General features: G+C 46.8%; 7 protein-coding genes, 1 long non-coding RNA gene and 1 pseudogene across 11 annotated transcripts in view; 5 read left to right on the top strand and 4 right to left on the bottom strand.

Moving 5' to 3' along the window:
* Nucleotides 1-3,015: 3,015 nt before the first annotated feature.
* fbn1 (fibrillin 1) lies at nt 3,016-57,068 on the top strand. The gene is made up of 66 exons (XM_084681828.1): nt 3,016-3,325; nt 3,607-3,883; nt 4,923-5,005; nt 6,109-6,207; nt 7,749-7,844; nt 8,348-8,443; nt 13,159-13,356; nt 14,729-14,854; nt 16,451-16,576; nt 18,464-18,616; nt 18,868-19,110; nt 19,203-19,358; nt 19,762-19,881; nt 19,965-20,090; nt 20,188-20,310; nt 22,522-22,644; nt 23,240-23,392; nt 23,941-23,994; nt 24,185-24,310; nt 24,580-24,705; nt 24,856-24,969; nt 25,065-25,202; nt 25,324-25,374; nt 25,869-25,994; nt 26,204-26,431; nt 28,052-28,177; nt 29,086-29,214; nt 29,949-30,074; nt 31,102-31,227; nt 31,523-31,645; nt 32,135-32,260; nt 33,067-33,192; nt 36,826-36,948; nt 37,568-37,690; nt 38,069-38,194; nt 39,753-39,875; nt 40,659-40,781; nt 40,895-41,062; nt 41,240-41,308; nt 41,428-41,553; nt 42,500-42,622; nt 42,738-42,896; nt 42,986-43,057; nt 43,166-43,291; nt 43,734-43,856; nt 44,669-44,794; nt 45,105-45,221; nt 45,374-45,499; nt 45,608-45,727; nt 46,569-46,694; nt 47,910-48,062; nt 48,173-48,235; nt 48,341-48,466; nt 48,623-48,742; nt 48,914-49,036; nt 49,496-49,627; nt 50,320-50,445; nt 51,149-51,355; nt 51,620-51,745; nt 52,137-52,259; nt 53,270-53,386; nt 53,945-54,073; nt 54,167-54,286; nt 54,728-54,959; nt 55,085-55,268; nt 55,409-57,068. Exons 2-66 carry the CDS (start codon nt 3,717-3,719, stop codon nt 55,790-55,792), a joined length of 8,697 nt encoding a protein of 2,898 aa, XP_084537954.1. The 5' UTR covers nt 3,016-3,325; nt 3,607-3,716; the 3' UTR covers nt 55,793-57,068.
* A 399-nt stretch (nt 57,069-57,467) lies between these two features.
* dut (deoxyuridine triphosphatase) lies at nt 57,468-60,411 on the bottom strand. 3 transcript variants are annotated; one of them, XM_084681831.1, is made up of 8 exons: nt 60,305-60,326; nt 59,978-60,031; nt 59,192-59,345; nt 58,898-58,989; nt 58,741-58,785; nt 58,554-58,628; nt 58,122-58,192; nt 57,468-57,602 (listed from the first exon to the last, which is right to left on the bottom strand). In XM_084681831.1, the coding sequence occupies exons 1-8, from the start codon at nt 60,309-60,311 to the stop codon at nt 57,546-57,548; spliced, it is 555 nt and encodes a 184-aa protein (XP_084537957.1). In that variant the 5' UTR covers nt 60,312-60,326; the 3' UTR covers nt 57,468-57,545. The 3 variants fall into 3 exon arrangements, with proteins under 3 accessions (XP_084537957.1, XP_084537958.1, XP_084537956.1); XM_084681832.1 differs by lacking the exon at nt 59,978-60,031 and having other exon boundaries at nt 60,305-60,411; XM_084681830.1 differs by lacking the exon at nt 60,305-60,326 and having other exon boundaries at nt 59,978-60,181.
* A 114-nt stretch (nt 60,412-60,525) lies between these two features.
* Nucleotides 60,526-73,399, bottom strand: slc12a1 (solute carrier family 12 member 1). The gene is made up of 26 exons (XM_084681829.1): nt 73,127-73,399; nt 71,608-71,745; nt 71,183-71,258; nt 70,169-70,264; nt 69,723-69,862; nt 69,477-69,587; nt 69,242-69,353; nt 69,013-69,140; nt 68,741-68,825; nt 67,997-68,157; nt 67,715-67,822; nt 67,417-67,540; nt 67,164-67,265; nt 66,877-67,032; nt 66,195-66,294; nt 65,923-66,034; nt 65,629-65,769; nt 64,941-65,047; nt 64,745-64,827; nt 63,474-63,596; nt 62,723-62,851; nt 62,295-62,406; nt 61,947-62,033; nt 61,491-61,626; nt 61,275-61,342; nt 60,526-61,176 (listed from the first exon to the last, which is right to left on the bottom strand). Exons 1-26 carry the CDS (start codon nt 73,397-73,399, stop codon nt 61,041-61,043), a joined length of 3,144 nt encoding a protein of 1,047 aa, XP_084537955.1. The 3' UTR covers nt 60,526-61,040.
* Nucleotides 73,400-79,862: 6,463 nt separating this feature from the next.
* On the bottom strand, nt 79,863-80,108 carry ctxn2 (cortexin 2). The gene has a single exon (XM_084682788.1). The coding sequence runs from the start codon at nt 80,106-80,108 to the stop codon at nt 79,863-79,865; it is 246 nt and encodes an 81-aa protein (XP_084538914.1).
* A 4,348-nt stretch (nt 80,109-84,456) lies between these two features.
* Nucleotides 84,457-92,056, top strand: myef2 (myelin expression factor 2). The gene is made up of 17 exons (XM_084682142.1): nt 84,457-84,715; nt 85,405-85,622; nt 86,387-86,439; nt 87,306-87,313; nt 87,408-87,501; nt 87,845-88,036; nt 88,130-88,283; nt 88,420-88,469; nt 88,569-88,629; nt 89,203-89,304; nt 89,827-89,877; nt 89,960-90,061; nt 90,219-90,314; nt 90,581-90,640; nt 90,782-90,966; nt 91,046-91,097; nt 91,668-92,056. Exons 1-17 carry the CDS (start codon nt 84,609-84,611, stop codon nt 91,829-91,831), a joined length of 1,749 nt encoding a protein of 582 aa, XP_084538268.1. The 5' UTR covers nt 84,457-84,608; the 3' UTR covers nt 91,832-92,056.
* Nucleotides 92,057-92,093: 37 nt separating this feature from the next.
* On the bottom strand, nt 92,094-97,787 carry slc24a5 (solute carrier family 24 member 5). The gene is made up of 9 exons (XM_084682141.1): nt 96,956-97,787; nt 96,512-96,691; nt 96,304-96,387; nt 96,104-96,207; nt 95,893-95,993; nt 95,203-95,486; nt 94,878-95,084; nt 93,682-93,783; nt 92,094-93,124 (listed from the first exon to the last, which is right to left on the bottom strand). Exons 1-9 carry the CDS (start codon nt 97,110-97,112, stop codon nt 92,802-92,804), a joined length of 1,542 nt encoding a protein of 513 aa, XP_084538267.1. The 5' UTR covers nt 97,113-97,787; the 3' UTR covers nt 92,094-92,801.
* Nucleotides 97,788-98,059: 272 nt separating this feature from the next.
* Nucleotides 98,060-110,000, top strand: part of LOC146246612 (uncharacterized) — a 132,770-nt gene continuing 120,829 nt past the window's right edge. The window contains exon 1 of the long non-coding RNA XR_014732219.1: nt 98,060-98,185. This is a non-coding gene — a long non-coding RNA (uncharacterized LOC146246612). The remainder of the gene's footprint in view (nt 98,186-110,000) is intronic.
* Nucleotides 99,620-101,582, top strand: LOC146246615 (E3 ubiquitin-protein ligase RNF128 pseudogene; annotated as a pseudogene). The gene is made up of 2 exons (XR_014732218.1): nt 99,620-100,853; nt 101,003-101,582. The product of XR_014732218.1 is annotated as an E3 ubiquitin-protein ligase RNF128 pseudogene (transcript).
* Nucleotides 102,581-104,661, top strand: LOC146246614 (E3 ubiquitin-protein ligase RNF128-like). Its single transcript, XM_084681799.1, has one exon. The coding sequence runs from the start codon at nt 102,923-102,925 to the stop codon at nt 104,024-104,026; it is 1,104 nt and encodes a 367-aa protein (XP_084537925.1). The 5' UTR covers nt 102,581-102,922; the 3' UTR covers nt 104,027-104,661.

Here is a 110,000-nt window from a genome sequence, read left to right as displayed (position 1 = left end):
CGGGCTCATCTCCATGCAGCCTACCGATTCATAGATGTGATGGATAGCTGTGTGGAATCAACGTTTCCTCTCTCTCTCTCTCTCTCTCTCTCTCTCTCTCTCTCTCTCTCTCTCTCTCTCTCTCTCTCTCTCTCTCTCTCTCTCTCTCTCTCTCTCTCTCTCTCTCTCTCTCTCTCTCTCTCTCTCTCTCTCTCTCTCTCTCTCTCTCTCTCTCTCTCTCTCTCTCTCTCTCTCTCTCTCTCTCTCTCTGAGGTTTCCCATGAGCAGATGGAGTTGTGCGTTGCTGTGACTTCATGGGGGAGGTTGTGTTCGCAGTGTTAGAAGGCAGCCAGTCTCTGAGCACTGGTCCCTGGATGTTGAAGCAGATGACTCATCCTGTCCATCCTCTGCTTGTATCCTGTTCAGATTTATATCTGGTAGAGGAGGAGTCCAGTGCTGGAACTACATCAGTCGCACTCCGAATGGTAACGTACAATACAGTACTGAAAACATGTTGAAATCACCCCTCAAAATTATGAAACATTATTTCTCGTTGCACTGAGGGAACCCATGCTAACTAAAACAATTCATAGACATGGTTATTACACCAAGAAAAAGTCCCTGAGTTTCTGCTTGGACTCATTTTTGAGAAATATTTCACATGAATATTGGCTGCCGTTCTGCAGGAGAAGACAAAAGGAAATGAACCGCTGCCCGCAGTGCCAAAGACAACACACAGTGAGAGAAAGTCTCGCTACAGTTACTGCTCTAAGAACAGCCAATGCTGATCTCAATCTCCACCATTAAACTGTCTGAAGGAAATATGTGACACAGGCAGCAAGACAGGAGGCTAGCAAAGTTTGGGAATCAAGAAGAAGAGTTATGCTTTTGACAATTCTGGAATGATAGGGAGGAATATATTTGGGTTTATGGCCAAAAAGGATTGGGTGTAGGGAATGTAACCTTTGTCTGGATGCTAGTTTAGTGAGTCGGATGAATTTATCTTTAGTGATGAAGACCTGCTTAAGCTTGGGCTGTCCTTAAATGAGAATAAATGATAGCTGAGCACAATCTGTCTGCAGTACCTCAGGGTCTGTATGTCTCAGACTGTTTCCTGTTGATGGGACAACCTACATGCAAGCAGCTAACCAGTAGATAAACACGCCACGGCAGACCACTTATCTGAAGTTCATTCTCACCAATAAACTCAGACTGTACTTTATGTACGGGCATGTGGAAGGGGGTGTGTTTGGAGTACAGTATCTCCATATGTTTACGGGAAATGTCATTTTCATATTCATATCCATTATGGTTATTCAGTCCAGATGGCTGTGAGTTGGCTGTAAACTCTTAACAGCACTAATGATGTAGAGCAGACACACTATAACAGCAACACAGACACACACAAACACACCCACTAACACCCACACACAAACACACACACCCACTAACACTAACACCCACACACAAACACATACACCCACTAACACTAACACCCACACCCACACACTCTCTCTCTCTCTCTCTCTCTCTCTCTCTCTCTCTCTCTCTCTCTCTCTCTCTCTCTCTCTCTCTCTCTCTCACACTCACACAAACACACACTTTCTCTCTATCTCTCTATCTCTCTCTATCTCTCTCTCTCTCTCTCTCTCTCTCACGCACGCACGCACGCACGCACGCACACACACACACACACACACACACACACACACACACACACACACACACACACACACGCCAGGAGAAGCAACAGACAGAACTAGAGTCCTCCCCCTTCACTCATGCAGCCTAATGATGCAGTCAGACCCAGGCCAGTTTGACCCCGTCCTGGTTCTGGGTTACAATAAGTCAGTCTCCTGCAGGCCAGGCCAACATAGCAACCCAGGTCCCTTTAAGCTCAGTCGCGGCCTTATTGAGCTCTCCAAACTATGGTCCCGTAACTCCTGACACGCTGCAGTTCAGTCTGTACTTCTAACGCCGGGCCCTCAGCTCCTCACGCCCAGGCCTGGCCCCGCAGTGCGCTGAGCTCAGCTCCACTCGTCTGAGTGAGCTGGACTGACCCAAGTCGACCTAGGAGGGGCTCGCTCCCTGTCCAAACAAACTACTCCCATGGTCAGCTAGTCCTGACCCTCTCCTCTCCTCCTCTCTCCCCTCTCCCCTCTCCTCTCTCTCCCCTCTCCTCTCCTCTCCTCTCCTCTCCTCTCCTCTCCTCTCCTCTCCTCTCCTCTCCTCTCCTCTCCTCTCCTCTCCTCTCCTCTCCTCTCCCCTCCCCTCCCCTCCCCTCCCCTCCCCTCCCCTCCCCTCCCCTCCCCTCCCCTCCCTTCCCCTCCCCTCCCCTCCCCTCCCCTCCCCTCCCCTCCCCTCCCCTCCCCTCCTTGGAGGATGTAAAGGTCCTCTCAAGCACAGTACTCTCAGTACTCTCAAGCACAATTTCCCAACATTTGTTAACTTTAAATCGTAGTTTTCTCGTGTTTACCAGACATGATGGTAATAATTCCCCGGCAGATTACTTCCTCACTCTTCCCAACAACACTGGAATATGTGACTCTCTCTTAAAGAGCTGTGTGGGCTGGGATGTTTAGAGTGCTAAGTGATATGCTGTCATCTTCTTAGCTGAGGCAGTGGTCTTTTTAGATGGAGGCTGTCAATGACTTGTGAAGTACCATGCCTTGTAACTGTCGTTTGATTTACATCCATACGCATTATTAGAAAGTAAAGAAAAAAACAGGTGTCTGTCATCACGTTATACACCAATGATGTCAAGGGAAAATGCCATGGAGAGGACTCGCGTGCAGTTTCATTATGTCTGTTATGATCTCTTGTTTCTGGAAAACATCATCTTGTGCCATCACGTGCTGAGTGAACGCTTACCGCATTTTGTGAGTAAGACTCTCGCTGTTGCTGTATGAGTCTGGGATCCCATTCACTCCTGTTTAACTCACCGCACATAATTTGCGATGGAATTTGTGTATCGCGAGAGCAGGACAAAAAAAAAAAAGTTTAGGAGAAAGTTTAGGAGGGCAGAGATGAAGAGAGCCTAGAAAACTCTCGGTGAGGGAGAGCTGAAGAGAGGGAAGCGTTTTACACATCTCATCCTTTGGAATGCCCCAACGCCTCTAATTAATCCAGGCGAAATCTAGACCGCGTAGTCTGTGTTGAATGCAACGGTTGTGATGGAGAGAATCAAAATGTTTAACTAAGATTACAGTTCATCGGACATCTTGAGGGTTTTAGTTTTTTTTATCTATCTTTATGATTTTCATCAAATGGTTCATTTAGTAAAAGTTTGAAGTGTATAGGTGGTTTTCTTCTCTTGCTTGGGTTTCAAGGAATTCCTCCTTGGAGGGTGAGTTATTCTTCAGCGTAGCTTAGTGCGCTTTATCCTGTGCGCAATTGCACATTTTCCTTGGTTTTATGAAATGTACTGTTGCCTAATATTTCCGAACTAAGCTGCTTTACTCGCCTATCTTTATGTGATACTGTATTGTGAGATTATCTTCTGTAACTTTGTACTGCAACATCTAGAATAATGGGTTACATTAAGAAACATTGCGTTACATCCTCTGCACACCCGTTTGCGCCTTTCTGAAAACGAAACGGAAAAAAAACCATCCTATTGTTTTGCAGCTTTTGACTTGGGACTTCTAAGGGAGCGTTGGAGTTGGGATCTATAAAGGAAGATAAATAATTCCGCAGGAAAGAGGAGTTGTGTATTTGTTGCGGCCAACTAGGGAAGAATGGGACAGGGTCGGCTGTTGAAGTTGGTCGTGGGGATAGTGGCAGTGCTGTCGTTGAGTGCCGAGGCAGGAGAGGGGACTGCGACTGGAGACAGCGAGACGGCTAAACCGACGGAGCCCAGAGCAAGCAGAGCGAAGCGGAGAGGAGGAAGTGAAGTCCTCAGGGGGTAACGCTTCTACGTCCTACTGTAAAACTCACCTGGCTCAGATCATTAAAAAAAATCACATAGCCGTGTTACATTACGATTTTATATAGGTTAATCTTTAAGGGTGTGTACGTTCGTATGGATGTGACCCACCTGTCAGTCCTAAGTGCAGTTCATTTCAATCTGGATATTTTAGGGAAGGTTGCTGCAGATTTGGTAAGCATCCTTTTCAGTCCTATACACAAAATGCAGACTGTATCTTAGCTTTAAAAGCAGCAAATGACAATAATTAGTCCCTCAAACGATTTCCCTCATATTAACATACACTTTGCCCACTGGTCGTTCAAACTGAAGTAACAGGGAAAAGAGTCACAGGATAGTTTATACTTTTTCAGTTTTTAATTTTTTTAATTTGTTGAGAATGCAGGTCAACCCCAACAAGTGAGATTCTCAATGATGGGATGTTTGGAGGAAAGTTTGGTAATTAAATACTGGCAAGACTATCACATTCCTGCTGACTGCAATAATAAATTACATCCAAACAAAGGAGGCTATTGGCCGTGTGTGGCTGTAGGAATGCCTGCTGCACTGAAAGAGAGTCACAGCCTAATCCCTTCTGGCCAGAAACACCACACCCCACTCTGGGATAAATCACATCAGCAGCTGTACACAGTGGGTCACTGGTAGGGAGATGGTGTGTGTGTGTGTGTGTGTGTGTGTTCCTGCCTGCGTTTGTCAAACTCTAAAAGCAGAGAGCTGATGATTGTCATTTCCTACGATGACCACATGATTTTGTTGTTTGAAAGTACATTTATTTTTAATGCAAACTCATTTTTAAGCCCTTTTTCTGGGGTAGGAAGTGTAAACCATGTCAGAATGACAGATCAGGGCGAACAATTCAGTGATGCAGCTCTAGGTTGTGCTGTTTCTTTGCAGCAACTTTCATAATTCTTTTAGCCATGGCACGTGATCACAGAAGTATACATATAAAAGTAGATTTTGTGTAGGTAGGGAAACAGTTTGCTATTCAAGTGTTTGATGTTACTTGGTTTCCCCCCAGACCCAACGTATGTGGATCTCGTACCAATGCTTACTGCTGTCCAGGATGGAAGACTCTCACAGGGGGAAACCAGTGCATCGTTCGTGAGTGTCGCCCTTCATCTGACACCAAGCTAGCACAGCACATCTACCTAGCATTAGCCTTGGATAGCACTGTTTTATCAGATTACAACCAGTGACCATACTGTCCACTCACTTAAACGCCTACGTTTGATCAGTAGCAGTTGACACTGCATGGAATATGGCCTGGTGCATGTCCATAGCTCTCTCCTCCCTCCAGAGCAGGCAGACAGGAAGACCTCAGTCCCAGCAGTGTGTGTGTGATTGCATTCTGGCTGCTCGCCTGTCGGCCGCTCTGATGACATAGTTTAAGCAGGCGGCAGGGTCAGCGTCTGGACTCCACCGGACAGGTCTGGGTGGGGGGGGGGGGGGGGCGGATGAGGAGAGGGGGGAAAAGTGAACGGGAAAATACGGAGAGAGGGGAAGGGGTGAAGACAGAAGAGGAGGAGAGAAGAAGAGAGGGAGGGTAGGAGAGAGGGAGGGGAAGGAGAGAAGGAGAGAGGGAGGGAAGGAGAGAAGGAGAGAGGGAGGGGAAGGAGAGAAGGAGAGAGGGAGGGAAGGAGAGAAGGAGATAGGGAGGGAAGGAGAGAAGGAGAGAGGGAGGGAAGGAGAGAGGGAGGGAAGGAGAGAAGGAGAGAGGGAGGGAAGGAGAGAGGGAGGGAAGGAGAGAAGGAGAGAGGGAGGGAAAGAGGACGGGGGGGGGGTGAACTGAAGAGGAGGTCTTGCCAGCACTAGACTGTGGGAACAGGAGCACAGAGTAGTAAGATGAGCCAGACTTGCCTGTACACAATCTACAGAATGTCTGTACTATAACATGGAGAAGAAATAGCAGGCCAGGGCTTCTGCCACAGGGACTCCAGCTATCAAACCATCATGGGCTTTTGAAAACCATAACGTCCATATTAGGTAAGGGGTCCGTTTGAGTTTGATCCAACGGTCAGATAGACCTGTTGGTACTTCCAGCCTTTAGTGACAGAAGAGAAAACAGAGGCCTGTTATTCTTTAGGGAGCCAGAAAACCAGCTCTCAAACAGCATTGAATGTATTGTATTTTTATGTGTGTTTACACTGTACATGGTTATGCGCTGTGTCTTTCCTGAAGAGTTGTGCTTTGCTTGTCGTCTGCAGCTATCTGCCGCAGTACGTGTGGAGACGGCTTCTGTTCCAGACCCAACATGTGCACCTGTCCCACTGGGCAGATCTCTCCCTCGTGTGGGTCGAAGTCAGGTAGGCTACGCTCCACAAACACCCTCACTCTGTACACTGGCTGCTCTTTTAGCGTGTGACACCGCAAAGAGAGAAGACCGGTGGTGCAGACTAGGCAGACACAAGGTGTATGCCCTTAAACCTGTTAACGAGTGAGTTCTAAATATGTCAGACGCTTCCACCAGAGTGAGTTATTTTTGCAAAACGGAAGCTAGCTAGCTTTAGTTAGCTTCCGTTACCTAGCAACCTAGCATAATACTCGTAGCTATGCTACTACCTGCTAGTGCTACTTGTTAGCCTCCTAATTGTAAATTTTAAAGCTAAAATATAGAGTTTGTCATGTAATTTTTGTCTATCGGAAAATAGTCCGGTTGGAATGTTCAGAATCACACGTGTAGCGGTACTCTGTGCGACCCTCTTTCGAACGATCACATATGTGTGATGCTACTAATTAACAGGTTGTTATGGGGATTACCACAGCAGTTACCTTTGGGGAGGAAGGGAGACTTGGTAAATTGACTCCTTCATACTGGACTACACCGCTGCAGAACACACGTGAAAAAACAGAAGTGACACATCCATAAGTAAATGGAAACTAGGTCAAAATATAAATTTATTTAGGTATAAAAATGTGTGTAAAAGGTTACTGAGGCACGGGCATGCCCCGCTCACAGACACCCTTTTTAGTGAAAAGTTAGGAGGATCTGCACTGTGAGAATGATCTAAGCTTTCCCTGCCGAACTACAACAATAATGTCAAGTGTTGAGAGATGATTTGAAGCAGAAATAAGAATACGTTTGATTTCATCCCCAAGAGAGAAAACTTGAGAGGGGCTCAGATGGTATGTGAGAGCTGTTTTGGCAGAGATCATTCCAGCTGAAATCTCTGTCTGGTTTCTGACCTGACGGCAGTGTGATGTCACATCCTGTCTCAGGGCTCGTGTTGCACTAAATGAGGGACACGGGCTGGCTTGTATGCATGTACTCAGACATGCAGCATAAAATAACAATAAACCAAAACTTACCCCAAACCATACTTAGACGCCTCACAAAAGCCTGTTTGCACTTGTCTGTACTCTTGATAAAAATGTGCTTTTTAAGAGAGAAATTTGATTATTGTGTGTCTGAGCTGAATAGGTGGGTACTTTGGAAGGAGTCCACGGTCAACATCGTAACATGTTGCTCTGGAGCAGATCACTGCAGTTTGACATCATGAGGTCATCTGAGTATGATTCATGATAAACACGGTTCACAGGGCATTCATAAGTGTTTATACTGTAAGGCAATCCCACCACGTTTTGTTTTTTTTTGCTTAGAAAGTATAACTTTGATGTTGTCTCTTCCAGAGTGGCCAAGCCTCTCAAAGTGTCAAAGCCCATCACCCCTTTGTGACTGACTTGGTTTCAGCGGGCTCTTTTCTCGCTTCCGTCATGCAGGGGTTCAGTGTAGCTAGTGCCTTTAAAGTGCCTATGTAATGAATATAGCTAGCATGTGTGTTCACAAACTTTAACTGTAAACCTGACTTGTGTGTCTGTGTCTGTGTGTGTGTCTCTGCCCCTACAGTGCAGCACTGCAACATCCGCTGTATGAACGGAGGATCCTGCGCAGAGGACCACTGCATGTGTCAGAAGGGCTATATAGGAGCTCACTGCGGTCAACGTAAGGAACACGGTCACAACAGCTCCGTAACACACCCCACGGAGAGCGTAACGTTAATCCCACCCTCCCGACCCCGCTTCACCTGAGGCTCCTGTGTGCTCATGTGCTTCACCTGAGGCTCCTGTGTGCTCATGTGCTTCACCTGAGGCTCCTGTGTGCTCATGTGCTTCACCTGAGGCTCCTGTGTGCTCATGTGCTTCACCTGAGGCTCCTGTGTGCTCATGTGCTTCACCTGAGGCTCCTGTGTGCTCATGTGCTTCACCTGAGGCTCCTGTGTGCTCATGTGCTTCACCTGAGGCTCCTGTGTGCTCATGTGCTTCACCTGAGGCTCCTGTGTGCTCATGTGCTTCACCTGAGGCTCCTGTGTGCTCATGTGCTTCACCTGAGGCTCCTGTGTGCTCATGTGCTTCACCTGAGGCTCCTGTGTGCTCATGTGCTTCACCTGAGGCTCCTGTGTGCTCCTGTTCTTCACCTGAGGCTCCTGTGTGCTCCTGTTCTTCCAGCGGTGTGTGAGACAGGCTGTCTGAACGGAGGCAGGTGTGTGGCTCCCAACCGCTGCGTGTGCACCTACGGCTTCACCGGGGCGCAGTGTGAGAGAGGTAAGACCCTCCGCACCCCTCTCTGTCAGAGAGAAAACACTCTCTCCTCTCATCTCCTCTCATCTCCTCTCATCTCCTCTCATCTCCTCTCATCTCCTCTCCTCTCATCTCCTCTCCTCTCCTCTCCTCTCATCTCCTCTGATCTCCTCTCATCTCCTCTCATGTCCTCTCATCTCCTCTCATATCCTCTCATCTCCTCTCATCTCATCTCATCTCCTCTCATCTCCTCTCATCTCCTCTCATCTCCTCTCATCTCCTCTCCTCTCTGTGTGCCTAAGTTACTTCATACGGCAACTCTTTCTTTACAGAATTGTGGTTCTAACAGTACAACAATATTCCTTTTTTTTTGTATACATTTTTTACCTAAAAACAACAATAGTTATCGCTTTGGCATGGATACTCTCCTTCTCTGTGTGTTTTGTAATGATGCTGGCTGGTGATCTGTGCAGGGTTTGTTGTTGAGCGCTGGGTTGTCACGCTCGCTTTCAGAAACAACCATTATTTTCCACATCTGGTCATCCACGACTGTCTGGGGGGATGTAATGAATTATTGAATGTTTTCTGTTTGTAAACGAAAGACCTCCATTCCCCCTGTGGTTTAACCGTGGTGCGTGGAAGCTGCAGAAAGTCATGTACACATATACACAGAGCACAGCTTATGGCCTTTTAGTCATCTGTGTGCTTGAGTGTGTGTGTGTTTGAGTGTGTGTGTGCGTGTGTTTGTGTGTGTGTGTAACCACAAGGGAGAACTGTATGTTAGACGGATGCAGGCAGCGGTCTCTGGTGGTGATGACCCCTTGAGGGTCGTAGCGTTGACCTTGTAACGATAATATTTGCTTTAGCAGCAGACCCCTAATTCCTGATTGTCCCTGTTAACGAGAGGGGGTTTCCCTGGTAACGAGAGGGGGTTTCCCTGGTAACGAGAGGGGGTTTGTAAAAATGTCAGTTTGCCGGATTCTTCCACTGTAGCTGCGCTGACATGTCTTTGGATGAATCTGTCTACATGAGTTTTCGACTAGTTTGGCCCCTTAACTCAGTTACTTGGTGTTGTTATTGTATAATAATTTGAATAGGTGTTGTCTTGGCATCAAAACTGCCAAATCAATATTTGAGTTACTGAGTTCCCAAACTCACTGGTAAGTCGGGTGTTGATAAAAGCGTCTGGTAAATAAAAACATTGTATAATTCGTCTAAATGAGTTGTCTTGAAAACTTGGGCCTAACTCTGCACTGGCAATGTGTTCATGTTAGTGGTATCAAAACAGAGTTTATATTTGCTTACTTGTGTTTGTGTGTAAGTGTGATGTGTGTGTGTGTGTTTTGTAGGTGTGTGTGTATTTGTGTGAGCATGTGTGTGTATTTGTGTGAGCATGTGTGTGTTTATGACAACAAGAATGCTCTTTGGAGAGCCAACCATCGAGATCTCCACATCCCTTCAGTTAAACAGTCAAGTTACCTCAGATGTTGAACTTTCCTGGTAATGTGTTCAAACGCACATCCGGATCCTGCTTACGTCCTTTTTTTCTAATCGCATCACAAACCTGGATCAGTTTATACAAAGGGACCTCACACTGATCTGGGAGCTATGATTGGAGGATGCTTCGCAATAGCAGATTGAGACCCACTGGTGCCCCTTGTAAAAATCAGACCAGTGAATATGGTGGCCTTTTGAGTTAAGTAACTTTTCCTGTAATTTCCTTGGCCAGATTCCACTCCTTCCCAAGGGAAAGCCATTGTGTGCCCCAACCCCTCTTTGTCTCTGATAAAACACACTGTTCTTCGCGCTATTTACAGCACATGGTCTTACATGGACCCCGATCTTATCACGTTAGTAGAGACAGGAGGTTGTCACGTGATCTGGCAAGGGGAGAAAGCACGTGTTTGTCTCTCCAGCTGTGGGCCTTAAGATCGGCCTGCGTACGTAAAAAATAAAAGACTATAAATACAATTTACAGTCTCTGCCACACGCAGCCTAGTAACCTTGACATTGTGGAGACACACAGGCAGCTTGTGCTGCTTAGGGCTGAGCTGTCCTATAGGGCACTGCAGCTTGTTTCCTCTGGAGAGGGATGAAACAGAACAAAAAGGTGGGTGTTGAATGAGTGGCTAGATTGACGTACTTCCTGCTGGTAGCAAATGCGATTTCGGGAGGAATTTTTTGACCAGCCAAAAGTTAAAGCAGTCCTGGTCACGTGCAAAGGCTCAGAAGTCCCACAGCACCCTCTGCTTCTGGTGAAACAATACAAGCCAACTTAGTCTGAGGATGCCGTCCAATCCCACTGGGGTATGTCGGTGAAAGACCTAAGACATGGCAACACAGGAGTTGCACGGTCAATCAGTTATCACTTCAGACAGGATGGAGAAGGCAGTCAGCTGTGAAGTCCTTTTGTCTGGGAATGCCCCAGCGACTCCCCTATCAACCTCTGTTGATATCCCAACCTTTCAGCAAAGTGTGTGTGTGTGTGTGTTTTGCTGGTAAACTCTTGAGTGGAGAGATAGCTCTGCTGACAGGTCCTGTGTCCACAGGGACGGTCACACCCTGATACTAGACTTTGCACACTGTCAGCTGGGAAACACACACACACACACACATACTTACCCTCACACTCACACTCAGAAAGTGTGACACAAGTGACTTCACGTGAATACTTTTTTGAGGGTTAAAAAAAGCAGAGAGAAAGGAAAGGCGGGTTTCAGACTGGCAGTGAAGTGTAGGAAACGATGGTCTGGTGTAAACAAAGTTTCTGGAATGAATTCAGGAAACTCACTCAACTTTCAATTCTTAGTTGGGGGCTTCTATACTTTACACCAGTTCCATGGTTGTTGTGTCAACACTGGAGTCCTTTATTGAAGCCAGCCTTCACGGTATATATTCTGTTTCTGACACTGGAAGTCTTTTGACAGTCAATCCCTAACCCATCCAAATTGAAGACATGTCTCAACATATGTTGGGAAAACAATGTTTTTTATAACATTTAGTCTGTCCTGGGTTCATCCCTGCTTGGCTCGAGGATAGGGGTTGGAGGGAATTCGATGTGTGTGTGTGTGTGTGTGAAGGGGGGGCTCAGACTATATGTGTGTGTTTATGTATGTGTGAGTGAGATAGAGTGTGAATGTAATGGATGTGTGTATAAATGTGTGTGTGTGTGTTTGACTTGCGGGATTGTTCCCAGATGTGGAAGACATGGGCGGATCCACCAGCGGAACTAGAAAGACAGATAGATAGAGAGAGACTGAGAGAGAGAGAGAGAGAGAGAGAGAGAGAGGGAGAGAGAGAGAGAGAAAGAGACCGGGAGAAAGAGAGAGAGAAATGACACCACATGCTCCCCACCGCTCTGAGCCCCTCCCTGTTTCAGACCCGCCCGCCCCCCCAACCGAGTCCTCTGCTCTTTTGGATGGGTTCATGTTTGTCTTTTCCCTCATCCTTAGGTGCTGGAGATGGTCTTAATAAGCAGGTATTATGTCAGATGGATCATGTGCGTCAGGCAGACAGTCACAGCACATGGACTTTCATCTGATGAAAGGAGAAATCTCACAAGGTCAACTGTAGGTGGTTTTTAGAGGGCGCCATGTGGGAAGTTTCCAGAATGCTTATGATTCCTCTCTACACAGACAGTGGGTCTGGTTGTAGGTCCAACGTTGCCCCATGTAGGTTTGTCAACCAGACAGCTAGCCAGTTAGCTAGACAGCAAGTTAGCTAGCCAGCCAGCCAGTTAGCCAGCCAGTTAGCAAGCCAGTTAGATAGCCGGCTAACTAGCTAGTCGGAAGGCAGTCATTTAATCAGTCACTCAGCCAGTCAGCCAGCCAGCCAGCCAGTCAGCTTGTCATCCAGCCGGTCAGTCAGTCAGTCAGTCAGTCTAAAGAAACACTTTGCACATTGACGGTTGCACCCGGAGTCCAGCTGGTGGGATTGCGACCAGCTCCTGAGTCTGGTCACCCCTCCTGAGTGGAGTGGAGAGGAGGGTTCGGTTCCTCCTCAGGACTGCTAAAGCACTTAAAGCAGCATAGCCTACATACCATACACCAAGGGGAGGGAGGGAGAGTGGGTGGGAGGGAGGGAGGGAGAGAGAGAGAGGGAGAGATGACCCAGTTCTGTTTCACACAGCGGTTCTGCCAGAGACGGAGAGGCCTGGAGAGGCAGGGCACACGTGACGGACTTGGGCTGGGCCCCGGTCCACTCAGGAACGGCACAATGTCTCGTTTGTTAGAAACGACTGTAATGCTGGAACAGGGCACCCCTTTCCTCTCTCTCTCTGTGTGTCTGTTGTCTGCTGCAAAATGTGGAAATGATTTTTGCCTTTGGACTGTGTCCAGGCCGTATTGAGGGAGATGCATCTCTCCCTCTCCCTCCCCCTCTCTTTCTCTCTCTCTCTCTCTGTCCCATTCTCTCTCTCTCTCTTTCTCCCTCTCTTTTTCTCTATCTCTCTCTCCCTTCCTCTCTCTTTGTTTCTCTCTCTCTTCTTTTTCGTTCTAAGAGAGAGTGAGAGGTCTGTGTTTGTGTTTCATTTGCAGGGTGTGTACTGTATAGAGTGAGGGATATTTGGGGCAGGGGAGGGGTCGGGGGGGGGGTAGCGGGGGAGGGGGGGTGTAAGGAGCAAGTGAAACTTTTTGGTGGTTAGAGAATGGAATACGTTTGAAATGAAATGTCCGTTGCTGTAAGGTAAACCCACTTGTGTGTTAGGTAGCCTCTGCTAACATGCATCCGTGTGTTTCCAGACTACCGGACCGGACCCTGCTTTGCCTCGGTGAGCCAGCAGATGTGTCAAGGCCAGCTGACAGGCATCGTGTGCACCAAGACCCTGTGCTGTGCCACGGTGGGGCGGGCATGGGGGCACCCCTGTGAGATGTGCCCGGCCCAACCTCACCCCTGCAGACGAGGCTTCATACCCAACCACCGCACAGGGGCGTGCCAAGGTGGGCGACCTCTCTCTCGTTCTCTCTCTCTCTCTCTCTCTCTCTCTGTCTCTCTCTCTCTGTCTCTCTCTCTCTCCCATCTCCAGCCTCTCCAGTTTTATCACCCTCCTCACCCTCTCACCCCCCCTCTCCTGCCCATCCAGAGGATTAGTTGTAATTGGGTTAAATTGGGATGGGTAGCAGGGCTCCCCCCTGAGTAAGGAATGCCTGCAGACACCCACCGCGGTGGGGCTGTCAGAGTGACTGTCACGGGTCAGTGGCAGTGCCACGTGTGGGAGCTCATTTCTGGTAACCCAGCCCTCAGTCCTCTCTCTCTGTCTCTCTCTATCTATCTATCTATCTATCTATCTCTCTCTCTCTCTCTCTCTCTCTGTCTTTCTCCCCCTCGCTCGCTCTCTCAGTCTGTCTTTTGTTCTTTCCACTGCTGTACTGCATTTGCAGCTGTCTGAACTCTGTTCCCCTATCTACCTGTCTATCTTTCCACCTCTCAATCTTCTTTCTGTCCCCTCTCTTCCTGAACGTCTACTTGGCTTCTCTTCAGCAGGATCACCCTCCGTCTGTCTGTCTGTCTGTCACTGTGTACAATGCCAGAATGTGTGCATTGCCTTGTGTGTATGGTTGTAAACGTGTGTGTGTGTACTGTCCTGTTTGCATGTGTTGATGTGTGACCCTAACCCTAACCTTATAGAGTACTGTACATCCTGGTCCTCGCGGGGCAGTTATTTGATCTCTGTTGTCACGTTGCTGTTGTTTAAAGTACTCTAGGGTTGGTTTGTGTAGTTCTGTGTGCGTTTGTGTGCGTGTCTGTATGTGTTTGTGTTTGAGTGAGCTCCTCGGGTTTAGTGTCTTGGCCAGGTCTCCGTTGAAAAATAGGTTTTTAATCTCAATGGGACTCTCCTGGTAAAATAAAGGTAGAGCTCAGACAGTTGTTCATCTAAGTACTTCCCCCCCTCACCCTCTTCCTCCCTTCCCCTTCCCCTCCCTCACCCTCTCCACCTCTCACAAACATGGCCATTCCTCAGTGGGATACAGCCATTTAGGGCCAGGATCTCTCAGGACCAAGACAAAATTCCAGCCTAAGTCTTTCCAATTAGACTTCACAAACAGGAACTACAGAAAAGCCACAATCACTCTTTTTAATATGTTCCGCATATCAAATCGAATCAAATGTGTACAGCTCTTTTGAACAAGCACTGTGGCAGAGGGTTTCACAAACACCCAAGGAACTCCTATATAAGTCACGTTTAATGTTAAATGCAAGTTATAAACGTACATATATGTGGTCGAAAAATATAAAAATCAAATGCATGCAAATACATGTGTGTCAGTAAGTGTTTTGCTGAGTGTGTCTGTGTGTTTCTCCTGGATGTAGATGTGGATGAGTGCCAGGCCATCCCAGGCCTCTGTCAAGGGGGAAACTGCATCAACACAGTGGGATCTTTTGAGTGCAAATGTCCCGCTGGACACAAGTTCAACGAGATAACTCAAAAATGTGAAGGTGAGCAACAACAACAAAAACGACACCGCACTACCAAGACCAACCACCGTGTGACCCTTCGGAACTCTTCAGAGCTCCAGTGCGTCACTTTCAGCGCCCACATCCCTAATCTCATTCTGCCAAGGGTCCCTCCCCTTGTAATGAAGCAGATTATAAAGAACTTTATTAGTCTGACATTTCCTAACTGATGCAGTTAAACCCTGATCTAGAAGCCGCGTCTTAGGAGCTGCGGTCACCGCAGCCTAAGTTACGGTGTCTTAATTCTTACTGTGCAGTAACAGACCACACACATTACCCCCCCCCCCCCCCCCCATGTTTCTCCTCCATGCCTTTTCAATTAAACCTAATTAAATGAGACCTGGTCTCTACTTTCTCTAAATCATAACATTTAATTCAATTAAACCAGAGCCCTTAAATCATCACTTAAGTTTGTTCACCTATTCTTGGACATGGATGGTGTGTTTTGGTACAGTCTTGGATTTTTCAGAATCAGAATCAGAAGGGATTTTATTTGCCATGCATGTTTGCAAAAACAAGGAATTTACTTTGGCAGGGAGGTGCATACATTGAACATATAGGAATATTGAAACTTAAATATGTGGACCAACTATACAAAAGGAGCAGTCTAGCTAATACTAAGAGGTATAAAAAATAGAATAATAAAAAGAATAGAAATATATATTTTCCCGACAGTCTCAGTCTATCCATGCTGTATAGAGCCCAGCTGTGCCGGTCTCATCTTCTGAATTACACATTTAAAAAACTCGAGCTGACAGTGTATTTGATAGGCATCCTATTGGTTTAGTCGTCTAAGCATTTGTCACTTGATTGGGTATATTGGTGCAGAGACATTCTGTACTGTATGACTGTGATTCGGAGAGAGAGGGAGTTATTTTAAAATTAAGTATGCATTTCTGTCTCGTAAAAATAACACTTGCTCTAGGCATCACCTCTGTGCTTACAGAGGTCTATTCTAACCAATATTAGACTGTAAAGCATATTGCCTTATTAACAGTCTTATGATGACTTCCAGACGGACAGTAATTCTGCATGATCCTGATTCAGGCTAACAGTCCTAGCAGGGTTGCGGGGCTCTTTCTGTGGGTAAAGTATGCACTGGTGAATGCCCAGAAATAATCGCCGGAAAACTTCTGGACTGTGTAAAAGACATTTCAAATTGGGTTGAGTTATTGAGTTATATTTCCTAACAGACATCAATGTGATATACTGTTGGTGGTTAGAAAGACTGTCCTGAAAGTGCACCAGTGAAAAAAAAGGAAAAGGTTTTGGGTTTAATATCCTGTGACAAAGTCTTTCTAACTGTCATGGATAACATGTGTTTTAGTCACTCTCTAAACGTCAAAGTGGAGTTTAATGGATTGCTCGATTGAAATGAGACACACAGTTGTCAGTATGTCTGAATATCCCCCTCCCCTCCCCTCCCCTCCCCTCCCCTCCCCTCCCCTCCCCTCCCCTCCCCTCCCCTCCCCTCCCCTCCCCTCCCCTCCCCTCCCCTCCCCTCCCCTCCCCTCCCCTCCCCTCCCCTCCCCTCCCCTCCCCTCCCCTCCCCTCCCCTCCCCTCCCCTCTCCTTGCAGATCTTGATGAATGCTCTAATGTTCCTGGGTTGTGTAGTGGAGGGGAGTGCTCCAACACCATCGGAAGTTACTTCTGCAAGTGTCCCCAGGGATACTATACTCCTGTGGACGGCTCCAGGTGCATAGGTAAGCCCACAGCACTGACAGCCTCCAGGGGCGGCGTCGGGTCGGGACACAAACACTGAGATCAAGCAATATTGACAGTCGTATTCAACTACTACTCTACAGTAGAGAGCAGTGCTGCGATATGATGTAGGACAAAGGAGAAGAGAGGGGAAGGGGTGGCCTCTCTCCATTTCCCTCCCTCTCAGTGGTTGGCTGTGCAGACAGTCAGACCTGAAACACTTCCAACCTTTCAGCTGCTAGTATTTAGGTCAGCCGTCGCCCGCCTCTTCTTCCACAACAATAAGCTATTTTCTCTCCAAGCAGAGAGGAGAGGAGACAGGGAGGTGATGAGAGGAGAGGAGACAAGGAGGTGATGAGAGGAGAGGAGACAAGGAGGTGATGAGAGGAGAGGAGACAAGGAGGTGATGAGAGGAGAGGAGACAGGGAGGTGATGAGAGGAGAGGAGACAGGGAGGTGATGAGAGGAGAGGAGACAGGGAGGTGATGAGAGGAGAGGAGACAAGGAGGTGATGAGAGTAGAGGAGACAAGGAGGTGATGAGAGGAGAGGAGACAAGGAGGTGATGAGAGGAGAGGAGACAAGGAGGTGATGAGAGGAGAGGAGACAAGGAGGTGATGAGAGGAGAGGAGACAGGGAGGTGATGAGAGGAGAGGAGACAGGGAGGTGATGAGAGGAGACAAGGAGGTGATGAGAGTAGAGGAGACAAGGAGGTGATGAGAGGAGAGGAGACAAGGAGGTGATGAGAGGAGAGGAGACAAGGAGGTGATGAGAGGAGAGGGGTGTAACATCACACTGGGCTCACCGCACATACCTGTGTATCTCTGGTGCTGGATCGTTAAAAAGGGAAACCAGCTATTAGACTGTGCTCTTAAAAATACACCCACAACCCGGGGGGTGATAACATTCTGTGTTTGGAACATTTGGATACACGAGGACCCTCCCTCCCTCAAACCACCAACTTCCCTCCAAACATGGACAGAGAGTACTAAATTACCCCAGGTTCAACACAGCCAGACCCTGAACGGACCAGAGAGGAATCTGGGTCAGAGTGGTCCAACTGACACACACACACACACACATTACCCCCTCAGGAGAGGATGTTTGTGAGGAAGGAATGTCCTCTACGAGTCTTCCGCTCCAGAGAGGCTTCTGGTCCAAACATCGCTCCCTTTCCCATGCAGCCATAGGCCTCGATGAGCTTTCTGGTCCCCGGAGCCCTGCACGCAGCTCTGGAGGGGTCTGTCTGTTTGTCTTCCACCCCCTGGCCCTCCAACCCTGTTTGACTTGTTGAAGGAGTTAATCCCAATTTATACTTAGGTCGCAGACACTTTTGAAAAGGTCGTCGACAGAAACAACGTCACGGTCAACACTTTTAACCGTCGCTTGGAAGTGTCGCCTACCAGGAGAAATTTCTAGCGCTGGCGCTGATTTCGTCACATAGTGAACATTTAAAATTTTCAGTTTATACAATTGATCACCTAGGCTACAAAGCGTTAACAATGTAACCATGGCTATGAATGTAACGATAAAATGATTCTGTTTAGGTCTCGCGAACCGTGAGCACAGGCGACTGTTTGCCAAAGTATAAATGCAGCAGCCTGTGCGACAGTTTTTTTTCTCGTCTGCGACCATTTCAAAAGTTTGGGCGAAATAAGTATAAATTAGGAGTTAGCAGCCTCCCCGTTTCCTAGGTGTCATCGTTCCACCAAGACCACCTTGTGCGAATTAAGCGTGAAGCGATGTTGTCAGTAGTGAATGCGATCCAAACTCACAGGATTTGAAAAAGTTGGGGACACGCAGAGACACTGTGCATGCCAGTCCTCCGCGGCGCATGGTAAAGCCGTGTGTGTATGGAAACATCACGGTCGCACGCTCCCTGTCGCCCCCAGATGGCCGGGGCGGGTACTGCTACGCCAGCCTGCTGAACGGGCGCTGTGCCAACCAGAACATCCAGACGGTCACAAAGGTGCAGTGCTGCTGTGACAGCGGACGCTGTTGGTCTGACGGCTCTGTCCCCGAGATGTGCCCCATCAGAGGCGCAGGTGAGGCCTGAACACGCCCCACACTGTCACTTGTGGTTCACCGGTCGGAGGCTCAGAGCCTGGTGACAGTTTGATTGTAACAGTTGTACTTCTCCCTAATGTCCTGCCTCTGATTTAAAATCAGGATTTATTCCCAGTTGTCAAAGGGACCAAAGAAGCCCACCGTCTATTTCTCTCACGCTCTCTTTTTTGTTGCACTTCCTTTCTCTCCCTGCTCCTTTCTTTCTTTGCGCTTGCCTCCTCCCGTCCAGAGGAGTACCAGAAGTTGTGTCTGCAGTTGCCAGTAGGAGGTGGGGTTGTTCCTCTCTTCCCTGGTGGAGGTGGTCCTGTCTTCCCTGGGGGGGGCGGAGGAGGACCCGGAGGAGGAGGAAATGGCCACGGTGGTCCCCCTCACATCGTCCCAGGAACGTTCCCTGGTCAGCCCTATCCAGGCCAACCAATCCAGCCCTTACAGCCAGGACAACCCCTCCCTCTACCTGGACCAGGTGGACCAGGTACTTTGTGTTGTGTTTGAGCGTGTCTGTTTGGGTCGTTTGTATTAGAGATGTCTGTGGTGTTTATCTGTGTGTGTTTGTGTGTGTGTCAGATATCATTCAGACCCAGAACATCAGCATCCTGACCAACATGTGCCACGTGTTTCGTAACCTGTGTCTGAACGGGAGGTGCACACCCACCCGAGGAAACAGCTACCGCTGTGAGTGCAACATGGGCTTCAGACTGGACATCCGCGGAGAGTGCATAGGTGAGCAGCCCAGATACAGAAACATGGATGGATGGAAGACATGAATGAATGGATGGATGGAAGTAACAGTTGGACTTTTTCCTAATGTCCTACCTCTGATTTATGATCAGTATTTATTCCTAGTAGTAAAAGAATGGATGGATGGGTTGAAGGATGGATGGGTTGAAGGATGGATGGAGTCTTGGTGACTGGACATGTTGTCTTGGTGACTGGAGGTGTTGTCTTGGTGACTGGACGTGTTGTCTTGGTGACTGGACCTGTTGTCTTGGTGACTGGACCTGTTGTCTTGGTGACTGGAGGTGTTGTCTTGGTGACTGGACCTGTTGTCTTGGTGACTAGACGTGTTGTCTTGGTGACTGGACCTGTTGTCTTGGTGACTGGACGTGTTGTCTTGGTTCCCCAGATGACGATGAGTGTGAGAAGACCCCGTGTGTCCATGGGAGCTGTGTGAACACGGCGGGCTCCTACTTCTGCCAGTGTCCTGCAGGCTTCCAGTCCACCGCCACCAGAACAGAGTGCAGAGGTGACCCCCCCCTCCCCTCCCCCCGCACACACGCACGCATCCGCACACACACACTCTCTCTCACACGTCATTCCTGTGTTCAGATCTGGATGAATGCGTCGCTAACGGTCGTATCTGTAACAACGGGCGCTGTGTGAACACTGACGGCAGCTTCCACTGTGTCTGCAACGCCGGCTTTGAGATCTCCACCGACGGAAAGAACTGCCAAGGTCTGTCCGGCGTTCCTCCACGGGTCACACATGCACATGATGATGTCATAACAGAATATGGAACAGTGTGACTCACAAAGACCCTCCCCCTTCCCAGACCAAGACGAGTGCCTGATCCGGAACATGTGTTTGAACGGCATGTGTATCAATGAGGAGGGCAGCTTCAAGTGCATATGTAAACCTGGATATCTGCTCGACCCAACCGGACGCTTCTGTGTAGGTATGTTTCCTGCCTCACGGCCAATCAAAAGCAACCTTGCTGCTAAAGCCAGCCACATCCAGTTAGTATGGGCTCATTGCCTCGGAACGTCTTTGGACAACTGCAGCTGCAGGTTTTCGGATCTTGCTAGTCCTCTTCAACTCTTCTCACGCATGAAAAAAATCCCCCCAAATTGTTCTGGAAAAATCAGTTAGTTAAGGATGAGAATGACCTTGCTAGAGGGAAACTGCATTGCATCTGGCAAGCTTTCGATAGATGGGAATTTCAACGTCTAGCAAGTACATTAAAACAAACTTGAAGGCCAGGCCCCATGCGGTACTGCCCGCTGGCCTGTTCTTCTCTGGGAGGGGGCCTGTAACACAGTCCCCCTGGCTCCATGGCCCAGCTTCCAGAGATTCGATCTCACAGAGAAACCAAATCTGGATGAATAACGTTTAGATAAATAAACATGGGGTTGTTGAATGGACGGAGGTTACAGTTGTATGTGCTCATTAATGAAGTGTGTAGTCTGGTGACGCCCACTGCTGCTCTCTCTCTCTCTCTCTCTGTCTGTCTCTCTCTCTGTCTCTCTTTCTCTGTCTCTCTCTCTTTTATGTCTCTCTCTCTTTCTCTGTCTCTCTCTTTCTCTCTTTCTCCCCCCTCTCTTTCTCTCTCTTTCTCTCCATCCTCCAGCGCCTCCAGACAAAACACACACAGAGCCGTATCTCTGTTTACCCTTCATTAGGATCATTGTTAGGATTCTCGACTAGCGCTTACATTAGAAGACCGTGCAACCAGCCCGTTGTGATTTTACGGCTGTCCCCGACTAAGATTTTCTTTGGTTGACCAAGACTCGACAAAAACGACTGAAAATCGCCTAATTGAACTTTGAAACACACACACAAAAAAAAAAAACGTACAAACATTTTCGCGATCCGACTCAATGGCTGCTGGACATTGCAGATTCAGCCGCTAATAGCCTACTAATAATAAGACTCGTATCACCACTCCTGTTGTAACCAAATGGCGATGGTATTTAGTATATCTTGTTTAGTATCACAATCTACTACTACAAAAAAGTTGTAAATAATAAAAACAAATCAAAAATATTGTTTGTTTCACATGCAAATTATCAGAGCACGTACGCTTATCACTGCCTGAACTTGCAGCATGCACATTTACGAACGTTGCAACAGAGATGATTTCGTTGTCGTGGCCGGAGAAGACAGTCATTCGATTTGGATGTGATTCTTACAATAGGCATATTCATTTCAACCCAGGGCGTTAGCATGAGCAAAGTAGGGCTAGACCAACTTACGTTTTTCAGGTGGAAGGCTACATCATATTCGACGTCGAACTATGAAAAATAAACCGTTGTTGGCAGAGTTTGCATTTAACGTTTTTCGAGTCACCCGGTACTTTGTAAATGTAAATGTACTTTAATGAAATGCTGCCATACCACAGATTTCTTTGCCATTTTGACTAATCACACCAACAACGTAGGCTTTGGCAGAGTTTGTAGTTCTGCAGCCAATTGTGCTCGTGCCGTGTGCAAAATACCAAAACAAAGCGCAGAAACGAAAGGGAAAACAGTAACACCTTTTCTTTTAAAATATATATTTTTAGAGTTTGATTATTTGTCTTAAATAATATAATCTACAATTCATGTTGAACATTTAGTTAATTCAGCAATGTTGACACAAGCGGGAATCAGATCTCACACTGCAATATGGCAGCTCGACTAAAAAAATCTTAGTCGACCAAGAGCATATCAAAAAATCGACTAGTCGACTAAATGGGGACAGCCAGGAAGACAAGGCTTGAGTATGCAAAACAATGGAGATTCTGACGTAGGTTCATTTCTAGATGAACTATGCTTCAGAAATGTTTCGCCAAAGCCGACAAGAAACCCCTCTGAAGCTCTCATTTAGTCCTTCACACAACATTTCTGACATCCACATCACGCTACTTGAAATACTTTACTTTACTTGTGAGGGAGATTTTTGCAATGTCGAAAGTGCCTTGATGTGTAAAATGTAAGAAGTGCACAAAGAAAGTGTCACATCGAATGGCTGTATCACCTCAAGTAAAGTTGTCCCTAACCCATGTCCTCCTCCCTCTGGCTTTGTCTCTCCTGCCTCTGGCCTTGTCTCCTCCTGCCTCTGGCCTTGTCTCCTCCTGCCTCTGGCCTTGTCTCCTCCTGCCTCTGGCCTTGTCTCCTCCTGCTGGTAGACATCGACGAGTGTGAGACCCAGGGGATGTGCATGAACGGCCACTGTGTCAACACCGAGGGCTCCTTCCGGTGTGAGTGCATGCCGGGGCTGGCCGTGGGTCTCGATGGCCGCGTCTGTGTGGGTGAGTCTCTGACCTCTGACCTCTGACCTGAGCATACGTTAGGATTGCCTGGCTCATTCGCTTCATTCAGAAGCTCTGTACACAAACTGTGGTTCTGTCCTGTCACAGTTGGTTAGTAGACATATCCAGAAGCTCTCGGTGTCAATATCATATTCACATACAGGTGAGTAACCTTTGAACAATGTTTTCCTACAGTGGTCCCCCATTTTGGCGGTAAAATAGAATCTTTCTTCATGGCCCACATTTTTCATTCTGTTGTTTTATTCCCCATGATATTTCTTGCTGCAAGAAGTGTTGAAATGTTATTACTCTGCTTGTGTCCGGGTGGACTTGTTCAGGGTGATATCAGAGCAGGAGAATGCTTTGACTGCTAGCATGTGGAGAGAACTATTTGTTTTCCTCCGGCGTTGTTGTTTGTTTGAGTGAGGGATGGAGGAGAGAGTGACAATTCTCTCTCTCTCTCTCTCTCTCTCTCTCTCTCTCTCTCTCTCTCTCTCTCTCTCTCTCTCTCTCTCTCTCTCTCTCTCTCTCTCTCTCTCTCTCTGTCTCTCTCTTTCTGTCTCTCTCTTTCTGTCTCTCTCTCCATCCCATGCAGACACACATATGCGCAGCACGTGTTATGGGGGGTACAAACGAGGGCAGTGTGTGAAGCCGTTCTTTGGTGCCGTGACCAAATCAGAGTGCTGTTGTGCCAGCGTCGAGTATGCCTTCGGGGAGCCCTGCCAACCCTGCCCGCCTCAGAGTTCCGGTAAGAACCGTCCCCTCTGGCCCCTCCAACACCCACCTCACACCCCCTCTCAAGCCAACACAACCCCCTCAGACCCCCTCATCCCCCCCCTCCGCACCCAGTGCGGCTTCTGAAACACAAACACAAGAGCCTGGTGTCCCTCCTGGAGCATCGCTGTGGGCCTGAGGGCTCGAGTCAGAGGTCTGCTTTGGTCATTACCCCCACACTTTAAAAAACAATTCAATCTGGAGAGGAGATTAAGTCATCACCGAGATGAAGCTGTTCGGGAAAAGCTTCCAGTCACACCAAAGCCAGCCCTCTTCTCCTCAACCAGTCATTTCTCATTAGTGCTGCCAATTAAAGTGTCTCTATCAAGAGAAGCCAAAAGTTCCACCACATTAAGGAGACCATTTTATATACATCCCGACTAAATGAGAAGCATGGAAATGGATAATAACATGGTATTAAATGTCTTGCTTCAAAATTTTTACATTTTGGCTAATGTGACATGTTCTCATGCACTGTTATTTCATTTAGGATGTGTGTGTGTGTGTGCATTTTCCCCACAGCTGAGTACCTCGCTCTGTGTGCTAATGGCCCTGGCACGACCAGCGATGGCAGAGGTATACATTTATCCATTTATCTGTGTGTGTGTAAAGTAAAAATGTAACCATATGTGTTGGCTAAAATACCGATGTTTCCGAAGGCATCGAAATGACATTCATCCAACTCATTCATTTCAAGAATTCAGGAAATGCGTTTGCTTGTCAGTCTGTGTGTGAGACGCTTTCCGCTGTGTCCTGTCCCGGTCAGACATCAACGAATGTGCGCTGAACCCTGACATCTGCCACAACGGTATCTGTGAGAACATGCTGAGGACCTACAAGTGCAACTGCAACATGGGTTTTGAGGTCGACACCACAGGCAAAAACTGCTACGGTAAGTAGCCTAGATTGTCCTCATCTGCTCCCTCTTACAGTCATGTCATGGACTCGGATCCAAAGTCTGCGCTGGAAGAGATTCCACTTCAGTTTATAAGTAAACAAAACTATCAGGACAAGATTTGAAGTGTAATGACGTAGTTTGACTAGAAAGTAGACAAGTATACTTGGTAAGATTTAAATATAATTGTTTTAATTTAAAGTGTCAATGTTTTGTGTCAATGTGTCAGTCTGAGCTAATGCCCTCGTTCTTTTGTCCTCCCTCAGATATCGACGAGTGTGCCGTAAACCGCTACCTCTGTGACAACGGCCTGTGCCGAAACACACCGGGCAGCTTCACCTGCCACTGTCCCACCGGCTACGTCTTCCACGCCGAGACGGACGTCTGCGAAGGTCAGCCTCTCCCCCTCGTCATCATCCCCCTCGCCACGCCACCCTCACGTCATCATCTCGTCCCTGCCAGACAGATCGATGGCTGAGGCCCCTCCTCAGTCATCGTGTGAAGCCTGTCGTTGAAGACGGTTCTCTTACTTCTCGCCACAGATATTGACGAGTGCCAGTCGAACCCGTGTGTGAACGCAGAGTGCAAGAACAGCCCCGGGTCGTTCGTCTGCCTGTGTTCTGCCGGCAGCACGCTGGACGGCATGCAGTGTGTGGGTGAGTCTGAACAGGCGCCACGAGTGTCCACGCTTCCACCTCCCTGCCTGGCCTGGGCCTCGGGGGCTGACCCCTTCCCTTCCTCCTCCTCACAGAGACCAGCAAGGGCACCTGCTGGCTGAAGCTGGTGGACAACGCCTGCGAGGTCAACATCAACGGAGCCACGCTCAAGTCCCACTGCTGTGCCACGCTGGGCGCGGCCTGGGGAAGCCCCTGCTCCAAGTGTGAACCGGGTGAGGCGGGCACGGCCGGCAGCTGCCGTAGCAACACGTGCCGTGCGCTAGTCTAGCCCAACTGCTACAAACGATATACGTGGAGCGGGTCCTGACGAGGCATGTTCTCTTCCTGTTTCAGATTCCTTCTGTTCCAAGGGGTTAGCCCGAGTCAAAGGCAACATCTGTGAAGGTAAAGCCGTTATAAGAGGATGCAGGATAGATGACTGTCTAATCTCTCGTGACTTCAGTCTGTTGTCCATGGCTGTCTTACATGTACTCAGTGTGGTGTGAGGGTGTCAGTGAACTTTAGATTGTCCTGTCGTCTCTCTCTCTCTCTCTCTCTCTCTCTCTCTCTCTCTCTCTCTCTCTCTCTCTCTCTCTCTCTCTCTGTCTCTCTCTCTGTCTCTGTTTACCTCTCTCTACCCCTCTTTACCTCTCTCTACCTCTCTCGCTAATGCTCTCTCTCTCCCTCTCTCTCTCTGTCTCTCTCTGTCTCTCTCTCTCTCTGTCTCTCTCTGTCTCTCTCTCTCCCTCTCTCTCTCTGTCTCTCTCTGTCTCTCTCTCTCTCTGTCTCTCTCTCTCTCTCTCTCTCTCTGTGTCTCTGTCTCTCTCTGTCTCTCTCTCTCTCTGTCTCTCTCTCTCTGTCTCTGTCTCTCTCTGTCTCTCTCTCTCTCTCTCCTGCAGATGTGAATGAGTGTGAAGTGTTCCCGGGGGTGTGCATCAATGGGAAGTGTGTCAACACCATCGGCTCCTTCATCTGCCAGTGTCCCTCAGGGATGACGGTGGATGCCAGTGGCAGAACATGCATCGGTGGGTCCTCCGTATGTGTGTGTGTATTTGCGCAGCACCTCAATTCTGCGAGCTCTCAAAGCAATGCCCCGGCAATGCAACACAGCCATTTCACGCAACCCGCGTGTTACATTTACACTTTGACCCATTTAGCCCCTTCGTCCGAGGAGACCTACACACCCGGGCGTGCGTGTGACACTGTGTGTGTGTGTGTGTGTCCCCTCCCCCAGACCTGCGCACGGAGCAGTGTTACCTGAAGCACGAGGATGAGCGCTGCGGAGCGCCCATCTCTGGCAGGCACCGCGTGGACGCCTGCTGCTGCTCCGTGGGCGTGGCCTGGGGCCCGGAGTGCGACGAGTGTCCGGAGAAGGGCAGTCCTGAATACGCCCTGCTGTGCCCCCGCGGGCCCGGCTTCTCCCACAGGGGAGACTTCATCAACGGCCGGCCCTTCCTCAAAGGTAGCGACCGCAGGGAGAGCTGGGAGGGGGGTTTGTACGGACGGACGGACGGTCTGTACTTGGTGACTGTGAGCTGGTTCAGGGGTGGGGGTTTGTTTTCAAATGTGGCTGGGACAGCTTTTTGTGACAACCGAGGATGGGGCCGTTAAATAGATACATTTTTCTGTTAATTATCGGGGGACAGATTTACAATTTTCAAAAACTGTGTGAGATGTGTAATGAAACCCATGGCCCTAACCTAGTTCCATTTCAGCTATCAACCTTGTCCCTACCAAGGTATACTGTAAAGAAAAGGGAATCATGTCCTGGATGTGTGATGGTCTAACGTAGCCCTGCTGTCTCCCTGCTCCCTGCTCTCTCCCTGCTCTCTCCCTGCTCTCTCCCTGCTCTCTCTCTCCCTGTTCTCTCCCTGCTCCCTGCTCTCTCCCTGTTCTCTCCCTGCTCTCTCCCTGCTCTCTCTCTCCCTGTTCTCTCCCTGCTCCCTGCTCTCTCCCTGTTCTCTCCCTGCTCTCTCCCTGCTCTCTCTCTCCCTGTTCTCTCCCTGCTCCCTGCTCTCTCCCTGTTCTCTCCCTGTTCTCTCCCTGCTCTCTCCCTGCTCTCTCTCTCCCTGCTCTCTCCCTGCTCTCTCCCTGTTCTCTCCCTGCTCCCTGCTCTCTCCCTGTTCTCTCCCTGTTCTCTCCCTGTTCTCTCCCTGCTCTCTCTCTCCCTGCTCTCTCCCTGCTCTCTCTCTCCCTGCTCTCTCCCTGTTCTCTCCCTGCTCTCTCCCTGCTCTCTCTCTCCCTGTTCTCTCCCTGCTCTCTCTCTCCCTGCTCTCTCTCTCCCTGCTCTCTCTCTCCCTGCTCTCTCTCTCCCTGCTCTCTCCCTGTTCTCTCCCTGCTCTCTCCCTGCTCTCTCTCTCCCTGCTCTCTCTCTCCCTGCTCTCTCCCTGCTCTCTCCCTGTTCTCTCCCTGCTCTCTCTCTCCCTGCTCTCTCCCGGTTATCTCCCTGTTCTCTCCCTGCTCTCTCCCTGCTCTCTCCCTGCTCTCTCCCGGTTATCTCCCTGTTCTCTCCCTGCTCTCTCTCTCCCTGTTCTCTCCCTGCTCTCTCCCTGCTCTCTCTCTCCCTGCTCTCTCCCTGCTCTCTCCCTGCTCTCTCCCTGTTCTCTCCCTGCTCTCTCTCTCCCTGCTCTCTCCCTGTTCTCTCCCTGCTCTCTCCCTGCTCTCTCTCTCCCTGCTCTCTCTCTCCCTGTTCTCTCCCTGCTCTCTCTCTCCCTGTTCTCTCCCTGCTCTCTCCCTGCTCTCTCTCTCCCTGTTCTCTCCCTGCTCTCTCTCTCCCTGCTCTCTCTCTCCCTGTTCTCTCCCTGTTCTCTCCCTGCTCTCTCTCTCCCTGTTCTCTCCCTGTTCTCTCCCTGCTCTCTCTCTCCCTGTTCTCTCCCTGTTCTCTCCCTGCTCTCTCCCTGCTCTCTCTCTCCCTGTTCTCTCCCTGCTCTCTCCCTGTTCTCTCCCTGCTCTCTCTCTCCCTGCTCTCTCCCGGTTATCTCCCTGTTCTCTCCCTGCTCTCTCTCTCCCTGTTCTCTCCCTGCTCTCTCCCGGTTATGTCCCTGCTCTCTCCCTGCTCTCTCCCTGCCCCCTCCTCTCCCAGATATAAACGAGTGTAAGATGATCCACAGCCTGTGCACCAACGGCAGGTGTAGGAACACCATTGGAAGCTTCCGCTGTCGATGTGACAACGGCTTCGCACTGGACTCGGACGAAAGGAACTGCACTGGTGAGTCCACAGCCAGGAACTAGTCATGGCCGATAAACATGCTCTGAATCGTTTAACAGACAGTTTTTGCCAAGGTCACATACAGTACATACATAACATGCACTATATTGTGCATATGGTAAGTACAGAAGACAAACCAGAAGTGCATCGTTTTGACTGTATTTTGTTTCGGTAGCACCAAGGAACAGTCTGCAGAATACATGCGGGCAGTTGTACTGCGCCCCTACCCTGCCCCCCACCCTGCCCCCCTAACCTGCCCCCCTACCCTGCCCCCCTACCCTGCCCAACTATCCTGCGCCCCTACCCTGCCCCCCACCCTGCCGCCCTAACCTGCCCCCCTACCCTACCCCCCTACCCTGCCCCCCTATCCTGCCCCCCTACCCTGCCCACCTACCCCCCCCCCCTGCACCCCCACCCCTCTAGAGTAAGCTACATAGCTGGTCATGGTGACTTGGTTCTGTTTATTAGATGTTGAAACTTCAACATATTTATCCCATTCTGTGATACCAACCTGGGTCAAGCTAACAATGCTAACACACTTTTATCTGTGTAAGGCTGGCTGTTCCCTATCTGTGTAAGGATAGCTGTTCCCTATCAATCCTTCTTTCAACAGCAGCTGCGCCAGCGCCACTTACTGTAAAGTGGTGTAAAGCTGCTGCCTGCATTCAACTCGTTCAGACTAATCTGAGTCTGGCAGCTTCATGTTGCCTGGAACAAGTCCCCGTAGTCTGCTGAACTGAATTAGACTTGTGGTAAAGCTTATCAGAAACTCCATGGTTACATTGAAGCTAAGAACTGCCAGCTTAGGGTTTTGAATGTGAACAATGAACAGAAACATGTTCGCCGGTGTGTTGAGACTGCTGTGTTGCCTCCCCCTTCCCCCCTCCCCCCTCTTCTCCCCCTCGTAGATATCGATGAGTGCCGGATTTCGCCGGACCTGTGTGGGCAGGGCACATGCGTCAACACGGCCGGAGACTTCGAGTGCGAGTGTTTCCAGGGATACGAGAGTGGCTTCATGATGATGAAGAACTGCATGGGTGAGTTTAGAACTGGAACAGGAGAAAGCACACACTCAGAAACACACACAGAAACACACTCAGAAACACACACAGAAACACACACAGAAACACACACACTGAATGCCATGCCCTCCCAATAACTTATAGCGTGGAAAAACAGCACACCTGAAAACATATTTTGGGTATAAAAACATTGAAGGGTAACTCAATCGGAGTAATAACTTTCCCTCTCACACACTGTTAAAGGCTGCGTGTAAGAGTGGAGGGGTCCGCCAGCGTATAAAGAGGGGGCTAAGTGTAGGGGAGGTCTGCCATGGTCTCAGACCCCCCCAGTTATGAGCGCCAGCTATGGCTCCTTCTGGGGCTCCGAGGCATCAGATGAGGTCCTGGAGGGTGACGAAGGGGGGGGTGGGGGGGGTGGAGAGGGGGGGGGGGGGAGAGGGGTGCTAGACACTCAAACAAGTCTTGAACATAATTGCAGTTTATTGAATGCTTGATTTCGCTCACTCAGAACACAACCATCCAGCCGCCCTGCTTTTATGACTTCAACATGCAATTACTGCTCCTTTCGTTTTGCCATCTGGGAAACCGTTTTTTTTCTGTCTTTATTTCTCCATTTCTGTGTTTTCAAGTACATTCTTGGGTGAATTTGAACTTATTTACCCCACAAATCAAGATTGATTACTATGAGTCTGGTTGATGCGATAGATCTGCTCTGGTTGTGTGTGTGTGTGTGTGTGTTTCTCTGTCAGACATTGACGAGTGTGAGAGGAACCCCCTGCTGTGCCGCGGCGGGGAGTGCGTCAACAACGAGGGCAGCTTCCAGTGTGTGTGTCCCGACGGCCACGAGATCGCCCCGGACGGATCGGCATGTCTAGGTGAGCCTTGAGTCACCATCGAGGAGGGTCACGTGTCCGCTGCGCCTCATCGTCCTGTCCTCCTCCCACCCCTCATCCCAGCCCTGGTCTGTAACGGATAAAAAGAAAGCGTGGCCTCCAGCCCACATCTGTCTGTCCACAGAAAAGGGAGGATTAGAGAATAGGGAGAAGGATTGCATGCAGTCTGTGATGGTCACAGGGCCCTGGTCTGGTCAGCCCTCCGGGAGGGGAGGATGGGCTGCACTCTCTCCCCATATTTGTCTCTGTCACTGTGTGTGGGCTAGATGACGGCCGGTGTCTAAAAGTTTATGTGTGTGTGTGGCGTGTATTGTGTGTGTGTGTGTCTATAGATGTGTGTGAGTGTGTGTATGTGAGCGTGCTTGAATGTGTGTGTGTGTGTGTGTGCATGTAAGTTTAAGTGGTGTGCGAGTGAGTTTGGTGTGGGTGTGTGTGTGTGCGGATGGGTGTGTAGGTGAATGCAGATGGAGGTCTAAATGGGAAGGCTGTGTACATTAATGGATCCTCTTGATAGATGGGCTGATAGGTATTTTAGAGTGCAAAAAGTGGATGATGTGTGTGAAGGAGAAGAAGAGAGAGAAAAGCAGGGAGAGTGAAAGGGGGGGGGGGGAGTCTGGGAACACAGTCCAGCTGGGCTACATCATCTTAAAGACATGAGAAGAGCCCAGAACTTCTCCTCCAGCTCTCCTGCTCCCATGCTCAGACCATAAAGAGCTTATTATTATGTCTCTGCATTTCACTGCTCTGACTGAAGTATGTTTGTGTGAATATTTGAGTGGATGACATCATAGATATTACTGAACCATTCTGCCTATTTATCTTTTAATAGCTGAATTAAAAAAGGGAGGGAGTGTTCTGGGAGTTAATTCAAATGAATGATTTACTTGTGTTAAATATCGTCAGTGTCTTCCCCAGCTGTTAAGATTAACTGCTGGTATGCATGCGTGTCTGAGTGGGTGTGTGTGTGTCTAAGTGTTTAATGATATTTTTTCTTTGTTTTTTTTTGTAGATATTAACGAGTGCGAACTGAGCGATAAGCTGTGTAGGAACGGCCGGTGTGTCAACATGGTTGGCCGCTACCAGTGTACCTGTGACACAGGCTACAAGTCAACTGAGGACAGACTGCAGTGCGTGGGTGAGACAATTACTGCAACGACAAACAACTGAATTGTAAACAGCTTTGGAAAAAACGGAAGATAAATCTAATTAGACGGTCATAAGAAATGATTTAGCTCGTATGTAAGCGAGGCAGTCAGTGTGTGCACTGAGTATATGTCTGTTTGTCTGTCTCACCATGTCTGTCTGTGTGTCTGTGTGTCTATGTGTCTGTGTGTCTGTGTGTGTGTCTGTGTGTCTGTCTGTCTGTCCGTCTGTCTGTCTGTCTGTGTGTCTGTCTGTCTGCGTGTGGGTGTCTGTTTGTCTCCCTCCAGACATTGATGAGTGCACCATCCATAATGGTGGCTGTGAGACATTCTGCACGAACTCCGAGGGCAGCTACGAGTGCAGCTGTCGCAGCGGTTACGCCCTGATGCCAGACCTCAGGAGCTGCACTGGTCAGTACCCCCCCACCCTACCCCCCCCCCACCCTACCCCCCACCCTACCCCCCACCCACCTCCTCCCCCCATCACCCCTCCACAGTCGTAGTGGCCCCTGAGAGGAAGAAGGGCCTGGGCTGTGGTCTCCTGGGTCAGGGCTGCACCACAGGCCTGCTCTGTAAACCCATGACTCCCAGTCATGCCGTCGTCAGGGCACGGAGCACAACACACGGTGTCATGCCATCGTCACGGCGATCTCAAGACACAACACACAAGTCAACAGGACACCTCCGGATAGAGACGAACTGTGGATGGATTAGCAACGCGTTTCCATGGCGTTGTTGTGTTTGTTTGCGACACGTCGCCCACGTGAACAGACAGGATGAATGTCCTGCCCTATTCCTGGTGTGGCTTGTTCACTGCATGTTCTTAAAGTGGAAAAGGAAGCAATGGTATAAAAACATGCATGATGTCGATTTTGTCTCTGTTGCGTTGTCTGTCTGCAGATATCGATGAGTGTGAGGACAGCCCAGATATCTGTGATGGAGGCCAGTGCACCAACATCCCTGGAGAGTACCAGTGTCTCTGCTTCGACGGCTTCATGTCCTCTGAGGATATGAAGACATGTCTGGGTGGGTAACACGGCTCCCTAGCCTCTCTAACACGGTGGAAGTCTAGAGCCTCACTGACCGTGACAACACAGAACAGGCCAGGACAGATACTGTGATGTGGACAGTAGTATTACAATGCAAATGTTACCCGAAAGTAATGATTGTATGACTTTGTAATTCAGCTGTGTGTGCGTGTGTGTGTGTGAACATTTGGGACAATTTACTTTTATAAAACATGATGTGTTGTCTGGTTGAGAAATGTATGGTTTTTAGAGCTCTGGTTTAAAGAAACAGGGTAGAGAAGTAGCAGGTTCTCATATATATAAATATATATAAATCACTTTCACAAAACTCCTTTAAATTTTAATTGGTTAAATTCATGCAAATAGAAAGTGGGTAACAGAAGTCTTGGCATGACTAGTCAGTTCAAAACAACGCTGTCTGTGGTGTTTTACAGAGCATAAAACAGGAATCTGACAGGAGTGAGGTTAGCGCTTTAAAGAACACACACACACACACTTAGTGTAGTGCAGGGCAGGGGCCCTTTTTTGGTCATTTTAAACACTCCTCTGTAGCTATTATTTTAAGGTCTAAAATGCCCTTCCTGGAACTACAGACTAAAGTGGGATAACTTTTTTACTTTAGAAAGCCACCAGCAAGGATACAGCTGTCATCAACTGTGATCAAAATGTCACAGTGTGAATGTTCTTGCACATCTATTTTTTTCATTTATGATGCCCTCCCTCCCTCCCTCCCTCCCTCCCTCCCTCCCTCCCTCCCTCCCTCCCTCCCTCCCTCCCTCCCTCCCTCCCTCTCCTGGTATGTAGATGTGGATGAGTGTGAGCTGAACCCTAACATCTGTCTGAGTGGAAACTGTGAGAACACCAAGGGCTCCTTCATCTGCCACTGTGACCGAGGCTACTCAGTACGCAAGGGGTCCACCGGCTGCACAGGTGAATAACAGAACCACACACACACACACATTGAAGACACACACACACACACACACACACATCTGTTGGAATTCTCAGAGCAGACTGGAAACCAGGTTTCTTGTTTGCCGGCTCCACCTGCTAAATGAATTCCTGAATCTTACCTCAGGAACACAAAGAGATGATGTCATGTGTGGAGAGGACTAAGTGAGAGTGAGAGGATGGTGAGTCAGGGAGAGGCTGCTGCTGGTCAGGCGAGGGAGGGAGGGAGGGAGGGAGGGGGGGAGAGGGAGGGAGGGAGGGAGGGGGGGGGGAGAGGGAGGGAGGGAGGGAGGGAGGGAGGGAGGGAGGGAGGGAGGGAGGGAGGGAGGGAGGGAGGGAGGGAGGGAGGGAGGGGGGGGGAGAGGGAGGGAGGGAGGGAGGGAGGGAGGGAGGGAGGGAGGGAGGGAGGGAGGGAGGGAGGGAGGGAGGGAGGGAGGGAGGGAGGGAGGGAGGGAGGGAGGGAGGGGGGGAGGGAGGGAGGGAGGGATGAACGAAGGGAAGAAATGAGGGGGGGTATGCAGAGTGGCGGAGAGTGGGGGAATCCACTTGCATTGATGATTGACTGGCTCGATGGGCTCTTGTCGGAGCTGCAAAACACACACACACACACCCATGCACACACACCTTCATGCGCACAGTGAGATCACCTTCATCCGCCGTCCGACATTTGTATTGAATTGCGAGGTCTGTTTGCCCCTTTGTTGTCCTTTCATTAGCATCATTTAAACATGACGTGATGCTTGGAGTCACACTGCAACACGTAATCACCTGCAGAGGCTCCAGCAACCAGCCAGGAGTCACTCCCTGTTCCTCTGACAGAGCGCTTGTTAAATACACCCGCCAGAATCTGGTAGGTTGATTGATAATCCCACTTAGTCATCAGCAACTTGAGGAGCTTGGAAGACTCAGAGTCAGAATAGAAGGTTCCAGACAGCGTTCCACCTTTTCCTATCTTTCAGCTCTGGGTTTGATTAGCTGGGTCTGAGTGACTGTGTGCCATGCAGTCAGGACTACAGTGTTCTCCTTCAGATGCAAACAAACACATCTGTCTTAACTAAGATAGACCCTGGAGAGTGCCCCACCACACACACACACACTCACACACATATACACATATACACCCACGCACACACACACACACACACACTTACTCACTCCACATTCCAATCGCGCACATATGTTAATATTTTCCTTGTTTTGAGAAAACCGGACTTGCTGAGAAGCCTGTTCTGATTCACAGGTTTGGAATTCCGGCCTTTGGAATGCGATGGAATCAATCTTTAGTAATTCCACTCAGGCCGGGCGAACTCAAAAACGTCTTGTTCTTTCGTAACGAACAGACCCGTTGCTTTCCCACAGACCTTCTCAATGCTGGCCGTGTGTCAAACCATACCCGTTCAGAGGTCCACAGAGCCAAAGGGGTAGATGAGCGTCCGGAGAGACTGCCCCTGGCTGAAGGACTGTGTTGATACAGGCTGCTTGGAGACCAGCCCATGAGAGAGGGGTCTGCTAGGGAAGGGGCTGGTCTAAAACTCACATCTGATCCAGCTGTAAAGGACGGTCCCGGGGGAATCGTTTCTCATTTATTCCACACTGCTGAGTACTGTAGAGTATGCACTGTTAGTAGGTGTGTGTGTGGTGTGGGTGGGTGGGTGTGTGTGTGTTCGTTTGGGCGGGGATGCATTAGCGGGGCGTAGGGGTTTGCGAGTTCTGGGAGTGTCCATTGCAGTAAATAAGGCCTAACCCTAGCCCTGGAGCCAAGAAACTGTGTTCAGGGGTTACAAGGGGAGTTAGGGTCAGGGACAGGGTCAGGGTCAGGGACAGGGACAGGGACAGGGTCAGGGACAGGGTCAGGGACAGGGACAGGGACAGGGACAGGGACAGGGTCAGGGACAGGGTCAGGGACAGGGTCAGGGACAGGGACAGGGACAGGGACAGGGACAGGGACAGGGTCAGGGACAGGGTCAGGGACAGGGTCAGGGTCAGGGACAGGGACAGGGTCAGGGACAGGGTCAGGGACAGGGTCAGGGACAGGGACAGGGACAGGGACAGGGACAGGGACAGGGACAGGGTCAGGGACAGGGACAGGGACAGGGACAGGGACAGGGACAGGGTCAGGGACAGGGTCAGGGACAGGGTCAGGGACAGGGTCAGGGGTTAGACTTGCTTTGGTTTCTATAGTTTAAAAGAAGGCTTTGTATGAAGTATATCTTCTTGTCAGGCCAGTTGTTCTCTCCTGAGCCTCATCTGTCAAACATTAGCCTTCCAAACAAACTCTGTCTCCAACTAACAGAGCAGCGACCGTGACAGTTGTCCTGCATGCGACCACTCCGTTTCAGTGTTCACTGCTGGGATTTCCACATTCTTGGCACGGCGTGTGTGTTTTCTTATGTGAGTGTGTGTTTTCTGCTCTCTGTGGCTTCAAAGGTCTGCAGGAATGATCTGTAATCTAGATAGTTCTCTGAGGTTCCTGTAATCATGCAGAGATCTGCACACTCACCCAGCTAGCTATACATTACCACCGTCGTCGAGGGCAACATGCAAAGGCCTCCAGCATTTCTTCGGCGTGGCAGCCAATCAGACTGCAGTCTGCCCTAATTGACAGTGTTGGGAATTGCTGCTTTGATGAAGAATAGAGTAAAGTGTGTGTGTGTGTGTGTGCGCGTGTGTAAGGGCTGATAACAAGGGCTCTGACATGCACGCTCTCTTGTACATGCTGTTCCAGGTCAACTGCCAGGCATTGTTTTCCAGATGGTTGTTTCTTGGTCAAGTTAATGAGTGTCTTTGTTTTGGTTTAATAATGACGACCAAACTACCTTGACACGATCCATCTCTAGACTCTGGGTTCAGTGTGTTCTGCATGGCTGTCGTTCTTGGCAGGTTGCACACAAACATCTTGCGGGGATATTCACGAGTCACACCCTAAACTGGAGCCCCTTCAGCCTTGTTTCATGACACGAGAGGATTTCATTTGAGGGGATTTTAATTGTCCTCATTGCTCATTGCTTTCATTTGTTCGTTTCTGGTGTTAGTGTGATAGCATGGCGCATGGAGAGACATATGGAGAGATGCGTTAGATGATTACACTGGATAATTATAGCTAATAAATAGGCTAGCAGTCTGTCCCACAGTGAGAAATGATACTGGTTTTGGAATGAAAGGAAGGCTGTTTGTTTGTAGAGGTCCCTAAGGCATGCCAGAACCGCACGATTTGATACAATTCATATTTCAGAATCACAGAGTTTCTACATCTGGGACTGCGAACATGCCAGCTATTAAGGTTTCAATGACTGCATTGCCATCGTGAAACAAAGACAGAATGAAGCCTATCTGCAGCTGTGTTTATGAGGCTGTGGCTGGATTGCAGTTTGGTCCACACTGCCTGGAGGCTGTTCCTTTAAGAACTGTTCGTTCAGCCAGCATTTGGACAGGCCCCCGGCTTGGCTTGGCTTGGCTTGGCCTGGCTTGGCTTGGTCTGGATTGGCCTGGTCTGGAGTGTTTGGTCTATTCTGGCCTGTTTGAGACTATTCTGGCCTGGCCTGGTTTGGTGTGATGCAGTATGATCTGAACGGACCATCTCACAGTTCCTGTCTGCCTTCCTCTCTGTGTCAGATATCAACGAGTGTGAGATCGGAGCCCATAACTGCGACCGCCACGCCGCATGCACCAACACAGCCGGCAGCTTCAAATGCAGCTGTGCTCCAGGATGGATAGGCAATGGCCTCAAATGCACAGGTACAGTGGGACTGCCTCTATGAACACACAGATAGGACTGCCTCTATGAACACACAGATAGGACTGCCTCTATGAACACACACATAGGACTGCCTCTATGAACACACAGATAGGACTGCCTCTATGAACACACAGATAGGACTGCCTCTATGAACACACAGATAGGACTGCCTCTATGAACACACAGATAGGACTGCCTCTATGAACACACAGATAGGACTGCTTCTATGAACACACAGATAGGACTGCTTCTACTGAACAACCCTTCACATTCCCACATAGTGCGAACTTTACACAGTTTAGACCATTACCTAATGTCTACAGCCTGTTACTCACCCTCCCGTCTAACTAAACACAGTTTAGACTATGACCTCATGTCTACAGTCAAATACACATCCACCTGTCTAGCTCTGCACAGTTTAGACCATTCCCTAATGTCTACAGCCTCTTACTCACGCACCTGTCTAACTGTTCGCCATCAAGACCATTACCTGGGATCTATGGTCTAACCGTACGCAAGTAGTGCCCCTTGTTAGAACCAGCTACAGTCCACCTGGCTGTAGTATGACCCTGTGTGCGTGTTCAGACAGTCAGGATGGTTGTGCTTGTGTCTGGACAGATCTGGATGAGTGCTCCAACGGAACTCACATGTGTAGCAACAACGCAGAGTGCATGAACACCATGGGCTCCTACCGCTGTGTCTGCAAGGATGGCTACTCTGGAGACGGCTTCTACTGCACAGGTACGACAGACACACATATACACGCTGGGGGGTGTCTCAGATGGCTGAGCGGTTCGGGAATTGGGGCTATTAATCAGAAGGTTGTTAGTTCGATTCCCGGCCGTGCCAAATGACGTAGTGTCCTTGGGCAAGGCACTTCACCCTATTTGCCTCGGGGGGGGGGGGTATGTCCCTGTACTTACTGTAAATCGCTCTGGATAAGAGCGACTAGAATGACTAAATGTAATGTAAACACACTCCACACCTCCCATACACCACACTGCACACACACACGCACACATGCCTCACACATGCAACTGCCCCAAACCTCGGTTATGTCACCTGTTTTGATGTGTGTGTGTGTGTCGTGTGTGTGTGTGTGTGTTTGCTCCCATGCAGATAGTGACGAGTGCACAGAGAATGGGAACCTGTGTGAGAGCGGACACTGTCTCAACATGCCTGGAGGCTACCGCTGCGAGTGTGATATGGGCTTCATCCCCACGCCGGACGGCAAGGCCTGCGAGGGTAATACACACCCTCACACACACACACACACACACACACACACACACACACTGCCATGATGGGGCCGCAGTATGGCCATGTGTCGTCATCTACGCAGGAGAATTACTTTTGTATATTATTCCCCTGGTATGCTGTCAAATATGTGTGCTTTAAATCCAAGGATCTGTTTATGTCTACTAATACATTCATTACAAATCCATGTGACAAATTTTTCTACTGATATAGGAAAATATACATTGTGAGGGTGACCTAATTCTGGTATGTTTGATTTTCTGAGCATTAGCAATGTGTAATGCAGGTGTGTGTGTGTGTGTCAGTGATGAACAGTAAGAGAGAAAGTATTTACGAAAGAGAGTATGCAGTAAGGTTGGTGGGGTGCTGTATGTGTATATAAATGGATGTGTGTGTGTGTGTGAGGGGGGGGGGGGGGGGGATATTCTCCTGTCTGGTTGAGTTATTTTGCCCCAGAAGTGTCACTTTAGAGAGGTGAATACAGCCTTCACTTTGTGTCTCCTTCAGACGATTTTCCACCTCTGTCCCATGATTTACTAATCCCTCACAGCTGTGGTCCCTCTTTCTTGGTTCTCTGTCTCTCTCTTTCTCTCTCTCTCTCTCTCTCTCTCTCTCTCTCTCTTTCTCTCTCTCTCCCTCTCTTCTACTTTCTGTCCTACTCTCTTTCTCTCTCTCTCCCTCTCTTCTACTTTCTGTCCTACTCTCTTTCTCTCTCTCTCCCTCTCTTCTGCTTTCTGTCCTACTCTCTTTCTCTCTCTCTCCCTCTTTCTTGGTTCTCTGTCTCTCTCTTTCTCTCTCTCTCCCTCTCTTCTGCTTTCTGTCCTACTCTCTTTCTCTCTCTCTCCCTCTCTTCTGCTTTCTGTCCTACTCTCTTTCTCTCTCTCTCCCTCTCTTCTGCTTTCTGTCCTACTCTCTTTCTCTCTCTCTCCCTCTCTTCTACTTTCTGTCCTACTCTCTTTCTCTCTCTCTCCCTCTCTTCTACTTTCTGTCCTACTCTCTTTCTCTCTCTCTCCCTCTCTTCTGCTTTCTGTCCTACTCTCTTTCTCTCTCTCTCCCTCTCTTCTGCTTTCTGTCCTACTCTCTTTCTCTCTCTCTCCCTCTCTTCTGCTTTCTGTCCTACTCTCTTTCTCTCTCTCTCCCTCTCTTCTGCTTTCTGTCCTACTCTCTTTCTCTCTCTCTCCCTCTCTTCTGCTTTCTGTCCTACTCTCTTTCTCTCTCTCTCCCTCTCTTCTGCTTTCTGTCCTACTCTCTTTCTCTCTCTCTCCCTCTCTTCTACTTTCTGTCCTACTCTCTTTCTCTCTCTCTCCCTCTCTTCTGCTTTCTGTCCTACTCTCTTTCTCTCTCTCTCCCTCTCTTCTACTGTCTGTCCTACTCTCTTTCTCTCTCTCTCCCTCTCTTCTGCTTTCTGTCCTACTCTCTTTCTCTCTCTCTCCCTCTCTTCTGCTTTCTGTCCTACTCTCTTTCTATCTCTTTCTACGTCCATATTTTTCTGTCTTTCTCTCTTCATCTCCTCTCTTCCTCTTATCTGCCTCTCTCCCGTTCACAGATATTGACGAGTGTACCTTTGCTGACATCTGCGTCAATGGAAGGTGCCAGAACATTCCAGGGCTATTCAGATGTGAATGTAACATCGGCTATGAGCTGGACAGGAGTGGAGGCAACTGTACAGGTAACACAACATCCTATTCCCTCAGTTCAGATGACTAGCTCCACAAACATGATCACATCTTGTCTTTTCTCTCCTCCCTGGGCAGCTTCCCACTCCTTAAAACCAGTCTCTCACTCACACACAGAAACACAGACAACTCCTGGTATATTCTTACAAATGCTTGATTCTCTTTCTCTTTCTTTGTCTATCAATCTTTTATCCTCTCTTCCCCTCACCTCCCCTCTCTCACCTCCCTCCTCTCACCTCCCCTCTCTCCTCCCCTCCCTCACCTCCCCTCACCTCCCCTCTCTCACCTCCCCTCACCTCCCCTCTCTCACTTCCCCTCTCTCACCTCCCCTCTCTCACCTCCCTCCTCTCACCTCCCCTCTCTCCTCCCCTCCCTCCCTCACCTCCCCTCACCTCCCCTCTCTCACCTCCCCTCACCTCCCCTCTCTCACTTCCCCTCTCTCACCTCCCCTCTCTCACCTCCCTCCTCTCTCCTCCCCTCCCTCACCTCCCCTCTCTCACCTCCCTCCTCTCACCTCCCCTCTCTCACTTCCCCTCTCTCACCTCCCCTCCCTCCCTCACCTCTCTCCCCTTCCCTCCCTCCCCTCCCCTCTCTCACCTCCCCTCTCTCACCTCCCCTTCCTCACTTCCCCTCTCTCACCTCCCCTCCCTCCCTCTTCTCCCCTCTTTCACCCCCCCTCACTTCCTCTCTCTCACCTCCTCTCTCTCACCTCACCTCCCCTCCCTCCCCTTCCTCACCTCCCCTCACCTCCTCCCTTCTCTCACCTCCCTTCTCAGACGTAAACGAGTGTGCGGACCCGACCTTCTGCATGAACGGCATCTGTGTCAACATCCCTGGAAGCTACCATTGTAACTGTCCCCCAGACTTCCAGCTCAACCCCACACATGTCGGCTGTGTAGGTGAGGCCACAGACACTTACCCAGGCCTAGGTTCTTTAAACATGCAAGGGATTGTTGTATGGATAATAAGTGTATGTGTGTGTGTGTGTGTTTATTTGCCTACTATTCTCAAGACATTCGATCTGGAAACTGCTACCTGGAATTCCATTCCAGAGGGGACGCTTCAGAGAGTTTGGAATGTTCCAATGAGATCGGTGTGGGGGTGTCCAAAGCATCATGCTGCTGTTCTGAAGGCCAGGCCTGGGGAACGCCGTGTGAATCCTGCCCCTCTGTCAACACCAGTGAGTCAGTCTGGAGCTAGTCTGCCCACACTACTCACTCTGAATCACTTGGAATCAACTCTTATGATCTGCCGATTGCAGGGAAAGAAGGCGAATCAATCGACTCTTAATTCAAATCGGAGGCTGATTCACGTTGTTTGTTTTGCGTTGACGGTAGTGTAATGTCCTGTCTTTCAGCGGAGTATAGAACTCTGTGTCCCGGAGGCGAAGGGTTCAGACCCAATCCCATCACCGTCATCCTGGAAGGTCAGACACGATGATGATGAAGATAATGATAGTAAAGATCAGGAGCTTCCTTACTATGTTGAACCTGTTAACGTTTCCCCCCTCCACCTCCCTCTCTGTCCTGTGGTCCTCCTCGGCAGACATCAACGAGTGTCTGGAGCTGCCGGGCTTGTGCCAGGGAGGAAACTGCATTAACACGTTTGGCAGCTTCCAGTGTGAGTGCCCCAGAGGCTTCGAGCTCAACACGGACACCAGAGTCTGTGAAGGTAAACACACACACACACACACACACATGAACACGCACTCAGAGAGACACACAAGGCTTCCGTACGGTCACACTCACACACCCCCGCAAACACACTAACAACCCCCTTCTCCCTCCCCTCACACACACACATACACACGTGCTAAAAGATGACCGAGGTGGAAAAGGAAATTGAGTCCAGCCATGGAGAGGAGTGTCTGGAAGAGAAGTGTTCTCTGATCCTGGTGTTGGACAGTTTGCTTCCCGCATGTCCCAACGGAACCACCCGGAACAGTGGGCTTGCTAGAGAGGGGAGGGAAGGGTGGAGGAGCAGGATGGAGTGGGGTGGAGGGGGGGAGGAGGAAGAGAGGAGGAAGAGAGGATGGATGAAGAGGAATACAAAAGCTTAGAGATGGGTGGAGCGGGGAGAGAAATAGTCCACGAAAATAAAGGAGCCTGAGACAGGGTGAAAAGAAGAGAGGATGAAGGGTAGCTTGAAGATGGCGTGAAGGCAGTGGCATGGAGGAGAAAGAGAGAGTTTAGAGAGAGGGAGGAGGTTAGAAGAAAGGACATGTGGCTAATAGCATTTTAATGGGGGGCGCGCTTGCGAGAAGAGAACAAAAGCCCGTTCAGGAAATTCCAGGCATCTACATCCAACATGATTAATTACAGTCAACTTTACATCTCACTGCTGGGCTGGAGGGCTGATGGCATTCCTACCTCAAATGTCTACTTTGGGCGCTCTCTCACTCACTGAAACAGCTTTCCATTCAATTATCTATTTATTTATTTTTTTACGTGGAATGTTTACTGCGAACGTCAAGGAGTGCAATGAAACGATGAATTAGGGCACATTCAGGAATTCAGGAAGGAAATGAAGGAATTAAGGTGAAAAATCTTTGTGTTTCCCTGTGTTTCTTTGTCGTGTGTTCCGAATAACACAACCTCTGACCCCTGTCTCTGCGTAGATGTGAATGAGTGTGAGCGTCCAGGGATCTGTGGTCCAGGCCAGTGCTACAACACAGTGGGAAACTACACCTGCATCTGTCCTGTGGACTACATGCAGGTCAACGGAGGAAATAACTGCATGGGTGAGTCCTGGCGCGCCATTGGTCGACCGCATCTGGACCCTGGTTGAGAACTGTTATTGACCTTTTGGGGGGGATTGTAACCATATCTGTGGTTCGCCTGCACACACACACACAGATATGAGGAAGAGCTACTGTTACAGGAACTTCTACTCAGACAACAACACGTGCGATGGAGAGCTGACCTTCAACATGACCCAGAAGATGTGCTGCTGTTCCTACAACATTGGCCGGGCATGGAACAAACCCTGCAAACAGTGTCCTGTCCCCAGTACCAGTGAGTATGGGTCACACACACACAGACTCATACAGACTCATACAGACATCATTTCCATTATTCTAATCTATGGTGTGACTCTTCAACAGCTGAGTTTGCCACCCTGTGTGGTAGTGAGAGACCAGGATATTACATAGATATCTACACGGGACAGGTCATGGGTATGTCGCCACAGTCCTCTTCGATCCCTGATGAATCCTGTCTCTGACTGTGTGTGTGTGGGCTCCAATCACGTGCCCTGCCTCTGTGTCTTCCCCTCTGTGTTCCAGACATCGATGAGTGCAGGCAAATCCCAGGTGTGTGCGAAAACGGGGTGTGCATCAACATGATTGGTAGCTTCAGGTGTGAGTGTCCAATGGGCTTCGTGTACAACGACAAACTGCTCATCTGTGAAGGTAAGCCCCGCCCACTGGTGCATGCTGTCGCAGGGTGAGAGAGACATGGAGACGTGATCTCTTTTTTTCTCTCCTTCTCTCTCTCTCTCTCTCTCTCACTCTCTCTCTCTCTCTCTCTCTCTCTCTCTCTCTCTCTCTCTCTCTCTCTCTCTCTCTCTCTCTCTCTCTCTATCTCCATCCATCCCTCACTCTTTACTCTTTTTTTCTCTCTCTCTCTCTCTCTCTCTCTCTCTCTCTCTCTCTCTCTCTCTCTCTCTCTCTCTCTCTCTCTCTCTCTCTCTCTCTCACTCTCTCTCTCTCTCTCTCCCTCTCTCTCTCTCTCTCTCTCTCTCTCTCTCTCTCTCTCTCTCTCTCTCTCTGTCTCTCTCTCTCTGTCTTTCTCTCTCTCTCTCTCTCTCTCTGTCTCTCTCTGTCTTTCTCTCTCTCTCTCTCTCTCCCCCAGATATCGATGAGTGTCAGAATGGGCCGCTGTGCCAGAAGAACGCCGCCTGTTTGAACATGCCAGGGAGCTACCGCTGCGAGTGCAAGCCTGGCTATCGCTTCACCCCCACGGGCCAGTGTCTGGGTAAGACCAGCCTGCATCCCATCCCCCTGGAGGAACACTGGGAGCCATCGGCCTTCTCTGGAGAACACTCTCCAGGCTTTCATCACTTACAGCTCCCAAACCAGGGACAAGCCCTTTGATAGTGTCACGGCAAACCTATTCTCATTGACATTCTTCTTCGTTGTCATTCCCAAACAATGCCTCAGAAGCAGTTGAGGAGCTCAATCTGAACCAGACTGGCATCTTTGGAGGGACGAGAGGAATGTGTGTCTGCATGCTGTTGTAGTTAGCAGCTAGCCGAGTGAAGTGAGAGAGATGGTATGAGAAGAATGTGTCAGGGTTCTGTGCTACAGATCTTACCCGTCTCTTGAGGGGCTGGGAGGGACTGTGACACCCCCCCCCCCTCCACCCACACACACACACACACACACACACACACGCAAACCCCCAGCAGCCTCCAAGTAACTAAGAGAAAGGCCACACTGATGTGGACTCGGTGACTCGTGTTCTGCATCCTGTTTTCCTTCCTGTGTTTCTGTGGAAGGGAGCCAGGAGGGTAAAAGCCAACAAGGCAACAATGTGACTGAGGGACTGAGTGTCTCTTTGGGAGCTTATCTCTCTGGGTTTTCCTGGGTGTCTTTCCTTGTCTTCTTTGCGAGTGTTAAGCTTGTTTAGGTGCGGTTTTATGGGCAAAATGGGTAGGCCCTTGTTTGTAAAAAAAAGGCCATATATATATATAAAATCCAATTTGATTTGAACACGATAGAACACATTAACAACCGTTTTCTTTCCCTTCCTCGCGTGTCACTTCCTCCCCACCTGTCCCTGAGCAGACCGTAATGAGTGTGTGGAGAACCCGGGTGTCTGCAGTCCTGGCCAGTGCATCGACACGCTGGGAAGCTACCGCTGCGTCTGTCCCAACGGCTTCAAGGCCACCCCCGACCTCTCCATGTGCATCGGTAAGTGTGGTCGATCTCACCGGGGTGTGGTCGATCTCACGGGGTGTGGTCGATCTCACCGGGGTGTGGTCGATCTCACGGGGTGTGGTCGATCTCACCGGGGTGTGGTCGATCTCACGGGGTGTGGTCGATCTCACCGGGGTGTGGTCGATCTCACGGGGTGTGGTCGATCTCGCCCGCGTGGGGTCGATCTCACGGGGTGTGGTCGATCTCGCCCGCGTGGGTTCGATCTCACCTGTGTGTGGCCCCTCCTCAGTTTGTTTCTGGTTGCTTGACGTTTTTGCCATGACGCTGTGCTGTCTGGTCTCAGATGTGGACGAGTGCGAGAGACAACCTTGCGGGAATGGGACGTGTAAGAACACGGTGGGATCCTACAACTGCCTCTGCTATCCTGGCTTTCAGCTCTCACACAACAACGACTGCATCGGTGAGTGTGTATGTGCGTGTGCGTCTGTGTGTGTGTGTGTTAACACGTGGGAGCACATGCACAAATGTAGTCTTGTTGATAACATTGATAATATTCGTGTGTGGCTTTCATCAAATTAATGTCTGTGACCTTTTTTGCCGACGTCCTGTCAGATACGGACGAGTGCTCCACTCAGAGAGGCCTTTGTAGGAACGGAGACTGTATCAACAGCATCGGCTCCTTCATCTGCCACTGCCGCGACGGATACGAACTCACTGCTGATGGAAGGATATGTATTGGTAAGAAGCCTGTTTCCACCTCCCCCTTCTCTAGTCCCTCTATATCTCTCTGGATCTTTTCTTTTCCACAGAGTGAAAATGTCTTCCTGTGTAATTTCCCTCCCACAGATGTCAATGAGTGTGCAGTGAATCCTGGGACTTGTGGTCCAGGGACCTGTCAGAATCTGGATGGTTCCTACAGGTGCATCTGCCCGCCTGGCTACTACATCCAAGACGAGACCTGTGAAGGTAAAACCATCCCCAGAGACAAGGTTCTCAAGGTTCTTATGGTTCTCAAGGTTCTCCTTCCCATCCACACCCGCCACACACCCAAGAGTTCTCAAATAAAGCCCCAGTTTACATATCAGCACATTTCTTTCAATCAAATTTCAAAATGCAGTCATGTTATCTTGTATCATGTTGATACAAGATAACAGTCAGGCATAAGTCTCTATTTGAGCTGATTTCAGTGGTTGACAGGAAGCTTGTAACATTTCTCCTTTCACCCCTTTACACACACATTTCTCTTTCACCCCCGCACCCTCCCCTCACACACATATCTGTCTTAAACCCTTGGCCCCCCTGCCCACACACACACACACACACATATCACATATATCTCCCTTACACACTTCACCTCATCCACTTACACACACACATTTCTCCTCCCCCCTCGCCCACACACACTCAGACACACACACACACACACACACATAAACACACATACACACAAATCAAACATATCTCCCTTACACATTGCACTTCATCCACAGACACCAACACGTACCACTTTGTTTATTTAAACAGTTTCGACTGATGAGGGGATATTTCCCAGACGGAGCTGGGCCATGTTTCTAGAAACTGTGAGCACTGGGCCTTCCTGGTTACCATGACGAAGGCCTTTTCGGTTGTTAATCCTTCTCGCTCCACCCTGGAGTAACGGTCGTCAAAGTAATCTGTGACGAGGACTCATATTGGCCTTACACTTACTGCACAGGAAATGTCCCTCAACTGGAAGTTTGAATCAAAGCCCTGATTCATGGTTCCTGGCTCTGATGGTGACTGATCAAAATGGTTCCATGTGTTCCAGATATTGACGAGTGTTCCCAGACTCCTGATATCTGCCTGTTCGGGACCTGCTCCAACACTGAGGGAAGCTTCACCTGCGTCTGTCCGGAAGGCTTCCAGCTCTCTGGCACAGGTCGCAGATGTTTGGGTGAGTGTGTGTGTGTGTGTATGTGTGCTTTTCACATTTCTAAACACTTGGTAGTTTGTCCCTCTCTCTCCGTTGACATATTGACCCAAGAGAGAGGGCCGTAAAAGAGTTGCGCATCCTCAAACTTCCCTGTGTAAGATATAAACCCATCAAACTGTACTCAAGTACAGTGGAAAGTATTCGTTTGGGAGGATCTCCTCTGGTAAAAGCTGTAGAGAAGTGATGTAGCTGGGCTCTATCCTTTGCTCTGCGAAGCAGCACACTCTGTTCCAGTTCTTTCTGCTGTTTCTGCCTTGCTGAGGCCAAGGGTGGCTCTGAACAGATCACTTTTCCATTTCCTCAGAGCACTCAATGTGTGTGTGTCCGTGTGCGTGTTTTTTTCTGTGTGTGTTTTGTGTGTGTGTTTTGTGCATGGGTGGGGGACTATTCAGACCAATGATAGGGAGTTCCCCCTCCAAACATTGAAATGATGACATCATCAGTTTTGCGAAGCAGTTTACAATTCCTGCTGTTTTCTGTCTTGCAGCTGAGGGGAATAAGGGAGGATTTGGAAGGGCAGAGGGGGTGGGGGGTTTTGGTGTGGAGGAATTGCCAGGTCTGGGATTAAAACATAAAAATACCTCGGTCACCCTTTCAAAACCAGGGGCCACTACAGTATTACTGAAACATCTACATTTCGTTTCTCACACATGGACACACACAGCTGTGCCTGGGCCACATCAATCTCCCTGTTTCAGAGAAGCTGACAAATCAGTTTTGTTGGAGCAAAGTAACAAGACACTGCCTGACACACATGGGGCCAGGTGTGTCTGTGTGTGTGTGTGTGTGTGTGTGTGTGTGTCTGTGTGTGTGTGGGGGGGGGAGACCATGTGTGATCTATGCTTCAGAGCCAGGTGTGTGGGTCTGTGTGTGATCTATGGGGGTCAGATAGCTTATTTGTGTTGAGTTAAGAGAAGGCCAGCACTAGCAAGGCTTGGGCCATGTGCTTTTCATTACAGCTCAAAGGCCAAGAAGAAAAGCAGGCTCCACATACTAACATGACAGAGAGCCTGGCAGACACTTGGCATAGGCCTCCGCTGGGCACGAACGGCCCTCTCTCCCCCCCCCCACCCCCACTCCCCCTCCCTCGTCCCTCGTCCCTCCCCCCTCACACCCCCAACCACCACACAAACCCTAACTCCCTTCATTTCTTCTTCTTCCTGGTTCCGTCCTCAGATATCCGCGTCAACTATTGCTACACCAAGTTCGAGAGCGGGCGCTGCCTGTCCCCCAAGCCCCTGAACACCACCAAGGGGGACTGCTGCTGCAGTGCCATGCCGGGCCAGGGCTGGGGCGACCCCTGTGAGATCTGCCCCGGCAAGAACGAAGGTGGGCAAAGTCAAATCTCCACTGCCAAACACCCACTGACTGACACGGTTGTTTCCTCTCAAACAGCGTTTGTTGTCGTGTGTTCACTCATACGCCTGTTTCTGTTCCAGAGGTTTTCTCTCAGCTCTGCCATGCTGTTGGCCAGAGAATCGGCCCAGACGACAACCCCATAGGTATGTTTGCTTTATGTTGAGGTCTTCCCCATCCTACCCTCATCACCCTATGAGTTGGCTAACCGGAGGAGCGGTGTTTGTGATGTGTTTGTGATGCGTTTGTAGACATCGACGAGTGCACCACCAACCCCAACATCTGCTCCAACGGCGTGTGCATCAACACAGACAGCTCGTTCCGCTGCGAGTGTCCATTCGGTTACACGCTGGACACCACCGGAGTCCACTGTAAAGGCCAGTACTACACTCACACACACACACGTAACAACACACACATACACACAACCACACACACGCACACAGCCCTTCCAGATCTCTCGAGGTCACATGACCCTGAGGTCACATGACCCCGAGGTCACATGACCCCGTGCTCTCCTGTCTCCCATGCAGACACTGACGAGTGCGACCTGGGCAACCCCTGTGGCAACGGCACATGCACCAACGTGATCGGAGCGTTCGAGTGCGCATGTGACGAAGGCTTCGAGCCAGGTCCCATGATGACATGTGAAGGTATAGGCTCGCATCCCTCCCAACGCTCTCCCAGTGACGTCAGCACCCAGGCGGCACTACGCATTGCGTCTCACTGTGTAGCCCTGGCAATGCCATCGAGGGATGGGAATATCCCTGTCCCTCCTGTGTTAGTCAAAGTCCGGTTGACCTTGGCCCTTCTCTTGTTTCCAGACATCAACGAATGTTCTCAGAATGCTTTGCTGTGTGCCTTCCGCTGCGTCAACGTGGTGGGATCCTATGAGTGTAAATGCCCCACGGGCTACGTACTGAGAGAGGACAAGAGAATGTGCAAAGGTACAGTATCCGTCTGGTGGATCACGTCTACTTTAGGTACATACTAGGAACTGGGGGCCTCTGGTTTAAACCTGCGACGGCTAAGTCGTGCAGTGAAGCCTTGGATAGGGAACGGGTTTGATTGGTTTGAAAGTTTCCATGGTCTGTCTCAACGAAGTGGGAGAGACTCTAGCAACAGTTTTATTAGTGAAGCACAGGGGTGGATCTGCTGGGCTGAGGCGGGGGGGGGGGAGAGTCTGTGGAGTGTGTAGGATGGTATTTATGTTTCAGTTTTAAACAGAGCTCTAACTCTTTATGAACACCTACCAGAATGGAGAAGGGGATGTGGTTGGTGTGTGTGTGTGTGAAGGGGGGGGGATTCGGTTATACTCAAGGTGCTGTTTAGTATGTGTGTGTATGTTTGTATGTATGTGTGTGTGTGTGTGTGTCTGTGTTAATGCATCGTGTTCTCTCCCCCAGACCAGAATGAGTGTGATGATGGCATCGATGACTGTGAGAGCAGAGGCATGAGCTGTAAGAATCTCATCGGCACCTACATGTGCATCTGCCCCCCTGGGTACACACGCAGACCCAATGGAGAGGCGTGCGTTGGTGAGTCAACATGCCTGATTCATAAACATTATTTGAGATGAGAACAAGAATGATCTCTGTGATCAAGTAATGGCTGAATTTCAGAGCTCGGGTTTTCTTAGGGGAAGGCAATTGAGAATTGTTGATTGAAGCAGAAGTCCATGTAGATTACAGCTGCTCTGGTAAATTCAGAGAATTTAAGTAGTACTTAAGTAGATTTTTTCTGGTAATATTTGCTTCCATACAAACTTTTTTTCCCAAAAAGATTTTCAATTTTCAAGTCTTTTTTTCGAAAATCATTTATTTACCTTTCAAAACTTTTTTTCACACATGAGATTTAACACTTTTTTTCAAAACTTTCTCAAAAATATTTCTTTTTTTTGTTTGTTTTGCCAAAATGTTTTCTAAAGGTTCAAAACACATAAAAAAAAAAAAAAAAATGGGAAGAAAGTTGGAAAAGAGTTGGAAAGGTTTAACAAAAATATCCTGAATTAAGGATGTGTATACTTTTGCCATCCCTGTTCAAATTTGAGCACAGTATTATGTCTTTTACCACAACTCCAGGTGATAATCTGATCATTTAAATCACAAAATTCTAAATGGTTCCCATTTTTTTTTACACTATTAAGAATGACTGTGTAAAGTTAGCTGTAGAATATCATGGAAAGGCATGCATGTGTCCTGTATTGAAAATGTGTATGTGTGTGTATCAGATCTGAACGAGTGTTCAGCTAAGCCAGGTGTCTGTCAGAATGGTCGCTGTGAAAACACTGTGGGCAGTTATCGCTGCAGGTGTGACCAAGGATTCAGCCCCAGCACCACACAGACAGATTGTATAGGTAAGCACTCCTCTACCTACCTTTCTGTCTCTCTGTCTCTCTCCTTCTGTCTCTGTTCATGTCTCTCTCACACTTACCTTCTCACTTTCTGTCACTCCACCTCTCTCTTTTTCTGTCTTGTTCTCTGACGATCTCTCTCACTCTCTCTCCCTGACCAAGAGGGTCATTCAGTGGGGTGTATATCAGCTTCGCATGCAACTTTGACCTTTGCACCTTTCTTTCTCACAGCCTCTCTGGCTGGACAGACGCTGTTGTTATCAGAAGGGATTTCCACCATACTGGGCAGATAGGAAATAAGTTCCATTTGTCAAGTCAAAAGAGCCTTTTTCTCTGCTTTCATGTCCTTGTTAAATCCATTCCACGGTGCTAGTATCAGGTCTGGGGATTGTGGCCTCTGGTCAATATCTTCCACCGACAAAATGATAAAATGCTGTATCTAGCATAAACAGGATGTTGTGCTAATGAGAAGTGGGGTATACCCTCTGTGAATATGGCTCTTAGTCTGGACTGAAGTGACATCACACTCACTGATACAGCTAGAGGTCAGGTAAGGTCCTGGTCGGAAAGGTTTGTCATCTTGAAGTGGGTCAAATCGCCCTGGGAATCTCTTTTTGAAATCCTTCTCATTCTCTTTCCTCGTGAAACCCTCTCACTTCCCTCCCTCCCCTCACTTCCCTCCGTGTCTCGCTCCTCCTCTCCGTAGATATCCGCGAGGGCTTCTGCTTCACCGAGGTGCTGACCACGCTGTGTCAGATGTCGTCCAGCAACAGGAACGCGGTCACCAAGTCTGAGTGTTGCTGTGACGGAGGGAGGGGCTGGGGTTCCAACTGTGAGCTCTGCCCCCTGCCAGGGACCACCCACTACAAGAAGATGTGCCCCCTGGGTCCTGGGTACACCACAGATGGCAGAGGTTAACGACGCACCTCACCTCACAACACCGCCTCGTTCGTGCTGGGAAAACCATCGACACCCACTCATAATGTGTGGAGACAGGAGGGCAGTGTTGGTTATGTGTGGAGACAGGAGGGCAGTGTTGGTTATGTGTGCAGACAGGAGGGCAGTGTTGGTTATGTGTGGAGACAGGAGGGCAGTGTTGGTTATGTGTGGAGACAGGAGGGCAGTGTTAGCATCCAGAGCTGTGTGTTATAGAGCTGAGCCTTTGCTGTTTTCTCAGACATCGATGAGTGCCGCGTCATGGGGAATCTGTGTACAAATGGCCAGTGTATCAATACCTTGGGCTCCTACAACTGCAACTGCAAACCTGGATACACCACGGACATGACTGGCACTCAGTGTGTGGGTAAGCAGCCAAACACATCCATCTGGACTTCAGGAAAGTCCTCCTTTATCCCTCTAAAGACCTGTGGCCACGGAATGAAGGAATGTCTCCCATCGTTCACTCCCTCTCCTCTCCTCGCTTTTCCTCTCCTTCCCTCTCCTCGCCTTTCCTCTCCTTCCCTCTCCTCGCCTTTCCTCTCCTTCCCTCTCCTCGCCTTTCCTCTCCTTCCCTCTCCTCGCCTTTCCTCTCCTTCCCTCTCCTCGCCTTTCCTCTCCTTCCCTCTCCTCGCCTTTCCTCTCCTTCCCTCTCCTCGCCTTTCCTATCCTTCCCTCTCCTCGCTTTTCCTCTCCTTCCCTCTCCTCGCGGGTCTTCCCTCTCCTTCCCTCTCCTCGCGCGTCTTCCCTCTCCGTAGATGTGGACGAATGCGTCCAGGCTCCAAAGCCGTGTAACTTCATCTGTAAGAACACGGAGGGGGCGTACCTCTGTTCCTGTCCAAGAGGATACATCCTCCAGGAGGACGGCAAGAGCTGCAGAGGTGAGACACACATGCACACACACGTACACACGTGTACACACACACGTATACACACATACATGCACATACGCACACACATACGCACACACATGTACGCACACACACACACACACGAACAGACACACATATACACACATACTAAATGCACATACGCACGCACGTACACGCAGCGCGGTGTTGTGCGAGTCGAGCAGTGAGTGTGAGAGATGGGTTGGGCTCCACTCAGCCCACATCCATCCTGCAGCACGTTGCGTTTCATCCAGACTGAGCTTCCAGGTTCAGCTGCCTTGTTTTGGAGATCTGGGCCTGCTGCCCAATGTCCTGCTCACTGTCCCTTAAAGATACCTCATTTGGAGCAGTGTGTGTGTATGCTGTGTTTGTGTGAATGGTGGACATGGTATGTGATCTGGTGCGTCTATTTGGAATACTGTTTATCAGTGTGTGAGTTCAGACTTGTTTGTGAGTCTAAACAAACTTGACCATCATGTTCATTATTTCTGGTGCCTAACATCTTTATTTACAGTAGAGGATCACCCCCCCCTCCTCCCCCCCCCTCCTCCCCCCTCCTCAGACCCCACAGCTCCCTCCCTGTTTCCGGTGTCTGGTTCATTGGCAGTTCATTTGTAGGTCACTGACTGTAGAAGGACTGGAATTTGACTCACTGACACACACACACACACTTACATCCACTGTAAATGTGCATTTTCATCAACACCCCACATTATATATGTTTTTATATATATATATCCTGTCACTGGACTCACTGGAGTGATTTAACATTGCCCTGTAGGCTGCCGCTTTACTGCAAGGGCCTGGGTTTGATTCCAGCCTGGGCCATTTCCTGCAGGTTTTCCCCTCTCTATCTCTCCTACATTCTCCATCAGCCCCCCCCCCCCCCCCCCCCCCCCAAAAAGAAAAAAAAGAAATATATATATATAACACAGAATTCAATATTCCAATGTCATTCTGCATGAAACTGAATCATTTTTGTGGAATGTTGTTTTTCTCAGACCTGGATGAGTGCTCTACCAAGCAGCACAACTGTCAGTTCCTGTGTGTCAATACCATCGGAGGCTTCACCTGCAAGTGCCCCCCTGGCTTCACCCAACATCACACCGCCTGCATCGGTAACACACACACACACTCAGAAAAATATGCACACACCCCCACACACACACACACGCAGATTCCCCACTTATCTTCCATCCTTCCTTGTTAAAAGCCTGCTTTCTACCTCTCGCTCTCTCCAGCTCTGTCTGCCCCTGCTCAGACTTAATGGACTCAGTCTGATATCACACTGATCTGATTAGGCTTGGCTGGTTTGTAGTCATGGCAGCTTAACAGCGGCTTGTTATGGAACGTCGCACTGCATTGCCATGGCTACTACAAGGTTTTCCAGCCAGCAAGGCAGCTCCCATGACCTCACAGCCATCCTGACATGAGATTCCTAGGTCTTATAGAGCTAAAACTTGCCAGCAAGCTTCCAGGCAGCTCACCTAGTCACTCCTCTAAATTGCAGCCTTCTGGTTTAGACCTTGATTAGATCGATGCGTGATACTGGGCAGGGAGAAAAACATGTTTCCCATAGTGACTTACACCTTGTCTTCAAGCTGCGGGTTATCTGGGACCAAAACACTCTCCTCACATTTCTTTCCCTCTCTTTCATGCATTGTCCTTCTCTGTAGATAATAATGAGTGTAGTTCTGACCCCAGCCTGTGTGGGTCTAATGGTGTATGCCAGAACAGCCCAGGGAGCTTCAACTGCGAATGCACGCGTGGATTTTCAATGGACCCCAACGGCCAGAGCTGCGAAGGTCAGACACCTGTCTCTTGTCTCCTGTGATATCTATTACTGTAGCTCTCCATGGATGTTACTGTATGGGCTTGACTGTGTGTGTGTGTGGCAGACATGGATGAGTGTGATGGGAACCATCGGTGCCAGCATGGTTGTCAGAACCTCGTAGGAGGTTACAGGTGCAGCTGTCCTCAAGGCTACCTCCAACACTACCAGTGGAACCAGTGTGTGGGTGAGTGACACAGAATCCTTCTCTCCAGTCTCTCTCTTTCTATCTCTCTCTACCTCTCTCTCTCTCTCTCTCTCTCTCTCTCTCTCTCTCTCTCTCTCTCTCTCTCTCTCTCTCATTGACTACTTCCCTTTCCTGGAAACTCAACGTTTCTCTGCAGAGATTACATTGAGAGGACGTGTCTCAGTAGCCTATATGCTAATCTAGAAAACTCTCCAGAGCAATAGACTCGATGACACACACACTTCTTCAGCTTAACCTACTGACCATGTAAAACAGGATGACCCAATAAGAATGAAGCTGATGGTCAGATGACCACCAACATAGATGGCTTTCACATTCTCTTCTGCCTTCTCAGTAATTATTTGTAGCCTCTGGCTAGCTAGCTTATAAAGCAGTCCGTTTACGTCCTGTTTGTTTGTGTGTTGACTTCCTGTGACCTAGACGAGAATGAGTGTCAGAACAGCCAGATATGTGGAGGAGCGTCGTGCCACAACACCCTGGGGAGTTTCCGCTGTCTCTGTCCCACCGGATTCAACTACGAGCAACAAAATGGCGGATGCTCGGATGTCAACGAGTGCTCCTCCACGCAGAACCCGTGTAGCTACGGTTGCTCCAACACAGACGGGGGCTACCTGTGTGGCTGTCCAACCGGATACTACCGCGCAGGACAGGGGTATTGCGTTTGAACTACTGATACATTCATCGACCTGACAACGGTCGAGACGTTGCGTTTGACTGCCGTGGTGTGTGTGTGTGTGTGTGTGTGTGTGTGTGTGTGTGTGTGTGTGTGTGTTTCAGGCACTGTGTCTCAGGCGTAGGCTTCAGTAATGGTGGCCTCGGTCCGGAGCAGGGAGGAGAGACCGACGAGAACTCTCTTTCCCCCGAGGCCTGCTATGAGTGTAAGATAAACGGATACCCCAAGAAGGGACGCAGACGCCGTAGCAGCAACTCTACCCTGGGGGAACCTGTGGCAGAGGCACAGGTGAGGACGGCGTGTCTGCCAGGGTGTCTGCGTGTGTGTTCGTGAGGGTGTGTTGATGTGCGTGTTTGTGAGCGTGCTCACGCGTGGTGTACCGTAGCTCCCTGTGCCCGACCCCCTCCTGCTTGTGTGTCTCCCTGCAGGGAGAGCAGGAGACCGTTAGCCTGGCCAGCGTGAGCATCGAAGACGTCCTCATGTTCCACCTTAACGTCAGCGACCTGACCACCCGGGACCACATCCTCGAGTTCACCCCCGCCCTCTCCACCCTGACCAACCACGTGCGCTACACCATCGACTACGGCAACGAGGAAGGCCACTTCAAGATCAACCAGAGGGAGGGCGTGAGCTACCTACACCTGTCCAAGAAGAAGGCCTTGGTCGCCGGGGCCTATGAGCTACAGATCAGCAGTGTGGCTCTGTACAGGAAGAAGGAGCTGGACAAGCTGGAGGACACGCACGATAAAGACTACCTCACGGGACAGCTGGGAGACACACTGAGGATGAGGGTGCAGCTCATCCTCCATTAACCAGAACAAGACTGAGACGGCTGAACAGCCCCCCTAACCAGCGACCCAGGCTCAGTTTACCCGGCCCCCCTCTGTCCAGACCTCCATCACCAAGGAGAGGGGGGAGGGTGTTGTCTAACGCTGTGTCAGTGGTTAGGGGCTACTGCTCTGAGAAAGAGAGAGGGTGGGGGGATAGAGAGAGAGGCATACCACCAAAGAGACAATGGAGGGAGGGGGACCACATAGTTTGATTCCCAAAGATGATTCCACATATCATAGATACAACGTGTTGTGTTCAAATTCCAGCTACATATGAAAGAGTGCAGGTAACAGATGAATTCTTGATCCTCAGACGAAGACAATCTCTTTGTGCAGAAAGCTCTGAAGGGCATGAACGTGGCTTGTCTGGATAAGGGATTGTTGTGAAGGTTTTGTATAATGATATGTTGAATCGTGCACCGTTTTGAAGGATGCATGGATCACTCGGCAGAAGTGGAAGACAAGGTAGGCTCTCAATACTCTGAAGTGCTTTCCTTTCCTGGCCTTTTCCCATCTGAATGAATGTACTAAGGTTTCCCTCATACAGCCTTGATTTATCCTGTGTTCTCAGTTGAAATGAACAGAGCAGAGGATGAGAAGGAAACCACTTTAGATTATTGAGATGCAGCCCGAGTCCAAGCTTGAAAGATTACTTTTGCTCATCTTAACTATGCTTTTCCATCTTTCCTACTGACTAGAAATTATTCATATACAGGTGCTAGTAAAAAAAAAAAAACTAACACATAGACTTCTGAATGCACTGTACTCCTTGACAAAACACAGTAGTTAAAAATGTCATTCCGTCTGCCCTTTCAAGTGTCTTTGCAACCAAACCAAAGCTAGCTCCATAGCCTATCTGCTCTCTCCTATACAGTACATGTAAATTAAGTGTGTTTATACTGTAATAATCAATGCCACTTTTAATCTATGAAGCATTTGTAAACTAGAGAAAGACCCTGATATGGAGGGGTTTGTAATGGTGCTTATAATGACCAACTACTTTTGTAAACTGTGTATACACACACACACACACACACACACACAAACACATCATTGTGATGATGCCAAACCTGTGCCTTCATGATTATGCACTGAGGTCTTTACGACCACAAACTCTCTTGCAAGTACAATCAGTGCCGTGTCGCCATAGCGATGGATGACAATCAGACCAGCCTTAGACACCTGTCTGTTCTCTGTTCACATCAGTGAGGGTTTAGTTGTAAATTCACAATAAAATAAAACTTTTTTTTTGGTGTAACTTGTCTTTGGCGTAGTACTGTCTTGCAGCTGATGTTGCATCCATGTTGTGGAGCTCCACAAGGCTCCATCATCAGCCACATCAATCATAAGAACCCCCTGCCTTTCCTCTGCAGTTTCCTGCTTTGAAAATGGTGACATTTGATACAAGTTCACAAAAATGCTTTTGTTGTTCAGGTTCATTTGTAAATTAACTACAGGTCTTTTGAAGCATCAGAAGCAATCCTGCAATGACACATTCTATCGTAGTCAGTTAGTCACCCAATAGTCATGTCTTTCGTGTATATTTCTGATTGTAAACATACCTAGTGTTTAATGTTCCAATAATAGTTCAACAGCACCCCTTTGTGGCAGGAGTGTTGAATGGCACACGTTTATATCAAAATTATAAAAACTTAAGTATGAAAAATCACTTTATTTTTAAAACAATTTCATCAGCAGCATAACCAACAATAAAATTCATGTTTACAATAACATATCAGTTCCTTCCTGTGGAGCCGAATCCTCCCGATCCACGCTCGGTCTCATCCAGAGTCTGGAACACAGGAAGTCAACCGTAGCATTAGAACACCTGTTCATCACAAAGCTTTAATACTAGAGGTCAGATGGTTGAGTGATTAGGAAATTGGGCTATTAATTACAAGGTTGCCGGTTTGATTCCCGGACGTGCAAAATGACACTTCACCCTACTTGCCTTGAGGGGAATGTCCCTCTACTTACTGTAAGTCGTTCTGGATAAGAGTGTCTGCTAAATGACTACATGTAAATGTAAAACTACATTAGGTTAACTGTGGTTTTACATGCCCACACCCCTCAGAGATGACCAATACAATAAACCGGCCTGTCAACTATGTGTACCAGTCATCAGCTCCAATCATAGTCTGTTCTTTGATTGGCTCTTCTGAGCTGTAATTCCAGCACGGAGAGCTTTGATTGGCTCTTCTGAGCTGTAATTCCAGCACGGAGAGCTTTGATTGGCTCTTCTGAGCTGTAATTCCAGCACGGAGAGCTACCGGGAGAGCAGGGTTTGTAGCCAGTTGCTCAAGACGCTTACCTGGAGCTCTACTATATCTGGGTAGCAGATTCTTTCACAGACCAGCTGTGCCACACGGTCACCCTTTTTCACTGTGAGACAAAGAGGAACAGAACACTGTAAGACGAGGACAGCTGAGGCACTTCAAACATTTTCACATAGAAATGAAAGTATCGCCCCATGAAGTTATCGCCCAAGTGGTTTCCAGACTAACTGGTTTCTGTAAGCATGATAGCTTGCAAATACTTTATTTTGGTCTCTATTTTGTCGTGAATAGCTGTAATGTAGTGTTCACTTATACTTTCATATTCGCCACAGAAAAAATATGAGATCCAACTTGAAAATAGTAATATGTTTGAATTTGTGACGACTAGTGATAGAGGCAGACGGCAGCTGCTGCTGTTATCTGGCATGCTTACTAAACCAGACTAACCAGTTATCGTGTCCACTCACCATTGAAGGTCTCCTTGCTGAAGTTGAATAGCACTACTCCGACATTTCCTCTGTAGTCCTCGTCAACAACTCCAGCTTTGGGAAAAAGGTCAAATTAAGACATGGCCTGTATCATTGTTTTATTTTATTTTTTTCATTTTCATACCATAACGAGCCTGGCTCACAGAACTGAATTACATATATTTACCTCCAACGTCTATGAAGTGCTTAGCTGCCAGGCCAGACCTTGGAGCTTTGAGAAAAGTGGAACAAATAATAATGAAACTTCACTTCTAAACAATCACAATTTAATTATGTTATATGTCATAGCTGAATTAACAGGGTCGATATCTCAAATCACTCACCCACTCTCCCGTAGCAGCCATGGGGAACTGCTATCTGTATATCAGTCTTCACTATGCCCTTGTCCATAGGCCCAATTGAGTAGTCATATGCACTGTTAGGGTAAAGAATAGAATATTTGCTAGCATTCATGCAGACGAGCTTCTGTTCTACTTAATGAGACTGTTAGATATATGGTGGTATATCTGTCGTTTTAATGACAAGTAAAAACAAAATCAGAGACCAACCGAGTCAAACATTCGTTTCCAGTTTTAAACTTAAAATATGCATGCGAAACAACAATTAGCGTTACCAACCTATACAGGTCATAGCCCGCTGCTTTTGTGGACCCTCTGGTTGGAGTAGTGGCGTGCTCGGACAGTTTGGCGAATTTCAACACAGCGTTGAATTCGTTTCCAAGTTCAGTTTTTGTCTTCTTTAGAGGTGAGACAGCGGTCGCATCTGCAACTTCTGAGCAAGGCATGTTTTGTAAGTAAAAAATGTATGGCAGTAACTTTTAAAAACCTATGAAAAGAGGCAACAAAAACGAGACAAGCCAGTGCAAAGAAATGAGTTTCCCGCCGCAATGCCCCTAAAAAAACGTTTGCTCCACCCACACAAAGTAGTAAACGAACATTTTAATAAACACTACATACTCTACATGTACACCTTTTAAATGCTATTGCTTATATACATGTTCACAATACGAACATACATACTTCACGACTACTAACTGATAATAATGTTTTTTGGTGTATGTTTTAAAAAGTTCCCGTGATCCTATCCATGTTCTCGCGAGAATTGCACTATTTACTAAATGTAGCAGCTAGCTACTAGCTATTCCTAGCAACAATTTTGGAGCTGGCTAGCAACTCAATACGAATATGTATAAATAAAGCAACACCTTGACATACTACAAGGACACATCTTTTAAAAGCTATGCAAAACATCCAGAGTTGTTATAACAAAACTATTATACTTTGGTATCACTTAGCGGCTAGCTAGGCTAGTGCAAACGCGTTAGAAGGAGATTACTGTATCTAATGACCGTCCTTTTTCATACTTCTCGCCTAGTCCCTATGTACAAACATGAATGTCCTCACCATCGTGATAACGTCTCTGGACATGTTTTTGAAGATACAAATTAGATGTTGTCTCTGAAAACAGATAACGATTGGCATAGGCAACAGAAAAACAACACCGCAAGTCAAGTGTTTGTTTCCATAAATGCATCATCTTCGCTACAGGGTAAACTACGCCGCACCACCGAGTTCACCGTCCTTGGGGGCGTAACTCTTCAGTTCTGCTTCCTCTCCTTCAGACGCTCATATAAATATTCTAGATGCTTTCCCAATGTTTCATTTGATCGGACGTGTTCTTTATATTTCTCCGGATTTTTATATTTGACCAAATGAGCGTTTAGGGCCTACCTTCCATGTCACCTAGGTCCCCATCCGTCCGTGTCTTCCTAGCGTTAGACTACTAGTTTAAAAATAACCTCACACCTGTGTCCACATGCTACCTGTCACGCTATTTCAGAGTCCAATCTCTGTCCTAATGTTCAGAAATCATAAATATTCATATAATGATTGAACATATTAGCAATAAACCTTTATTAATCGTTAATATAGTCATTATAATAGCACATACAAGAATTGTCTCAACAAATAGGCTACAAAACAGGTAGGAATAAATCAGCATTTCTGTATTCAACATAGGCCACTCACATGGGTGTCTTAAGTTGTCTTATTATCCCAAACCGAACTGCTATGAAATTATTTTTGAGAATATATCAAATATACATTTTAAGTCACCTATAGGCCTACCACTGGTTGCATGTGCAGCATGTAAATCCGAACATGGTCACATCCTGTCAATTTTCATACAGGTTCATAGTACATCATAATATATAGCGCATACAAAATAATTTCATCCTCTAAATTAAGACTATTAACACATTCAAATGTACAATTCCAACAGAGGGCAGTGTAGTCACTGTCAAGGTAACTGTGACCCATTTTACTAAACAGTCCTGTGTCTGTATGACTGTATTCATCACAATTCCTGTAATGTGGCCATACATAAAAGACAGATCTGACTCTATACAAAGAAAACATGCGTGGATGGTCACGTAGTGACTGCCTCGTTGTTCAATTTTTGGGGTGCTCAGGAGTAGAAGGTGAGCACACTCTTGTGATTTCCTCTCATGAGCAGGGTGGGAGGAAGGTTCTTGCTCAGTATGTCCAGCCAGGCCATGTAAAGGTGATCAGAGACCGACTCCTTACGAGCGATGGGCATACTCCTGCAGGGACAAAGAAGACCAACCACTGGGTTCAGCTCACTGTGGCTATAGTAAACCTAGCCTGACAGTTTGTCATCCGGCACGCTGCATGTACTCACACAATGATGAGGTTGGCTGCTTTTGAGTTCTCCTGCAGTAGCTCATTCAGTCGCACCTGGAGGTTAGTCTATAGCGAGACAGAATTCATGGTGAATTTAGCATTAAAACTGCCTGATAATCCCAATCGAATATAGACATGTCTGTCTGAATGTGAAGATCCTTAAAAATATATTAAATGAGAAGGTCATTGTTTTTTTTTTGATAGGTGATCTGACCTTTTCTTCGAAGCTGTCAAGCTCTGCGTCAGTGATCTTCCAGGGGTTGTCTTTCTTTAGGGCTTCTGCCTGAGCCCTGTCCTTGGAGCTTTCATGCAGACGGAAAGGTTCAATCATGTCCTCAAACGCCTTCCAGCTGGAGGAAGAGAAAGACAGACAGATGGACTGACTACTTGGTGTTTTACAATGCTAATGCTACTGTAGCATTGTAAAACACCAAGTAAATTACATTTTCTTGGTATTGCGCTTCTTCAGTAAAGCTAAAGGTTACTGTATGCTCTTATCTTAGTGTCTATTTATATATAATGTTGGCTGTTTACATAACTTAACTGAGCTGTCAGTAACATACTACAATGTTCTGCCTCTGCATTCTGTCTTAGAGTAAAGGGATTCAACTAGGATTCAAGTTTCTGATAGAAGAAGAAATACAAAATTATGAATAGTTTGAAGAATGACCTTTCAGCGCTCGGTTTGACGTTAATGTCAGAAATAATATTAATGTCAGTACACTTGATCCTGAACTTCTGCAGCAAAGACTTCATCCTACAAGGAAAAAAGAATGTACTTAATTAAACACTGATTATGAATTATAATTAAATCTTTGGTATTTATACAATTAGTTAAAATCTATATTGTTGGATATGTTTTACATTTCCAAACATCTTTCTTTATGATCTAAAAACACTTCATTTGTTTGAATAAGAACATTGATGTTACATTACATATGTCTGTATTCCATTACCAAATAGACCTTTCATATTATGATGCATGTAGTATTAGCCTACTATCTGGTTTCTAACATACTCCTCTTTGTCCAGCTCAGAGCGTCCAGGTTGTCCAGCGATGAAAATCCTCATCTTACAGTCCTTCCACTTCTTCCTGGTGGTCAGGATGTAGGGCAGCAACAGGGTCAGACCTGATACAGGGAGACAACTGCTTAGGAACATAGGAAAAAGGGGGTCAAACAGTTGAGTGTTAGGGAGTCTATTAATCCGAAGGTTGTTGGTTCGATTCCCGGCCGTGCCAAATGATAAGAGCATCTACTAAATGTAAAATGTAAACATTTCACAAACAAAGCTAGACTAATAGGATAGGGAATTATGGGAATGTGATAACCTGCTTTTGCATATTTTGTACTTTTGTTTTAGTGACAAACTGGGGGGGGGGGGGGGATGTAAAACGTTTATTTTTCATGGAGACTGAATGGAATGCTCATGGCGACTAAGGCTTACCTCCATCATCAAACATCCACCACACGTCAATGGTGCCTTTGGTCTGTTTCTTCTGGAACTGAGTACTGGCCTCCACCAGCCTATCATTCAACTTGACTGCCTGGGGGCACGGGGGGCTGGTCACAGACACTGGGAGAGAGATAAGGATAAAGAAAGTATCTGAAATTGCTGCTGGTGGTGGATGGGTAAAGGAGGGAGGGGTGGAGTGAGATGAAGTAAGGATGGGAATAGAGACAGGGAGAGAAGGGAAATTGCAAGGGGAGATATATTGTCTGGAGTGAAGAGGGGGTGCTCCTGGAGATGATTTTACTGGTGGATGATGGGTTATTACATTACTTCATGAGGAGGGTAGCTGATTAGATTGATTTTGGGTACTTTCTAGTTGGAGAGCAGAAAAAGGTACAGGCCTTCAGAAGAATGGTTGTAATGGGGGCCTCATTTCTTTAAATGCTATTTTGCTCTGAAAGCTAATGGAGAAAAAAGCTTGTTTTTTTGAAAAGTCCATTTTAGAGAACTATGTGTGTGTGTGTGTAAATGTGTGTGTGTGTGTGCATTTGGAGAGAAGGAAAGCCCAAAAAGAACTGAACGAGAGTAAGAAAAACAGATGTCACAATGCATCTCTCCATGCATCTGTCCACATTTATACTTTCTACAAAACATTCCTACAGTAAAAACAAAACAGATCATGAGCCAAATGTCAAACATTCCACAGCCGGGGAGAACAGTCTCTGGAAGTAACAGTGGCTGATACCTCTGGTGGTGAGAACTTGTTTAGAAGACTTCCTGGACTTCCTGAAGAGTCCCTTGCTTTTCCCCCCGTCCATCTCCTCATTCTCCAGGGCCTGCTGCTCCTGAACAGCTCTCTCCATCTCCTCTGTGGGACAACATGTTTAGATACAAACACCATACCTTCATGCAGGTGCAGCATGTGCTCTTCTTAAATAAAAAGAAGTGTTTGTCTAATAACATGTTCACCATTTATTCTAGTAAACCTTGCATATTTATTTTTGGCTTTGGCCAAAAATGGCCTCTTAAATGCATTATTTGTCATGTTTATTTTTAGCCAAGTATTGTTCAAGTGAGTGTAATCATTTAACAGTCCTTGAATCAACTGTCTTTTTATACGGTAGTCGTTCCACCACAAGCTTATCAGAGGATCTTTATCTGTGCCACAACTGCATGCAATCTGGAGACCAAAGACCTCTGGAATGCCAATGTTATCAATAGTTAATGTGGACTTAGGAATGATTTGCTGGACCTGATGCTAGTTTCCTCCAGGATCACAATGACTCTTATTGAGAGACTTGTTGCTCTTGCTGGTTAGTTGTAACGGATTTATATTATTGTACTCGCTGTGAAATATTTTACTGTTTATTCCTTTTCTACAGTTACACTCTTGCACTTTTTTGAAGTTCATGTTGTTTAATTGTAACTTGTTTAACTACAGGGTCTTACGGTTCTTACCATTGGCTTTTTTTAGTTTTTTTTTTACAATGTATGCTTCATGTTTTGGCTGCCCGCAATGTAGGGGGTATCTCGTTGTTATGATCAGTGACCTATGCACTTTTGTAAAGCTCTCTCTTGGAAGTCGCTTTGGATAAAAGTGTCTGCTAAATGCGTAAATGTACTTTGGGCTGTTATCAGAAACTACAAAGAAAAAAACTTAGTCATCGCAGTTCTATTTTGGACCCTGTTTATCCCTAATAAAATCTCTTTTTTTTGTTTACAAGCAATGTCACAGAGGGCTTCACATACGCCCACGGAACCGCCCCTCAGCCAACCTCAACCCTCAAGCCTTTTAATGACATTAATAGGCTTATTAGTGTCAGCAGGTTTGCTCTGCTGATAGCTAATATCTTGCAGTAACCACATGCAGTAATAAACCTGAGGTTATTGTCCGGCAGGACGACAGTATGTTGATATCAGCAGATTACTGGAACAAAGCCTGAACATGTTCACCTTCGCACTTTTGTGAGCACTGTGTTTGTGTGACTTTTCGATGGGCAAGTGCCCTGTGCCCACCTCGAGCCTCAATGATATGGGCGATGTCCAGACCCTGGCTCATTCGAAGCACCACCGTTCCATACTCAAAGTCAAAGGCATCGCTGAAACAGAACGAGAACAGGTCAGCTACACAGTGACGGTGATGCATATTACTCACATGCCACTGTAACACATCTGTGTGCGTACACGTGTATGTGTGCGGCTGGTCACTCACTGCAGCACTCCCACATAGCTTTTGACGGCGCTGGAGTCAATCGTCCTCCAGTCTTTCTTAAAGCCGATCATCAAGGTGTTTGGCTTCAAGCGTCCAAGACCAGCTCCCTGCGGGGGAACAGTTGACATTCATGAGGTGTATCAAGTTCCAGAGACAGCACAACAGCTGAAGTTGTGTTGTTCCACAGTCTGTGCCCCTCAGTAGATCTCTCCACCCTGCCACGCCTCATTCAAGGCAGTATGAATCGATTTTAGCTGTTAATCTGTTCTTGTGTTTGAAGTTGGGCGATCTTCGCAATGCCTTCCGGGCTTATCTCCAATCAGAGATAGCCTTGGTCATAACACTGCCCTCCCGCCCTCCTCATCTCTTGTAAACTCCAAAACAACACAACCGGTTCAGACCAGAGTTCTCATGGTCTGGGCCAAACCTCATCATTTGCTGAGGAAATAAAAAACCCAATAAAGAGTAAGAATTTCTGTGTAGTGAAAGTCGAATGTGGTTTGGTATTAACCTCTGTTTGTAGTGCGCTTGAGGGTACAGAGAGCACAAAAACGATATGCAATCCATTTCCAAATCAGACGGCCTGTCTGTTTCATAGACCAAGGGTGATAAATAGTGTGTTCATAAAACATCCCGTTGGATTGGTCGGTTGTTTTTCCAATTTGAACCAATAGGATGGCCAACTGACCTGCAGCAGCATCTCTGTTCCCTCCCTGAAAGTGTCACAGGCCACAGCAGCATAGAAAGCCTTCCGCTTCTTCTTGTTGAGCCACTGCTGGTTCGTCTCCATCTTAGAGTTCATATCGAGGAGGACGTCTGATCTGGGACCCTGCAGGGAGCACAACGAGACCCACGGTGAACAGTGTTTGGTGTGAACACTCCTCTCTCTTCCCTGTTGTCTCTCTCTCTGTCTCTCTCTCTCTCTACCCCTCTCCATGCCCCTCTATCTCCCTTTCCCTTCTCTCTCTTTTTTCTCTCTCACCGTGAGTACTTCGCACGTGATACAGAGGCCGTAGTTCTTGGTTAAGCTGTGAGCCAGGTCCAGCAGAGCAGGCCTAGTCTTTGGTGATCCAGTCAACACAAGGAACTGAGGCCTGGGGAAAAGAAACAAAAAAGCTGCATGTGATTGGAACCTAATTTTACCCCCTTAGAACATTTTCAGAAAAGATGATACCGTCCTTTTAATAGTCATAATGGCACATGACAACAGCGTGCGTGACCTTGGTCTCTGTAAAGCCTCGTGTTGTCTCTCACCTGAAGTTTTTGACGTGGTCCTCGACTCCACTGAGAGATAAAGTGTTGCTCACCGCACTGACAAACGTCACCGCCTGGGTGGACGAACCCCAGTTTACCTCTGAGGGGAACACACAGGTGAGCTGTGAGTCACACGCATAGGTGAGCTGTGAGTCACACACACAGGTGAGCTGTGAGTCACACACACAGGCGAGCTGTGATCCACACGCACAGGTGAGCTGTGATCCACACACACAGGTGAGCTGTGATCCACACACACAGGTGAGCTGTGATCCACACACAGGTGAGCTGTGATCCACACACACAGGTGAGCTGTGATCCACACGCACAGGTGAGCTGTGATCCACACACACAGGTGAGCTGTGATCCACACACACAGGTGAGCTGTGATCCACACGCACAGGTGAGCTGTGATCCACACGCACAGGTGAGCTGTGATCCACACACAGGTGAGCTGTGATCCACACACACAGGTGAGCTGTGATCCACACGCACAGGTGAGCTGTGATCCACACACAGGTGAGCTGTGATCCACACACAGGTGAGCTGTGATCCACACACACAGGTGAGCTGTGATCCACACGTACAGGTGAGCTGTGATCCACACGTACAGGTGAGCTGTGATCCACACGCAGGACTGCGCACCGGAATACACACCGGGGTACACATACAAACCACTCACTTGGTTTCTTGACTGTGACGTAGACGTAGAGAAGGATCTCGATGGCATACGTGAGTAGGGCAGCCCACCAGTTAATGACAAACATGACAGCGCAGCAGAGCAGAGCTCCAAACAGAGACAGCCACATGTTGTAGAACCGGTAAGCAGGTCTCCATCCTACGAAAGGGGAAAACAGCAATTAGCTGTGCTGAACACCACCATTTTCTCTCTGTGTGTGTGCGTGTCTGTTTTTGAGCGTGTGCATGTGCTTGCCTGCGTGGGAGGTAGTTGAAGTGTCGGAGACTCACCTGGAGACTTGGCGTAGGACGCATGGAAGCAGGAGAAGTTGATGAGAGCGTAGGACGCCAGGAAGAAGTTGGAGATGATCGGGGCGATGACGTTCAGATCGGCTGCAGACGAACAAGACAGTCAGGGCGGGGGGGCGGTGGGGGACGGGGGGGGGGGGGGGGCGGTAGGGGGGTGGGTGGGGGGGGTGCGGGGGGTTGAAAAGTATGGACAGAAAGACGGACGCGGCAGACGGACAGGCAGAAAGGGACTGACCAATCAGGATGAAGGCCACGGCGAGGATGAAGGTGAGGACGTAGCCTCTCAGCGGCTCGTTGTTCTTGCCGTGACCTTTGGCGAAGAAGTGCAGGGCCGTGTAGATGTTGTCTTTGCACAAAGCCTGAGGGAGTGAAGATAGCGTCACAACTGGAGTACAGGAGAACGTAGCCCACACGTGAATGTAGCCCTGACGTGAATGTCCACACAAGTAAAACATCAGCATTTTTAGGATGTGTGTGCACTTTAATGTTCCTTCATTGTACGCCTTCTACGCGGCTGTGTTTCTAAGACTGACCTGGAAGACTTTGGGGGCACTGACGAGCGAGGCCAGGGCAGAGGAGAGGGTGGCGGAGAAGGTCCCAGCAATGATGAGGGGGCCGAACCCTGAGACCATGGTCATAACCTGGGGTCAGGGGTCGGGGGTCAGGAGGAGTTAGAAACCATCAGCACCACGTCATAACAGACATGTATCTCACGTCATACAAAGCTGAAGTGTTCTGTTGACAATCTGAACGCATGGATTTTGTGTGTTTTCAATGTTTGACAAAGTGGATGAACAGCAGAGTCCACATTGTACCTGGAAGTTGTTCATCAAGCCAAATTTACAGTCGTCTTCAAAGCAGGAGGAGAAGTTGAATCCCAGTTCACAGGCTGATACCGACACTGAGCTGTTACAAAACGTCCCCAAGGCAACAGTGTCGTTTATGTTCCCTGTGGCTTCCCGCACAGTGGTTCCAACTAACCAATGAGAGCACAGAGCAGACATATAGTAAGATTGATCTGAAATGTTTGTATCAACATCCTAATAGCAATGGCCATGTCTCTAAAGTGACATTTGCCTTGCATTTCTCCCTTAGAGGAACACCTATGCACTACTTTGCATGTGGATAGAGGAGTGCGTGTGTGACTGTTTGGTGGGTGTCAGTGTGACTGTGTGTGTCAGTGTGTGTCAGTGTGTGTTTGTGTGATTGGGTGTGTGTGTGTGACTTAACCGTATTGGCCACTAGTCACTGTTGAGTGGGAACGATCTTAGTTTGTGTGTGTGTGTGTGTGTGTATCAGGAAGTGTGCTCTGTTTTTTTTTCTTCTTCTAAGCAAGACACTGCAGCCTTTCAGGAAAGAGAAAATATAAAAATTATCCATTTACTGTAAGCTACCGTGAGATGGGTTTATGGTATTATCAAATATAAATTAGACAGTTCAGTCAGTAACTCAGTAACTCCTTTAGAGCTGATTAATAAGTTACCATCTTTGCCAATAATGACGACTGAACACATTTTTTAAGAGCGGTGTGACCACACTGGAAACAAAATAATACTCACCGACACAGAGCGCCACCCCCAGGTAGGTGATCCCAGTGATGATGATGGCCAGCAGGGTGCCTTTGGGAATGGCAGCTTGGGGATCCTGGAGAAACAGATATGATGATGACATCATGGTTTGTAACAAAACACGGATGAAAAGGTGTCTTTGCATGACTGCCAATTGAGTGTCCAATTTGATGAAGAGTGCTGGAGGACGTTACTGTAAAGCAGTCAAGCAACATCATCATACACCCGCTCCCTATTCTCCATCCCAAAGGCCGTAATCTCACCCTCAGATCTCCAGAAATGTTTGCTCCAGCCAGAATACCCGTGGCAGCAGGGAAGAAAATAGAAAACACAGAGAAGAACGACTGCCCGTCTTGGAATTTCGGTGGAAAGTTTTCCAGGAATATGTTGGCTGTCGGAGAGGAGGGAGATGCAGATGAACGGCCAGTTCTGACAGTAGGAGACGTAAAACAGACTCTCTCACACATCACAATCAGGGCCGCTTTCCCTCACCGTGATAGTTGAAGAAACCTTTGGATTTCTTATCCACAGTTGCTGGGATGCCTGTTCCCACGAACACATTCACTATGGCCACCAGCAAGATGATGAGCAGAAATATTTGTGCCTACGGAAAGGGAGAAACGTTGTTATATGTTTTTTTTGTTATAGATTTGTGTAATTGTCAGGGCGTGGATGGCGTTCCTGGAAACGCTGGTGTGGTCTTTTTTTGTGGACGCCTCTGTCTCACCTTGGCCTCCCATTCCATCCCAGCTAACGAGATCCCCAACAGCAACAGCACTGTGATGCAGCCAATAATCCTGATATCATTCACTTCATCCACCATGATGGCTGCATTGTCCTGGAGAATAGAAAGAAAGAAAAAAAGAAAGAAAGATAGATAGATCATCTGTAAAAAGGAGGTTCTGGGGCATTTCCAAAGTGTGTAAGTGAATCACCCAACACACTGATGCTGAGGCGATGAAAGTCTGCGTACCTTGAGGAGGTCCACCACGGTCTCAGCAAAGCCCACCACATACATGGCCACAGCCACCGCGTTAGCAAAGGCAAAGATGAGGCCGATGGAGCCGCCAAACTCTGGACCCAGACTGCGAGATATCAGGTAGTACGCCCCTCCTGGAATCCACACACACAAAGTAGAAGATTAATCACTACATCCCCTTTCGTTCGATTTTGTATCTGTGTAGGTTGTGTCATGCAGCAGTAAACATAATATATATTTTTTTAAATGACATTTGACATGTGGATATAAAGCCGGGCCTTGTCTTAATCTCATTTAATGAGCAACTAATTGATTCACTGCAGAAGAGATAATACATCAAGCTTCGGTCCACAGCTATCTTTGAATCTATGGTCTATCTCGGTGGCACGGTCGTGTATTAATGGAGAATGTTCTGTGGTATGTGTTCCAAATGACCTCACCTCCTCTGACCACTCCGTTGGTGCAGATGGCCGACATGGAAAGGCAGGTGATGGAGGTCACCACACAGCTCATCACAATCACCACAATGCCCAGACCTGCGACACACACACACAACACATTAACACTCATTTCGACCAACTTGCAATTCGTCTTGCAGGTACCTTTAGTCTGGGTAAAATGTAACTAAGTTGTTACTATTCAATGCTATTCTTTTGAGCAAACTTGAGCTCAAACTTTAGCCTCAGGCTCTTTGTTGGGAACCTATCGGGTATTACTTATTGTGAATGTACAATGTCACATTCTTCCGGAATAATAAGTACAAAATGTTGGCATATGGCTTGTTGAAGGTTATGGTCTGGTATATTGGTCTGGTCTGATACAATCTGGTCTTTGGCCAATGAAACTAAACTAACTCATAAAACTCCACCAGTCGAGTCACCTTTTACACCTTCAGAAAGAGAGTGAAGCTTTGATGCATCTCAAATTGCCCACTCTAAGGACTAATTATGCTGGAAGGCCAAAGGCAATAACTAACCTGGGTTTTACCTGGTCCCCTCCTGCAGCCTTTGGCTGTTTCAGGCCTTCACAGTCATTAGACACGGCCCATTAAGAGAACCAGCACCCTCCATCCATTTGCAAGCACAGGACACACACACTAACATTCTTAATGTGGGTCTCTCCTTTGATATCCTATAGCTTGACCTTGGATTTCTTTAAGGACACACATTATTCTACTTGTTTACTTCTCTTGGGAAGTGGTCTAAAACCCCTTCACCCTCTCGTGTCCCTGTTTGTTGGAGGAGATTTCTCCTTCCTGTTGAAAGCAGCGCTAACACCAGCCCTGATGTGTGTCCTCACAGCACAAACACCACGGCTCTGTCTACAGGGAAGGCCACTAACATGGAAACAAACTGACTTGTGAGAACTGAAAAAAAACTGTGCAAACATGAAGTCTCTGCAGTCTCAAGATACAAGTGATGGGGGGTGGGGGCTGTGTCCCCTCGCTAACTCACCCCAGCCAGCTTGTCCAAAAACCCAGGACAGCCGAATGAAGAGCATCACTCCCCAGATGTTCAGCATGCATCTCACCTGAGCAGCAAAAATGGATTATAGATTAGGATTGGGACAATGACATTTCAGACATATCTCAGTGGACAACCACCCCATTGCGTTCAAGAGCTGGACCTTAACGAACCACAGATATGCATTTATGTTTCTTCACAGGGACAATGCACATTCATTAACATGAGCAATTCGGTCTGTCGTGTAAATGTGGCACATTTAGCCAGACAGGCACATTTTGATCTGCATTCCTGTATGTTTCTGACTCTGGATTGCGACAGGGCCTGTGGGCTGAGGTGTGTCTGCTGATCCCTGCTAAGGCCAGCCCACAGTCACCCAACCAGGTGAGAAGACTCCCTGACCTAGCATCACTCACCAGGACCCCTATTATCCAGCCAAACTTCCCTGAGCCTCCTTTGCTCTCCGTGGGGAGGTCGGCCTCCAGGTCCTCCGAAGGTGTCCCATCGCTCCCCTCCGTGTCCTCCACCGTGTCTGGCACTGAGATCGCTCCATTCTACATGTTGAGACAACAGTCAGAGAAACAAAAAGTGTGATCAATTAGATGTGCTTTTTTTCTTGTTTTTCTCTGCGAGGTTTCAAGTGGAGAAGCATTGTTGTTCGTGGAATTCAGAGCCAAACTGCTGATGACAGAGCAACATTTAGAAGACGGGAGTGTTTTGTCTTCACCTTGAATGTCCTTGTTCTTTTTTTCTTTCATGTGTATGTGTGTGTACGTGAGTGTGCATTTGTACAGGTGTGTGTGTGTGTTTGCTCCTGCTAGCCCACCGCAGAGAATTTCAAGAGGAGCAAGAAGCCATATGGTTTGATTCAGCAGACGATTAATAAATGTTTACAAAAGCATTACTATCCTGAGCTCTTGTCCTTGAAGACGATGAGTGTGTGAGAGAGAGAGAGAGAGAGAGAGAGAGAGAGAGAGAGAGAGAGAGAGAGAGAGAGAGAGAGAGAGAGGTGGAACAGCGAGACATAAAAAGTCTGAGGAAAAGCAGTTTCTCAGCTTTTGTTATGATGAGTGTTATCAATGGAAAAGACCGACAAAGAGAGCACAGATCAATCAATAACGATGTGGACAATATACATTGTACTGAAAAGGTAAACATAAGTAGCACACTGCTCATTTTGATAAAGGCCTAAACCGGCAACATACCTCTGAAATGTGAAACAAATCTAATCTCCTAATTGTTCTCTTGCCCTGCCAAAATATCCTTAAATGAATAATTCACATCCACGACCACAGATTTATTGTGCAAGGAATACATTCTGCTGATAATCCTTTTATTTAGGCATTAAAAAACTATGTGGTGTGAGATTCCAAATTGATTTACTCAACTTCTAAAATGCAAAGACTGACCTCAACTTTTATTTTTGTCGGTGTTATTAATACTGTGAGGCATACGAAGGTACATGCATCCGACGACCGTGTCAGAGATAAGTTTGAATTGCAGTCTATTTTTGTCTGTTTTGACTAGCTAGTTAAGATGTGTGCAGTATGTTGTGCAAATCATTGTTACAGGGTTGGGGTCAGTATCAGGAAGGTTACCTGTGTGATACATTATTCAACAACTGTAAAAACGTTTTTTCTTTCTTGTCTTTCAGCAGCTCTAAACACTTGCTGTTCATTCTAAAGCTCAAGGCCAAGCTGAACTAGAATACAGAAAGGAAAGAGAGAGAGAAAGAGAGAAAGAGAGAGAGAGAGACCAAGAGTGTTTCTGTAAAGAGAAAGACTGAAGTTGACAAGATAGTCAACACTGTGACAACTGCATGTTTTACATACTGGGACATGCAGTTCATGATAAACAGATACAGGCAAATAAGGACAGCTCAGAACAAAACCCTTTGTCCAGGTGGACATCTGACACACACCGTCCCACTCTCACCTTCTGAAACACTTCATGGAGCTCTTGCAGGGATGGGCGAATCGCACGGTGACCACTCATGCTCCCTGCGTTACGGTAGAAGTCAATGTTGGGCACGCGGTCCAGTGTGTCGTGACCAAAGGCGCTGACCACTGAGGGTCGGATGTCACGGCGGTCCCCGTTGGTGTAGCCATGCTCAGAGAAGGAGCTCTCCTCGTAGTTGGGGGGTCCCTCGCCAGTCCTGTCGAAGGCTGGGTTGACATGCTCCCCACCATTCCCTTGGTACTTCTCCATCAGAAAGAATGGAGGGGGTGTTTTCAGTCGCTTTTTCAATTAAATAGATTTTTAAAAGTGCCAAAGGTTTTCAATCATCTAACAAGGTTTTATTAGACGACCCGAAGCAGGATAGTCTGGTGCTCTAGTTTATAGTTCTAGTCTGCGGACTTGCAGGGTCTATCAACACGCTCTTGATTCTCAGAGGTAAATCCTCTTGCTGGGTCAAACCAGTCATATAGGTTAAGTTTCGCACTAACGCTCAAACTTTATACTCTCTCCCTGTGCCCCTTAACTGGCAGACAGTCATTGGCTGAGCTTCTGGATCTACCTTCAGAAACCTGAACGAGGGGTGTCAGATATGTCCTTGCTCCATCCCAGGGGACACAAAGCTGTTGCTTAACGATTAACCAGGTCATAAACGCCCGAGGAGAGATAAAGGCTTACATTGCTGGGGTTGTGCAGAATTGATTATTAATGTTGTTGTCTGAAGTGCGAGGCCAGGGCACATGTTGTTCTGTTGTGCCGTTTTATGGGGCTGTGGTTAGTGTTCCCTCACAGTAAGAGCCAGATCCTCAGGGATGAATCACCAGGTGACTGGCTGACTTCTTCAGGAAGTTAAAAGTAGCGGAAGCTTCACAAGGTGACCAGGAAAACTTTCAAGGTTAAAGTTCCTAAATCTATGCAATGACTGAGGTTTCAAGAAAGTCAGAAAGCATGTATGGAATTTTCCCTGTTATGGCAGGACAACACGGATATCAAGCAAGATTGCCAGTTTTGATTGTAAAGGGAAGACTTTTGACTGGGGAAAAGTCAAATCATGAGTTGTGTATGTACTGTAATGAGCTGTTATATCAAGCTGGTTTAATAACTGCCATATTGAAGGATGTTTGCACAGAAAAGGTGACAGAGCCAGTACTAAGTAGTGAGAATCAAACTATTAAAGGTGTAAAGGAGAGTTAATATAGGACTGCAGGGCCACAGACCACAGGATTGGAATCTGCTGGAGGCCTTTTCCACAGTCACATGACTTCCAGGCAGCCTATTAAAAACATCTTTCACAGGTACAGTTCCTTATTAGTGATACACTACAGTGATTTCTTTGGTTGTGAATTGTAGCTTACTGGCTCTCCATCTGACCTTGCTCATATAAGACAGATAAAAACAGGGAGTGCAAAATATCTGTTACTAAACATCTTATCAGCAGCTATTGATAACAAAAAAAATCTGATATCAGGGGGGTTATCAACCCGTCTAAAGTGACCAGCCACCTTGTTTAACAGCAGACAACATAAATTTAATTTGATCAATTTCAAACTTGAAAAAATACATTGAACATTCAACCTGAAATGTGATGACTGTTTGTAGAGTGACTCCAACATTAGAAAAAGTGAAACATCATCTTTGTTCATATTTCCATGACACCACCAGGGTGCAAAGATTGTCTTAAGGTCATTTTTGACTCAGCAGTTTTCAACAAATCATTTAAACATCCCAAAAACCACAAAGAAACACACACACATACACACACACACACTGAGAAATTAATGTGTGCAACTGATGTCTGACACAGATGCTATAAAGGTGCTGCAGATGACAGTGCCATAAGTACACGTTTCAGTTGTGTAATAAAAACGAGTGGTGACCTCTGATTAAATGCTGTCTTTCTGCACTGCAAGGAGAGAGACCCCAGATATTCACAAAGTGTGTGATGAATGAATGACAGGTTGTTTCTTCATATAATATATATTTGAGGTTCAAAATTCAATAAAGGAACTTTGTTTTAGGGATTCAGTGAAGGCGGGTCATTGTTCATCCATAGAACAAGGGGGCTGTAAAGAAAATTGAGTCTAGACAAAGGTCAAATAGATTGAATTCAGCTAGGTTCTTGATCTCTAGGATGAGAAGTTCATGACATACTTTGTCAATGTGAAATCTGTTATTACAGAGCAAATGAGTCTACCCACATGAGCCTAACTGATGTTTGGATATGCTAATATTCTGCTTTTGTGGGACAAGGAAGTTGAACAATGTACAAGTTCCCCTACTGGACAAGAAACTGAGATAGGGCTTCCTTTTAGGTCCTTTACCTTAATATTCATCAAGAATCTCTGGAGGAAGAGATCCTTCACTGACTTGCTCCTCCTAAGATTATTTTTGTTTTTTCGCAGTGTTCTGTTCTTTGAGGGTTTTAGGTTGATATAGGTACATTTCTATGAGCGTATGTGAAACCCACTGTGACATTTCTTGTTAAAAAAAAGGCTATAAAAATAAAGTTTGATTGGATTTGATGCTGTCAAGCAGCAAGGAATGAAGAAGAAAATGGTCTGACTGATCTGGGCCACTGAAGTGGTGAGGCATTTCATGATACAGATTTTAAATGTGAAAAGGGTGTGATTTCAATACAAAGTTTCTTACTGCTAGTCCAACAATAAAATACATTAAAATCCTTCCTTAACTGAGATCGTTTTTCATATCCCCTCATTCTGTCGGACAGCACGGACAAAGAACAAACATAACAAGGAGTGGTCCCAAGGCTGCAGGCCAAAAATAATAATCTGTAATAAATAGGCCGTTCTCAGGTCCATAGTGCGTTTCTGCTGTTGCACAATCCCTCCGCCCTCCTGAGAGAGTTGTGCTCACGTGAGGCTCCTGCAGACACACGCTGCATTCAAGGCCATCATAAAGCCAACCACTGAGTGTGTGGGTTTATTGTGTTTGGAGTAGTCTGTTGAGAACGTAACCTACTACTGGTGAAATGTACAGACACACATTTGCCCCCCTATTTTGACGATCTGAAACGCAAGTATCAAAACGCAAAGCGCAAGTAACTTTGTGGGCGTGACTTCAGCTTGGTTGTTATTTTGCCGGCGGGATAAATGACTTTGCGCCTGGCGCAAATCTAAAAAGGGTTGGTCTGAAGTAGGTACATTACTAATGGGTGTGGTTTGGGCGTAACGTGCAATAAACCAATCAGAGCATCCTCTCACATTCCCTTTAAGAGCAGCGCTTGTTCCATAGCGAATTGCTATTATAACGGCGGATTTGCCAGGCGCACGCCAGCGGTTCACAGCCGAGGAGATCGACGTTGTCGTCAGGGCCGTAAAATATAGAGAAGTGACATTGTATGAGAAAGGCAGAGCAGTTTTCTCATTGCACTAAATTGCCCACTCATGCTACTCATTCAAATTATTATTCTTATTTTTACATGTATATATATATATTTTTTAATTGTTATATTTTAAAATTGTTTAGTTCTTAGAATTAGTTTAAGTAATGTACTTAATTTATACCAGCATATGTTTATTGTTTGCACCTTCCTACCACAGCAAATCGCGTATTTGTGTAACATAAGCTTCATGGCGAATAAACCGAATTCTGATTCTGATGGGCATGGGAGAAGAAACCTAACCAAATTAGCTTCGGTTAAACAGTCATGGGAGGAAATTGCCACCGTTGTTACAAATGAAGTTCACACACATAGATATTTCTTATGAAAATATTTTTATAATCATTGAAGAAATGTAACACGCCATAAAAAAGTAACTTAGCTTCGCAGAAAGAAGACCCTGGCCCCGCCAACAGTGTGCACGGACCAAGCTTGCGCCCTTAAAATAGCATCTGAATTTTACGCCATTGACTTTAAACCACGTTTTTCCTGGTCAGTGGCGGAATTGTTTTTCGGAAACTGCAAAATAGCACCAGGGAACGTTTGCGCCGGAACACGTCTCCTTTTTCGCTGAACCGCCCACGGGAGCGCAAAGTCATTTCGACGTGCGTCTGTGGAGGGAAAAGTCGGCTTTGCGTCGAGTGCAAACTAGGAATGACTCTTGCGTCGTTGACTAAGTCAATTGCGCTGGGTGCAAGATAGGGCCCTCGGAGAGATAGGGTCAATTGCGCAACTATGGCTACATTTTGTAAACGTGTTTGAGCCGAGCATGGACACGGCCAAAACAATGAGTGCTACAGCAGTTTTTGTGTTGAAATTGTCTTGCTGCAACGCTACAGAGTTCCAAATCGCCTTTGGAAGCCACATCGGAACAAGTGCCTTTTGTCTGGAATATTATCAAATTGATTTTACTGAAGTGTTGCTGAAGGTCCTTTGCTGTTTGGGTTTGATGGTACACCATCGCACAATTCAAGCTGTATTTGTTTTCTTGAGCTTGAAGCTTGAACAGCCCTAACCTCACCTGAACACCATCAAATACCTGTGCAATGAATGATATCACCAACTGCAAACCAGGTCTAATCACACAACATCAGTGTCCGACCTCATAAATGATCTTCTGTTTGAATCAAAACCAATCCCAAGTCACCGTTCTAACATTTATTGGCAGTTACAGAAGCAAATTGGGGACAAACTCCATATTTAAAAGTAGGTGTCCGACTGTCATTATACTGGACAGGTGTCAACAGATAATGTAGTGGTGTACATACATACCTGCATATATACAGACATGCAGGCAGACAGACAGACAAGCAGACAGACAGACAGACAGACAGACAGGCAGGCAGGCAGGCAGGCAGGCAGGCAGGCAGGCAGGCAGGCAGGCAGGCAGGCAGACAAGGCAGGGCTGGTGAATGCCCAGTAGCAGTCTCTCTGCCTCTCCTCTCACTGTCACATTCTACATACACAGTCTCTCTGCCTCTCCTCTCACTGTCACATTCTACATACACAGTCTCTCTGCCTCTCCTCTCACTGTCACATTCTACATACACAGTCTCTCTGCCTCTCCTCTCACTGTCACATTCTACATACACAGTCTCTCTGCCTCTCCTCTCACTGTCACATTCTACATACACAGTCTCTCTGCCTCTCCTCTTCGAGTCTCGCCTCCCCTTCATCTCTCTGACACTCTCACTGCACAAGTGTCTCTCTACCCTTCACACACTCCCACCTTTCTATCTTGTCTGTCTCTTTCTCCATCTCTTCTCTCTCCTTCAGCCTGTTTTTTTGCCTGCGGGTGTGTTGGTTGGATAAGAGTATCAGACAGCAGTGTCAGAAACAACAACATCAGCCCAGGAAGAGAAAAAAAGTGTATTTTTTTTTCTTGGTAAGAATGATGATCTTTTATTTTTTTCAAGAAGAATACAGAGCAGTTACAGCCTGAGGTATTTATTATTAACCGTGTTTGCATTATTCTCTGTCACCCATAGACTGCTCCCACTAAATCATCATTTTGGTAATACAATGAGTAATACAGTTCAATTTATTTATACCAATGTTTTAATTGTGAACATCATTCTGACTGCTCTGAAATACTATACAAGATGCAATTACATTGGGAGCATACTTCACTTCACTGATTTATCATTTTATAGATTAATCTAATCCACAGCAGTTACATCTCTGTGTCCGGTGCAGAGAGCAACAAGTGACAAGTAATTTGTTGCCATGAAACACACAAACACACAAACACACACACATACATGAAAGGTGCTCTAATATCTCTAGATGAAGGCACGTAAACCCATAGAAGGTCACAATAAGGCAGATTCACAGCATTTGGAGAACCACCTTGAAGGAGCCAGTCTCTTTCTGGGCTGGCTCTCTTTGAGGGCGGCCTCCATCTTTGCTCCAGCTTGTAAGCGAGGAGAGGTGAGGAAAAATGAGGAGGAGAGAGAGCAAGAGGGAGGGTAGAACTTAACAATGCTGGCAGCATTGATAGACACCCCCAAAACATTCTCCTAGTGACCTTTTCCTCTGCAGACAGATAGTGACAGATTCTCCCGGTCTTCAGAAATAAACTACCTGTTAAGATGTGACAGTTTTTGTTTCCATGCCTTTCCATTTGATCCGGTCTGCCAGCACCGATCAAACAGCAGACAACTCACGATGCAGCTGTAAGGACCATTCTCATTGGCCCAGAAGGAGTAAACAGTTCTTGTTCTACATGAATATTCAACTAAAACATGTAATTGTGACAACACATCCTACAACACAGTACAATGTTTTGAGCAGTTTTTGCATTGATTTGAAACAATGACACCACAGGTAATGAGACCAAAGTTCATTTTGTACTGTTCATTTTCAGGCCTTTGCCCTACTGTTAAATACTAAAAACAGGACACCTTTGAAAGGCTAAATGTTTACACTCAGATGGTACATTCTACTTCAATAACAAATAGATTGCACTTGATTCACTCACATTGATATTATAATACCTTGTTTTACACCCAGACATTCTTGGCCACTTATACCTCCCAACCACGACAATTTCCCTGAGACCTCCAGCTCTGTCCAGGCTCTACCTTTGCATTCAAAGGTTCAATCCCTCAGCATAAGTGTGAACTTGTTCACGGCACAGCTGCATCAGAGCAAACGGTGAACACACACACACACACACACACACACACTGCACAGTCAAGGCTCCATCCTCTGTTCAGTACAGTAACAGGGATGTTGTAATCATGTACACGTATCTGGTGCAGAAGCTTTGCGCCGTCATGGTTGAATGTACGTGTTGTGTGTTTGAACTTTGTGTTAGGTGAGGGCGTACTCGAATGTCCCCTTCTCCAGGCCCTCTATTCCGTCCGCCCAGTTAGAGGAGGGCATGCTGCTGTACGGATCCAACAGGATCCTGAAACACCTGACGATAAGAAGCCCCAGGAAGACCATCAGCATCCCCACAAAGGCGAACGCCGTCTTCTGCTCCAGAGTCAGAGAGTGCGCCATCATGTCGTTCCCGCTCATGGCAACGAGGGAGTGGTTGTAGTGGATGCTACACATGGTGAACCGGTAGCCTGATGCCTCATCTCTGCTCTGATGGGGTCAGTCGTTGAAGACCCAGCATGCTGCCTGGCCAGGGATCACACGGACGCATGGCTTTACTGTTCGGATGGATGTGCAGAGGAAGAAATCCTGTGGCACGTAACAATATCTTCCCTTTACATTGCAACAACATGGGTTCAATGCATGGCAGCGTTGCATATCGCACATGACGTGGACAGTACTGTAAATTGCATGGAAGATGGCGTGATTGTTATTCACAGAGTTGTCACAGAGAGGGACACATATGATGACATGACCATGTAACATAGCGTAGATGAAGTACCCCAGTAAGTTGTCATGCAGCATCAAATACCTCTCGAAACTGTCACACTCTCTCTCTTTCTGTGCATTCCTCGATGTCGACAGACACCGAACACTGACACACGGACACATCAGCGTCTCTGCGCCACAATAATGTACAAATCATACAAATCAGAGGCTGTGTTGCGTTCAGTCATGCTTCAGAAAAGCAGGAAAACATGCAGATGCAAATAACAGGGCATGCAGACAGCCCCTCTACCTGTTGCTTAGGAGCGAAAGCCTGTCAGAGTGTATAATTCCGTAATCCCGTCAGACGAGAAGACGATGAAGATTGACGTAACATGAGAACAGAAGTGATGTTGTTACAGCAACCGGATGATCTTCCAGCCCTCCCAAACCCTCTGTCTCCGCAAGCAGCAGGTGGCTGGAAACAGAATGAGGGGGGCAGGAGAGAAGGGAGAGGGGAGGTACATCTGTGGAGAGGGGAGAGTGAAAGAGAGAGAGAGGTAAGGTACAGAGAGAGCGAGGCACACGTATGAGCGAGAGAGAGCGAGAGAGAAAGAGAGGTAGAGAGAGGTAGAAAGAGCAAGAGAGAGAGAGAGAGAAGCAGACAGGCTGTGTTGATATGTGCTACAAAGGTGGTGAGAGAGGCAAGAGCAGGCAGCTCACCATCATTCTGGTCACATCCTCATAAACCTGTTGCCGCTCTCGACAGGAGAATGCAAAACTCATTGACTGACCATAGTCCTGCTATAGGAGACAGGACACCAACCACAGATCCAAAGGAAAAAAATAGGAGAGAGAGAGAGAAGTGGAAGGAGATGGAAATATGAGAGATAGAAACATGTGTCAGCCAGGCTTCCACTTGTTCTCTTTTCATGCTCCCTCGCTTGCTGCCTCCTCTTTATCATCATTATTCCTCTCGGTCTATCCATCCAAAAGGCACGCATGCAGGCTCTTGCTGCATGGCAACCACTTGTTAGGCTGCCGTTTCAGTCATTCACAACGTTTCTCTCAACCACAGGAGGAGCAAGAGGGCAACAGTGCACAGCAACAACCATCCTCCTCCTTCTCATTATTTTTCTCTACCTCCCCCTAATCTTGTTTATTCAGCATTTCGGATAATGACTCTCGCTAAAATGTGACAGAAGTACTACGTCTTTTCCAGGAAGAAGAATGCTGACTTTTTGATCCTGGGCAGGAAGTGTCTCGTAGGCATCTTGTTTCACTGAAGCAACATCCACTCAGCTCGGTTTATTATGTGTCTTCTAATTGGTGCTGGTGGTTCTGTTCAAATTCAATTAGCCCCTCTATTTAAAGCCTCGTCACTGCTCGCTTCCTGGATGTCCTGAGAAATGAGAGGAGGGCTTCAAATGAACCGCGACCCTTGTGTGGTAAACTAAATAAAGCTTCATGGTGGACAGTCTGCAAATCAATTGCATTATACTGAAAGGTTGCAAGCTGCAAGGTTGCAGTTCAGTTGCATATTATGATTTCATCACTGTAAAAAATCACTCATATTAAATTAGCTGGTTTATTAATTTGGAAATGTGTGTTAATACTATTGAATTTCAACGTATTAAAGCACCTTAATTTCCCTCAATTTTTTGTTGTTGCTAGAAACAATAAAACACAGTTGTAACACATTTGTAACACAGTGACAATTTAAGTGTTTCGGCCTTGTGTGTTCACATGAATAATAATTTACTTAAACGGTATTTGCTCTGACAAAGAAAACAGCAGACTACTTTTTATTATTATTTATCTGATGTGTCTTTCCTTGCAGGACAGGCTTCCACCAGTCTTCAGTACGCCAGTCTGCATACTAAAGACTGGGGTCTGTCTGCAGTTTTTGTTCCAGATAACTGAATTCCGTTGAATCCACAGCAGGGTGATGAGATAGACTTGGCAATAGATCAGATGTTAAACAATAACACTGAGAAGTGCAAAACAATTATTCCATCTAATCCTTTTAATCCTTTTGTACACTTTCTCTGAAGTTCAACTAAATCCACACTCACCCCCTCCCCCCGACCCACACACACCCATAGGAAACAATGCATTATAATAACATTAATGTAATAATTTGGGTAATAAATGGTAACACAGTAGTTCACAAATGAGTGAGTCAAATGGGCATGATACACTGTTAAGTTAAATAAGTGCAGCCTCTCTCCATCTTCTCTTTCTCTTCTTCATCTTTCAGAACTAATTTAGCTAAAGCTTTCTGTTCCCTGAAGAACATCAATATCTTGAACTTTATACTAAGACATCCTGATCTGTTTTGTGATAAATCTAATAACATTTTAGCTGGACTGGTTCCCAGGGAGCCATTAAAGAGAGGGCGGAAGAAATAGTTATTGACTCAGGGAGAAATAAGGTGCATAGTGACTTAGCTTGTTGATTTTACAACTAGAATCATGGCGAGACATCATAACTTATGTGTTATGGATGATATACAGTTCTGTGCAAAAGTCTTAGGCACAATAAAAATTTCAAAAAGGTTTAAGAAAAATGCTATAAGAAATAATAAAATAAAAATATTAACAAAGGTTTAGCAAAATTGCACTTTTATACTGCTGCACAAATAAAAAAAAAATATTACATATGTTTCTTGGATTAAATGTTGCATTCAAATCTGATACACTTAAATGAAAAAATGTAGCAACATTACATTTAGATTTACTATAATTCGAATGTATTTTTACTACAAATAGGTACGGCACAAAACGTTCTGCATCACCCCCATCATAGACACCAGTGGTGTATAAAGTACCCAAAAGCCATACTTGAGTAAAAGTAAAAATACCTTACTGGAAAATTACTCAAGTAAAAGTAACCTTTTAGAAAACTATTTGAGTAAAAGTCTTAAAATATCTGAACTTTTCTGTACTTAAGTATCAAAAGTAATTTTCTTATATTAAATGTACTGAAGTATTGAAAGTAAAAGTCCAAGTAAATGCTGTTAATAAAAAAGCAAAGGGTCAACATTTTGAGAATGATGAAGTTTATTCCGACTAGAATGAGCATAGGCATACACAATAGGCAATACTAAAGCAGCACCAAACGCCAGCAAGTTGCCAGGAGGTTAAAATACTTTATCAATGTTGAACAAAAACGTTCCAAAAAGCTATTATGATTTCTATAAATGTCAATCTTTGCAACATTTTGTGAATGGGCATCCTACTCCTGAGTATCCCAAGGCACAACCTGAGAGTAATAAGCTGGCGATCTGATACAAAAACATAGCATTACATCAGGATCATCAGTTTTACAAGCAAGTTATCAGTACAGAGACTGTGAAATACTTTCAGCAACATGCACACACATCCCTTGAACAATAACGTTAGCTATCTTGCTCCATACTGCTACGTTACTGTACTGAACTTCATATTGTCACCATCCTAGCTAGCTAGCTAGCTACCTCGCCAGAGATGGAATAAAGAATAATAATAATATTTGTAGGTTCGGCTATTAGCTAGCTTGAAATATTATATACAGATCTTACCCAGAGGTGAAAGAACATGACTAGTCTGCCTTTAGTACAAGGTTGCGCTGGTGGTACAGTATTTTATGAAGAGGTTGTGGGGTTTCTCATTTTTTGTTTGAGACCTGTACAGTATGCTTTTGCTACGATTATTGTTGTGTCCCCTTTGTTGTTGATCTTAATGTTTTGGATATATCCTTCCACTGCGCATATTGCAGTCCATTTTGACTTGATCATTTCTGGAGGATATCGCAGAAATATTAGGCCCTACTCCAAAAAGAATCACCTACACACAGTGTTGTGCATGAACAAGTTCAACAGACGTAGCAACAGTAACTAAGGGGGCGGGGTGCATTAACGTGCGCAAGGACCACTGATTCGCCAAACCTGCTTACCGCCCCCGATGTTGGACTAGTATCAGTTTTCTTTGCAAAATGTAGCGAAGTAAAACTAAAAAGAAATATAAGTAGTAAAGTAAAGTACAGATATAAAAAAACGACTTAAGTACAGTAACGAATACAACACTGATAGACACTCGTGATTTTAGAAGCTGGACAGCGCTGACCATCACTTTATCTACCCAACACCAGTTCTCGCGTGAGCTACTCCAAGCACGCGGGAAGGCAGTAGCAGAATAAACTGCGCAGTGAAAAGGCCGGGGGAATCCGAATATTTCTTTTGCTAGCTAACTAGCTTACAACGAACCGATTATGGCTGATATTATTCCGGAAGCCGAAGATAAACCAGAGGAAATCGCTGCACCAGTTGAAGCTGAAACCGAAGAGCTTTGTGAAGATAGCACCAATGGCGTTAAAACGTAATTAAAATGTTTCATTGTTCTGTGTGCATCATTGACAATCCGTGCCGCAGTCGCAGGCTAAAATGGACACTTGGTAGTTTTTTATTTTTTTACCTCCAACTTAACCCAGAGCTAGCTAGCCAACCAATACAATAGTACTGTGCTACAAAATTGCTCTGTTGGGCTACTTCAAACTGCACTTTACAATGTTCTAGTATTTCTCCAGTATGTGCACTTTATTTTCGCTAGCGAACGTTAGCTAAATGTCTTGCTATGTCGACGTTACTTAGCTAGCATGCTAGCCTACGGTACCTAGCGACCTAAATAAACTGTTTTTGAACCAGCCAGACACTAATTTGCGGTACACAATGCATTGGATCGTGTATTAATTTAATTGAGCACGTACTCATTGAGCCACTAGGCACTAGCAATAATTTGTCTACATGAATGCTTGCTAGATTTGTGCAGCTAGCAAGGCCGTTTCAAACCTGCTATGTACACAACACTACTAACGCTACCTACTAAACAACTAGTGAACGTAGTCATTAGCTACTCCCATTACGGGAGTTCTAAAATAAACAAAAGTAGCTTCATATCCTGAATAACTAACTACGATCCATCTAGATGGATACACTAGCTTCACTTGTGTAGCGAGTACTTCTGTGGCCGGTGTAATTGTGTTGACAAGATTGTTAATTGTTTTCTAGAGAATCCGAAGAAGCCGAAGCTCCCGAAACACCCCACGAGAAGTCAGAGCTAAAAGAGAAGCCATCTGGGAACAGAAGAGGAAATCGTTTTCATCCCTACAAAGACAAACATGGTGGCGGAGCAGACAAGAAAGGCACTCAGAGAAACCGGGTGTTCATTAGCAATATCCCCTATGATATGAAGTGGCAGGCTATTAAAGACCTAATGCGGGAGAAAGGTAATTTTGCTTGAGGTTAAGACCCCCCCCCCCTCTCACCCCCTCCAGCAGAAGGGGAACTCTTATCTATCCCTTTACCAGATCAGTTCTAAGTAATTCTGCTTCTCAACTGCCTTTGGAGATACTTAGTGCTGATGTTGGTGTGAAGCAGAACAGTGAGACATTTGGATTCATTACAATATTTCTTATGGGTTGATGTTAATTTAGTTTGGACTGATGAGTCTTCAAAATTGTGAGATGGGTAAAGATTTTATTAGTTGTAATGCTTATTAGGTTAATGGTATTGACAGCTCCAAAAATGTAACCTCAGTTCAGTAGTTGTTTTGACTTGTTGAATCTGATTCTGTTGCATCAGTTGCAAGGTGACACATGATTGTATGAATGAAAACATTGTCTTATGCACTTCCTTTTTGAATGATTTGGTTCAAGCTACTCACGAGACTATTGATTGGTGAGACGACATCTTCAAATGTTGAATTGTCATGATTGGGATCTTGTTGACTTACACTGACCTGATCATTGAAGTCTTTTGAATTTCCCAGGTTGAACGTAGCTGTTTTTCTCTTTGGCCTTGGTCAATGGTTGTCTCAGTAACTGCCCAGAAAGTGATGGTGTTGTTGGTGGGATGTTGTCTGGGCAGACTGTTGATCAATAATTGGACTTCTTCATCTGTAGCGGCGTAGCCAAGGCCAACGGTGACCGTGACGACTGGTGATTTAAATGCCTTGTTCTCTTGGTATTTTTCCTTTGTATGTCTCATGTAGTTGGTGAGGTTACATACGTGGAGCTCTTTAAGGATGCGGAAGGAAAGTCAAGGGTAAGTGATGTGGACAACTGCACAAGGTTTTAAATGCCCTCTGCAGTCTCTTACTTATTGAGGGAACGATCCTCTGGGTCGCTTCTATGCTACCTGTGTTACTGAACTGGAGATGGGTTGTGGTTAGAGCCTGATAGAGGTGTAGATTGATATTAATTAGCAAGGGGATGACTTGTTGATTTTGGAAAACTAACTTATTTGACCGCACACTTTTGGTTACGCTGTTGTAGTTTTCAACTGGTTTTCTAAGTTTGGCTGTTTGACCATTTTAGTGTAAATGTGGATTTTGTTATTTGCCACTGATTAACATTGACCTTTTGTCTCTAAATCTGACATCCCTATTGTTACAATGACACAATTCTCTCTTCAAAGGAACAAAATACTGATTTTATTTAAAATATTGTAGAAGTATTTTTAAAACCAATAATACCATAACTTGCTTCTTTCTCCAGATGGTATAATCCACACTTCAACATACTTGTGTACCCAATATATATGATGCCAAATCTAAAACTTGAAAAAGTTCCAACATAAATGTTGACATTTTTTTTTCCCCTCTCAGTATTATTTTCTTTTCAATTTACATTTTAAAACATAAGATGCTTACTGAACCAAAACTCAGTTAAAACAAGGTTGATATAACCTTGGTCATATCCCAAATATGTTATGATTCCATTTTTATTTCAATTAGCTGAGTCATGGTTAATTGGCCAAAGATTCAAACAATGTAAATCCTAACAGATTCTGAATTCCCAGATGGGCAGATGTGTAAGAATAGAAATGTACTGAAATATTAATTGTTATCTCAATGTTATTTCCTCTATTGTGGATGTTTTACTCTGGACCTGTGGCTGGTGAATCTTTAGGGTTGTGGGTAAGAAGTTATTTTGTAATCAAAACAACTTTTAGTCTCTAATTTACACCAACAAAATGCTGTCACTGAATATTTCCCTTGCCCCTGTTCTCAGTGTTGTGGAGTTTAAAGATGAGGAGTTTGTCAAGAAGGCCATTGAAGTCATGAACAAGCATGATCTGAATGGAAGGCCCCTCAACATCAAGGAGGTGAGAAAAACTGTTAAAAGGCTTGGTTCAAAACCAAACTGTCTCTTATGCTGGGGACACACCATAGGATAATCGGGCCGATTTCGGCCCTTCCGACAATCTTAGGTAACATATGTCCCGATTATCTTGATGGTTCTGCAGATTTTATCAGATGTTCCCTTGGTGTGAGGTGTGTTAAGTGACCACACACCGTATGAGCAAAACGGCTACATCTGGTATTTTTTTGTCCTCATGTTTGTGGTCTCTCACAGTTTGAAAATCTTATAAGATTAAAAAAAAAAACGTATAGTGTATCTCCAGCATTAAATGCTGTGGTTGTGAGCCTGTTGGTTTTCTGTGGTAGGACCCAGACGGGGAGCATGCACGCCGCGTGCTACAGCGCACGGGGGGGATGTACCCAGGGGCTCGGGGGCAGGACGGAGGACCAGGGGGCATCAACCTGCCTCCTTCCATAGCCAACAACCCCAACATCCCCCCTGAAGTCATCAATCTACTCCACGCCGGAAGACTGGGCACCACCGTGTTCGTGGCCAACGTGAGCGTTCACATTCCACATCTTAACAACCTGAACCCTCGACTGATGTGTGGAGACGCTGTGTGTGTTGATGCTTTTGACTCTCCCCACCAGCTGGATTTCAAGGTGGGCTGGAAGAAGCTGAAGGAGGTGTTTGCCATGGCGGGGGCGGTGAAGAGAGCTGACGTGAAGGAAGATAAGGACGGCAAGAGCAGAGGGATGGGGACCGTCACCTTTGAGCAACCCTTAGAGGCTGTACAAGCCATCTGTATCCTTCACTACCCTCAACACACACACACACTCTCAACACACACACAGGTCATGCTGAGACACTGAGACTTTTGCGCATACAATGTATATATTGTTTATATACAGCAGCTTTCCTCCTTGACGGACCCACTTAGCCATGTTTAACGGGCAGATGTTGTTCGACAGACAAATGCATGTCAAAATTGTAAGTATTTTTGGTTTAGTTTTTTTTTTCTTGCTATGTGAACTGTGATATCTTAAAACTAGCTGTTTGATGTCTTGTTCCTTGTGCTCTTCCTGTCAGGATGACAAGTCCCTCCCTCCCGATGATTTCCGTCCAGTTGAGAAAGCGCCTCAGTTGCCAAGTAAGTACAAACTCCATGCCCCCACAAGATACGTTTAACTGCAGTTGAACACGGTTCCCAAGGTTCTTCTTCTTTGTTTTTTTTGTTTTTTTTTTCATCAATGCCATTTTTTGACGTCATTGAAGGGCTTGTATTTATATATTTTGTGCAATAACATACATTGGAAGTGCTGTGTTAGAGAAGCCAAGACACCATGCAGTCTGATGTCATAGTAACATAGTAACCTCTCGTAATTGAGAGGCATTCGCATGTTCACGCCTCAGTTTTATTGTCGTCTGTGAGCTTCTGTAAAGCCTGCTTGTTCTCATTATAAAATTCTCAATGTCGTAACAGTTATTAACCTTGATCCTTGTCGCAAACTCTGCTGTGTTGGGTCCTTTTACTGTGAGGGAATTGGGCCTGGAAAGTCCTTGAATCTGGTGTTTTAAAAAGGTGTGGGAACCCAGCTTATAGTTTAATGGACTGCAGGCTACCAATGGCCAGATTGCTGTATGCCATTTATCTAATGTATGCTGATTGGTGCAAGCTTGCTCTCTCTGTCTCTCTTGCTCTCTCTGTCTCTCGTGTCTGAAGGGGGTCTTGGAGGCATCGGTATGGGTCTGGGGCCAGGAGGCCAGCCAATCAATGCTAACCGTCTGAGTGGAGGAGGGGCCATGGGCTCCATGGGGACTGGAGGTAAGTGGAGGCCTCTATCTCTTTCTCCCTCAATTTCTCTCTCTGCCTGCTCTAAAACTAGGAACCTAACATGGAACTTTCCAGTCGAGGCAAATGATAGTGCATGTCTGTTCCCCTGTGTTGCCTTATTGTACAATAATCAGTTTAGGCTGATATAAATATACAAAGGGTTCATTTTGGTTTGATAAGATATCCGTACTAACCATTGATTATTTAAATCGGCAAACTGTCAGTTACTTTTTAAACCACTACTGCCACCAGAGTTTAGGCATTCTGACCTGGTTCACTCTGACCTGTTGCAGTCTGACCTGTTGCAGTCTGAATGTGGGTCTGCCTGATAAGATAGCCACTGATCTGTTAGAAGGGGCAGTTAAAATCCACACACCCTGGCTGTTTCCCTGTAGCTATGTTTGACAGATGGTCCATTCTGAGAAATGGCTATCACTCATCGGCAATAAGGTTCATTCACTACCATCTAAAAGGCCTAAATGAGCAATAGGTGTTCTCCGCTCCCTACCCTAGGTATGGATGGACCTGGGTATGGAGGAATGAACAGACTAGGAGGAGGAGGAGGTAAGCTTTGAACTCAACTTTCCTGCAATAAAAACTCACAGTGGAATAGCCAGTAAACAATCTGATCCCTTCCTTGTGCCAGGCATGGGTGGGGGTGGGGGCGGGGGATTCGGCGGTATGGACAGCATGGGTAACATGGGTGGCTTCGGTGGCAGAGACATGGCGCCCATGGGCAGGATGGGAGGTAAGCTGCAGCCCCATGCCAGCTGACACACACACACACACACACACACACACACACACACACACACATAGAGAGCTTGCTACTCAGGCGTCTAGACTGGGGCTTTCTGGGTCGTGAGGCAGCCAGGTGTATTTCATGGACGCCCTCTCCCCGATAGACATGTTCCGCTCGGGGATCGGAGGGATGGACAGGGACTTTGGCCGCAGCGACATGTCCATGAGCCGAGGATTTGGGGATTCGTTCGGGGGAATGGGTGAGTGATTCAGGGGATTCGTTCGGGGGAATGGGTGAGTGATTCACGGACACGCCTGCGCATGCCTTGTGTCGCCACTCCATATCCATTCAGAGACCTTCAGCATGACCAGGGAGCCCAGCGCATGCTGCAGCTCTGACGTTTGGATACTCAAGATGGGATTTCACTCCATTTTGATTGTGCCTGAATGGTCTTGCAGTGTTGGTGTGTTGCGGTTTTTTGTCTAGTCATCAGTGTGTGTGATTGGTGTGTCTTCTCTCCTTCAGGAGGAGGTGGTTTTGGAGGCATGGGCAATGCTGGCATGGGCCCCATGGGGTCTGGATTAGGTACACTAACAATCATTTCATCCATATCCCCCTCACGGCTGTGCTTGTTTTATTAATATTCAGCGTGTATCCAAGTGCTGGGAATGAGTCAAGAGGCTAATTTAGAGAGTGTGTGTGTGTGCGTGCGTGCGTTCTCCACAGGTGGAGGAATGGGCAGTTTGTCCATGGACCGCATGGGCTCCAGCTTTGACCGAATGGGTGGAGGTATGGACATGAGCCGTGGGTTTGGAGGCTACGGCGGAGGTGGAGGAGCTGGGCACATGGGCGGAGCCATGTCTGACAGAGGCTCTGGAGCCAAGGGAGGATGCCAGATCTTTGTACGAAATGTGAGTACACAACGAAAGATTTGATTACTATGTTATTGTTCCTACTTTGCCCTAATGCCCAGCGTGTTGTGCTTTGCAGCTGTCATATGACCTGACTTGGCAGAAGCTGAAGGAAAAGTTTGGTCACTGTGGTAGGATTCCTGTTTACTACCTGTTTCTTGGACTGATTTATACCATGGAGATTTACTTTTAAATTACATTTAGTAGACACTCTTATCCACAGCGACTTAGAGCAATTATAGGGACGTTCACCCGAGGCAAGTAGGGCCTTGCCCAAGGACACAACGCCACAACTTTTGGCACAGCCGGGAATCGATCCGTCAGATCGATTCCCGGCAGCCCGATTTGCAGCCCGATTCCCTAACCACTCAGCCATCTGACACCCACATGCATCTCTGCTGTTTGTGTAGCAGGATTGGGTATGACACACACACACACACGGACACGGTCACACACACACACACACACGGTCACACACGGTCACACACACACACACACGGTCACACACACACGGTCACACACACACACACACGGTCACACACACACACACACGGTCACACGGTCACACACACACACACGGTCACACACACACACACACGGTCACACACACACACACGGTCACACACACACACACGGTCACACACACACAGTCACACACACACACACACACAAACTCAGGTGTGTCCTGCTGTGTCCTGCAGGTCAGGTGATGTTCGCCGAGATCAAGATGGAGAGCGGGAAATCGAAGGGCTGTGGGACGGTGAGGTTCGACTCTCCGGAGAGCGCCGAGCAGGCTTGCAGGATGATGAATGGAACCAAGATCAACGGGCGGGAGGTGGATGTTCGTATAGACCGCAACGCTTAGTAAACACCCGTAATAGTAGACCTGTACTCCCACACCCACTGTAAACCGTATCGCCATTGCGCTTTTGTTTTGTTTTAAAAACACACATTTTCCATATCTCCACTGTTTCCACCGTTTTGCAACTGGATATGCACAATGTTGTTTGTATGCCATAACTTTTTTTTTTGGACCCCTTTTTTCATTTGTGGGTTAGTTTATTTGAATGAATAAACTTTTTAATTTTTACATTTTGTGATGGTGGTTTTATTAACGGACGAATACCTTCACCCTTTTTTGTACCTTTGTCAGCCCTCAAATGGCACATTTATTTGGTACAAATAGAGCTGAAACTCCACCGCACCAGTTAGCAAAACAGTCCACCAGTGGTCTCTAACTCATGCTGTACAGACAGGCTCTAGTAGCTACCTGAAACCAAGCTGATGAGAACTGTCACAAAATAAAAACAAGTGGAAACTTTTGGGATAATTCTATTTATGGCTTTCTTTCCTCTTGGGCAACACAACGTGCTCATAAACGCTTATCAGCACTGCCTCCCCAATTATCCCCTGTCCCTGTTGTAGTCGAGACAAGATAAGGCCATGAGTCATGTCCTAAAATAGACACTTTTATTTTCTTATGTCAGTAGATGGGACCGAGGAAAACTTCCAATATTCTACTGGATCCTAGTTATTGTCTTGTATTATTCCAGTCCTTTTATTCCAAGAAGCATGCAATTAGTTGAGAATAGGATCTTGTGGATCACAGGAATTGACAAGTGCTGTCCTGGGATGATTTTAGAGAGTAATAGTACTACCAACTTGGTAGTACTATTACTATTAATAGTACCAACTTGAGTCCTGTTCCTGCAGTTAAGAATGGCTGCCTTGGAACGAACTCAGGCCTAGGCTATGCCCTCCTTATATGACTTAGATGAGGATGTGGTCAGTCTCAGAACAGGGGCCCAGTTGATCTCCCGGTCTCCCAGGTGCTGTCAGTCACTGCACAGTCTAACAGGGTTATTCCCGATAATTCCCAGTTCGTACAGGATGGCGAGGGTGGCAAAGACGACGTAGCAGAAGAGAGAGACCAATCCCAGCTTCCAGTCCAGCTTCCAGCCGTTGGCGTGAATGGCCACGAAGAGGAAGACTATGGAGATGAGGAGCGTGGCGGAGATGAACACAAGGCCCGTGCTGTTGACCTGCACCGGATTCTCCGTGTCCACAAACACTGTCTTGATGAACCAGGGCAGGCCCAGACACAGCATGTCAAAGACGTTGGAGCCCACAATGTTGGACATGGCCATGTCTGCCTTCCCTGAGGAACACAGGACCACATGTTTAGCTGGGGGTGAAGGACAATGTCCAACTAAAGAGGACCTTAACCCTTGTGTTATCTTTGGGGCATTGTGACCCTTCAGTCATTGTGACCCACCGTCCTGTTGCGACAACTTAACCTCACAAATAAAGTGAAGCATTTTCTTTTAACCGTCAGGCTGCCTCAGACCCCCCACAGTGCGACGATTAAAATAAAACACTTTTAATTTGTTTTTGTATTGGGTGAAGTTGAACACAACGATGGGTCGTTGTGAACCTTCGGGTCATTGTTAAACACCTTTCAATTAACTATCCACGTTCTTTAACACATCCAAGTTGCTTCAGATGTATTGGTCAGCCAGTTTCCACCAGAAAAACACAATCTGACTAGGTGGTACAAAGCCTGTCTGTATGTTCCTGTGGACCCCTCTTAGCCAAATGAGTCACAATAATGAGGCTTTCTCTGTTTCCACTATTTTGATTTTAGCTTAATTCTAACACTGGGAAAGAATGTGTTTTCTTGATTTGAGTTAAAAAAATGATGGCTGTTAAACGTACCTTCTCTGGCCACCATTACACTGGCCACTGTGTCGGGGATACTGGTGCCAGCTGCCAGTAAAGTCAGACCCATTACTGTGTCTGGGATTCCCAGGGTCTCTCCTGCTCACACACATACACAAGGCAGGGGGACAAATAATGTCATGGTAGTCCACAATCAAAATACACTGTGCACTGTAAATAATTTAGGAGAGTCAAAACTTGAGTAGAGACATCATTTGATTAAAATCTTCCTCTGTTTTCCTGATAACGTTCGAATGTGCAAAACATCTGGATCACTGTATATTTTAGCTATTACATTACCACTGGGCTTAACTTCTAACCTACCAGTTAGGAACCATTGTTTTTGACAACCCAATTCCCCCCCCCCCCCCCCTTCCTCTTGCACAAGCGCTGAGGCATGTTGTGCACCTCTGACCACGTAGGAGAAGTCAGATGCTATAACAACTATGAAACATAGATGTCCTCATTGACCGCCTGCTCTCATGAGACTGGGGCTCAGGCCTGGTTCTACCTGCTTCCCTCCCTCCCCCCTCTCCCCCAAAGAGCCTGCTCTCCTTCTGCCCTCCCACGTGAGCCTTTCCTGACGACCAGTGGATAATAATCCCATTATACTCCGCCGGGTCTACTATCGTCACATGATGAGCTTGGGCCTGCAGTCTGATCCGGGGTCAGATGAATGTGTTCCCCTCCTGGTGGTGAGACTGGAGACTGGGGGGAAGGTAGGCTGATGGGGGAACAGTGCCTGTGGGCTGTGTCCACCGTTAGCTCACATGATGCTGGTTGTGAGGCCTTTGAGGCAGGCCTTAATCCTCCCGTGGCTGTGCTTGCCCTGCTCCTAAACACACGACTCACTGGAGCTCTACTAAGTCCTGAGGACATTGGCATCCTAGGAATGGGCCAGCAGACCGACATGTGATTCTATGTGAAACATTTTGTCTCAAATGTAACCGAATGACATATACAGTATGCATGAACACAGCAAGTTGCATTGTTCATTGCGGGTGCTTTTTGGTGTCTTGAAAGGGAAACTGTAGTACACACATTCATTACTGTCTATTTATGTTGAGCTGTTAAATGACGATAGTCACATTCTGTGACAAGTAGAGGCACTGAAAGGGGAGAGGGCTATATTATCATTTTTTATGCAGATCATGTGGTGCAACTAAACTTCATGAAAAAAATTCTGTATTTACCAACAATGGTGACCATCCACACAAGTACGTATGTGAAGGCTGAGATCCAGACAGCAGACATGAGGAATGTGATCATGAACCATTTCTTCCAGAACCTTTTCCGGCAATCTGGAATGGTCAGGAACAGCAGAACGATGATTGGCAGAGACAGAACCCAAAGGATCCGCTTCAGATCGTTCTCTGGCATGGCAAACACACTCTTCGATACTGGGGAAAACAAAGACAGACAACGATAGATTGCAGTGTCAAGTGTCGTTAAAAGGCAATACATCCAAGACGATATGCTATCCTCAGGGTTGCACGTCACGTGTTTTCCGGAAGCTACCTTCAGGGATCTCGTTGAGCCCATGCAGACTGAGGGAGAGGTTAGAGTAGCCAGAGTCATCTTGGAAGATCCCACTGTCGGTTCTGGAGCGACTGTGCACCCTCAGACTGGTGTCATCGCTCCAGCCCATCAGGGGCTGGGTCTCGTTACGTTCGCCGTGCCCCTTGCCCAGGCAGGTGCAACAGGGGCTGAACTTCCTGAGGACGTACTCACTGATGCGCAGGTCGAAACACAGCACGACAATGTACACCCCGTAGACCAGCAGCAGACACGCTGCGTCGTACCTGGGCCCAGACAGTACTAGTTATGACCGTCATCAAAACTTATATTGATGGTTAGGTAGAATTTGAGGAGGTTGGCATGTAGTCATTTATCAGACGCTCTTATCCAGAGAGATGGCATCCATGCATGGTTCTAAAATATTTATGCAATGCCACTAACTCTGGTTTCGATACATGCATTGTTCAATAAGAATAGTGTCAGGGTTTCATGAAAGATACTGAAAGTGGTAGTTGGCTATCTGTGAAATGTCTTAACGGAAATTTAGAACTTTCAGTGAGTTTCTATAAACAGAATTCTCTTGTAAAGTCTGGGGATATGTAGGTGACATGTCAAATTTCTGTGGGTTTAAAGTTTTACCATCCATGGATTGAGGAAATACAGTCATAACATAAATACACACTCACTCACCAGTACACTTTGTTATCGGAAATTATGGCAATAACTGCAGAAACACTAATGCCGTATGCCAGGCAGTCTCTGAAGAGGGGCCAACAAGTCAGACGGCCAACCTTTGAAATAAAATAAGACCTTTTATAACTTATAGTTTACATATTAAAACATAGTGTACACAGATACATGTTTGCAGTGTGTTGATGTGTGTGTGTGTGTGTGTGCGTACCACAGAAGTCAGGAGTCCACATGCGGCACAGATTCCAAGGAGGTTATAAACTGCTGATCCTACTATAGTGCTCACGCCAATGTCTCCTTTAGTCACAAAAACACCTGAAGAGCCAAATCAAACATGCAGCTCATTTCATTTCACTGGAAGTGATCTTCAACGCCTGCAGTAGGAACCAGGTGGTATCATGTGACTGTTACCCAGAAAAGCTGTGACCAGTTCAGGCGCAGAACTCCCAGCAGCCATGAATGTGGCTCCCGCTACATCCTGAGACAGTCCCAAACCTGGCCGAGACAAGCACAACTACACTGACTATCGAGCTCATGTACATTCAGGTCTGCATACACAAAAAAGACACACACACACACATGCACTCACACAAGCAGGTAGATGCAGCATGTCACCTACGTTCACTGATGACTTCCAGAGATGGTAAAAAGTAGTCATCACACACTATTGCAACAGCCAAAAGCATGTAGAAAATAATCATGAAATGTATAATTAGCCCTCCATCCTTTCTTTCCTGCAGAGTGAAAAAGCCTTCTGGAAACTCTGAGGACTGCGGTAAAATGCACTCAGTGTCATTCTCTGAAATAACAGCAAAACAACTTGTTAAAGTGATATAGCCAACAAATCATATGCAGACACTAGTTGCTACACAATTAACTTATGAGATGCAACTGAAGGAACAATGTTTCTATTCTGAAGAATAATTATACGGCAATTTCTTTCAATTGGTCATCCAGCTGGGGTTATCACCCCATTGCAAACACTGTCACACTTTGATGAGGTTTACGTCATTAATTATTCACACTAGATCAAATATCCAAAAGATACGTAAATTACACTTACCCACAGCCCTGCGCACTCTCGAAGGATGTGAGTCGTGAGCTGTCTTTGCAGTGAATGATACAAAATGAACTGTGCAATACAAAACTATTACTAGCCCTAGAAAATAAGGTATGAAATCTCTTCTCGTCTTCTTGTGCACATCTGAAACTTTATACATTGTAATTTAGTATGAAAGCGTTGAAAGCTATAAACTAGTCCTGCTCGTCATGAGACTGCCCTTTGCTAATCCAGTTAAACATTCAGTTTGAGTTTAAGATTCTTGTAACCCAGCATCTAACACTACACTGGGACTACAAATTGCATGAAACCGTATCGGGAAGGAAAGCATCTTTTAAGACTTTCCCAGAATGAGAGATCACGGGATGAAATTATTCCAGTTGAGCTCATTTTAGCCCGAAGTCCATTAGGTAACGAGTTCTAACCCCCAGTAAGAGGAGAGTCACAGGATTGGAAGATTAACATTCTGAATGAAATATTACACTCGTTTTGAATGAATCAACCCCAGATTACAAAGGTCGTGAACACAGATTATTAGGGTGCTCATATCTAAATTAAAATTGAGCTAATCCAACTAGTTGGTGAAAAAAGTAGGCCCAATAAATGCATGTCGGAGTAAACATGGAACGAAAACACAAACACTGGGGTATATGCTTATTATCGTTCTGACAGGCCACACAAACGTTAATGACTATTTCCTACATTACATTATAATCTTTACAGCCTAGCATATTCATCCGAGGGATAAGGCATATATGCCAAATGGGTATACCCATTTGATGGAAACGTTTCAGTAGGCCCATGAACATGAACATCGTTAATGTATACACTTTAATTTTATACTCAAATTTTTTATACATATACATATACATTTTTAATACAATTTTGTATAAAAATTGTTAAATAATGTTGTTCTATTAATAGTCTACTTCTGTATTAAACTTTTACACAGGCTATAGCATAGCCTGTGTACAAGTTTAATACAGAAGTAGACTATTAATAGAACAACATTATTTTACAATTTTTCAGACCCCAAACCGTGTGTGTGACGTCAGTGGAGCCGGGAGATGTTGGGGCATGTCTAGGGAAATCCCTCTTTGGAGTTGGCCTACCTTTTAGGTGACAGGAAACTACAGCATAACAGCGCGACATGTTTGCTAATGGTTGTGAATGAGCCATAGGCATGAGCAGAAGGCCCTCCCGCAAAGTAGCCTCAACAGCAATGAAAACAAGGTAGGCCTATGAATTTAAATGTCTTTCGCGGTTAAGAGGCAAGAAATACAAAGTGCAGTTTAAGACAGCCACATGTTCTACCTAATTGAAATAACATATGTCGCTTTCTATTTGACTGTTTTATGGAGTCCAATCCCAATATCATAATATATGTATTCAAATTAGACTGACAATTATGGTCTGACTTTAAATTTCATTTGTGTAAGTGTAGGCTGCTGTAACAGCACAATCATTATAACTTCCTTGGACCTGGCTCGCTGGACGAATCAAGATTGTGTTTTTTTAAGTAACATGATTTCCTCAGGGTGATGTAAAAATAATTGTTGGCATCTCATGTCTGGAAGTTGAAGTCAGCAGTGGGCTTGACTCCTTGGTTTTGGTGCCCCTGTGAGGTGGAAGTCCACAACATAGAAACTGCTATGTATAATCAATTACAAAGCATTTGTAAAAGTATCACGTAACTTAATAGGTTATTATTTATTTTTTTGATCTTTAGTATGAATTGTATGGAAGCAAATCAGTGACAATGTTTTGAATTTTAAAAGGCCTTGAAAACTTCAAACTTAATATTTAAACACCACCGAATTTGGTTTGCACCTCAACGTTTTGCCGTTGAATAAACCGAATTGCCGTTTTTTAACAGGATACTGGTTCTTTTTGTATGGATTTTGTAAAGGCATTGACTTTGATTGAGTCTAGTTAAACATATTGCAGCTGTGGTATGACATTCTAGGCTAGAACCAGATCGCTCGTTATGTTAAGACAGCTAAGAGAATGTCACTGGCTCTGTTACCAACACACGTGTACGACTGCATAAACAAAACCAACTTCTGGAACTCTGACCAGTAGGTGCCAGTATTGATCTATCTCGTGGAGTTTCAGTACAACTGTTTCCGTGATAGACAGCTCTATGTCTAGGCCAACTTTATGTTCACAACAATTTATTTTAGAAGTGGGCATGTTTTAAAAATAGATTGAGTGTATCAAAACTAGCTTACTGATATCTGCATGGCACATGTTGTGTCTGAACAGAAATAAGCCAACCTCTTTTGTTGAGAAGTAGGGTATTTTATAGGTACTGAAAAAAGAAAATATTTGTTATAAAGGTATGCTATATCCATTCTTTGAAATATATATATATTTTTTTTTTACGTAATCCAAAACCACTGGTAAGATGTACCAGAACATACTCAAAATAAGTTCTCTGAAGTGTGTGTTTATGTGAGTGCCCATATATCTGGTGCAGTGTACAAAAGCTGCATACTGTTCCAACCAAATCTCTGGGTAAAAGACCATAGAGAATGAGAATCTACCATTACAGTGTTGAAGACTCCAGTAAGATAAGAAGAGGTTGGTGGGGTGACTGCCACTCACCAGTCAGTGTTGTGTTACCAAAGACTCCTATCTGATTACCATCAACAGCAGGTACAGAGTGGCAGTGGCCGTGTTTCTTTCCACTGAGCAACTGACATTTACGAAAGACTAACAGCCAAAGGAACTTTAAAACAAAACTTGTATGTGGTTCTTTTGAAGATCTCTGTCATGGATAAGAAGTCAGAGGTTTATCTCTTCACTCTGGTCTTGTTGTCGGGGCTTCTGCAGTGCTCAGGAGTCTTCATGTTCTGGACGGCATATGTGGAAGTCTCCTACCTGGACATCTTGGGCAACCAGACCGTCAATCACCTTTGCGAGTGTGGGTTGTACGGTCGCGATTCTCCCCGGCTTGCGGCTTCAGGCATCGTAGTCCTGCCCGCCTCTGACCCTCTTGGCTGTGGAAGTGACCCCGTCTACAGCCACAACAACTCCGTGCCCTGGATTGCCCTGATCAAGAGGGGAAACTGTAGCTTCAGTGACAAGATCAATGCTGCCAAGCGTCAGGGGGCAGACGGCGTTGTGATTTATAACCTGGATCTCACAGGAAACGTCGACATGGCCCACCAAGAAGCCCAAGACATTGTGGCCATCATGATTGGCAACGTTATGGGCATGGAGTTAGTCAACCTTGTGCAGAGTAGCGTTGAGGTAACGATGGTTATTGAGGTCGGTAAACTTTACAAACTCTGGGTTCTGGACACCTGTACGCTTTACTTCCTGTCCATCTCCTTCTTTGTAGTATTGGCAGCTTCCATTGGCTACTTCATCTTTGTCTCTGGCCAAAGACTCCGTATCCTCCGGGGGCAGGAAACCACAGAGTCGCGGCTCAAGTCTGAGGCAAAGAAAGCCATTGGTCGGTTAGAAGTGCGCACGTTGAAACGAGACGACGAAGAGACCAGGTCCGACTCCCACACCTGTGCCGTGTGCATCGACTCCTACAAGCCGGGAGAGGTGGTGACTGTTCTCACCTGTGGACACTTCTACCACAAGGCGTGCATCGAGCCCTGGCTGCTGGAGAAGAGGACCTGTCCCATGTGCAAGTGTGACATCCTGATGGCTCTGGGCGTGGATGCTGAGGAGGAGAAGGACGGTTCACCCAACTCTCCACCAGATGTCACCGTGGTGACGGTGTCAGGAGAAGAGCCGTTGACAGACATGTCGACCCCAGAACTTGAGAGGCACCAGGACCCGCATCACTATGACAACGTGGCCTTCGAGGGAGACTCTCAGATTATGAACAATATGGCTGCCAGAGGATGAACAAGCGGACTCTGTTCAATCACAACGCAACACTGTATGTATCACTGTGTCAGTAGTTTAAGGTCAAACTTGTGTGTTGACTAAATTGTGTGGTTGAACAGGGTGGCAGGGCTTTTGTTAGGATCAAATGAACACTATGCTGTTTTGCATTGTGAAATCATGTCTCAATTTTTTTTTTTAAAGGTCCTTCCTGGACTGTACCAATCCAAAATTCAAGGGGTAGGATTTGGATTCAGTTATTGAGAACAGACTTTTGTCAACTTGAATTTGTAAAGAAGTTTACTTCTTTGATCTGAGGCAAGAAGTATGTCTTAACGATATGCAGTTAAACACAATCACAAGTTCTTATAATACTGATGTATTCTGCTGTGTATTTTACTGTTTTAGTAAGCTAATACCAACCCCAATATTAAAATATGTGTATTCAAATTAGACTTCCAATTATGGTCTGACTTTAAATGATATTTATTTAGATGTAGGCTAATTGCACACTCATTATAACTTCCTTAAGCCTGACTTGCTGGACGAATCAGGGACAACCTTGTCAAGATTGTGTACATTTTGTTAGATTACATGTACTGGGTGTTATGTAAAATGAATTGTTGTCCTATTTGTTGCATTGAGTACCCATCTCATGTCTGGAAGCTGAAGTCAGCACTATACAACTCTGATAATGATGTCCACAACAAAGAATCTTCACTGTAGTCTAAAAACATTTGCAACAGTATTATATAAATGAAGATTATTAAATGTTATGATCTTTGCCAGTCTGAATTGCCGTTTCTTTAACATCAAATAATGCTGGATTTTTTGGCATGGATTTTTTTAAAGGCATAGACAGATCGCTTTGTCTCCTTTATTGCGACCTCATTATTTGGTACATGTGACTGCTCTAACTGAATTGTGTACATGCATGGGTGTGTGTGTGTGTGTGCATGCTGAGTGCAGTGTCAGATCAGAGAAAGCCTTTCTAATTAGCTAAATGTATTGCAGCTTAGGTATGATGTTTTATGTTAGACTGCCAAATGGGCATGTCAAGGAACTGAACTAATGAACTTCTGTAACTCCTCTAAACTGATCAATAGGTGAATCTCCTGTTCTAAAGTATCATTTTCAGGACCAGTTTTTCCATCGTATTGTGTTTCCGTGTCAACTGTTTCCATTTAAGATAGCTCCTGCATTGATCAACTTGATGTCAACAACAAATTCTTTGGAAGTTGGCTAGATTTAGATAAAGATTGGCTTTCTTATATGTAAATATTAAGATCTTCTGCATGGTGCATGTTGTGTCTTACTGTAATAAAAAGAAGCCCACCTCATTTTGTTGAGAAGTTTACTATTTTGGGTTGTGAAATAAGAAAATAGTTGTTAAACCCATTATTTGTTATGTCCAGTCTTTTAAATGTTCTGTTTTTTTTACGTAATCCAAAAGCACTGTTAAGATTTACCAGCAGCACAGACTCAAGATAAGTTATCTGAAGTGTGTGCTTGTGTGAGTGTCAATCTCTTTGGTATGTAGAAGAAACGTGTCGCCCCAGCCATGTCTCTGGATACAAGACCAGGAAGAGTGAACATTTAGCATTACTTTGCCGAAACCTGCACTATCATCTTGACTACCAAACAATGTGCTGATAACTAACAATAATGATAATAAGGAAGAAGAAACTGGAAAACTGGGCGTAACTTTCCTAAGCATGACAAATCTAAAACCAATAGTTTCATAACAGGTGTTCTTTGTTGCCTTGCCCTTGGGACCATTATCGTGTCGGCCTCTTATCTGATTTTCCTTTGGTGCTGTTTCTCAGCACTGCTACTTAGTACAGGCATGTTGTATGTGAACAATCCAGCACCAAGCCCTTCAGTGGGAGTATTGGTTTAACTAGTGATCAAGGTCCAGTAAGATAAGAAGAGGTTGATGGCTGACGCACAGCGAGTGTTGTGTTACCAAAGACTCCTATCTAATTACCATCAACAGCAGGTACAGAGTGGCAGCTCTCTGAACACCGTGTTTTTATCAGTCAAGCAACTGGAATTTACGAAAGACCAACACCAAAAGGAACTCTAAAACGCGACTTGTATGTGGTTCTTTTGAAGATCTCTATCATGGGTAAGAAGTCAGAGGTTTATCTCTTCTCTCTGTTCTTGTTGTCGGGGCTTCTTCAATGCTCAGGGGCCATCTTGTTCTGGATGGCCGATGTGGAAGTCTCGTATAGCGTGGACAACCAGACCGTGAACAGCGTTTGTCAGTGTGGAGTGTACGGTCGCAATTCTCCCCTGCTTGCGGCTTCAGGTATTGTAGTCCTGCCCGCCTCTGACCCTTTTGGCTGTGGAACTGATCACGTCTACAGACCCAACGTCTCCGTGCCCTGGATTGCCCTGGTCGAGAGAGGAAGATGTAGCTTCAGTGACAAGATCAATGCTGCCAAGCGCCAGGGGGCAGACGGCGTTGTGGTCTTTAACCTGGAAGGCACCGGAAACAGTACCAACAGCATGGCACACCAAGAAGCCCAAGGCATCGTGGCCATCATGATTGGAAACTTCCTGGGCAAGGACTTAGTCAACCTTGTGAACAGTAGCATTGAGGTAAAGATGGTTATCGATGTCGGTAAAGCTCACGGACCCTGGATGGACACCTATTGGCTGTACTTCCTATCTATGTCATTCTTTGTTGTAACAGCAGCTTCCATTGGCTACTTTATCTTTGTCTCTGCCCACCGCCTCCAAAGCCTACGGGCGCAGAGAAGGGCAGAGTCGCGGCTCAAGTCTGAGGCAAAGAAAGCCATTGGTCGGTTAGAAGTGCGCAGGTTGAAACAAGACGACAAAGCGATCGGGTCCGACTCCCACACCTGTGCCGTGTGCATCGACTCCTACAAGCCGGGAGAGGTGGTGACTGTTCTCACCTGTGGACACTTCTACCACAAGGCGTGCATCGAGCCCTGGCTGCTGGAGAAGAGGACCTGTCCCATGTGCAAGTGTGACATCCTGAAGGCTCTGGGCGTGGATGCTGAGGAGGAGAAGGACGGTTCACCCAACTCTCCACCAGATGTCACCGTGGTGACGGTGTCAGGAGAAGAGCATCTCTTCGAGGTGCCGTTGACAGACACGTCAACCCCGGAACTTGAGAGGCACCAGGACCCGCATCACTATGACAACGTGGCCTTCGAGGGAGACTCTCCAATCATGAACAATGCGGCTGCCAGAGGATGAACAAAACAATGTCAGAATAATCCATGAATCACAACATAACACTGCTCTGTATCACTGTATCAGTAGTTTAAGGTCAAACTTATGTGTTGACTAAACTGTGTCGTTGAACAGGGCGGCAGAGATTTTTAAATATGTTTTCATATGATCAAATGTACACCTATGCTTTTGCAATGTGAAATCATGTGTCATTGTTCAGCTGTTCCCAGCTATAAATTCAGGGGATTGGGGATCAGTTGTTGAAAATTTACTTTTGTTGAAACTTGAGTTGGTAAGGAAGTTTACTTCTTTAAACGCCCCAAGAGCAGTGGCCCTGGGTACCTACCTCTGTCTTCATTTTTAATATGAGAAGTGAAGAGTAATATGATTGCTTTCTATTTCTGTGATCAAGATTTGACCTCATAAAATAAGTTACTTAGTTCACTAGATGATAAGGATTACTCTATATAGTTTTTTGTTGTTGTATTAAAGTAGCCTATATATATATTTAGAAACACCAGATTCTGAGTCAAAAATGTTCTGTTATGATGATTGAAATAACCATAGCTGTAATGAATCACATTGATACGTTTAGTGCAATACATCTCCCAGAAAGAGCATTTAATATATATATATAAACCTTTAATCAAGCCAATCAAGCCATGTCTCTTACATTGTGTCTGTGTGTGTGTGTATGTATTTCTGTGTGTTTCTTCGCGTGTGTGTGAGGGGTGGGTCCTCTCCTGCTTGTCAGGGAGAGCAGCCCAGTCAGGAGGCTACAGATGAGCAAAGGGCTTTGTGACGGCCCAGATCACTGGGCCGGTAATGATCTCATCATGGGGGGGGGGGGGGGGGCACAGGCCGCTCGAACATGACTGCTTCTGCTCTATTATCACCTTGCCACTCGCTGCCCATAGCACTGACGTGGTTTTATTTTGTGCGTTGCTGTGCAGCTGTGAGGCAGAGGAGATCCCCCAGGATGCAGTTAATAAAACCAGGACGTTAATTAGTAGGAAACAGCCCAGCTGAACGACTTCTCCACTCTCCAGACCAGCGACTGCTGCTTTCTCGCTCTCTCCTGGCCTCTCAAGGTCCTCTAACCCTCTCTCTCTCTCTCTCTCTCTCTCTCTCTCTCTCTCTCTCTCTCTCTCTCTCTCTCTCTCTCTCTCTCTCTCTCTCTCTCTCTCTCTCTCCTCTCCTCTCCTCTCCTCTCCTCCTCTCCTCTCCTCCTCTCCATCTCCTTTCTAATTATCCTCCTTTCTTGCTCCCACGTTCTCCTCCCTGCCCCTCCCCCCTTCTCTCCTGTAGAGGCAAACCTCTTGACTTTTTCTCAAAGCCCAAGGTCGTACTCATAGTCATCAGAATTGTCGTGGCGCTGGAGTCCTAGGGCCACTACAAGAGATTGTGAGGGCTGGGAACCAGATTAAAATGGTTCTCAGAACCGGGTTGATAAAGAGAAATATAAAAGATTGAGGGTAGGTCCTTACATGTTCCAATTAAGCCGCCTCTGCCCTCCCCTGGCTGGGCTCTGTGGTGCTGGGTGTGCTGGATAAGAGAGCTAGACTGTTATCACGGTGTAGGGAGGTAGAAGGTCCTTAGGTTACAGTTTCACAGGCTGACAGAGAATCGATTGGGAGCTAACCCGCCAGGTTGGTAATAACTAGTGAGCCCGGTCGAAATGGCTACAGTTGTTGTCTGATTTATTTGTAGTTGTTAAAAGAGAAAATAGAGCCAACATGATTTCATTTTGAAACTGATGTGATCTATTTTCCCCCTTGTGTTCTCTTCAACCTTCACTGGCTGTCCTCAGTCTTCTGTAACACCACTTAGAGGTCTGTGACTAGCTACACCCATCTATAGTACATGGTACCACAGCACTGGTTATGTGATGTGTATTGTAAACCCTGGCCAAGGACAACAGAGGTGGCACTGCTATTGGTGGATGTATCCATGTGGTACTGATAAATACATGTAAACATTCTCCCTTGTCATTCACATGCAACTGCAATGCCATCTAGTGGGAAAGACAATCAACTGTCAAATTCACCCGTTTGAAAATGCTTTCAGAAGTCTTAATTGGACCTCAGACCCAACTTCTTAGCCTACAAATTGTGCATATTATAGAGCAAATACAGAATTTGGGGGGGGGAAGGATTGAAGACACCTTCCTCTGACGGTCTGCATAGACAGATCGCTTTGTCTCTTTATTGCAACCTCATTATTTGGTACATGTGACTGCTCTAACTGAATTGTGTATATGCATGGGTGTGTGTGTGTGTGTGTGTGCATACTGAGTGCAGTGTCAGATCAGAGAAAGCCTTTCTAATTAAATCTACAGTGGTCAGCCTCGTCTCGCTCACTGAGTAATTATCCTAATGAAGGAAGGGAATCTGATTAAGGAACAGGACGGAAAGTCAAATGAATCCATTTGTGGATAAGTGGTTTATAAAAGATTGGTTGAAAGTTTGCTGCTGCCAGTAGTAAATATGAAACTGCAGTACATTTGAGTGCACTGGTAAAGACATGGCGCTCCACCGACCCGTGCGCACACACACACACACACACACTTCTGGCTGGAGGGGCTATTTGTTCAGAAAATATTCAATGCAACAACATAACTCATGCCCCGGAAAAATTTAATAAGAAATGTCAAATCTGTAACTCAATGTGTCCTACGTTATGAATCATATCCTTGACATTTTCAGATGTTCATTAACATTTGCACTGTGGACCATTTCAACACTGGAGGCAGCCCTTGGATGCTACAGTGTTAATGTAATCAGCTGTGTTGTCTAACATGGTAAATACTCCTTTCAGATGCTGGTGGCCTATGTCCCTATCCTAGGGACTCTGCTCCAGGTGTGTTTGTGTGTGTGTGTGTCTGGTGTGTGTGTGTGTGTGCTGCAGGTGTGTGTGTATGCGGGCTCCTGCTAGATATTATCAGCTCAGCTTGCTTGACCCTCTTGTGATCTCCTCCCGGGAGCTCTTCCTGTTTGAGTGTGATCAGATCTGGAGGAGCACCTAAACACAGTGGACAAACAGAAACAACAATAGCTGTGGAGCTCATCCTGGCTCACGGCCCTCCTCCCTCTCCCTCATCCGGCTGCCCCCTGCCCCCTGCCCCCTACCCCCTGCCCCCTGCCCCTCCTCCACACCTCCGTCGTTGCTGGTGAGCAGCGAAAGCTCGGGGGTGTCCTGAGAGGGAGAGATGGAGAGAGGGAGAGGGGGAGAGGGGGAGAGGGAGGGAGAGAGGGAGAGGGAGAGAGTGGGAGAGAGGGAGGGAGAGAGGGGGAGAGGGGTTATGGTGTCATCGGAACTCCAAGAAGGCCGTTGACTTCCTGAGAAGGGAAAAAAGATGAAATGTTCAGGAGTGTGGAACAAGGGTCTGGATTTGTGTTGAAGAAAATGTAGTCGTTCCACGCACCATGAAATGTTTAGAGAAACTGGTCATGCAGAGAACATTTGACCTTTTCTGGTACAATCCACACAGAATAGTGACAGAACAAAATAGTCCCAGCCAAGAACATGCCTGGCCAGTTGCTAATGATCATATGGTTTCTATAGTAACTCATTGCAATGGCTGGTTAACACAAACGCGAAGAGAATCCATATCTCTTCCATGGAGCATTGATTTTTGTTGTCTTCCTGTGGTGTGAGCTGAACACTGCCATCTTCTGGGCAAGCTGAGAAGATAGGGCCACACCACAAGACAACCACAAGTCCAAATAAACGAAATCTACTAGTCATCATTCTCTCTACCAAGGTGCTTTGTTTGGTGTTTGTTTGGTGTTTGTTCCCCTCATCCTCTTGTTGTTAGAGCTCAGTGAGAGTTGAGACATGATGACAGTTTGTCGCAGACCAGAATAGAATGATTGAAATGGAGGCTTTTGAGGCAGCCATTTGTGAGCTGTAAATGTATGGGCGTGAGAGACCGAAAGCCAGTCTCTCCCAGTAGTATCGCTGTGAAGCTGCATGTTTCAGATCTGTGCTTTTGATCAGTGGCACCTCTCACCATGTTGTTATTTGGCAGTAAAAGATCCTGCAATTTGTACCCCCTCTGCCCACGTAAACACCCCACTGAAGTTAAACAGCCACGACTATCATCTGCTCTCACTCTCTCTCTCTCTCTCTCTCTCTCTCTCTCTGCGCGCGCGTGCACTTTCCTGTCTGAAGTGCAGCTCACCTTTAACTGGGAAAGGTCTGAGGAACTTGCTTGCATTCCTAATCCTTTCTGCTTTTTTCTTTCTTCATACTTTCTGCTCCAGTTTCTACAACCTCCCATCTTGTGCATGGACATGCCTGTGTGTGTGTGTTTGTGTGGATCTGAACTGTGTGTTTTCTTGTGTTTGTGTGGATCTGAACTGTGTGTTTTCATGTGTTTGTGTGGATCTGAACTGTGTGTTTTCATGTGTTTGTGTGTTTGAGCATGCTTCAATGGCCCTATCCCCTCAGTGTTCCATCCGTCTAGTCTGGTTAACTCCTACTACCTCCTGTTACCCACGGTGACTCATTAACGATCCGTTCGCTTAATTGTGGGAAGCCAACAGTATCAGGGAGAGAGGCAGGGAGGAAACAGCAATGAAGGCAGGGAAGGCAGGCGAGTTATTCAGAACGCCCAATTACAAAAGAGAGGCCATGACATGAGGGAGCCGCGGGTGATTATCAAACATGTCAACACCTGCAAGTGTGAACACTGGATAAGGGCTGAGGCCGCAGAGCTGTTCATGACTAAGCTGTGTGTGTGTGTTTGTGTGTGTGTTTGTATGTGCGTGCTTATATTAGACCAGGGGATGGTCCTAGTATTGTGTCTGTCATGAATTAAGCCCCCTGTCTCTTTTTGTGAACCTGCTGTGGTGCTGTTCCTTTCTGTTTCTGGGGCAGCCACCCGGGGGCTGTGTGTGTGTGTGGTTTTGTCTTTGTGTCTATTGTGAAACAGCAATGAGAGCTGAGAGGTTGTTGTGCTGAGTCAGACCCTGCCAGAGAACACATGTGACCGCAAACAACACCTGTCCTCCACCTATCCTCCACCTGCCCTCCACCTATCCTCCACCTATCCTCCACCTATCCTCCACCTATCCTCCCCCTATCCTTCACCTATCCTCCACCTGCCCTCCACCTATCCTCCACCTGCCCTCCACCTATCCTTCACCTGTCCTCCACCTGTCCTCCACCTATCCTCCACCTATCCTCCACCTATCCTCCCCCTATCCTTCACCTATCCTCCACCTGCCCTCCACCTATCCTCCACCTGCCCTCCACCTATCCTTCACCTATCCTCCACCTGCCCTCCACCTGCCCTCCACCTGCCCCCCACCTGCCCCCCACCTGCCCTCCACCTATCCTTCACCTATCCTCCACCTGCCCTCCACCTGCCCTCCACCTGCCCTCCACCTATCCTCCACCTATCCTCCACCTATCCTCCACCTGTCCTCCACCTATCCTCCACCTATCCTCCACCTGCCCTCCACCTATCCTCTACCTGCCCTCCACCTGCCCTCCACCTTCCCTCCACCTGCCCTCCACCTATCCTCCACCTGCCCTCCACCTGCCCTCCACCTTCCCTCCACCTGCCCTCCACCTATCCTCCACCTATCCTCCACCTGCCCTCCACCTGCCCTCCACCTGCCCTCCACCTATCCTCCACCTTCCCTCCACCTTCCCTCCACCTGCCCTCCACCTATCCTCCACCTATCCTCCACCTGCCCTCCACCTGCCCTCCACCTATCCTCCACCTTCCCTCCACCTGCCCTCCACCTGCCCTACACCTATCCTCCACCTATCCTCAACCTGCCCTCCACCTGCCCTCCACCTTCCCTCCACCTGCCCTCCACCTGCCCTCCACCTGTCCTCCACCTGTCCTCCACCTATCCCCCACCTATCCTCCACCTATCCGACCATCTGCCTTTGCCCCAGTCTCTCTCTCTGCTTCACTCTATCAGGCCCACATTTCTCTGCATTTGCATGAATCCCGTGCCAGAGCGCCAGGGTAGGTTATGCC

Source organism: Hypomesus nipponensis, chromosome 19, assembly GCF_054491055.1.
Source record: "Hypomesus nipponensis isolate SF chromosome 19, ASM5449105v1, whole genome shotgun sequence".
Taxonomy (NCBI): Eukaryota; Metazoa; Chordata; class Actinopteri; order Osmeriformes; family Osmeridae; genus Hypomesus; species Hypomesus nipponensis.
The sequence above is the reverse complement of the archived record's forward strand: the minus strand, read 5'-3'. Positions and strand labels throughout refer to the sequence as shown.

Coding starts and splice junctions, on each gene's coding strand:
- fbn1 (XM_084681828.1), top strand. CDS start 3,717: ATGGGACAGGGTCGGCTGTTGAAGTTGGTCGTGGGGATAGTGGCAGTG. Junction 41,063..41,239: donor CTGCCCCTCTGTCAACACCA/GTGAGTCAGTCT, acceptor CCTGTCTTTCAG/CGGAGTATAGAACTCTGTGT. Junction 48,236..48,340: donor CCCAGACGACAACCCCATAG/GTATGTTTGCTT, acceptor ATGCGTTTGTAG/ACATCGACGAGTGCACCACC.
- dut (XM_084681830.1), bottom strand. CDS start 60,110: ATGATGCATTTATGGAAACAAACACTTGACTTGCGGTGTTGTTTTTCT. Junction 59,346..59,977: donor CCAGAGACGTTATCACGATG/GTGAGGACATTC, acceptor TGCCTTGCTCAG/AAGTTGCAGATGCGACCGCT. Junction 58,193..58,553: donor CAGCAAGGAGACCTTCAATG/GTGAGTGGACAC, acceptor TTTGTCTCACAG/TGAAAAAGGGTGACCGTGTG.
- slc12a1 (XM_084681829.1), bottom strand. CDS start 73,399: ATGGAGAAGTACCAAGGGAATGGTGGGGAGCATGTCAACCCAGCCTTC. Junction 67,033..67,163: donor GTCCTACGCCAAGTCTCCAG/GTGAGTCTCCGA, acceptor CCCCTTTCGTAG/GATGGAGACCTGCTTACCGG. Junction 65,770..65,922: donor TCACGTGCGAAGTACTCACG/GTGAGAGAGAAA, acceptor TGCTCCCTGCAG/GGTCCCAGATCAGACGTCCT.
- ctxn2 (XM_084682788.1), bottom strand. CDS start 80,108: ATGTGTAGCATCCACTACAACCACTCCCTCGTTGCCATGAGCGGGAAC.
- myef2 (XM_084682142.1), top strand. CDS start 84,609: ATGGCTGATATTATTCCGGAAGCCGAAGATAAACCAGAGGAAATCGCT. Junction 84,716..85,404: donor AGCACCAATGGCGTTAAAAC/GTAATTAAAATG, acceptor ATTGTTTTCTAG/AGAATCCGAAGAAGCCGAAG. Junction 88,630..89,202: donor GAAAGCGCCTCAGTTGCCAA/GTAAGTACAAAC, acceptor TCGTGTCTGAAG/GGGGTCTTGGAGGCATCGGT.
- slc24a5 (XM_084682141.1), bottom strand. CDS start 97,112: ATGTATAAAGTTTCAGATGTGCACAAGAAGACGAGAAGAGATTTCATA. Junction 96,388..96,511: donor TCTGGAAGTCATCAGTGAAC/GTAGGTGACATG, acceptor TGTCTCGGCCAG/GTTTGGGACTGTCTCAGGAT. Junction 96,208..96,303: donor ACTGGTCACAGCTTTTCTGG/GTAACAGTCACA, acceptor TTGGCTCTTCAG/GTGTTTTTGTGACTAAAGGA.
- LOC146246614 (XM_084681799.1), top strand. CDS start 102,923: ATGGGTAAGAAGTCAGAGGTTTATCTCTTCTCTCTGTTCTTGTTGTCG.